Below are 121,896 nucleotides of genomic sequence, written 5' to 3' on the forward strand. Positions count from 1 at the left end.
GGGCTGATCACCTCATCGGCGCTAGATCATTACAACTACCCGTGTGGTATCTTGGCTCAGTATCATTAGCTTGTTACTAGTAATCTCTGTTTCTAGTTTTCCTGTTAACATTTTGTTGCTGTGTCCAGATTCCGCTCCGTACCTGTTGCTTTCTCTCCTGGGACCTGCTGTGCTGATTTCTCTGCTGTGTTGCCAGCTCCACGCCGCTCTGTCCCTGTCTTCCACTATTGGATTCCTCCGTGAGTCAGAGTGGACTCTCCTCTGCCTGCCCGCCTCAAGCCCCAGTCCTGCCTTGGATTCTCCGTGGCCTGCCCGCCTCAAGCTTCGGTTCTGTCCGGTATCTATCCAGCCCTGGCTCCGTCTTCTTCGTTCCGCTAAGTACAGACTGTTCATTAAAAACACCTTTTGAACTGAAATCTGAGTTTCGTGTGGTTGTCTCTGTGTTCTGGGTCGAAACCACGAGTGTAACAATATAATTTCAGGAGCTGCACAGCAAATTTTGTTGTAAAGCTGCAATGACAATAAAGGGATTGTAGTTTATAACAAGAGACTTCCCTTTTTGAAGTCTGTTGAAATGAAGATACAGTCTTTTAAATAGCAATGCTAAAAATATGACTTATGTAGATTGCAATATGTAATAAGGAACATTTCTTTGCAACAGGTTTCAGTTATTGGAACATTTGGAACATCCTGACTGATCACAGGCTGGTTTCTGTAACATTTCACAATAAAGATATGGGTCATGGTGTTTGCTGTCTAAGCAACAGCTGCAACAGCATTATAAACCTACTAATACAACCAAACCTTACCTTGAACTGTTGTTTGAAGAGAATTACAAGAAGCTGTTGCCGTGAATGGCCCGTTTTAAATTTTGAAGAAGTGTCAGTGTAACTTGTGATTAAACTGGAAAACAAGGTGGCGCATTGTTTCTGAGTCAGGTCTCCAGTAATACTCCTTTGATAGGTGGTAAATGTTCCACTACTGTTGAAAATTTCACTTTATAGTCAGAAAGTGAACAAAATAACTAACTATCTGCTCTCCTCTTTCTGCTTTTTTTTTGTAAATGAAGATTGTAAATGATTCAAGTAACACACAACTCACCTGAAACAAAGAAGATGGTCAGTAACCTGTTGTCGGTCAGCATATTCACAGACAGAAACTGGATCCCCGGATTTGCAAACACATAACACTTAATTTTCAGTTGTCTTAATCATATACTTATTCATTTTTTACAAAGCATTCAATGTCTTTAAAGCAACTTCCCTATTTCAACTTCATGCCGGAAACGTGCCCCATACAACCACAGTTCAGTTTTTTATTTTTACTATAAGTAACAATTAAAGACATCCACAGAGCTGGGCTTTATCAGTCACATATAACGTTCAGTAAAATGTTTTCTTACCAAATGAGCCCACAGCTAAAAAATAAGAAAAAATTAAGTTGTGATTTCAGAGTGAAATGAATGATGAAAGAAAGAGGACTTTCCTTGAAATAATTGCAGTTCACTTCATTTGGTGGCAGAACTGCTAAATATCACATGACCCCCATGACTAAAACATGATCATATCCTGTGAGTAAGTACATCAGATATTACAACATCTTAAAAACTTTCAAAGGTTTCAAATGACACGACTTGTTGCTAGCCTTCATATATACTTAACATGACTCACAATAATAATGACTTATTTGAACAGTTGAAAGTATGAACTTTGTATAATTTACTGCAATGTTCTTACTGACTTCTGCACTGTAAAACGACCCATTATATCAGCCCTCATCTAAACAGATACATATATGCTTTCCTCCTGAACACTTTCTGCTCTGTGAAAAGCTTCTTCACACTCAATCTGAGTTCAAATAATAACCCTTCATTTTCTGTCTTTTTCAAACCATTTTTATTTCATTCAACACACTTGACATGCATCCAATGGAAACACCAGTTAAGCAATTCATTTTACACACGGTCTAAGCATCTTTTGGTGTCTTAATGACAAAAGAAAAAAGCTGGTGCTGTGATACAGTTCAACCTGAGATAAGTGATTAAAGAAGATGCTTTTACTTTTTATGTTGATTTTAAAGGCATACTATGCAACTTTTCCAGCTTCGGTCCCCCTACAGGTTGTCTCATTGGAACTGCAGCTAACAGCTGCTTAGCTGCAGTTCCAATGAGACAACCTGTAGGGGGCCCGAAGCTGGAAAAGTTGCATAGTATGCCTTTAACAAAGAGAGAGCAGAAAAAATACAAAAATATTATTCAAGCCCTTAAGAATTAATACCATTTAGTATTTAGAGAAAATCTACACTTTATTGCAAGTGGCACACTAAGGGCGTTTTCACACCTGCCTCATTTAGTTTGGATGAATTGCACTAGAGTTTTTTTGTCCCGCTAGTGCGGTTCGTCAGGGCAGGTGAGAACGCGGCATTCGCACTCGGGTGCGCACCAAAAGCGGACCAAACAAGCGTACCGATACTTGCTTGAAGACGTGGTCTTGGTACACTTTCAATAAAAGTCTGGAGCGGTTTGTTTGTGGTGAGAACGTGATCCGTACTCGAACCACTCCAACTATATATACTCCTCCAGTCTGAGCTTATGTCTCCTTTAGTTAAGTGTGTTTAGCAATATGTGATGCAGCAGAGCAGCAAACTGTAGCAGCTTGCAGTGTTTTTATCACAGAAATAGACTGTGGCCAAGCTTGCTGTCCGTCACTCGTATCTCCGTGGTCAAACCAGCTGCCGCTAAAATTGGAGACGGACGCCGCCAGAGCAGAGCGAAGTCTCCAGAGCAGACGTAGTAACGTCTCTCACGAAACAATGTCTGATCATTTTCATGAAATGAGCTGGTTTGACCATAGATATGCAAGAAATACAGTATGCACTAGGCCAGAACACAGGACCTTCTTCCTGTATTTACTTTCTTGCTCCCGCCCCCAGACACATCCGACCAATAAGAAGAGTGGACGTTCTTGCGTGATTTGTAATGGCGCATTTTGGTGCGCTTGGATTTTATCAGGTGTGAAACCAAACCAAACCAAACCGAGTGCAAATTGCTCCAAGTTTACAAACTCACCAACTGATTTGGACCAAAACAAACAAACTACAGGTGTGAAAACGACCTAAGACTAATAAATGCAGCATCGTCAATACAGTATGTTGAACATAACAGCTTCTTCATCTCCTTCTGGCTCAAGATGGATGTAACTCAACTGCACTGTTGACATAAACTGCTTCTCCTGTGTCCTGTGGAAAGGAAACGACACAGAGACAGAGGTGTTAGTGCTCTGCAGTGGATTTACTGCAGCTCAGTCTCAGTTAATGTAAAGATAAAGATTTGCAAAATGTCATTTTTATACAACTTGGTCACTTAAATTAGATATTTAAACACACACACACACACACACACACGCACACACACAGGGCCATGTACTTTTATACCCTTATTGACATAATGCAGTCCCATAATTTTGTCATGTCCGTACAACATTTTAAAGCAAAATACTGTCACAAATGTGGTGATTTTAACCCAAATCACAACTGCATTGTTTTTGTGCCTAAACCTAACTAAACTGTGACTATTCCACAACGTTAACAAGGGTTTTAAAACTTTCCTCCAGTGCAAAACATTTTTAGTAGGAAAACAAGCCTGTATAAAGAGGTAATACAGACCTGTGCCAACAACCTTAACTGAAAAACACTTGAATTGTACATTTCAAATGTTTAAAATCCAATCTAAATTCATTCATTGTTATAGTATAATTATTTTAGGAATTATGCATGAGCGATATCTTTTTAATTAAATATTTTTTTTAAATCTCATGTATCAGGGGTACTTTTAGCCTACACTCCAAAGTACCCCTCAGGGTACCAGTACCCCGATTTTGAGAATCAGAGGGTAGAAACAAACTACCTATGTGGTCTGATGCTCTGCCAGGACAATATTAGCTGTTATTTTAGCTGCTAAATGCTCCGTTTGTTCATTAGCTAGTTGCTAACTTCCCCAGTCTGCAATGTCAAGTGTCATAATTAGCTTTTTCTTTGTTTTCATTCAAAATCAATATTGAACATTCATTTATGATTTATCAAAAAAAAAGTCATTGCATTGTGGTCTGGTGTTACTGCTGTAGGTGGAGACTATTTAAAGGTTTCTCCTACTTCTGAGACCTGCAGACAGATAAGTTGATCGATAACGAAGCAACTCTCCTTATCTGGTGGTGTCATTTTTGTGGTTTTCAGTTGTTATATTTCCTATTTTATATTGTTAACTAATTTGTTAATTCAGTTCCTGTGTGCTGATGTTTCCTGTTTTGCTGTATTGTTCTTGTTTTTTCGTTCATGGTTATGTTTCCCCCTGTCTGTGCTCTCTGTTTTACATCCATGTGCATGTTTGCACGCTTTACTTCCTGTGTTATTTTGTAGTTTTCTGTTACATGTGTCTTTGTCTAGCTTGTTTCCTGTTGACTCGGATTAGTTTCTAATGTGTTTCACCTGTTCATCTGCCTCATGCCACCTGTCTCTCGTGTTGCCTTGTGTATTTGGGGTATTTGGTCTGTGTGCTCACTTTGTCTGGTGGCAGCTCGTATGTCAAGAAGTTCAGCCTGTGCCTATAGTACTTTATTCTCCTGTTTCTGTTTTTTTTCCCCTTCCTTCAGATTTTTTGATAATCATATGCTTATTTAGATTTTAAGTTTATTTTACAGGTGGCTTACCTTCACTGGGTCTGTGGAGCGTCTTGATCTGAACCAGCTGTTAGAAAAAAGAAGATTTTTTTTGTTTATGCTGTAATAATAAAGATCTTTCTCATACAGCCACACCACATTTAATTTAGACCAATTAGTGTGTACCAAATTATCATATCACAGACAAGTGTGTCTCACCACTCAAAGATGACCAATGTACTGACAAGCATTATGACTGCCAGGATCTTCAATATAACTTCAACATCAACCTGTTCACCTGCAACACAACAGCATGGTCACCTTCTACTTTAATGGGACATTTTATAAAACGTCTCAAACCATAATTCCTGCGGTTACCTTCAAATATCAACTGACATCCTGTTGATAGTTGAAGGTCCAGACCATTTCTGCATCCACAAAAGTACAATCTGCCTCGATCACCGTTGGTCACATTAAAGCGATAAACCTGTGTATCGGCTTTGATCAGATCCAGTCTGCCATCGCTGATTACAAACCAGACAAAGTTGACAACAGGAGGGTTTCCTCTGCAGGAGCAAGTCAGGTTCACCACGCTGCCCACTGACACTGGATCAGTGGGACTGATGATCACTGAAGTGTCCCTGACAGAGTCTGGAAGATTTGACACATGGAATGATAAGAAAAGATCAGTTGTATTGCCACCTGCTGTCATCTTCATAAAACAAAATGAAATAAGTCTTACATGAAACACTGAGAGTCTCTCTCCTCTGCTGCCTTGACCTTTCTTCCTTTATTCACAGGATATTCCAGCTTACGTTCATTTTAATGTGTAATGTGTGATATGGCGTAAATTTACCTTGAGCAAATGTTGGACACTTTTAGTGACACAGAGTAAACCCACTGGTAATGAGTTATCCTCATGTCCTTTAAGAACCTATTTTCTGACCAGGTTGCAGGCTTCAGCTGAAATGTGAACTCTTTACAGATTCATTTTGCAAGGAAGATTTTGGATTCGCCAGCTATAGGTCAGATTGACTGAACTCCCTCCACTATCCCACCAGAGGGAAGCTTTGAAAGAGATGTATTACAGTTTTTTACGATCACTATGACACTTTTTTCAATACTTTTAACAACTTTCCTAAACTCTTAACACAGTTAGCACAACATCCGTCTGTGTAGGCTATACAATTAACACATTTGTTGTTGCTTTGACACAAAATGCATACAGTTAACACAAATTTAAAATGCTTGAACTTCTTTTACACAGAAGCTCCACCAAAACCAAAACAATGGATCTTTACTGCCAAATTTACAAATGCTTTCACACTGTATGTCAGAACAGATAACATCATGTTCTAAACCTAACTTATAGGCTAAAGTCAAAGTGAACAGCTGATCATATTGTAAATTGAAACACAAATATATCCCCTGCATTTTATACATGCATTTATTGAGAAACAGCTGATTGAAGTTATAGATCAATCACAGCTGATTCCCTTCTAGGAAACACACTCAGGTGTTGAGGTTCTTTCAATCACATGATCATATGGTAGTACAGTAAAAGAGGACCTATTTGAACAATATACTGTAGATGAACACAGAAAATAAGAAAAATGCCTTCACAAGGGAGAGGAAGAGGAGTACCAGGACAATTCTGCCTCTGTCTCCTTTTTTTCATAAACCGTACATTCTATAAAGCTACTCTGAGATGGGTCAATCATTTTTTGTATTGAATCTCTGCAGCAAAAGAAACAAATTGGTGAGCAGGTAGAGCAGGCGCACATATACTTGGAGGTTTGTGCCTCGACGCAGAGGTCCAGAGTTCAAATCTGACTTGTGACGATTTCCTGCATGTCTTCCCCCTCTCTCTCTCCCCTTTCTCAACTAGCTGTCCTGTCAAATAAAGGTAGAAAAGCCCAAAAAATAATCTTCAAAAAAAATGTACTAAACCCAACAAAACAAAAATGTAGAGAGGCTTCAACACAAACTACAGTGCAATATGATCAATACAATCACTTGTGTCTGTTGTATAAGGGCAGACCTGACTGACACATAAATAAAAATAAAAACAGATGAATAAAATCATATAAAATAATGCAGTTTCTGTAATTCCATGGGATGTTAGTGTTTTGTATGACATTGTGCTATGATTGACTAAATGTTCCTGTTGGGAGAGAACATGTGTTAGTGTTGTGGAAGAAGTATTTGATTTTGAGACATGATTGCATTGTTTTGGTAAACATAGTGTATTGTGTTAGTGAATTATTGTATTTTGAAAATCAGTGTTGGAGTTTAGTTTACAATGTGTGATTTTGAGCATGAAATTAACTGTTTTGCCAAACGTGTGTTGTAGGTGTGTTGGTGCGTTAAGAGTTCAGGAAAGTTGTTAAAAGTATTGAAAAAATTGTCATAGCGATCGTGAAAAACTGTAAAATAAATTCACTTAGTCGTATCTTTGGGATAAACTCTAATGTTTGTATTTCTTGTTATTGTGACCTCAGGATGTTTGCTATTGTCTGTAAAGGTTTTTATCATGATCGCTGTCTGTTACGGGCTTACTAGCTGTCTACCTCAGCAGACATGGCTCCGTGCATTCGCCGGCTTCTATGAAAACAAATGCACATGACCAGAGGGAAAAGATGAGAGAGGAGAGAGTTGCCAACGAGCTTTTACGACAGTGTTGCCAAATATCTATTCTGAAGCTGTAGGGGGAGCTCTATAGAGAAACTTGTGAGCAAAAAGTGAGATAACAGAAGGTGCAGCCTCTAGCTCACCCAGTAAGAGCGTTCGCCCCATGTTAGCTGAGTCCTGCAGTGGCGCAGGGTTTGAATCCAACCTGCTGCCCTTTTCTGCGTGTCCTCCCCCATCTCTCTCCCCCTTTCATGTCTATCCACTTTCAAAAATACAGGGAAAAGCCCCCCCCAAAAAAGTGAGAAAACAGCGAAGAAATTGCCAAAACGGCACAGCGCCCCTTTAACTCCTAAAATGTCCTGAAAGCTTACAGACAGAGAATCTCTGAAAGGAGAGCACATCTCTGAAAAGGAGACCACCACATTGATTGTGTTCATTAAAGTAACTTGTTGACTAAAGCTGTTGGATTTACACTTCACTACTTACACAGGACATCTATAAATAGAGATGTAGAGTTGATCCTTCCATATTGATTCTCAGACTTGCAGTAGTAGTTCCCTCTGTCCTTGGAGCTGATGAAGGTGAAACGATGAATACCTCCTGGCCCTTGAGCAAGTGTTTGGTTCCCCTTGTCCCAGGTGTAGTTAGCTGCTGGGTTAGCATCACTGCTACAGGCCAGAGTCACTGAACTGCCCTCCACTATCTCAGCAGAGGGACTCACTGACACAGAGGGAAGCTTTGGACCATCTGGAGGAGAAAAGAGGGACTAATTATAATTTTTTTATTTAGGCATGGACCGCCACCAGCTGGAGGAGCAACACAAGTATTGTGGTGATTATATTCCACCTACTTTATAAATCCTGCTTCATGAGACAGGAGCTTATCATTTTAAAGTCTTCTGTCTTGTACCTATTTATTTATTTATTTATTGTCTACTGCATGTGTGAAACACAATTTGGTTTTTGTGTGGAACATAAAAAGACAAATAAAGGAATGTTGAATCTTGTCACATCAAAGCTAGCTGGCAGGCTAAAGTAGCCACTAATAGACATGTACATGAATCAGATGTCCTCTACAGTCTTAGTGGCCTCCCACATGCACCACAAAAAAATAAAGTGACCCAAAATCTTCTCACATTGTGGACAAAATATTATTTCTCCTCAGTTTGGGAAGGAATGTGCCTGCTAGGAATTTACATTTTTGGAGACCACCACATAGATTGTGTTCATTGAAGTAACTTGTTGACTAAAGCTGTTGGATTTACACTTCACTACTTACACTGGACATCTATAAATAGAGATGTAGAGTTGATCCGTCCATATTGATTCTCAGACTTGCAGTAGTAGTTCCCTCTGTCCTTAGAGCTGATGAAGGTGAAACGATGAATACCTCCTGGCCCTTGAGCAAGTGTTTGGTTCCCCTTGTACCAGGTGTAGTTAGCTGCTGGGTTAGCATCACTGCTACAGGTCAGAGTCACTGAACTGCCCTCCACTATCTCAGCAGAGGGACTCACTGACACAGAGGGAAGCTTTGGACCATCTGGAGGAGATGTGGTAACATAAATTAACTATGAAGAGAAGGTTTGCTTTAGTGCCACATATATTTATATAATTATGGCCCAACTTGTGTGACAACAGTGACAGATAGTGACTAAAACTGACCCTTAAACATCTACTACAGACTGCTTAAAAAAATAAACATTTAGTACATTTTTCACTAAGCTGTTTTACTCACATTTTACATTAATAAGGAAGTATTCAGATGTCCTCCTCCCAAGCTCGTTCTCAGCTGCACAGTAATACTGTCCAGAGTCAGAGGACTGGATGGAGCTGAAGTTGAGCAGTGGTCCTTCACTGAGAGGTTTTTCGTTTTGATTGGGAATCTCCTTGTACCAGGTATAATTAGCTACTATGTTAGCATCACTGCTACAGGTCAGATTCACTGAACTGCCCTCCACTATCTCAGCAGAGGGACTCACTGACACAGAGGGAACCTTTGGAGCATCTGGAAGCGAAAAAACACACATCTGTGTTTAAAAGATCAGGACAAGTTTAACAGTGGATGTTCAAACATAAATGACTAATTTCTGCATAACGTTTGAATTCCCAGAATTGATTGACATTGGGTAAAGGTTTGGTTGATGACACAGTGAAGGGAACTCAAAGGAGTGTGGTATTTCTCTTGTCCCTTCAAAGCGCAGGCGATGCTGTCTCCAGGATTCAAATAGGCTGTATAAGAAGAAGCTTCTTCAGGAACTTTCTGTCCATTCTTGATCCAGACATAAGAAGGTTTGCTGCAGCTGCTATTACAACTCAGCTCTGCCTCAGTACCAGACTGACTGACTGTTACTTTGTTCACCCCCATCTGGAGAGCTGAATATGCCAAAAAAAGCACAAAAAGTCATGGTTACTAGAAACACATACATTAAAAGTCTAGTCACTAAAAAAACTGCTTTAATTAAACTTTTGATTATCAAAGTATTTAAGATTATAAACTCACAATCCAGATGATATAATCACAATCAACCGTATATCAAAATATGTTCCCCTGGACTTTATTAAAATCTGTTTCAGCAAGATTTTTGCTCTGTCAGCTCTAGCCACTTAAAAGAAATAAGTGGAGAAATCAGGCCAATTACAAAAGCTGGTCAGTCTGACGTGGTGTTGCATGAGCTCATTACTATTCATGAACTCGCCCAGTTCCGCTGGGTAAAGGATGCTGATAGCCAGGCTCTCATTGGCTAGCTGTTAGCCAATCAGAGTAAAGGAGACTAGCTCATTGAATATTAATGAGAACTGGCACAAATCGAGCTGAGTCTTCCTGCAGGCTTTCTAACCCACGATAGAATGGCTTGAAACAAGGTAAACAAGGCAGGGATTTCCCCAGTGTGGGATTAATAAAGTCTATCTTATCTTAATTTTTCCACAAAAAATGTTACAGAGTCCATGGTAGAACTTCAGATATTACCACAAAGTAATGAAATATGTGTGGCAGGGCACCTTTAAGTAAAGAAATGGTTGAGAGGCTCTTTTAGGCACAATGTTTAAACATTTGTCCTTTAGTGTTTAACTTAACTAGTAATAATTTGACCATAATAACATGAGATATATTCTCAGTGTGAAAAGCAGCATTTTGCTCGCTTGTATCTCAGTACGGTACATTGTTGCTTAGTTAAAGTCCTTTTGCTCAGACACATTTTTATTTAGGAGAGACAGCAAGTTTTAATGCTGTGTTCTTATAATTGGTCGAGGCACTACACTCCATTTGTAAAACTTGTAGCTTAAAAGAGTACTGCTTTGCACTTCTATAACAGTGTCAGACTCACAATTAGCATTATAGATGAAAGAAAAATCTAAATAAATGCAGCGGCAAAAACAGACTTGTTCTGCATTGTGTTTATTTGCAAGTTTACTTCCTTTTTTCAACTTCTGTTGAAAAGGGCAATACAAAAAGTTTTAGGACTCTTATGTTAATTGTTTTTTAAATTTGTCATACCTGCCCAGGGACTACAGGTGAGAATTAGCAATTGTTGCTATAACCTGGCCCAAGACATATTCTCTTGTTTAACCAGTTTAATGTTTATTTGTGCATTGTCCCTGTTTCAAATAAATCAATTTCCATTCCATATGTTGTTATTTTACATTAAGCAAATGTGTTACTAAGCATAAGTGTTTGCTTAGTAAACCATTGTTTGAATTTACAGTACAAAGGAGTAATGGGAAATGTACACATGCTTTTTACAGTTAATCAAAGAGTCTGAAAATGTGGTGAAAGAACAGGAATGTACTGGACCTGAACTGAAAACTGAATAGATAAGAGAGAGATAACTGTTGGAGAGTTTGTGCTTGTTTGGTTTGTGTCCAATGTGTTTACGTTGTGGTCAGGCTGCGAATGAGTGTCAGAGGAAGAACAACAGTGAGGTGTATGCATAGTTATTATGGAGATAATAAAAAGGCAAATTACTGTTGACTCACCATAACAATAGAAATATCACACTATATCACACAACAGATACGAATGGGCCCTTCCTTTGATTTGACACTCAAATTCTCTGTTCGGCATCAACATCACCACAGTTGTTTTCCACCAGTATGAGCGGAAACATAATTTGTAATTTGACATGACTGCTGTATTGTCTTTTTTAACATACATTTAACGTACTGCTAAGTGCTAATGCATCCTGCTACTGCGGTGCAGTCACTCAAAACATAGAAAGCAGAACAACCAATGAATTAGCAGGAATCATTGTCTCATTGGAGGTCAATGAGTGACTTTAGTTACCTTTAAGCTCCATTGCACCTTTAACAAACTCTAGTTGCCCTTGACAGGGGCGGATCTACAGGGGGGCAAGGGGGGGGCAGGTGCCCCCCCACTCTAGAGCCTTGCCCCCCCAGCTGCCCCCCTAACTTTGGTGATCCAAAAACTGAATTTGTAAAAACAACCCGCTACTATGTCCACAAGCTTCTCAAAACAGTGAACTAAACAATACATTTACCAAAAGTGAACAATTTCATTTTTAATTTTAAATGTATCATTAGCCCCCTGCCCCTCAAATACTTAGCTACGTCCCTGATTTAAACGTGCGAGCGGCGTTCGCTCAGTCTGGCTCACACACAGCGAGTCTGCTGCGGTGCGGTGGCCCTGCCACCCGGGTGGAGAGACTGAGCTGCCCCAGAGCCTCTGAAGGTGAAGTCAGTTTCCCCAGGTGAAGTTTAAACACACATTTAACTTGATGTTACATTTGTAATTAATGTATTGTATGCTAAAGACGATTCAGCATTAGCAAAAACAGTGAGTCTATTACGTTAGCCAAAAGTCAAATCGCTCCCTTGTGATTTATAAGAGCACTCTGCCCTTTGATTAGTTTTGATTTTAGTAAGAACAGCTTAATATAAAATATAAAATCTTGTTTGTATCCATAACGTTTACTGATGGTCGCCGTTTCGCTGACTTTACGTTACAACACACAATACAGTGCCAGTTGGGAGATGATAATTTTTTTTTGATTAGCTAAGCAGTCCTATAAAATCCACTTACTCTCACATGTCACAGCAATAAGGCTGCACAAATAAAACCAGGTTACAACTGGGGAAATAACAAATACAATAGGATTAAGTAGCCTAGTCTAAACATAACTGTTGTGTGCATGTGATACATATTTTCTGATTTTATATTTGTCATAAGCTACTTATTAGCTACAGGGCCCTACAGTGTAATGTAATACAAGAATAACCACAGCTTTTCACAGATCGACTTTTGCAGGCCAGAGTTGCTGAAGAAATTGGCTGGAGCCTAAACATGAAAAGGAAGGCTAAAGGTGGGGTTATTGCCAGCTTTTTTGCTAAGAAAATTCAATAGAAGTACACAGGATGAAGAGAATGAGGGAAATGAAGGAGAAGGCAGTAAATTGGAGAGATCATGGAGGGTCAGAGCAGGAGAAGACCACAGAAGGAGAAAAGGAAATAAGTGAAGGAGATGAGGAAAAACTAGCAGCAAGATAATGAGGGGCATACAAGCTTTAAACCCATCAAACAATGACTTCTTAAAGGAAGAATTGGTTTTGTTAGAGGCTGAGGAATATGGCTCTGAAAAGTATTACAAGTATTTTTGTTTGGTTAAAGCCATTCACATATAGGGATTCCCATGTACCGTCTACCCCTGCCACTCTGCCAAGATCTCTTGCCCCCCCTTTGCCACCCCATGTAAAATGTTTTAGATCCACCACTGGCCCTTGATTTTGACCGTTCCTTGGATAAAAAAAATTACTGATATTTGCTTAAAGGGTAACAACCGCTTTTTTCAACCTGGAACTTATTTTCCTGTGTTTTTGTGTCTAAGTGACATTGGTCCAGTATTAGGCAAGGTCGCTGCAGTCGGCAGCGGTGAAACAAGCTACAATGTAAGTTAATAGGGCAGTTGTCCAGCTTGTATTTACCTTCACAAAAGTGCTCGTTTTGTCACTTAGAGGCTCATATTAATAGTCTAAATATCTGACAACATTATTAAAACATAAAAACATCTGCAAAATTGCATTTGCTAAACCCAGCAGACTCCGTGTAAATAAACAGTAATTTTAGCGTCGTAAAATACACTTCATTCAAAGTCGACAGAAACCAAATAAAACTATGAAAAGCCGTTTGGTTTTTTTTCCACTTTTCCATCCATCACAACTCTAATTTTGGTTGAAATAAACATAGTTTACCGATTTACATGTGGAAATATGTTGGCTCTATACACGCTAAAAGTATTGCTTTTTTAAGTGGAGTCTGGTGGGTTTAGACCTGACTTCAGAGCTGTTTCTGGTTAAACAGAAAGGTCTCAAAGAGGTTTTAAAGGTCTATCTCTGAAGGGATCCTTTCCATAATGTTGTCAGACACAGAATATTAATCTGAGCCTGTTAGTGGCAAAACAGCACTTATGTGAAGGTAAATACCAGCAGGACAATTGCCCTATTAACTTACATTGTAGCTTGTTTTGCCGCTGCAGCGATCTTGCTTAATACTGGACAATGTCAAAGATTGTTGTTCCCATCAGTCACTTAGACACAAAAACATAGGAAAATAGGTTGAAAAAAAAACAGTAGTTAACCTTTGATGTAGATACTTTTCCATAACATTAACTTCACGGTATGGTACTGTAGGAAGCCAAGATTTTGTCGGTAGAGTTTATCCCGGTGCATCTCAGATTTGATCGCAATTCCTTCCCACTACTCTTACCGTCTTAAACTGTATATAACTTTTTACAATGTTCAGGTAAAAGAATACAAAAAGACGCAAGTGTGAAAATCTGAGTACCTCAGATTTTGCCATATTAAAAACCACTGTGTGCTAACCATGTGACATTACAGACAACTGGGATTTAAACGGACACTCAATGTCTAGTTCTCAAGAAACAGAATGAGTATGGGTGTATGGTTTAAAAAGAAAGGTATGCATAATATCACACTTCAAGTCTCAGATAAAAAATAAATACAAACCCACTGGAATATGCTTTAAAATGAGTGTGCGGAATGATCCACAATGTAAATGTAGTTAGTACAGTACCTGGCACGGACAGAAGGAAGACAACAAATCCACTGGCCGCTGCTGTTAAACTCATAGCTGCTCCTCTCGTCTATCTGGATTCAGAGACAGTAAAACATCACCGGGTCAATATTGTGCTCAAATAAACCGGTCACATCGATAAATAAGAGAGAGAGGGCGAGAGAGATGTGGTCTTGATGGACAACTTTCCTCTGTGCTCAGTAAGCAGAGGACAGATGTTAACAGTCCTCACCTCACCCCCCACCTCCTTCCTCTTTCTATCATTAACATACATGATATCAGTAAATACCTAGTTAGATATCATCAAGGTAACAACCAGTATATATATAAACCTAAACTAAAAATGAACTTGGACTTACCAGTTATGGTCTGACACACGCACACTTCCTGTTTGACAACACCTGAAGTTCCTCAACATCCTCGTATGCATTATGAGGACAGTGGGTATTGTGTTCTGTACAGATTGTAAAACCCTGTGAGGTAAATATTTGATATTGGGCTATATAAAAAAAACAGTCAAGTTTCTAGACAAAGAGGGAACATTTAAAATGTATTTAATGATAAGTTTGTTAGGAACACCAGAAAGGGCAGATATTCATTGTTGTTAATAAATATGCTTTAAAATGCACATTTATTCAGTCCCTCATTAACTTTTAAGAGCTGCTATGATCTTTGTGCAATGTCTAGGGGAACTCAGGGAGTAACATAACCTATTTAACCCAAAACCTTTGCCGAATGGGACCAAAACAAAGAGGCTCCTGAAAACACTTAAGTGTCTACAGAAGCACCCACAAAGACTACATTAAAGGAGAAAAAGTGAAGCAAAATAAAGAACAAGAAATACTGCTTTTGAAGCTCAGGGGGCTTTTTAACAAAACCTAGATAGTTGATTAAGCCGGGATATCACCCAGTTATCCTGGATGACTGAATCCTTGAATTGGTTTCACGAAAGCAGAGGCAGATAAATGACCATGGAGATTTATTATGTGCAGCTAGCCTGGTCCTGACTTATGTTGTGACAGGTAATAGAAAAAGAATGGAGATTATGTCCTCTATCTATCCAGCCCTGGCTCTGCCTTCTTTCTTCTGCTAAGTACAGACTGTCCATTAAAAACACCTTTTGAACTGAAATCTGAGTTTCATGGGGTTGTCTCTGTGTTCTGGGTCGAAACCATGAGTGTAACAGTACCATTTCAGGAGCTGCAAAGGAAATTTAGTTGTAAAGGTGCAATGACAATGAAGGCATTGTATGTTATACCAAGACACTTCCCTTTTTGAAGTCTGTTGAAATGAAGATGCAGTCTTTTAAATATTAATGCTAAAAATATGACTTATGTAGATTGTAATATGTAATACGGAACATTTATTCGCAGCAGGTTTCAGTTATTAGAACATTTGGAACCTGACTGTCATTAAACTGGAAAACAAGGTGGTGCATTGTTTCTGACTCAGGTCTCCAGTACTACTCCTTTGATAGGTGGTAAATGCCCCACTACTGTTGAAAATAACATTTCTTTTGATGCCAAATCTGGAGTAATTTTTAATCCACACTCCGAAGGTTGTTCTTGTGCTATTTGAATTCCTGATCTAGTTTAGCACTAAAGTGACATGGGATTAACAGACAAGATCCACTCAGTGCTTCCATGTTCTTTGGTGTAGTAATGAATAGGCCAGCTGGATTCAAACAAGTAGCGCAAGTACCTGTAAAATCAGTTTCGCAATTTACAAAATGTGAAAGAAATTTGTAGGAGGAAATAAATCATGATAAACAAAGCAGCAGTATGTTGCATGCTGGTCTTTCTTCACTGTCTTTTTAACAATTTCCTCATAAAACATTTCGCTTTACAGTCAGAACGTGAACAAAATAACTAACGATCTGCTCTCCTCTTTCTGCTTTTCTTTCTAAATTAAGATTGTTCAAGTAACACACAGCTCACCTGAAACAAAGACGATGGTCAGTAATATGTTGTCGGTCAGCATATTCACAGACAGAAACTGGCTCCCTGTTCATTTTCAGTTGTCTTAACTGAGACTTAACATAGTTTTTACAAAGCATTCAATGTCTTTAGAAGCAACTTCCCTATTTCAACTAAATGCTGGAAACGTGCCCCATACAACCACAGTTCAGTTTTTTTGTATTTTAAGTAACAATTAAAGACATCCACAGAGCTGGGCTTTAACAGTCACATATAAAGTTCAGTAAAATGTTTTCTTACCAAATGAGCCCACAGCTAAAAAATAAGAAAAAATGAAGTTGTGATTCCAGAGTGAAATGAATGATGAAAGAAAGAGGACTTTCCTTGAAATAATTGTAGTTCACTTCATTTGGTGGCAGAACTGCTAGATATCACATGACCCCCATGACTAAAACAGTTTGCGACTGCTCCTATCCTGTGAGTAAGTACATCAGATATTACAATATCTTAAAAACTTTAGGTTTCAAATGACACGACTCGTTGCTAGCCTTCATATATACTTAACATGACTCACAATAATAATGACCTATTTGAACAGTTGAAAGTATGAACTTTGTATAATTTACTGCAATGTTCTTACTGACTTCTACACTGTAAAACGACCCATTATATCAGCCCTCATCTAAACAGATACATATATGCTTTCCTCCTGAACACTTTCTGCTCTGTGAAAAGCTTCTTCGCACTCAATCTGAGTTCAAATATTAATCCTTCATTTTCTGTCTTTTTCAAACCATTTTTATTTCCTTCAACACACTTTACATACATCCAATGGAAACACCAGTTAAGCAATTCAATTTACACATGGTTTAAGCATATTTTGGTGTCTTAATGACAAAAGAAAAAAGCTGGTGCTGTGATACAGTTCAACTTCAATGCTTTTACTTTTTATGTTGATTTTAAAGGCATACTATGCAACTTTTCCAACTTCGGTCCCCCTACAGGTTGTCTCATTGGAACTGCAGCTAACAGCTGCTTAGCTGCAGTTCCAATGAGACAACCTGTAGGGGGCCCGAAGCTGGAAAAGTTGCATAGTATGCCTTTAACAAAGAGAGAGCGGAAAAAATACTAAAATATTATTCAAGCCTTTAAGAATTAATACCATTGAGTATTTAGAGAAAATCTACACTTTATTGCAAGTGGCACACTAAGGGCGTTGTCACACCTGCCTCGTTTAGTTCGGATGAATTGCACTAGAGTTTGTTTGTCCCGCTAGTGCGGTTCGTCAGGGCAGGTGAGAACGCGGCATTCGCACTCGGGTGCGCACCAAAACCGGACCAAACAAGCGTACCGATACCTGCTTGAAGAGGTGGTCTTGGTAGACTTTCAATCAAACTCTGGAGCGGTTTGTTTGTGGTGAGAACGTGATCCGTACTCGAACCACTCCAACTATATATACTCCTCCAGTCTGAGCTAATGTCTCCTTTAGTTAAGTGTGTTTAGCAATCTGTGATGCAGCAGAGCAGCAAACTGTAGCAGCTTGCAGCGTTTCTCTCAAAGAAATAGACTGTGGCCAAGCTTGCCGTCCATCACTCGTATCTCCGTGGTCAAACCAGCTGCCGCTAAAATTGGAGACAGACGCCAGCAGAGCACAGCGAAGTCTCGGTGACCAGAGCAGACATAGTAATGTCTCTCGCTAAACAATGTCTGATCATTTTAATGAAATGAGCTGGTTTGACCATGGATATGCAAGAAATACAGTATGCACTAGGCCAGAACATAGGACCTTCCTGTATTTACTTTCTTGCTCCCGCCCCCTAGAGCTTCGTTCGGGCCCAAAAAATCAAGCCCGACCCTGCCCGAGCCCGTGCACGTTGTGTCCGAGCCCGGCCAGACACATTAACTGGAATTATGAGCCCGAGCCCGATTTCAACCCGACACTTTTTTTAATCCGTGGGCCGTTATAACTGACGTTCTCATCTACAATTCAGAGTTGTTTGAACTGCAGAAATCTGTTTAAAATGATCTTATTGAATAATGCAACAGGAGCAAAGCATGTAAACTGCGCTGTTTGTTTATTCAGAATGGAAGGGATCGCAAATGGATCTGAATGAAGAAACGTAAAAACTCAACGTATTTCTCTGTGAGGAATTGCCCGCTTGCCTCGCCCTCAGGGGTAGCCTATGCTTGGAGAACTAACAAAAGAGGACGTTGAAGGCTGACTATCATCTTTTCTGCCACGGGGAGCCTGCTTCATGTGTCTCTTCATCATCCACTTCTCCGTTTTATCAGCTGTCATAGGCGAACAGCGTGCCGCACTTAATGCACTCAACAAAGCTGACACATATGTTGTCACTGCCCACGACTTGTTTAAAATGGTTCCATACCTCCGACTTTCCTCCAAACTTGCTCAAAGGTAATTCTCCCGTTTTTCTTTTTTTCTTTACAACCTCAAGCTCCATGTTGCACATAAGCTCCACAATACAGTACAATACAGTGTAACTTTTTGGACACATTTGTTACTTTGGCCTAAATAGATAATAGTTCTGATTATGGCATAGCTTTCTCCCACCCAATTAGGCTAAAGTAATGATTAAAAAAAACACAAATGCTTGATCAAGGGTCCGGCCCGGCCCGAGGATAGTGGCGGAAAATAACGGGCTCGGGTCGGGCTCGGGTCGGGCTCGGGTCGGGCTCGGCTCGGGCTCGGGCTCGGGCTCGGGTCGGGCTCGGGCTCGGGCTCGGGCTCGGGCAGAGAATCGAAACTCTACCGCCCCCAGACACATCTGACCAATAAGAGGAGTGGATGTCCTTGCGTGATTTGTAATGGCGCATTTTGGTACGCTTGGATTTTTACAGGTGTGAAACAAAACCAAACCGAGGGCAAATTGCTCCAAGTGTACAAACTCACCAACTGATTCGGACCAAAGAAAACCAACTACAGGTGTGAAAACGACCTAAGACTAATAAATGCAGCATTGACAATACAGTATGTTGAACATAACAGCTTCTTCATCTCCTTCTGGCTCAAGATGGATGTAACTCAACTGCACTGTTGACATAAACTGCTTCTCCTGTGTCCTGTGGAAAGGAAACGACACAGAGACAGAGGTGTTAGTGCTCTGCAGTGGATTTACTGCAGCTCAGTCTCAGTTAATGTAAAGATAAACATTTGCAAAATGTCATTTTTATACAACTTGGTCACTTAAATTAATTAAAAAAATCTTTAAACACACACACACACACACACACACACACACACACACACAGGGCCATGTACTTTTATACCCTTATTGACATAATGCATTCCCATAATTTTGTCATGTCCGTACAACATTTTAAAGCAAAATACTGTCACAAATGTGGTGATTTTAACCCAAATCACAACTGCATAGTTTTTGTGCCTAAACCTAACTAAACTGTGACAACGTTAACAAGGGTTTAAAAACTTTCCTCCAGTGCAAAACATTTTTAGTAGGAAAACAAGCCTGTATAAAGAGGTAATACAGACCTGTGCCAACAACTTACCTGAAAAACACTTGAATTGTACATTTCAAATGTTTAAAATCCAATCTAAATTCATTATTTGTTATAGTATAATTATTTTAGGAATTATGCATGAGCGATATCTTTTTAATTAAATATATTTTTTTAAATCTCATGTATCAGGGGTACTTTTAGCCTACACTCCAAAGTACCCCTCAGGGTACCTGTACCCCGATTTTGAGAATCAGAGGGTAGAAACAAACTACCTATGTGGTCTGATGCTCTGCCAGGACAATATTAGCTGTTATTTTAGCTGCTAAATGCTCCGTTTGTTCATTAGCTAGTTGCTAACTTCCCCAGTCTGCAATGTCAAGTGTCATAATTAGCTTTTTCTTTGTTTTCATTCAAAATCAATATTGAACATTCATTTATGATTTATCAAAAAAAGTCATTGCATTGTGGTCTGGTGTTACTGCTGTAGGTGGAGACTATTTAAAGGTTTCTCCTACCTGCAGACAGATAAGTTGACCAATAACGAAGCAACTCTCCTTATCTGGTGGTGTCATTTTTGTGGTTTTCAGTTGTGATATTTCCTATTTTATATTGTTAAGTAATTTGTTAATTCAGTTCCTGTGTGCTAATGTTTCCGTTATTTGTTCAGCGTTTCCTGTTTTGCTGTATTGTTCTCGTTCTTTTGTTCATGGTTATGTTTTGCCCGTCTGTGCTCTCTGTTTTGTTCTCCTAGATACATCCATGTACATCTTTGCACGCTTTACTTCCTGTGTTATTTTGTAGTTTTCTGTGTCTCTGTCTAGCTTTTTTCCTGTTGACTCGGATTAGTCCCTAATGTGTTTCACCTGTTCATCTGCCTCATGTCACCTGTCTCTCGTGTTGCCTTGTGTATTTGGTCTGTGTGCTCACTTTGTCTGGTGGCAGCTCGTATGTCAAGAAGAAGTTCAGCCTGTGCCTATAGTACTTTATTCTCCTGTTTCTGTTTTTTTTTCCTGCTTTCAGATGTTTTTGATAATCACCTGCTTACTTAGATTGTAAGTTTATTTTTGGTTATTAAATTATTCAACTCTCCGTTATCTTCTATTGTCCTCCTGCATTTTGGGTCCAAACCTGGGAACTACTGCCTCATATGACAGGTGGCTTACCTTCACTGGTTCTGTGGAGCATCTTGATCTGAACCAGCTGTGAGAAAAAAGAAGAATGTTTTTGTTTATGATGTAATAATAAAGATATGTCTTATACAGCCAACCCACGTTTAAATTAGACCAATTAGTGTGTACCTGCAAATGATCATATCACAGAAAAGTGTGTCTCACCACTCAAAGATGACCAATGTACTGACAAGCATTATGACTCCCAGGATCTTCAATATAACTTCAACATCAACCTGTTCACCTGCAACACAACAGCATGGTCACCTTCTACTTTAATGGGACATTTTATAAAACGTCTCAAACCATAATTCCTGCGGTTACCTTCAAACATCAACTGACATCCTGTTGATAGTTGAATGTCCAGACCATTTCTGCATCCACAAAAGTACAATCTGCCTCGATCACCGTTGGTCACATTAAAGCGATAAACCTGTGTATCGGCTTTGATCAGATCCAGTCTGCCATCGCTGATTACGAACCAGACAAAGTTGACAACAGGAGGGTTTCCTCTGCAGGAGCAAGTCAGGTTCACCACGCTGCCCACTGACACTGGATCAGTGGGACTGATGATCACTGAAGTGTCCCTGACAGAGTCTGGAAGATTTGACACATGGAATGATAAGAAAAGATCAGTTGTATTGCCACCTGCTGTCATCTTCATAAAACAAAATGAATTAAGACTTACATGAAACACTGAGAGTCTTTCTCTCCTCTGCTGTGTTAACTTCTCTTCCTTCATTCACAGGATATTCCAGCATACGTTCATTTGAATGTGTAATGTGTGATATGGTGTAAATGTACCTAGAGCAAATGTTGGACACTTTTAGTGACACAGAGTAAACCCACTGTGAATGAGTTATCCTCATGTCCTTTAAGAACCTATTTTCTGACCAGATTGCAGGCTTCAGCTGAAATGTGAACTCTTTACAGATTCATTTTGAAAGGAAGATTTTGGATTTGCCAGCTACAGGTCAGATTGACTGAACTCCCTCCACTCTCCCACCAGAGGGAAGCTTTGAAAGACATGTATCAAAATATATTGATTTTAAAATATCAAAATCAGAAAATAATTCATTGCCCAGTAAGTACTTATTACAAGGACTTTGCCTTGGTTGTTGGTGTATATGTGAACATATTAAACATTAAAAGCAAACACTGAATACAGAAACAAATAACACATACATATAACTATTAATATGATAATAAAACATGGGTTTGACAGCCCTAAACCACAGTCCTGCTGCCAACCAGGATTATAACTACAGAAACAGCAGATGTGGTCAGCAAAGCAAGCCTTAAAGGGCAGTCATCAGCTGAATTAGGCATTTCACTCACATTTCACATCAATAGAGATGGATCTAGATGTCCCCCCCAGCTCGTTCTCAGCTGTACAATAATACTGTCCAGAGTCAGAGGACTGGATGGAGCTGAAGACAAGAGGTGTATTTTCACTGAGAGGTTGAAGTTCTGGATTTCCATTCTTCTTGTACCAGGTGTAGTTAGCTGCTGGATAAGCATTACTTTGACAGGTCAGAGTCACTGAACTGCCCTGCTCGATTTCACCAGAGGGACTCACTGACACAGAGGGAAGATTTGGTCCATCTGGAGGAGAAAACATAGGTAGGCAATAAGTGGTCATTAGTTCTAACAGATGTTGAACAAGTGACAGAATATAACAGACCCCTGTAATTTGTGCAGCTCTGTAAGGCTTTTTAGAAAATGTCATGACAACAGATGAATCACTTTTTAAGCTATATTCATTAGGACCAAAGTGGTGGACTGAGCAGCTGATATTGCTGTTTCTACATTCTATACACTGTGTTATTTTGAAGGTTTGACACTTGGTTTGAGACACAGTGGAGTAAACAGAGATGTGATTTTATATCATTTCTTTTCTCCTTTTCCTCAACCAGACTGGAGTTGCTGCAACATGTTTGTGTGTGTTGTGTTGTGTGTGGGGACGGGGTAACAAGCAATGAGTACCTTACATTTGAATGTGCTATAAAATGAAATATCCAAAAAATATGTTTGAAACTGATTGCCTTGCTTTTGAACATCTGGAAGAATTATGTATCGACTTAACTTAACTAAAATTAAACTGTTTACCATTATTTAAATAAAGTGGTTTCACTCACATTTCACTTCAATAGAAATGGGTTTGGATGTGTTAGACCCCAGCCTGTTCCTAGCTCTACATGTATATTGTCCAGAGTGAGAGGACTGAATGGACGTGAGGACCAGCTGTTGTTCTTCAATGGGAGGTCTGAGCTTTACATTGCTCTTCAACCAGGTATAAGTAGCTGCTGGGTTAGCATCACTGCTACAGGTCAGAGTCACTGAACTGCCCTCCACTATCTCAGCAGAGGGACTCACTGACACAGAGGGAAGCTTTGGAGCATCTGTGGGACACAAGGTGTAAAGACACATTAAATGAAAAAAATATATATTCCTTTATGGAAAATCATTTGTATCATGAACAGTGTAGAGCAGATGAGTGAGTACATACTGACATTTGGTTGCTACTGTGTGTTATATTTAGATCACTAAAGGCAGATTACTGTTAACCATACAGAGAAGCAACACCTCACACTGTCTGTTAACTAACAGAATGATGTGGTACAGTTTGGTTCCTATTTGTGAACTCTTAATAGACAGAAAGATTAACTGTTACATGACTGAATCCTTCAGATTAATCACTAACATCTCCAGTTATACAGGTAATAAAAACTGCACTACTACTGTACAATGATACACACCAATTAAATGTTCTGGTAAAAGGGTGTGGGGAGATGTGTGAAAACATTAAAATGATGACAAATCATATTGTAGTTTTGTTCTGAGAAGTCAAACTGATGCCAACAGCGACTAAAAACGACCTTTTCCTCATCCACTGATGTTCAGTGACCTACAGCTGTCAATGTGAAGCAGACTGAGCTGAATAAAAGCAGGAATGATCAGCAAAGTACTCCTACAAATTCAGACAGTCACTAGCTGAATGTTGCTTTTTAAAATGGAGCTGTTTTACTCACATTTCACATCAATAGAGATGGATTCAGATGTCCTCCTCCCCAACTTGTTCTCAGCTGTACAGTAATAACGTCCAGAGTCAGAGGACTGGATGGAGCTGAAGACAATCTGTGTCTTTTTATAGAGAGGTTTACCATCCTTGTACCAGGTATAAGTAGCTGCTGGGTTAGCATCACTGCTACAGGTCAGAGTCACTCTCCTGTTCTCTCTGATCTCCCCAGTGGGAGTCAGAGACAGGGGACCAACCTTTGGAGCATCTGGAGAAGATAATATGAAAACAAACTTTAATCATACAATGTGGTGTAATGTGTGTGTGTGTGTGTGTGTGTGTGTGTGTGTGTGTGTGTGTGTGTGTGTGTGTGTGTGTGTGTGTGTGTGTGTGTGAGTGTGTGAATCAATTTGCTGTTATTAAATGAACCGTTTCACTAACATTTCACATCAATAGATTTGTATTGAGACGTCTTCGTCCCCAGCTCGTTCTCAGCTGTACAGTAATACTGTCCAGAGTCAGAGGACTGGATGGAGCTGAAGACGAGCTGTGGTCTTTCACTGAGAGGTTTTTCTACATTCTTCTTGTACCAGGTGTATTTAGCTGCTGGGTTAGCATCACTGCTACAGGTCAGAGTCACTGAACTGCCCTCCACTATCTCAGCAGAGGGACTCACTGACACAGAGGGAAGCTTTGGACCATCTGGAGGAGAAAATGTATAAAGACACATTTCATTATAAACAATAAAAAGTCACTATACAGAAATACAGTGGGTCATTTGGTGAGGAGAAAATTTACACGTTGAAATCATATTCTAGTTAATCCAAAAGTGTAATGAGAATATAAGTTTTAAATTCAAATATTACACATAATGTCTTGAGTTTCTCACATTAAAATCTATAGTTTTCTAAGTTTGCTCTTTTATTAGTGACACTGGAGTAAACTCACACACTGGAGGAGAGCGGTAATCTTCATATCCTGTAACAGCACAGGAATAGCTGTTGTTATCTTCAACAGAGACTCTGAGAGAAGAAGATGTTTCTCCATCCATTTTCTGTCCATTATTGAACCAGACATATGAAGGATTATCAGGTACATTACAGCTGCTGTGACACCTCAGCTCTCCCTGGGTCCATGATCTTGTCACCTGCACCTGGAGGTCTGGAACTGTCCAGATAGATTAGAAATGTCATTTCAAACTAAACCATTTCAGTACATGCATACAAACAGACAGACAAAAGATTCACAAGAAAAACAAGTGGACAAAATATTCCAATGAAAATATTACCTGTAACAGACAGAGTGACTCCAGGTGAACCAGTGAAACCACCACGGTTTGTTATGAACCTGAACTTGTACTCAGCAGAGTCACTCTCTCTCAGGTCTCTGATTCTCAGAGTGCAGTCGTCGTTATGAAAGAAATACTCCACACGACCTGTGTAGTCTGGATCTCTTTTCAGATCATCAGGTGCATTATTACTCCTTTTACTAAACCAGAATCGTTTTCGAACTTCTGTAGTTTGATGACTTTCTGTGTATGGGTATCTGTAGGTGCACGGTATGTCCACGGTTGATCTCTTGAAGGCACAGATCTGAGTAGAGGTGTAAGTCACTCCCCAGTAATCCTGACCCTGTATCACTGTAACACAGAGCACATCAGGAAGCACAATCAGACTCAGGAGGTTCTTCGATATGAAAACTTCCCAGATGATAAATATTTTGACCAAAACTACTTGGCACTAAAACTGAAATGTTTCTCTCGTATGGTATCTTATGTTAATAATACCATGAGTTTAAAAGTACATAAAAAAGTATGACTTATGTAATTTCTGTATTAAACCACAGTGAACTGAAATATGGAAAAGCACAAAGGCAGTAAAGTGTTGCTTAGTAATGAATGGTAATGCAGCTTTAAGGAACTCCATATTATTATTATTATTATTATTATTATTATTATTATTATTATTATTATTATTATTATTATTATTATTATTATTATTATTAATGTTATTTCTCCCAGTTTTGTTTCTTCTTCGTTCACTCTTTGGTCAGAGTAGCACTGAGATTAGGACACAGACTCATGAGCACACATTGAGACTCAGCTGCTTCTGGATATTATATATTTAGAAATCATTAAAGGCAGATTACTGTTAACCATACAGAAAAGCGAAACATCAGACCACCATCTGCAAGTTACATAATGATTGGGGAAGTTTGGTTCCTATTTTTGAGCTCTTAATATAAGTTATCTTGTTCTCTCAAAAATGGACATAGACATTTTTAGATTTACAGTAAATGACTGAATCCTTCAGATGAACCACTAACAGCTCCAGTTATACAGTTAATTGAAACAGCCCTACCCTTACTGTGCAATGATACATGCCACTAAAAATCGAAATGCTAAAATCTAAAAATGTGGACAGTCACTAGCTGAATGTTTGCTTTTTTGTGTAGTTTTTTTTTTTCCCCCCCACATAAATATTTAGGTTAAAGGATGCAGGGAACACAAATATGTAAGCAATCTGATGACAATAGTTCTCACCCCAATAAAACCACTGAGTGATAAATGCAATGATACACGAAAACATCTAAAAGGGAACATTACTTACAACGAGATGCAACAAAGAAACAGAAGTGAATGTGTTTTAATGGTTTACATCACACCACACATTACATCTAGAAAAGGTGATGGTTTAGGAATTAAATTTTTTTTTCTATTCATAACTTTGTTAAACTCTAAATAATCATACTATATGTCCTACAGTGTAAATGTTGATATACATTACCTGATACAGAGAGAAGGAAGAAAACAAATCCCCTCACTGCTGCAGTTAAACTCATAGCTGCTCCTCTCATCTGCAGGACAACAAACAGGTAAATAATGTCTGCAAGAAATAGCAATCACATCAATAAAAAAAAAATCAGCTTACAACAGAGAGAGATGTCGTCTTGAAAGATAATACTCCTCTGGGGTCAGTACGGCAAGCAGAAGACAGAAGTCAGGCTGCTAAGAGGAAGGAAGTCAAGTTAAGTTTAACATTATCAATATGCATGAAGTTGGTGACTGTCTGATTGGACAGAAGTGTGAGTTTTTTTGATGTAACTGGGTATTTTAATGGATGCCCATATCTAAAAGTGTATGTTATAGTGTTACCTCAGATAGACGTGCATCAATTTGCATAATGATACAGTGATACGACTCACACACTGATAGAGATTGGTAATCCAATTCAAAGCACCACAGGATTTCTCAGGGATAAAACTGGACTAGTTAAAACAAGGTGTCCTTCCTCATGTCCTCTCTATTCTAATACCAGACGAAGGAAAGATGACCAGCTGGACACTTTAGCTCTGCATAATACAAAACGTATTTGACAGGATTTGTAGCAGAGGCATGGTAGCAAAATCATTTCTATCATCTAGTGGCAGCATGGCACCACCTCGCTAGAGTCATTTTGTGTGGAGTGGACAGAGCCAGTGAGTAATATTTATTTTACATTAACAAGGTTAAAGATGCTCTAAGTGATGTGACGCTCGCGTTTTTAAGAAATTTTTCATTAAGTCATTATATCCTTAACTATCCTCACTATCGCTTCCCTGAACACACTGTAGAAACGCGTTCTGTGTAAAGCTCCAACCGGCTCCTAAACAAACCAACAAAAAAAAACGGCTACAACCTGCAACTTGAACCATAACAAGAAGGAGCTGGTTGAGCCATCACTACAGCAGCGTTGGCACGTAGGCTACTTCCACAATGCATATTCATGACTCAACCAACTTCTCTTTGTTGGTTATTGGCTGAAACTCTGTTTGTTATGGTTCATGGGGCAGGTTGGACCAGTTTGTTTTTTGCTGGCGTTTGTGGAGCCTGGGCTGTCTACAGAGACCGCGTTTTTTTAAAGTGTGTTCAGGGGACAGGCAGCTAGCGGATAGTGAGGAGATGTTTGCTGTATGTGACAAAAAATAAAAAATAAAAATAAAAAACGCATCACATCACTTAGAGCACCTTTAAAATAAAAGCCAACAAGATGTATTTCTGCATGTATCCGTTCACTAAAACTATCAGTTAATATGTTTAGAATATGTAAATGAAATGGCAAAATATAATGTCTTACTTCAAAAAGGCAGGAAACCTGTGGAGAATGTCCATTTGCAAATCTAGTTGTAGTTTCCTCCTGCTGCCACTAGATGATAGAAATGATTTTAGCTACAATGACTCTTTACTAAAAACCTTGTCAAATCCTGTCCGTTTTGATTGTCTTTACTGGTTATATTGTCACTCAAATATCTCATTCTATATCAGTATTGTTGTACACAATTTCTGAATATTTTCTTCTGCTGTAACATTGCTAATTATCTATATTACTGCTTTCTTTATTTCAGATTATAAAGCCCACCTGTTTGGATTCAATATTTGTTTTGTACTTGTAACATCATTTACGCATGTATCCTCTGCACTATATTTTATGTATCTATATTTTATTTTACTCAAAACAACAAGAACAGCAAAAAAATGTAATTAGTTAATGTTTTTTATTCTCTCAGACTCAGAAGTCAGTTTGGTCCTCTTCAAACTTAAATCAGTATTTCTTGTTTACAGTGTTTAGGTTTAGTAAGGTTAAGGTTAGCTCATTGTCCCTCTTACCATTGGTCTCATTAATAGCTTGATGCGATTTTTCCTGTATGAATATTAGTACATCTGCTTGTTACAGTATGATGTGTATTCTTTGTATGAACTGCTGTCTTATATTCTCTGCTGGCTGTAAAACGATTTGCCACCTACAGGGATAATAAAGTTGACTTAACCTTAACGTGTAAGTTGGGGCGGTGCTTGGTTTCGAAGCAGGAAAGAAATGTCGGCTGAGTCACACACATCCACAAATAACTGTACAAGAAATTTGCAATGCAGCAACAGAATCTTGATTCATATTTGATCAGAACCACCTAGTTTGATCCGACCGCAAATGGCAGAGAAAGTTTGCAACCATCTGGTAAAGTAAGTCAAATATCAAGGAGCTAAAGACCAAGATATTTTCTGTTAATAGGTGGTAGTCTTGCATTGCCAGACCTATCTCCACAGTGATGTGTGAGCGCTGAAGTATGTTCTGGCTACACCACCTATCTATTCTGGGATAGGGGGAAAAAACACTTTGGCTTGTTTGTATTATTTTAAACCAATCGCAACTGTCCTGGGAGGCGCTATAGCGGAGATAGCGAGGAATATCCAGCGCATGGTAGACGCTTTATCCCAGCAGTGTACACCTGTTGAGCCAGACTACATAATTGATGAAGACCGAACCAGATATCCAGTGTGGCCTTGTGTCTGCTGGATGTGTAAGTATGCAATAATTTGTTGACACATTAGTCATAATATCTTAAGTACTATATGGTTATAATACGTCACAGTAGTGTCTTGTTAGCTAGTTATTGAGTTATTAAGTGAAAGGCTGATTCAAAACCCCTCCACTTTACATGGGGTCCTGCATGACCATGTCTGGGTTCTAATTTGGAATTATGACCATCGCGTGGTGTGGTGTGATGTAAACCATTAAAACACATTCACTTCTGTTTCTTTGTTGCATCTCGTTGTAAGTAATGTTCCGTTTGAGATGTGTTCGTGTATCATTGCATTGAGCACTCAGTGGTTTTATTGGGGTGAGAACTATTGTCATCAGATTGCTTACATATTTGTGTTCCCTGCATCCTTTAACCTAAATATTTAAGTGGGGGGAAAAAAAAACTACACAAAAAAGCAAACATTCAGCTAGTGACAGTCTACATTTTTTTATTTTAGCATTTTGATTTTTAGTGGCATGTATCATTGCACAGCATGATTTGGAATTATGACCATCATAACTACATTGTCCCTTATGTAACTAGACATGGCGGTATCCAAAGACACTCTAACACAGGTTTATTAACTTTGTCTCTGTGTACAGTGCTGCTGAGCTATACATTCATTCGATTTTATAAATATAAGAAGAAAGTCCAGTAAGAATGTAATTACTAACATTTCTGTTTTACAATGTTTCAGGTTTCGAAGGTCAAACCTGCAACAGAATGACATAAACTGTCAGAAGCATCGGCATCTCCAAAGGCTGTTATCCATATTTCCAACACAAATCTGTTTCAAACTTGCACAAAGCCGACAGTGGCCAAATCCTTCTCAGCCTGAGGACTTTAGTGAAGACTGCCTGTATGCAGGTTATGTTCAAGTACTTGAAACAGAAAGAGGACCCTCCACTGTCAGCCCAGTATCACTTCTTCAAATTCAAAATGCAGAGCTTCGAATGGAACAGGAGTTAACCTTGAACGACTGACTGTAACGGGTACAGATGAGCACAGAGTGTACTGTATCAGCAACCAACACGGTACGTTTACAGAAGCAGATCTGATCAATTAAAAACAAATCTGATCGCAAGAAGAGGTAGTCGGTAACGTGGAATAATTTCATATGCAGTTTTCCCAATGTATTTGACATACTAGAATTGTAACTGTTTGGGGTCTATTCTATCATCCTCTCAAATCCAGTTCTTCAGGTGCAGGTGACAAGAAAAAGTCTACCAGTCATAGTGAACCTACGCAGAGCTAAAGTGTCCAGCTGGTCGTCTTTCCTTCGTCTGGTTTTAGAATAGAGAGGACATGAGGAAGGACACCTTGTCTTAACCAGTCCAGTTTTATCCCTGAGAAATCCTGTGGTGCTTTGAAAGGGCGTGAGGATTACCAATCTCTATCAGTGTGTGAGTCGTATCACTGTATCATTTTGCAAATTGATGCACATCTATCTGAGGTAACACTATAACATACACTTTTAGATATGGGCACCCATTAAAATAAAACTCACATTTCTGTCCAATCAGACAGTCACCAACTTCATGCATATTTATAATGTTAAACTGAACTTGACTTCCTTCCTCTTAGCAGCATGACTTCTGTCTTCTGCTTACCGTACTGACCCCAGAGGAGCGTTATCTTTCAAGACGACATCTCTCTCTGTTGTAAGCAGATTTTTTTTGTTGATATGATTGCTATTTCTTGCAGACATTATTTACCTGTTTGTTATTTTCTCTGAAGTCCTGCAGATGAGAGGAGCAGCTATGAGTTTAACTGCAGCAGCGAGCGGATTTGTTTTCTTCCTTCTCTCTGTATCAGGTACTGTATATCTACATTTACACTGTAGGACATATAGTATGATTATTTAGAGTTTAACAAAGTTATAAATAGAAAAAATGAATTCCTAAACCATCACCTTTTCTAGATGTAATGTGTGGTGTGATGTAAACCATTAAAACACATTCACTTCTGTTTCTTTGTAGCATCTCGTTGTAGGTCATGTGCCATTTTAGATGTTTTCGTGTATCATTGCATTTATCACTCAGTGGTTTTATTGTGGTGAGAACTATTGTCATCAGATTGTTTACATATTTCTGTTCCCTGCATCCTTTAACCTAAATATTTAAGTGAAAAAAACTACACAAAGAAGTAAACATTCAGCTGGTGACTGACTTTAGATTTTTAGTGGCGTGTATCATTGCACAGTAAGGGTAGGACTGTTTCAATTAACTGTATATCTGGAGCTGTTAGTGGTTCATCTGAAGAATTCAGTAATTTAAGAGTTAATCTAAAAATGTCTATGTCCATTTTTGAGAGAACAAGATAACTTATATTAAGAGCTCAAAAATAGGAACCAAACTTCCCCAATCATTATGTAACTTACAGATGTTGGTCTGATGTTTCGCTTCTCTGTATGGTTAACAGTAATCTGCCTTTGGTGATTTCTAAATATATAATGTATAGAAGCAGCCGAGGGTCAATGTGTGCTCATGAGTCTGTGTCCTAATCTCAGTGCTACTCTGACCAAAGAGTGAATGAAGAAGAAACAAAATTAAAAACACTAATACTAATAATGTATTATTAATACTACTACTACTACTACTACTACTGCTACTACTACTACTACTACTACTACTACTACTACTAATAATAATAATATGGAATTCCTTAAAAGAACACGCCGACTTATTGGGAATTTAGCTTAATCACAGTAACCCCCAGAGTTAGACAAGTCGATACGTACCCTTCTCATCTCCGTGCGTGCTGTAAAGCTGTCTGACGGCTCCAGCGGCATCAGCCCATAACAGAACATGTAGATGAATTGTTCCGTAATCCTACTGCTCCGAATAAGTGACAAATAATGCCAACATGTTCCTATTTACATGTTGTGATTTGTAGAGTCATAGGGCGTACAAAAACAACGTAATAGCGAGACACAGCTTACTTATAACCGTAAACAAACCGGGAACTATATTCTCAGGCGGACGAATATAGTACTTGGGCGGAGTGAAATGCTCGCAGCAAGCCTGTCTGAGAATATAGTTCCCGGTTTGTTTACGGATAGAAGACGGCTGTGTCTCATGTTACGTTGTTTTTTGTAAACGCTGTGACTCTACAAATCACAACATGGAAATAGGAACATGTTGGCGTTATTTTGTCACTTTTGTCACAATTTGGAGCAGTAGGATTACTGGAACCATTCACCTGCAGGATCTGTGCTAGGCTAAGCTAATGCTGGAGCCGTCAGACAGCGTTACAGCACGCACGGAGATGAGAAGGGTATGTATCGACTTGTCTTACTCTGGGGGTTACTGTGAATAAGGTAAATTCCCAAAAAGTCGGCGTGGTCCTTGAAAGCAACACTAGAGAACTTTTTGTACCTTAAAATAATGTTTCCAAAATTGTTTCAGTGGTTCATCAACTCGTAACAGGGTGAACGGCACTTCTGCATTCGCTTTACGGCTCTCTACCGGCTATAACCGCACTATGCAAGTTTACCAGATCGGGTAGCGGATATGTAGTTCCAATGAGACATAATGGGACAATTCCGCTTCCAACCTGTAGGTGGACCGAAGTGGGAAAAGTTACATAGTGTTGCTTTAAAGCTGCATTACCATTCATTACTAAGCAACACTTTACCGCCTTTGTGCTTCTCCATATTTGTGTTCACTGTGGCTTAAAACAGAAATTAAATTTGTATGCCCTTTTAAACTCATGGTATTATTAACATAAGATACCATACGAGAGAAACATTTCAGTTTTAGTGCCAAGTAGTTTTGGTCAAAGTATTTATCATCTAGGAAGTTTTCATATCGAAGAACCTCCTGAGTCTGATTGTGCTTCCTGATGTTCTCTGTGTTACAGTGATACAGGGTCAGAATGGCTGGGGAGTGACTTACACCTCTACTCAGATCTGTGCCTTCAAGAGATCAACCGTGGACATACCGTGCACCTACAGATACCCATCCACAGAAAGTAATCAAACTACAGAAGTTCGAAAACGATTCTGGTTTAGTAAAAGGAGTAATAATGCACCTGTGGATCTGAAAAGAGATTCAGACTACACAGGTCGTGTGGAGTATTTCTTTCATAACGACGACTGCACTCTGAGAATCAGAGACCTGAGAGAGAGAGACTCTGCTGAGTACAAGTTCAGGTTCATAACAAACCATGGTGGTTTCACTGCTTCACCTGGAGTCACTCTGTCTGTTACAGGTAATATTTTCATTGGAATATTTTGTCCAATTGTTTTCTTGTGAATCTTTTGTCTGTCTGTTTGCATGCATGTACTGAAATGGTTTATTTTGAAATGACATTTCTAATCTATCTGGACAGTTCCAGACCTCCAGGTGCAGGTGACAAGATCATGGACCCAGGGAGAGCTGAGGTGTCACAGCAGCTGTAATGTACCTGATAATCCTTCATATGTCTGGTTCAATAATGGACAGAAAATATATAGAGAAACATCTTCTTCTCTCATAGTCTCTCTTGACAATAACAACCGCTATTACAACAGCTATTCCTGTGCTGTTACAGGATATGAAGATCACCGCTCTCCTCCAGTGTGTGAGTTTACTCCAGTGTCACTAATAAAAGAGCAAACTTTGAAAACTATAATGTGAAAATATTCATTCAGCTTTTGTATTAAGAACGTGATTTCAACGTGTACATTTTCTCCTCACCAGATGACGTACTATATTATTATTGATATAAATTATTTTTTTGTATAGTGACTTTTTATTGTTTATAATGAAATGTGTCTTTATACATTTTGTCCTCCAGATGGTCCAAAGCTTACCTCTGTGTCAGTGAGTCCCTCTGCTGAGATAGTGGAGGGCAGTTCAGTGACTCTGACCTGTAGCAGTGATGCTAACCCAGCAGCTAAATACACCTGGTACAAGGAGAATGGAGACAAACCTCTCAGTGAAGGACCACAGCTCGTCTTCAGCTCCATCCAGTCCTCTGACTCTGGACAGTATTACTGTACAGCTGAGAATGAGCTGGGGAGGAAGACGTCTCAATACAAATTTATTGATGTGAAATGTGAGTGAAACGGCTCATTTAATAACAGCAAATTGATTCACACACACACACACACACACACACACACACACACACACACACACACACACACACACACACACACACACACATACACACTATTACACCACATTGTATGATTAAAGTTAATTTGTTTTCATATTATCTTCACCAGTTGCTCCAAAGGTTGGTCCCCTGTCTTTCACTCCCACTGGGGAGATCAGAGAGAACAGGAGAGTGACTCTGACCTGTAGCAGTGATGCTAACCCAGCAGCTACTTATACCTGGTACAAGGATGGTAAACCTCTCTATAAAAATACACAGATTGTCTTCAGCTCCATCCAGTCCTCTGACTCTGGACGTTATTACTGTGAAGCTGAGAACAAGTTGGGGAGGACATCTAGATCAATCTTTATTGATGTGAAATGTGAGTAAAACAGCTCCATTTTAAAAAGCAACATTCAGCTAGTGACTGTCTGAATTTGTAGGAGTACTTTGCTGATCATTCCTGATTTTTTTCGGCTCAGTCTGCTTCACCTTGACAGCTGTAGGTCACTGAACATCAGTGGATGAGGAAAAGGTTTTTTTTTTGTTTTTTTTCGCTGTTGGAATCAGTCTGACTTCTCAGAACTAAACTACTCTATGATTTGTCATCATTTTAATGTTTTCACACATCTCCCCACACCCTTTTACCAGAACATTTAATTGGTGTGTATCATTGTACAGTAGTAGTGCAGTTTTTATTACCTGTATAACTGGAGATGTTAGAGATTCATCTGAAGGATTCAGTCATGTAACAGTTAATCTGTCTGTCTATTAAGAGTTCACACATAGGAACCAAACTTTACCACATCATTCTGTTAGTTAACAGACGGTGTGAGGTGTTGCTTCTCTGTATGGTTACAGTAATCTGCCTTTAGTGATCTAAATATATATATATACTCTATATTGTGATGATACAAAGGATTTTCCATAAAACAATATATATATTTTCATTTAATGTGTCTTTACACATTTTGTCCCACAGATGCTCCAAAGCTTCCCTCTGTGTCAGTGAGTCCCTCTGCTGAGATAGTGGAGGGCAGTTCAGTGACTCTGACCTGTAGCAGTGATGCTAACCCAGCAGCTACTTATACCTGGTTCAAGGAGAAAGTAAAGCTCAGACCTCCCACTGAAGAACAACAGCTGGTCCTCACGTCCATTCAGTCCTCTCACTCTGGACAATATACATGTAGAGCTAGGAACAGCCTGGGGTCTAACACATCCAAACCCATTTCTATTAAAGTGAAATGTGAGTGAAACCACTTTATTCAAATAATGGTAAACAGGTTAATTTTAGTTAAGTTATGCCGATACATATTTCTTCCAAATGTTCAAAGCTAGGCAATCAGTTTCAAACATATTTTTAGGATATTTCATTTTTCAGCACATTCAAATGTAAGATACTCATTGCTTGTTACCCCCTCCCCACACACAACACACACAAACATGTTGCAGCAACTCCAGTCTGGTTGAGGAAAAGGAAAAAAGAAAAGATATAAAATCACATCTCTGTTTACTCCACTGTGTCTCAAACCAAGTGTCAAACCTTCAAAATAACACAGTGTATAGAATGTAGAAACAGCAATATCAGCTGCTCAGTCCACCACTTTGGTCCGAATGAAAATAGCTTAAAAAGTGATTCATCTGTTGTCATGACATTTTTTAAAAGCCTTACAGAGCTGTACAAATTGCAGGGGGCTGTTTTACAGTTTTTCTTGATTGCTTTGACCTGCTTAAAGAAACTGGGATCCACTCGGTTTTCATCATCACTGTCTCAGAGCAGAAGACACCTCTTGCAATTGTGTTAACCCTTTCTCATTGGAGAGACACATTTTCCCCTCCCTTTTGCAGAACAGTTAACATGGATGTCATTCAAGCAGTCCAAACTCTGTTGTTTTAGCTATGGTAACCAAACAAATACCATCTGTTCCTAACTAATAGAAACTACCTACATCAGTATGAAATCACTGAAGCACCTGTCTGACACTCTTTCACACAAATCTTCAATTAGCAATCAGTGTGCAGGGTTAAGCCATGAGGTCCCATCGCCAAGACAGAAGAGACTGAGTATCAATAGTGGCTATTTCTTATACTCTACACAGTAATATATGTTTATACTTTACTGTAATAGATTTTATTTTTATTTTCTTAATTTCTTATACTCTCATAGATTTCATTTTGGTTTACATGTATTTTGTGTAATATTTACAGTATTTCAGTTTTCAGCCACAGTTTGAAAATAAGAATCAATGGAATCAATAAAATTTGCATCAAAGCATTTTTGATTCTGGATCCAATTCTTTGTAAGAAGGCAAATTTGACAACAAATGGCACTGGCATGAAAGCTACGTACAGAAATAGGCTACAAAAGAGATAGATAGATAGATAGATAGATAGATAGATAGATAGATAGATAGATAGATAGATAGATAGATAGATAGATAGATAGATAGATAGATAGATAGATAGATAGATAGATAGATAGATAGATAGATAGATAGATAGATAGATAGATAGATAGATAGATAGATAGATAGATAGATAGATAGATAGATAGATAGATAGATAGATAGATAGATAGATAGATAGATAGATAGATAGATAGAGATACTTTATCCCGAAGGAAATTAAGGTGTCCAATAGCTTATACACAACATACATCCATATAGGCACACATAAATATGACATATGACATCCAAGCACACATACTACATAAATACAAAGAAAGATATAAATAGTGTGCCCTTACAGTAAAGTTTGGTTGTAGCATGTTTAAAGGAGCGGTGTGGAAAAAATGCAGATGCAATGGTATCATAGTGCAAGATAGCATCAGTGCAAATTCTATAGCTATTCAAGTACAACAGGCAACACAACATATCAAAAATAGAATAATCATTACTTAACTATACATAGACACCAGTAAAAGTTTAAGTTACGTAAAGTTGAAAACTGTCCATACAGACAAAAGGACAACATGGTGACCATACATGCAAGCTAGCAAAACATGAGTGCTGTATTTTGTATTTTGTTGTCCACTGTGTAATGGTTGATTGGATATGCATATTGCATATTTTAAATGTTTTGGCACAGTTAGAGCATTTTGCAAACAAAATGTGTCATTTTGACCATGAGTGCCACTGTTTCGGCCTGTGTGTTAACTGTTTTGAAAAATGTGGAGTTTGAGTTGACTGCTGCGTCAAAGCAATCAAGAAAAACTGTATTCTGTCACTTGTTCAACATCTGTTAGAACTAATGACCACTTATTGCCTACCTATGTTTTCTCCTCCAGATGCTCCAAATCTTCCCTCTGTGTCAGTGAGTCCCTCTGGTGAAATCGAGGAGGGCAGTTCAGTGACTCTGACCTGTCAGAGCAAGGCTTATCCAGCAGCTAACTACACCTGGTACAAGAAGAATGGAAATCCAGAACTTCATTCTCTCAGTGAAAATACACAGCTTGTCTTCCACTCCATCCAGTCCTCTGACTCTGGACAGTATTACTGTACAGCTGAGAATGAGCTGGGGAGGACATCTAGATCCATCTCTATTGATGTGAAATGTGAGTGAAACAGTTTATTTAAAAGGCAGTTTACATTCATTAGTTACCAGGCAAATGTTTCACATATGCCATACACTAAACTATTTAGTCACTTAAATACACATGTATTGCAGTTCATTTTCTATTTAATATGTATTTTTGCATCTCCAGATGGTCCAAAGCTTCCCTCTGTGTCAGTGAGTCCCTCTGCTGAGATAGTGGAGGGCAGTTCAGTGACTCTGACCTGTAGCAGTGATGCTAACCCAGCAGCTAACTACACCTGGTACAAGGAGAATGAAGACTCACCAAAAGAATCAGGACAGAACTTCACCATCACTGATGTTAGACCTGAACACAGTGGGAATTATTACTGTGACGCCCAGAACAGAAGAGGACGTCAGAACTCCACCTTACATCTGACTGTTGTAGCAGGTACGTTACACACACTGCATCAGAAGGTTAGAGGATGCCTTCCAAAACCGTTGCATAAAAGATTCACATTCTCTGATCTGCCACCTTCATGGTTATAGTTAGGTTTATGCTTATCAACAATAACCTCTGATTTTCCTCCTTCTCCGTTTTTGAAAATTTACAAAAAGATTGAGGTTATGCTAAAAAAACTTTGATGGCTTCCTTACCTTTAATTCTTGATCAGCACTTCCTTGGTCCATGCTACTTTAGATTCCTCCTATTTATAAATAATATATTTAGTAGAAGTTGTAGCTTGTTCATGTGCCTGTAGCGTGTAATGCTGCTCCCTATTAGTTGTCTGCCTATTCATTTATTATGGTTTTCTAGGATCCTGGAAATTAATAGCCGCTGCCACAGTCCCTGCTATTTTTCTCGCCATCATATTCATCGCTCTCTTCTCATGGATCATGTGAGCAGATCTGTTTCATAATTTGTTCATAAAGTTATTCAACATGTTTTCATTTTAGCAGTGGGTTTAGCACATTAGTTTAACTTTTTTAAATGAATTCTCCTGACCAGAAAGAAGAGATCCTCCAAGCAACCGTCTGAGCCTGGAGAGAGACCAGACAACAGGGAACAGGTGAGGAAGTAGACTTTAAAATACTCCACTGCAAAAGAAAACACATTCAGGCTCTAAGGTTAAGCAGAGACTGCTTGCCAAGTCAATTTTATTTATATAGCCATAATAACAGAAAAACTAACCTTAGGAAGAGGCACTGAGGAGGGATTGCTCTCCCTGGACGTACATATGTGCAATATATACACAATGCTGTACTCCCTGGTTTGTAACTCAACTTTAAAAAAAATAATTCAACAAGCAAAATCTTTTGGTCCACCTTTCATTACCAAAATTCATTGTTTTCCTTCGATATAATACAATACATCAAAGACTTTGCTACCTTTTTTGTCCGAAAGTTTAATTCCTTTACATTTATCATGTAACATGCAGTTAAAAGAAGAATATTTGAACTCCAAATATAATTAATAATGTAATATAATGGTCTGTCTTTAAAAGTGGCTGATATGCCCCTGTGATTGAGAAAAGCAAAGTATTTATTTTTCTATATTTGCATTTTAGTCCAAACATGAATGCAAAGCAGATATTTGTCTTATTGGAAATTGGCATTACTCCATTAATGATGTGTTACTAATGGAATTTGAAATGCCTCCCTCTTGAGAGATGCAACACACATACAGTAGTTGCCAAAATGACATCCAAATCTTTTGCTTTGAGTAAAATCCTACCTACTGTATCCGTAAGTTCCATTACACTTAATTTCCTAAGGGGACCATCTACCCATGTAAAATAAATAATGAATCTTGTTTGTCCAATGTCCACAGATGCAACTAGCAGAGCAGCATGGTGAACTTCACTATGCCATTATCCACTTTTCCAAAAAACCAGCTCGCCCCAGAAGATACAAAGAAGTAGAGAAGGTCGTGTACGCTGCTATAAAGTTTAAGAGTGCCAGTCCAGCCCCGAGGTGAGCAGCTTCTCACACGAGAATGTTAGGCTTAAATTACAGTTACAGGACACTATTGATTTATTATAATGCTGTTGTCACTTTTGCACGACATTGTTTAAGGCTTTTTTTCATGGTCACGGTTGGGCTGTTTGTATCTTTTTACAGTAATGACACATCTTCAGAGCCCCCTGATGTTATTCATGACGTGGGTCAGGAAGCTGAGGAGGATCCAGATGCGTTGTACAGTACAGTCAACAAAAAGAGGAATTTCTAGTTTACTTCCATCTATGGTAGTTTTCTTTATGAATGAAACCACATTGAGTTTTAAAAAAATATCCCCCAGGATAGGCATGTCCAGGAATACAGCTAGACCATACATAAAACACAACTTTTAATTCTGGAAAACACCAAACAGGCCATTGGGAGCACCTCTTGGTATTGAAACCTGTGTCTCAGTAGTGGGTGAGAATTTTGACCCACGCCAAGTTGCTGTAAATAACACTGGGCATCACCTGCTCTCCCTTTTTCTTGGTTAACTTGAAGCTTTATGCTGCGTTTTAGTGTATGAGCTGTTCTAATTGATTGTCCCAGAATCTTGTTGCCTCGAGCAGCAGGTTATATAATTGAAAAGTTTGTGCAACAACCCTGTTTTTGCACAATAATGTGAACATTGTTGATAGAAAAAGACATTCTGAAAGCGCCACCTCTGCCTACACAAAGCAGTGAATTACTTGAGTTCAAGTCAATGGACTGTGACCTTGATGGGCTGGGAAATCCTAGAAACTGCAGCATGTCGTGTTGATCGATTTTTATTAAAGAACCTTAGCAGTGAACTTATTTTGGATGGACAGCACAAAAGAAATGCAAAAAAACAAGCAGTCAGTGGTGGGAAATACTGCTGGTGCCTTGTTGCATTTGTTGTCTCTTTAACTTCCAGTACATCCCCACCTTTAGGCTCTATAAGGTACATTCACTGAGGCTGATCCTGGCAGCCTTTGAAAGTGAGACATGGTAACGTTTCTTTTCACATATCAGCAGCATGGCACCACCTCACCAGAGTCATTTTGTGTATGTTGGAGGAGTGGACACAGCCAGTAAGTAATATTTATTTTACATTAACAAGGTTAAAGTGCTCATATTATGCTAATTTTGAGGTTCATAATTATATTTAGAGGTTGTACCAGGATAGGTTTACATGGTTTAATTTTCAAAAAACACCATATTTTTGTTGTACTGCACATTGCTGCAGCTCCTCTTTTCACCCTTTGTGTTGAGCTCTCTGTTTTAGCTACAGAGTGAGACATCTCACTTCTGTTCCATCTTTGTTGGGAGTCGCACATGCTCAGTAGCTAGGTAAGGACTACTAGCCAGTCAGAAGCAGAGTATGATGGCGTGCCCTGACAGTACCTAGGTAAGGACTACTAGCCAGTCAGAAGCAGGGTATGAGGGCGTGCCCTGACAGTACCTAGGTAAGGACTACTAGCCAGTCAGAAGCAGAGTATGAGGGCGTGCCCTGACAGTACCTAGGTAAGGACTACTAGCCAGTCAGAAGCAGAGTATGAGGGAGTGCCCTGACAGTACCTAGGTAAGGACTACTAGCCAGTCAGAAGCAGAGTATGAGGACGTGCCCTGACAGTACCTAGGTAAGGACTACTAGCCAGTCAGAAGCAGAGTATGAGGGCGTGCCCTGACAGTACCTAGGTAAGGACTACTAGCCAGTCAGAAGCAGAGTATGAGGGCATGCCACGCTAGCAGCTAGGCGAGCATTATAACGTGTGTTACAAAGTGACCACGTCTGTCTCTGAAGTAAAGGCTGGACTACAATAGAGCTGTTTGGAGCAGTTGGTGAACAGTGTTTTCTGTTGGAGATGGTAAGTCCCTTTGGGGGGGACTTTGGGCTTTTTCACTTTGTAAACCTATAACGTGCACAAAAAAGATATATGACACAATGAAGGAAAGGGAAAAAGCCAAAAAGCATAATATGAGCACTTTAAAATGAAAGCCAGCAAGATGTATTTCTGCATGTATCCGTTCACTAATACTATCAGTTCATATCTTTAGAATTTGTAAATGAAATGGCAAAATATAATGTCTTACTTCAACAAGGCAGGACACCTTTGGAGAATGTCCATTTGCTAATCTAGTTGTAGTTTCCTCCTGCTGCCACTAGATGATAGAAATGATTTTAGCTACAATGACTCTTTACTAAAATCCTGTCAAATATGTTTTGTATCTGTTTTGATTGTCTTTACTGGTTATATTGTCACTTAAATGTCTCATTCTATATCAGTATTTTTACACACAATTTCTGAATTATTTTCTTCTGCTGTAACATTGCTAAATTATCTATATTGCTGCATTCTTTATTTTATTGTTTTTATTCAATATTTGTTTTGTACTTGTAACATCATTTACGCATTTATCCTCTGCACTATATTTTTTTATCTATATTTTATTTTACTCAAAACAACAAGAACAGCAAAAAAAGTAATAAGTCAATGTTTTTTATTCTCTCAGACTCAGAAGTCAGTTTGGTCCTCTTCAAACTTAAATCAGTATTTCTTGTTTACAGTGTTTTGGTTTAGTAAGGTTAAGGTTAGCTCATTGTCCCTCTTACCATGGGTCTCATTAATAGCTTGATGTGATTTTTCCTGTATGAATATTAGTACATCTGCTTGTTACAGTATGATGTGTATTCTGTGTATGAACTGCTGTCATTTATTCTCTGCTGGTTGTAAAACAATTTGCCACCTACGGGGATAATAAAGTTGACTTAACCTTAACATGTAAGTTGGGGCAGTGCTTGGTTTTGAAGCAGGAAAAAAATGGCAGCTGAGTCACACACATCCCCAAATTACTGCTAAAACAGTACAAGAAATATGCAATGCAGCAACAGAATCTTGATTCATATTTGATCAGAACCACCTAGTTTGATCTGAGTTTCATGGAGTGCGCTGGACGGAGAATGCCAGTCATGTCACTCAAGCATGGCACTTCTCTTCTCCGTCAGTCATCGTTTTAAAATGTAACCATGGGCGATAAATGATTGTGATTGACCTGTCAAGTTTTTGTCAACATCTGTTTGAATGGGATGTGGGAGGAAGTCATCTTGCCAGAGCAAATTAAACGAGCTGGCAGATTTGTCTGGTTTGTCAAGTTCAGTTGGTCACCAATTAATTGTAACGTCACTGCTGGTGGCAGTGGTGTGTCTTGGTGGTCCACTGTACAAACCGGACCAGCTTCCTGTTCTTATTTTATGTCCACTGGCTTTCCTCTGGCCTCTTTTTTTGAAAGAGCTGTCTCTCTCACTGTGTTTCAGGCCTGGATTACCTACAAATGGGGGCTGTTTCACAAAAGCAGAATATATAAATCCAGGATAACCGATAAAGCGAGGCTTGACCTAGTCTAATCTGTGCAGCCTGGCTTGGTTCGTTTCACGAAGGCCAAGCCAGGCTGAGGAGGAGCGACTAGGTCGAGCCAGGCTGAAGTAATTCAGATAGATGTGCGTTCACAGCTTCCTTAACAGACCACAAGGTCGATCACAGAATTACTGATGCTAAAATGGAGAATATGCATTGTACATACTTTACACAGAGTGAGCTCCAGCTTCTTTGGAACTTTGAAGAAGTGAAACACTTTATTTGTAACAAACATGGCCACGGTAATGAAACAGCCAGAGAAAGCGTGGCAGACGACTGCAGACCAACTGAATGCCTAACCGGACCAACTGAATGCCTAAGCAGCCTAAAAATATACATTTACTGACCACTGCTCTGAATTGAAACCGTCATAATCATACCATTCAAGGAGTTAAGCTTCTAATCAACTGTGCAATTTCATTACTGTGCAATATTTAACATTTCTGATAACACTAATAATTCTGTGCAATTTCACTACTGTGCAATATAATTTCACACTGCGTATCACACTGTATACAAACCATATTTATCTTTCTATTTTTATATATGTATATAGCGTCTCAGAACTGTGCACCTTACCCCCTTATTCCATGTTGTTATGTAAGGGGCACTTATAATGTAGAGTGAAGTGCTGCCTTTCTAAGGAACTTTTCAAAAGAGGAGAAGATACCAAAATAGTTTACTCAGAACATATAGCCGGCATTTATTAAACATCAAATATCCAACAGTATGACCTTGTTTCCCTTTTCTTTTGTAATGTCCTTTTAGTTGTGAAAATCAGTATTTCTCTTAGTTTTCCACTTTTTCTTCCACATAAGTAAAAAACAATAAAAAAATAAAATGACCTCAGAGCTCTGATGAAATAACCCCAAAATAATAAACCAAAGTCCATCTACCCGGGTAGTATGTTTTTTTTTAACGTGTGGTGAGATCTCGCGCTTATCTGTACGATGCAAAGAAGAAATGGTGAGTAGAAGCAGTCCGTGTTGCAGACAAGATGATCATCCACGCCCTCTGCTCCTCTGCCTCGTGTGTCCAATGGCGAACACGTCCAATGGAACTCCCTCTCTCTCTCTCTCCCTCTCGTTCTCTCTCAAATCATGCATAAAAAAACCAACCTGCAGGGCAGGGCAATATTCAATTACTTTCTCAATAACTACCAGATCTGTGAATCTCTTATTCATGAATTGTAGTAACTTAAATTCTTATTTTCACTACACACATGAAACTCAAGCACTAGCATACCACGTAGTAACATAGCTTCAAAATAGCATGGAATAGCACTTCAAATCATGTTCAACTCCGATTGTTTTTTTTTTTAACTTACGCAGTACACATAAATACATTTTCACACAATGCATTAAACAACTGAATTAACAGCAGAAAAATAGAGCTAACTTTGCGTGCTTGACTCAGTAAACACATCTATCACGCTATGTCTACTAGTAACACAACTGACGAACACGTGTAAAACACTCACCGGAGAAAAGGAATACAAGAAAATAATATCCTTGTTGTAAATTCAACCCTTTTTCCTCTGCTTTTCCTTCCCTAGAAGTAGGTTCCGTGGGAAAAACGTTTTTAACTAGCTCTTAAATGCTATTTTTTTTTTACTTTGTTCATTCAGTGTGGAAAAGTTTAAACATGGCTTCAGCTCACTATCGTTCCGTAGTTTTTTTTCCTTATTTTTCTTCTTCTCTCTAAGAATCAGTGTAGCAATTTTTCCCCACTATGCAGCGCCACCACTGCCACCTACTGGACAAATATGGTGTGCAAAGAAAATATAACCACAAGTAAACAAGAATACATTAATATAATATTAAACTAGAAATAACCTAATCCTGTTTGTAGGCTATTTTCGAGTGGGTTACATCCTCCCCTCCTTAATCTGCATGCATCCTTGCATGTTGCACACTACACTATTTCAGATGCTAAGGGTGTTAAGTGACAAATGTAAGGTACAGTGTCAAGTGAAAGGGTTTGGGAGAAAGCTTGGTCTAAGCCAGTTAAAATGGAGTGCATAACTGTGACTAATGGGTTCCCTAAATTTGGGTAGGTCAGCCTTTTGGGAGCCGTTTTATCCCTAGAGGATCTTCTCAATACCACCTCATCTTCAGGGACAACCTCAGTCTTTTCTGACTCTGTGTGTTCTACATTTCCACTTTCCTCTGTCATCTCCAACCCATTTTCTGGTCCATCTCTAGGACTACAATGCTCACTCAGGTCCGCTGCAGGAACATTAGGAGGATGTATTTCGGCTTGTACAATCTCAGGTGCAGGTGAGTATTGAACTTGACTTGCTTCATTATTTCCATCACCTCCAACATCCTTAGGTTCAAATGCTGGAGCTGCAGGGTTCAGTGTGGACACATCAAAACTCACATTAGCTTCCTGACTTGCAGAGATAGGCTCATTTTCCATCTGGGTATCCTCTTCAGCGGATTCTACAGCATGAGACCTTTTCTTGAGTCTGGTTTCCTCTTGTAGAATCCCTCTATCCTGTTCAGCAATAGTCAAAGTCAAAGGTTGGTCATAGAGGGAGTAATAGTCAACCTCATCCTCCTCTTCAGATAGTTCTCCATCTTCTTCAGCTCCATCATCAACAGGAAGAGGTGGGTGATCACGTTTCTGTCTGGACTTGGACTCCCTGGGATGTACTTCTTTGACAGTGGATGGGAGAAAGCCACATGGCAAAAGCAGGTCTCTATGTAAAACTCTTTCAGGTCCACTTGTGTGTTCTGGGACGACGACATAGACAGGGGAGTCTTGGATCTGTTTAACAACAGTATATATGGTTTCACTCCATCGATCAGCAATTTTATGCTTCCCTCTGATGCCAACATTCCGCACAAGGACTCTGTCTCCTGCTTCTAGTGTGGACTCTCTTACTTTGCTGTCAAACCTCTGTTTGTTCTGTAAAGCATTCTTCATACTGTGTTCAGTGGCCAGTCGATAACTTTCAGTGAGACTCTCCGTCAGCTTCTTGACGTATTCGGAGTGGGATAGTTTGCTGCTTCCCTCAGAGCTCAGCCCAAAAGCTATGTCGACTGGGAGTCTTGGCTGGCGACCGAACATCAGCTGATAAGGGGAATAGCCAGTAGTATCATTTTTAGTGCAATTATATGCATGGACAAGGGGCTGCACAAAATCCCTCCACTTCACTTTGTCTCCCTCTTCAAGTGTACCCAGCATCTCAAGAAGTGTTCTATTAAACCGCTCCACGGGGTTTCCACGCGGGTGGTAAGGTGTTGTCCTCGTCTTTTTAATGCCAAGTAGCATACAGAGGTCTTTGATCAGGGCTGATTCAAAGTCGCGACCTTGGTCGCTGTGCAACCGCTCTGGAAATCCGTAATGAATGAAAAAGTTGTTCCATAGAGCTTTCGCCACTGTTCTTGACTTTTGATCTGCTGTTGGAACCGCTACCGCATATTTAGTGAAATGGTCCGTAATGACCAAGATGTTCTTTGTTCCTTTTCCATCAGGCTCCAGTGAAAGATAGTCCATACAGACCAACTCCAAAGGACGGCTTGTTTTTATATTCACCAGGGGAGCGCTTCTCTCAGCCCGTGCCTTTCTCCGTATACATCTCTCACAGGTCCTGATTTTCTCAGTCACGTCCATGGCCATACGAGGCCAATAGAACCGGGCACGAACCAAGTCCAAAGTTCTGTCAGTACCCAGGTGTCCGACAGCATCATGGAGGTTCTCTAGAGCTGTCTTTCTGTATTTCGTTGGAAGGACAAGTTGATGGAAAGGCTCACCTTGGCTTATGCGCTTTCGGTATAGGACCTCATTGGAGAAGACCAGCTGCTCCATTACTCTCAACATCAACTGGACTTCTCGGTCCTCCTGACGCCTCAATCTGTATGAAAGTCGCTTTCCTGCTTTGACAAACTCTATTACTCTACTGATGACTGGATCTTGTCTTTGCTCACGTGCCCAATCTTGAAGTGACATCTGCGGCAACGTACATGACCCGAGTACGTCAGCTTGACAGAATCCTACGGGGATGGCGGAAGCCTGAATTGCCAAACATTCAACTGGTACTGGCATTTGGAAGTCCGGTTCTGTACTAGCGGATGAGATGTGCTGGTGCCTCTGACACACTGCCTTCACAGCATCAGATGGAAAATTGGCTCCTCTGTCGTCCTGTAGGAACTGGGCAAGGAAGCGTTGAATGCAGTTATCCTCATCCTGAGAAGTGAAGTCAGGTTGGTATTCGTCATGAGGATGTGGACGCCTTGAGAGACCATCTGCGTCTTGGTTCTTCTTTCCAGCTCTATACTGGATGTTAAAATCAAAGCTGGAAAGGGCAGCTAGCCAGCGGTGGCCTGCAGCATCAAGCTTGGCAGACGTCAGTACATATGTCAGTGGGTTGTTGTCTGTCACAACAGTGAATTTCGCGCCATAAAGGTAATCGAAAAATTTCTCTGTGACAGCCCACTTTAAAGAGAGATATTCGAGCTCGTGTGCAGGGTATCTTCGTTCACAGCGGCTAAGTCCCCTGCTCGCATAGGCTATTACTCTCAATTTGCCTTCTTGCTCTTGATATAAGGCCGCACCAAGGCCATGAGTGCTTGCGTCTGTATGTACAACATAAGGCTTCTTCGGGTTGGCAAACCCAAGAATCGGAGCAGTTGTGAGCTTTTGAATGAGCGTCTTGAATGCGTCTTCGCAGGCTGATGTCCATTTCTCATTAAACGGTCTTCTGAAATCTACACTTCAGAGGTGTGTTGAGCTGCCATGTGAAGAGGATGACTTCCTTTTTGGTGGGAGGTAGCCAGCTGTTAAGTCGTTCAGAGGTCTTGCGATTTTGGAGTAGTCCTTTATGAACCTCCTATAATATCCGGCAAATCCAAGGAAAGACTTAAGCTCTTTGATGTTATTAGGCCTAGGCCACGTCGTCAAAGCAGCTATCTTGGCTGGGTCGGTCTCCACCCCATTAGCAGACACAACATGACCGAGATATTTAACAGATGTTTTGAAGAATTGACATTTTTCAGGTGAAAGCTTTAAGCCAAATTCCTTCAACCTCTGGAGAACTCTGAGTAATCGATCTTCATGTTCCTCAAGTGTAGCCGAGAAAACGATGACATCATCAAGAAAGACCAGGACCTCTCTCAAATTCATTCCACCCATGCACTTCTCCATTACTCTCTGAAAAGTACTGGGGGCATTTGTAACTCCCTGTGGCATCCTGTTAAACTCCCAGAACCCCATAGGGGTCACGAAAGCTGTTTTACACTTGTCCTCCTCCTCCATTTCTACTTGATAGTAGCCAGACTTGAGATCCATAATAGAAAACCACTTGGACCCGTTCAAGGCTGAGAAGGCTTCTTCGATGTTGGGTAAGGCATATGCGTCTTTGATGGTTTGTCTGTTCAGTTTTCGGTAATCAACGCATAGCCTGATGTCACCATTCTTTTTCTTTACCACAACAATTGGAGAAGCGAAGGGGCTTTCTGATTCACGTATGATATTCGCATCTTGAAGCTCCTTTAGATGACATCTGACAGCCTCATAGTCAGACGGATGGATCGGTCTGGGCCTCTGTTTAAATGGAGATGGATCTGACAAGCGTATCCTGTGTTTGATTTCAGTGGTATGACCAAAATTAAGGTCGTTGAATGCAAAAACGTCTGACATTGAATTTAACTTCCTGGTGATTCTTCCCTTCCATTCTTCAGACAAGGGGGAGTCTGCAAAATCAAAGGTGAGTCTACCAGAATCAGACACATGCGTGGAGTTGCACGTCGCAAGAGATGGAGTGAGGTGGGATGGTTCACTTAATGAGACTTGGTTGTCATAAGCTGGTAAAAGTGACACAGCTTTAGGAAAAGATAGCTCTGCAATGCTACGACCTGCTGACACTTGAATGTCATGTGCGGTCTCATTCTTCACCAAAACAGGCATCTTGAAGGATGGAGATGGGGGGCTTGTAATGATGTAGCTACAGAACAAGAGTCCAGCAGGTAAGTTGGATTGAGGGGGCTCTACTAGAAGGGGCATATTGGTTGCTACTGGGACATGCCTTGCGTATCCAGTTAAAGCCACTCTTTCTCCTGCAGGAATGATGACACTCTTTTTGCTCTGCAGCTTCACAGTCCCAACTCTGCCATTTTGTTGGTTTATTTTGAATCTGTGATACAAATGTTTCACAAGTGGGGAACAGTGACCACCGTTGGTCCCAGGTGTTACACAATCATCCTGAATAGGTGCACACGTTTCATACAGAGGGTCCAGTGTGTTGGTGCCTATCAACAAGGGGACATCTATGTTTGTTCTGTGGTCAGGCACAACAAGTGCAAGGGTGTGAATCTTTATAGGTTTTCCCATGATATTCTCTGGAATGTCTATGTTGACTTGGATGTAATCTAGATAGGGTACTTCCTGACCACCAGCACCTTCTATATCTAAAAGATCTTGAATGGGGAAAATAGGCTGATGTGACAGGTGACTCTCATGGAAAGACTTTGAAATTGTGGTAACCTGAGAACCTGAATCTAGAAGGCTATCACATTGAACTCCTTCAACAACAACAGTTGATGTACATTTTGGCCCTATCAACCCTCTTGGGAGAGCACCATCCAGTGACTGAGCTGGGGAATGTGTTTCACAGATGACTGTTTGTGTGTCTTGGCTTTGTGTGGGACGTTTCATTTTACTTCCGGGTGCAGTTAGTCCCTCTACTGCAACCCTGTCCAGTTTAAATGGCCATATTTGGTTTCCCATTCATTTTGTCTTGCTCTGAGTTCCTTATATTTCTGATCCACCAACAGCTTATTTGGGGGATTTTCACACTGTCTTGCTAGATGGCCATCATTGCCACATTTGAAACAGAACCAAGCCTTTGGCCTGGGTTTTGGCGCTGTTTGTTGGGCTTGAATTTCAGCTACGTTAGCTGAGGGGGTTCCTTGAGCTGAATTCTGGATTTTGTTAGCATGTTTTTGTCTCCTCTGATCTTTCTTTTTGGTAAGTTGCATTTTTAGTTCAGCGACTTGTCTCCGTAAAGCTTCAGTTTCTGTGACGTATGTCTGGAGGACATTTGCACTTGCATCATCAGAGAAAGGCGGTTCATGCACAAGTTGCATATTCAAAGAGGACCTGGGCTTTGTGCTCCCTAAATGGCGTTGCATGCGATCCTGCTTTGCAGCTCTCCTGTCTTCCTCTGTTCTAACTTGTAGCAGGAAATCAGTGAAATCGGGTGGGTTTTCTGTTTTAAATCCTAATTGCAGTGCCAGAATAAGGGACTGATCCCAGCATCCACGCCAAAACTGTCGCAACAGCTGTTTATTGGCGTCTGCTTTCACAATGCCGCCCCTCTTTATAGCTGTAGTGATCAGCACCTGCAATCGCTGCAGGTATTCTGAGGCTCTCTCTCCTGTGTTTTGATGAGTGCTAAGGAACCTTGCAAAGATCTCTTCCCCATCCTCAATTAATCCATATGCTGAGTCAAGAAGTTTCACGTAATTACGTGGAGCTGCGTCTGGACCTAACTGCCTGATTAAATCAGAGGCTGGTGGAAGCAGGCTTTCTAGGATTTTACGTCGCTGTATGTCAACAGGGGTTTTGTCCTGAATCATAAGCTCCACATGAAGAGACCATGTCTGAAAGTCAGCTTCATTAGGGGGTTTAGGAAGTTTGCCTGAAAAAGGACGAAGTCGCTTAGATTCCTGGCCTGAGGCATGGAAGTTGTCATTTTTAATAACATGCTCTACAATGATCCTCTGAACATCAGGTGGATTGAGTACGTCATTGTCTGAGGCTCCTTGGTGGATTTGAGCTGACTGTGTTACAGTTGTCTGTTTTCTTGTTTTAGTAGTGACTGTAGGGGAAGAATGTTGGGTTGGGTAAAATTTTGTGCGTGCTTTACGGACTAGAGGGGTCCTACTGTCATCAGAATCTGGCTCACTATCAGAGTTTGAGCTTTTACTTGAGTCCAAGAGCTCTGCTCGCCCTGTGGGTAGGGATTTCTCAGGAGTAGGAGCTACTTTATAAGCCCTATCTATACGCCACATAATGTTAGGATCTCCAACACTAGGACGATATTGTGGGAGGTTAGGAGCTAGGCCTATGACTGATTCCTCAGACTCAAACTCAACTAGAGCTTTTACCCCATTCTCTTGCCCTGTCTGCCTTACCCTAATAACTTTGTTCACAGGCCCAAAAACTGAACATAATTTAGTTATCTGTTCATCCGTATCATTTGAGGTAATACCCTCAACATACACAGCCATTTTCAAATTCACACCATATTCTTGTTCAGTATCCATGACTGCATAGGATTTGACACAATTTACAAAAGCAATGGAAAAATGTTAAAAAAATTACAGTGTCAATAATCAGGTTCAACTGGCAATGTAAAGAAATACTGATTTAATCTAATTTCTCCTCCTGGCTGGCTCGCCAAATTTTGTAAGGGGCACTTATAATGTAGAGTGAAGTGCTGCCTTTCTAAGGAACTTTTCAAAAGAGGAGAAGATACCAAAATAGTTTACTCAGAACATATAGCCGGCATTTATTAAACATCAAATATCCAACAGTATGACCTTGTTTCCCTTTTCTTTTGTAATGTCCTTTTAGTTGTGAAAATCAGTATTTCTCTTAGTTTTCCACTTTTTCTTCCACATAAGTAAAAAACAATAAAAAATAAAATGACCTCAGAGCTCTGATGAAATAACCCCAAAATAATAAAACAAAGTCCATCTACCCGGTAGTATGTTTTTTTTAACGTGTGGTGAGATCTCCGCTTATCTGTAATGCGATGCAAAGAAGAAATGGTGAGTAGAAGCAGTCCGTGTTGCAGACAAGATGATCATCCACGCCCTCTGCTCCTCTGCCTCGTGTGTCCAATGGCGAACACGTCCAATGGAACTCCCTCTCTCTCTCTCTCCCTCTCGTTCTCTCTCAAATCATGCATAAAAAAACCAACCTGCAGGGCAATATTCAATTACTTTCTCAATAACTACCAGATCTGTGAATCTCTTATTCATGAATTGTAGTAACTTAAATTCTTATTTTCACTACACACATGAAACTCAAGCACTAGTATACCACGTAGTAACATAGCTTCAAAATAGCATGGAATAGCACTTCAAATCATGTTCAACTCCGATTGTTTTTTTTTTTAACTTACGCAGTACACATAAATACATTTTCACACAATGCATTAAACAACTGAATTAACAGCAGAAAAATAGAGCTAACTTTGCGTGCTTGACTCAGTAAACACATCTATCACGCTATGTCTACTAGTAACACAACTGACGAACACGTGTAAACCACCGCAGAAAAGGAAAAATCAGAAATAATATCCTTGTTGTAAATTCAACCCTTTTTCCTCTGCTTTTCCTTCCCTAGAAGTAGGTTCCGTGGGAAAAACGTTTTTAACTAGCTCTTAAATGCTATTTTTTTTTACTTTGTTCATTCAGTGTGGAAAAGTTTAAACATGGCTTCAGCTCACTATCGTTCCGTAGTTTTTTTTCCTTATTTTTCTTCTTCTCTCTAAGAATCAGTGTAGCAATTTTTCCCCACTATGCAGCGCCACCACTGCCACCTACTGGACAAATATGGTGTGCAAAGAAAATATAACCACAAGTAAACAAGAATACATTAATATAATATTAAACTAGAAATAACCTAATCCTGTTTGTAGGCTATTTTCGAGTGGGTTACAGTTACATTTCTCTTATGTACATGCTTACACTGGAAAAGGAGTTGCTTCAATCTCGTTGTACATGTGTATAATGACAATAAAAGGCATTCTATTCTATTCTAATCATTTGCACACATTAACATTTATATCTTGCCTTAAAAGTGAGCAGAATGGTTTCAGTTAAGAGCAGTGGTTTGTAAATGTATATTTTTAGACATTTAGACATCATTCAGTCCGTTCGCTATTGTCAACCACGCAATTTCTCGCTGTTTTATTATAGCACGAGTTCGCTTCCTCACATTTATGCTTTGCTTCCTCTTATATGGACATAAAATGGAAATACACTGACAAATTGGACTCTAAAATCTAGGAACTAAGAAGATAATTAAGTGATAAACTCAACACACACTGTAAACATGACTGTAACAGTATTATTAATGTTATTATTCCTCAGTTATTTCCCCGCCAGCAAAATATAAGGTAAAAAACCATGGAGGTGACCTCTCCCTGTTGTTTCATGAATGCACAGTATGTACAGTAGCCTCAACTATAAAGTTACTGGTCCAGTGAATTAAGACTATAATTAAGGAGGATTGTACAGCTAAATTGCTAAATAATAATGCCAAATAAAATGCACATGGAAGAGAAACATAAATTATCCTTTATTGTTAAAGGATAGAAAAATAAATAAATCAACTAATAAGCTGTATTGATCTCTGGCCAGTCTGACGTTCTTAGAACCACTATAGAAACACACGTGTGTAGCACTTAATATCTTGCCCTTTCATCACAGACTTCATTTAAAACACATTTGCAAATGTATCGGCCTTTTCTAATCTCAACAACTGCCATAATATATTCATCAAACTGCAAACAACAATATGAACAGCAGTCTTCATAAACACAATATAACTGCACCAAAGACTGTCACCTGAATATTTTGGTTAAATTAATAATAATTATAATTAATAATAATTAACTTAATTTTAAGGACATCTCTGGTATAAATAGATCAGGCTCAGTATAGCCTAAAACTCTTAAATGTTAGCTTGAATTGATTTTTTTTATGAAAGTATGCTAGATTAATTACAGTGTATGTCATTAGCAATGGCCAATGTTATGTAAAAAAGATACACAAAACAATTTATTTCAACAATTAGTTTTAATCAGGCTTTGCAACAAAGGTAAAATGTGCATTCCATTCTTCATTCACAGTTTCCTAGAGCTCAACCACTGTACATAGTGGCATGACTACAGTGACCTTTTCTTTGGTCTTGCTTAAATGCACAGTGGATGTGTTAACCACACATCTCCCAGCAATGCGCTCAACAGGCAGAAATGAAATTATGGGTATGACGTGTCTGTTCCCTGCAAGCTCCAAACTTCGATTTGCTTTCCATGAAAATGTCTGTCCAGATGGGGATGAAGCCAGGGAAACTTGTGCAATAACATGTTTGAATGCAGTACCTTTTGACACAACATTAACAACTATAAACTGCTTTATAATGGCTGGTCGTAGTTCTGCTAGAGGGTCATTGAGGGGTTCCTCAAAACTGTTAGTGTTTCCACATCACTTAGCATATTCATATGCTGATCTTTCTGCTCTAGATCCATCGATGCAGTAAGTTACATTCAGATATGTTACCCATTTGCATGTCATGGCAAAGCAGTCAACGTCAGTGACACAAGGGTACATCTGATGGTACATTGTCAACTTTGCATGTCAGTCAGGCTCATCAAAGGTTGTCTGGTGGAATGGAGATAGAGGCACCGCTGTACAGTTTTCTAAGAGAAGTCTTTCTGCTGACACCAAAACACTGGGCTTCACATAAAGCATATCAGCTGTGTCATTGCATGACAAAGTCCCAACCATTTGTCTTCCTAAAATACTGGCAAATTCACCACCATATTCACATGTCCATGGCATATGAAGCTGTTGGCTTTGCTGAATTTGCCTCATAATCTGGACTTCAATAGACCTTTTTCACGGCAGACATGTTGGCATGACATAGTAGTACAAGCACAGGTGTATTCAAAACCATTACTGATGGCTGCATTCCACTTAGGAGAGGTCCTGGTATTGTGCATGCTGACTCACTGAAATAGCTGAGGTGATCGTCTAGTTGAGTCTGCCACTGCCATGTTTTATTTTTATTTTGATGTAGATTTTTCTATTCCCTGTCCCTTTCTTCCCTTTCTCGTTCGCTGTGTGCCCTGCTGTGTTTTTTTATAACCTGCTGAATGCCTTTTTAAAAATGTTGTTTAAAAAAAAAAAAAAAAATACCTGAAAAAAATACCTTGTTAAGTTTATCAATTTCAGCTGGGCTTTTCCTACTACGACAAGTCAACATGTCTGCTGTGAAAAAGGTCCATTGTCCTATTGTTGTTATTAAACTTTCCCAGTATTCCATTAAAACGCTCAAATGAAAAACAGCAAAAAGAATAAACTGGTCCATAATCCAAGTCGACGACAATTTTTGTAGTCAACATGTCGTTTTACTATTGACCCCCTATTTATTTTTGGTCTCCCGTCTCAAACGGCTCACTGTAATTCACTTCCACACCAGTCTGTGCGCTGTGCGCGCCCTGCTGGTTAATCTGCTATCCTCTTTCTTCTCCCTCCCCCGGGTCCTCGCCTTCACTGCTTTTATTTGAAAAATAGCGGAGGCAGGTGAGTCCTCCAAAAGTTAGACCAAAAGCTTCCAAAGTATGGGAGTATTTCAGGACAACTGGTAAAAGAGTCTAATCTGTACACTCTTGTCAAACTTCACTTGGTTATCACGGGAGCACAACCACGCATCTAAAAAGGGAACACACAGGAGTTGTTCAAGATGCGCGCACAGAAAAGGAAAAGACAATGTAAGTAAATGATTATTAATGAAACGCCGAGCTAGTCTGTACTGTTTATTAACTCTTGAGAAGTACCATGACTGTATCTGGATGTTAAACAGGCTACTTAGACTTTGGCAGTAATGTTTTAAATCCCACCATGCACGCAAGTTTAAACGCGAGCAGCACAGAGCTGTGTGCCCGGCTGCTTTCAGCGCGATTTATTATTAGGCAGAGCTAAGCGGGGCCGATGTAAGTTGTTTTATAAAAGTGTATATTTTTGGTCTTGTAATTTAACAGAAAGCAGTATGCCTTCTTCACAACTCGGAGACAAATTGTAGGCGCTAAAAAACCGATAGATACGTTAATATACCAATCCTGACCATACATTGTGTTTTCACAGACTAACCTCGCCTCATAACGAGACCGTGACCTCCTATTTGCGCGGAGCAAGTCCAGATTTACATGATGCTGACAATGACGTCATTGTGTGTAATTAACTTTTACTGTTTTCTCCTTCCTGGTTTAATTTCACTCTGACTTATGTTTTTTTTATTCATACCACTCTCATTTAATTTTTTAGTTTTTTTTTAGTTTTCCAGCTGCCTGTAAGACAGTATGCAGAAGCTTCAGGGAGAAACAAACAGATCTGGCATCGCCGGCAGAAGCTGTGAAGAGTTCAGCTCGGAGTCGGTTGAGAAGAAAAGAGGGTAAGACCTAATTAGATTAGATCCGTTTTTGGTCAATGTGACTATTTTTCAGATGCATTAATAGATGTGTGGTGCCCATACGCAGTGCATCGCACAGTACTGATTGTCTTTATTGATTGTTTTTACAGCTGCTGGAAGCGAGACAGAGTGTGCTGGATGGATTGTGCGACCTCCCTCCTTTTAGCAGCCAGGAGCTCACCGAGCTGCAGTCGAGATTAGAGACGATCCGAAGTACAGGGCAACGCACCACAGACGGCTGCAAAACGGACCGAATTAAGAATGAATGCCGCCAGTTACATACAGCTCCGAGGTGGCAAACAGACGCTTCATGGTGCTGTAGGATTTTGGGCTTCAGCTTCTCATTTGTTGTGTAGGCAGATCTCCTACGCTTTGTACATAGTTTTGTGTGTTTTGTGTTGTGTGCATTTGTGCTAATAAAGCTCTTTCCTTGAATAAACAGCACGTTCCTAGCAAATTTTCCTTTCCTCAATAAATTCATTCATGTCCTTGATGGTAATAATAATGTAGTCCATAGCATAACAATGACATGAATATACAACACAATAGCATATCGTATGAATATGAATAAATATATAAATATAAATTTGATTATTGGGGTTTACATTTATAATGACCCAGGGTGACCAGTAGTGATTGGTTGGCAGTGATCTGTTCATTGCAGGACTTGGTGGATAAAAGTTCAGATGCTACTGGTACTGGAGGGTTTGTTAACCTATCAACAGTAGCAAACAAAGCACATGAATTATTATTGTTTCTTGCGATAATGTCAGAGAAGGACCGCCTTGCATTCCTCATTTCCCAATTATAAATGCAAAGTCTCTCTTTATAGTTATTATAATGCTCCTGGAGATTAGTTTTTCGCCTCCTGCGTTCAGCTTTTCAACACTCTCTTTTTTCTGTTCTTACCAGTATGACATTTCTCCATGGAGATCTTTTCTTACCAGAGACAGCTGTGACCTTAGTGGGAGCAATGGCATCAATAACATTTGTAATTTTACAACTGAAATTATCTACAAGCTCATTGACTGAGACCCCTGAGAAGGCGGGTGTGGAAGAGAAAAGATGAATGAATGATGGTGTTTTCAGTGGGGTACCTTTTTCTGATTACTTTTGTTTGGACACTTTTGTGCATAGAGATGGTGCTGCTACATAAAACCCAGGAATGATCAGAGAGAGCAGCATCAGTCACAACAACCTTGGAAAATTTAGATCCCTGGAGATAATCAAGTCCAGAGTGTGTCCCTTATTGTGTGTGGGCTCCGTCAGATGCTGAATCAGTCCATAGCTCTCAAAAACACAACACAGTTCTTTGGTCCCTCTATCCTGGGGGTTGTCAACATGAGTGTTAAAATCACCAGCAATAATTACACAGTCAAAGTTAGTAAAGATCATAGACAGCAGTTCAGTAAAGTCATTGAAGAAGGTTGCACAGTATTTAGTTGGCCTGTAGATATTTACAAATATAGGTCGAGGGGAGGATCTTAGCTGAAGAGCCATATATTCAAAAGAAGCAAAATTTCCATAAGATATTTGCTTACATTAGAATGAGTCATGAAACAAAATGGCGACTCCACTCTCTTATTCACTCTATTCTCACTCCTAAAACTGAAGTTAGGGGGAGCTGACTCGATGAGAACAGCAGCACTGTTATTCTGGTCTAACCAGGTTTCAGTTAAAAGCATAAAATCAAGACTGTGCTTAATAATGAAATCATTGATTAAAAATGATTTTTCTTTCAGTTTCCTTTTAGTAAGTCAAGTGTTAGTGTGTTAAAACAATTATCTGTCTCATTTTTTGGGACAGGCTGAGGCTGACGAGGAACGGATGCTAAATTTGCTAAATTTGCAGTTAAGTGCTTCTTCTTACTTAGCGGATTCACCATTCTTTTTCTATTACCTGTCACAACATAAATTGTGGTCAGGACCAGGCTAGCTGCACAGAATAAATCTCCATGGTCATTTATCTGCCTCTGCTTTCGTGAAACCAATTCAAGGATTCAGTAATCCAGGATAACTGGGTGATATCCCGGCTTAATCCACTATCTAGGTTTTGTTAAATAGTCCCCTGAGCTTCAAAACCAGTATTTCTTGTTCTTTATTTTGCTTCCCTTTTTCCTCCTTTAATGTAGTCTTCCTGGGTGCTTTTGTAGACACTTAAGTGTTTTCAGCAGCCTCTTTATTTTGGTCCCATTCTGCAAAGGTTTTGGGTTAAATAGGTTATGTTACTCCCTGAGTTCCCCTAGACATTGCACAAAGGTCATAGCAGTTCTTAAAAGTTATTGAGGGACTGAATAAATGTGCATTTTAATGCGTATTTATTGACAACAATGAATATCTGCCCTTTCTGGTGTTCCTAACAAACTTTTCATAAAATATATTTTAAATGTTCCCTCTTTGTCTAGAAACTTGACTGTTTTGTCTTTATATAGCCCAATATCAAATATTTGCCTCACAGGGTTTTACAATCTGTATAGAACACGATACCCACTGTCCTCATATAAGGACAATCTCGCAATTGACAGTCTGATAAAAGTATACTTGTAAACATTACAAATGCGTACGAGGAAGTTGAGGAACTTCAGGTGTTGTCAAACAGGAAGTGTGCGTGTGTCAGACCACAACCGGTAAGTCCAAGTTCATTTTTAACGCACAATCCCATGCAAAGCAATTCAAAGGGCGTCACAGAGTGATAACACTGTAAAAAGATGTCCGATCCAGGCTGAGCTCTGCTCTCACAGCGGCAACATCAAATTGTTAAACTACAGTTGTAGTGTTGTACCTATCTTTACACCTGCTTTTATCTGTCTAGGTATTTACTGATATCATGCATGTCAATAATAGAAAGAGGAAGGAAGTGGGAGGACTGTTATAGTCTGTCCTCTGCTTACTGAGCACAGAGGAAAGTTGTCCATCAAGACCACATCTCTCTCGCTCTCTCTCTCTTATTTATTGATGTGACCGGTTTATTTGAGCACAATATTGACCCGGTGATGTTTTACTGTCTCTGAATCCAGATAGACGAGAGGAGCAGCTATGAGTTTAACAGCAGCGGCCAGTGGATTTGTTGTCTTCCTTCTGTCCGTGCCAGGTACTGTATTAACTACATTTACATTGTGGATCATGCCGCACACTCATTTAAAAACATATTCCAGTGGGTTGTTTTTTTATCTGAGACTTGAGGTGTGATATTATGCATACCTTTTTTTTAAACCATACACCCATACTCATTCTGTTTCTTTAGAGCTAGACATTGAGTGTCCGTTTAAATCCCAGTTGTCTGTAATGTCACATGGTTAGCACACAGTGGTTTTTAATATGGCAAAATCTGAGGTACTCACTCATGTGTCTTTTTGTATTCTTTTATCTGAACATTGTAAAAAGTTATATACAGTTTAAGACGGTAAAAGTAGTGGGAGGGAATGACGATCAAATCTGAGATGCACCGGGATAATCTCTACCGACAAAATCTTGGCTTCCTACAGTACCATACCGTGAAGTTAAGGTTATGGAATAGTATCTACATCAAAGGTTAACTACTGTTTTTTTTTCAACCTGGACCCTACTTTACCTATGTTTTTTTGTCTAAGTTACTGACGGGAAAAACAATCAAGATGGCTGCAGCTGCAAAACAAGCTACAATGTAAGTTAATAGGGCAGTTGTCCAGCTTGTATTTACCTTCACAAAAGTGCTCGTTTTGCCACTTACAGGCTCAGATTAATATTCTAAGTGTCTGATAACATTATGGAAAGGATCCCTTCAGAGATAGATCTTTAAAACCTCTTTGAGACCTTTCTGTTCAACCACAAACAGCTCTGAAGTCGCTAGCTCTAAACCCACCAGACTCCATTTAAAAAAGCAATACTTTTAGCGTGTATAGAGCCAACATATTTCCACATGTAAATTGGTAAACTATGTTTATTTCAACCAAAACTAGAGTTGTGATGGTTGGACAATTGGAAAGAAGACCCAAAACGGCTTTTCATAGTTTTATTTTAGTTTACTATAAATTTTAAAAAAAAAAAAAAAAAAATTTTTTTTTAAAAAAAATTTTTTTTTTAAATTTTTTTTATTGTCAGACACTTTGAATATTAATCTGAGCCAGTCAGCGGCAAAACGAGCACTTTTGTGAAGGTAAATACAAGCTGGACAACTGCCCTATTAACTTACATTGTAGCTTGTAACCTTGCCTAATACTGGACCAATGTGAAAGATTGTTGTTCCCATCAGTCACTTAGACACAAAAACAAAGGTAAATAAGTTCTAGGTTGAAAAAAGCGGTAGTTACCCTTTAAGCAAATCTCAATTATTTTTTTTATCCAAGGAACGGTCAAAATCAAGGGCAACTAGACTTTGTTAAAAGTGCAATGGAGCTTAAAGGTAACTAAAGTCACTCATTGACCTCCAATGAGACAAAGATTCCTGCTATTGTAGGAATCTGTTCTGCTTTCTATGTTTTGAGCGACTGCACCGCAGTAGCAGGCTGCGTTAGCACTTAGCAGTACCCTACGGTAACAGTGAGTGCGTGGGCAGTATGACGAGTGGGAAAAGTCAGGGATTCATGAGCACTCGGTACCTTCAACAGGCTGACCCGACCTGAAAGATTTTTTTATTTTTTTTCGCCGATCACTAGCATTTTGAAAAACTTTGTTCTATGGCAGTTTCAAGTAAAGATTTTTGCACAATGTTGTGTTGAAAGTGCAGAACTGAAGAAGTCTCTTGGATGAGAGAATCTTTTTACCAAGTCCAGCCTATCCTTTCTTTGATAACTGACCTGAATAACTGAGAACCTTTATTGACATCTTAATATTATGAATGTGCTCTACTCAAAAGCCAGGTTTCCATCTGAATGTAGAACATATTTTACAACAAAGGTCCAGAAAATGGGCAAAAGAAGTTTCTATCCACTACTGCTATGCAAATGTTAGCACTGGGTTCAAGTGTTCAGACTTTTTTAGGCATTTTTTAGAGCATCTGACAGCTCTGTCATGCGAAGATGTGAAAAAAGACAATACAGCAGTCATGTCAAATTACAAATTATGTTTCCGCTCATACTGGGGGGGAAAGAACTATGGTGATGTTGATGCCGAACAGAGAATTTGAGTGTCAAAAAAAAAAAAAAAAAAAAAAGAGGAAGGGCCTATTCTTATCTGTTACTGTGATATTTACATGTTCTGGTGAGTCAACAGTAATTTGCCTTTTTATTATCTCCATAATAACTATGCATGCACCTCACTGTTGTTCTTCTTCTGACACTCAATCGCAGCCTGACCACAACGTAAACACATTGGACAAAAACCAAAAAAGCACAAACTCTCCAACAGTTATCTCTCTCTTATCTATTCAGTTTTCAGTTCAGGTCCAGTACATTCCTGGTCTTTCACCACAGTTTGATTAACTGTAAAAAGCATGTGTACATTTCCCATTGCTCCTTTGTACTGTAAATTCAAACAATGTTTTACCAAGCAAATACTTCTGCTTAGTAACACATTTGCTTAATGTAAACTAACAACATACACCTACACAGGGCCAACACCTAAAACATTTTCTTTTGTTGTATTGCCCTTTTCAACATAAGTTGCTTGAAAAAAAGGAAGTACACATGCAAATAAACACAATGCAGAACAAGTCTGTTGTTTCTGCTGTGTTTATTTAGATTTTTCTTTCATCTATAATGTCAATTGTGAGTCTGACACTGTTATAGAAGTGCAAAGCAGTACTCATTTAAGGTACAAGTTTTACAAATAGAGTGTAGTGCCTCTACCAATTATAAGAAGACAGCATTAAAACTTGCTGTCTCTCCTAAATAAAAATGTGTCTGAGCAAAAGGACTTTAACTAAGCAACAATGTACTAAATTCAGTGTTTTGTTGATTAAATGGTTTTATGAGTTGCGAGCAAGCAAAATGCTGCTTTTCACACTGAGAAAATATATTATTATGGTCAAATTATTACTAGTTAAACACTAAAGGACAAATGTTTAAACATTGTGCCAACAAGAGCCTCTCAACCATTTCTTTACTTAAAGCTAGTTCAAAAAAAGACTATGATGTGCACCTCCATGTGGTTGCTGGTGCAGAACAAAACAATTTTAATAGTCAAATAAGGTAGAAGTCCGCACAACAGTTAAATGCTCAAAAAAAATATTATTTAAAGGTCCAATGTGTAGGAATTTCTCCCATCTAGCATTTAGATCATATATTGCAATGAACTCTCTCGTGCCACACAGTTTAAAGTACGTATTACAGCTACGGTAGCCTGATGATGCCGGTCTCTTGCTCTTTTCGATATCCGTTTTCTTTTTCTGGGCAAAGAAGAAGACTCCTGTTCCTGAAATTTAGATTTTGAATACGTGTGGTCCTCCATGTTTCCTTCTTCAAACTTGCCGGGGCCGGGAAGCTACGATACCTATTAGCAGCATTAGCAGCAGCTGTGAGTTTATCATGTGACAGCGAAAATGCGAAAGGCGGAGCAGTATGTCCTGTATGTCCCTTACCGGCTAACGTATTTCAAGATGGAGCATGAATATGGAGCATCTAGCCCAGTTCATGCGAATGCAAACGTAAAATTTCAAGCCAATAGGAATACTTGGAATTGATGGCGGTGGTAAATATTCATGAAAAAGGACAAGTTTGTGAACGGGCAAATTTCAAAAACAGATTTTGATAAGGAACAACTACACGTTACACACTGGGCCTTTAATGGTGAATAATCAGGCACACAATGTTTGTACTTAAAACTGCCACACAAATAAAGTTATCCAAACAGCTAGTGATGGGCAAAAATAAGCAAACAAATATTTTTGAACGAGTCTTTTTAGTGTCCAGTATGTACCGGGTCAGCCAGTTGAATGTATAGTGTGCTCTCGAATCCCTAACGTTTCCCACTCCTACTGCCCACAAACTTGTTGTTACCCATCCTCAAGTTGCCTTACTATGCTGATCCATTTGGCTGTGCGACGCTTCTGTCGCGCGGTGCTCCACTTTATTCCTATGGATGAAGTCAAGCGACTTTAACGCGCCGGCAAAGCAACCCGGAAAGGCGGTGCTGCTTTTGAAAAAATGCCACGCGTCAAAAAAGCTGGCCAATGCCCATCTCTATGCAAATGAATCCGTTGAACGCGACGTGACTATCCAGTAGAAGTAGACGAAATCTTTCAAACTAACCTTTGTCGATCTAAAATGAAGACGGATTCGTCAACTGTATGGCCTATTTCTCGCTTAAAATGTTTTCAGAAACACGTTTCGGTGAACTATTTTCGTAAATTATGAGATGGTATTCTCAACGAGCCGTCGTGACAGCGGTTTAAAATTCTTGAGCAGAAAGACCCACGTGACGCGTTCGTCCAATCAACTGCCAGTCAAGGGCGTGGAACATTAACCCTGGATGTATGACGTTGTGACACCACGCTTCAGTCGTGTCGCAAAAATGGATCAGCACTGTTAGGCTGCATTTAGACTGCCTACTCGGCTGTTCTACGGTCCGGCAAAAACGTCTTTCCATTCATTTTGAATGTGGTTAATTCGTTTAGGCTGTGGCTGGGAAGCCGCAGGGGGGACACGCAGCAGGCCTGCAACGAAAAATTGAGACCGACTCAACTTTTGGAGAAACGCAACCCCACGTTACACTGTGGGGGCCAATCTTGTAACCGGATTTCAGACTTGTCAGGGTGATTTGAGCTACGGTTTGAGGCGGTGTGATTCCCCTACAGGAAACAGGCAACATCCCTGTCTCTATCGCTGCCACAGAAGAACATATTAAAAACACTGAACTGCTCGTCTCTTTTCTTTCTCTCTCTCCTGTGAAATAAAGCTGCCTTGAAGTGCAATTGGAAATGTCAGAATGTATAAACAATCTGGAACGGAAAACAGTAACTGTGAAATATAAAGTCTACTAGTGCTTAGGGCGGGGGTATTAGAACACGACAGGACGTCACACAAATGGGCCATTTCAGTGACACACATCCCGCAGCACCACCCTGCAGAAAACGCCGGATTACTTTGATTTGTATTGAATGTCCCGTTAGCCTGGATGCCAGCTGAACTTAGCCCCGCCCACAACATTTGAGGTCGGGAGGTTCGGTCTGGACTTGATCCGTTGTGGAGCAACTATGCTTGAACCAGAGCTGTTCGGACCAATCAAATTGTCAGGGCGGGCTTTATACTATGATGGACAGATGATCGACAGTAACGTAAAGCCTGCCTTTGACTCGCAGCTTCTGTGACGTCTGTCTCCGTTGCTCTGATTGGTTGTAGGTCTATCCAATTAAGTGCATTTCCAATCCACGTCAGGCTACCGTTACATGGGTATATGTCCAAAAGTGGTTCTGGCTCATCAAAATGACCTTTACTTGTAAACTCACACATCTAAGATGTGTTCTAAACATACATCCTGAACCGGATGTCGACAAATGATCCAAAAAAGGGTCTGAACTAATGGACATGATGGTATTTTAAAATGATCCGATCACGACTGTTTTGTGGTTTGTATCCTATCATGTACTGGCTTGTCCTCTGGGATTCTGAAAAAAGCTACGAGCGCTCGGGGAACAAAGTAACACGAAGCAGGGATCAGTTCACATTGTAAATTTGTATAAATTATTAGGTAGAAGTATATATATCTTTTCTAACAATTGCCATTCACTTAGGTGAAGTAAGAGTAGATGGATAAGTAAGATGTTCCATAGGAAAGGAGAGTTGGTTCAAGCTAGATTTACGCAGCTAAATCTTCAAAAAGGAAAATGGTAACAATTTATGATACAAATTATAACAGATGAGCGAGGCCTTGTTCAGAGTTTTCACTGAATGGAATATAACATATTCACAACATACAGGCTTGCTTTTTACAATGATGATGAGGTGCTCTACTGCTCCACTCCTGAGCAACATGACAGGGATGAAGCTTACATAATTTTGGGAAATGTAGTTCAGTTCTCCAGCAGGTTTAGATAATGAAGTGCTTTTACAAAAATTCAGCTTTTCTCTGTTATGTTTCTGATTGTGTTTCCTGATGTGCTCTGTGTTACAGTGATACAGGGTCAGAATGGCTGGGGAGTGACTTACACCTCTACTCAGATCTGTGCCTCCAAAGGATCAACAGTGGACATACACTGCACCTACACATACCCATCCACTGTAACAAACATTACACAAACGTTCTGGCATCTTGTAGATGGTAGGGATGTAAAAACAGTCTTGGAGTACACAGGCCGTGTGCAGTATTACTGTGGGAACAACAAAACCTGCACTCTGAGAATCTCAGACCTGAGACAGAGCGACTCAGTTGAGTACAGGTTCAGGTTCATAACAAACCAAGCAGGTGGAATGTGGTCTGGTACACCTGGAGTCACACTATCTGTCACAGGTAACATGATGGTTTATTGATTTTGTATTAAATGTTGAGCATGTTAGAAACACCAAAGCATATTGTGTATATTAGCTTACTTGTACTTTGACCTTTCACTCTGAAGCGATTCAGCTCAGTATCACTGGAGTAACTTACCTGGTACTACTCTGACCGTCACAGGTCCTGATTAAATTAAAATTACATTCAAACAACACACTGTACTAACAGTTTACAGCCATAGTAGCAGCTCTGTCAGGCTGTACATAGGTACAGTATATTGGTGCCTAAGTCTATGCTCACAATGAAAATGTTGATTTAAGACGGTATAGTCTTTACCATGTTTGCCATTTTAGTGTGTTAGCTTCATACAGTAGGTGTCATATACACAGGGGTCGCTGGGGACATGGCCCACCACTTTTTAATATCAAATTGTTGAAAATGTTCTGAAAAACAGAACCCTGAAAACGGACATGTGGAATATGTTTAGAATTTGCAGAAGGTTTTGAACAAGAGCAGAAATCTTTCTGAAACAGATTTTAATAAAGTCCAGGGGAACATATTTTGATTTACAGTTGATTGTGATTATATCATCTAGATTGTGAGTTCATAATCGTAAATACTTTGATAATCAAAAGTTTAATTAAAGCAGTTTTTTTGTGTGTTTCTAGTAACCATCACTTTGTGTGCTTTTTTTTTTAGCATATTTAGCTCTCCAGATGGGGGTGAACAAAGTAACAGTCAATCCGTCTGATACCGAAGCAGAGCTGAGTTGTAATAGCAGTTGCAGCAAACCTTCTTATGTCTGGATCAAGAATGGACAGAAAGTTCCTGAAGAAGCTTCTTCTTATACAGCCTATTTGAATCCTGGAGACAGCATCGCCTGCGCTTTGAAGGGACAAGAGAAATACCACACTCCTTTACTGTGTGAGTTCACTTCACTGTGTCATCAACCAAACTTGTACCCAATGTACCAATTTGGGAATTCAAACTTTGTCGAGAAATTAGTCATTTATGTTTGAACATCCACTGTTAAACTTGTCCTGATCTTTTAAACACGGATGTTTTTTTCCGCTTCCAGATGCTCCAAAGGTTCCCTCTGTGTCAGTGAGTCCCTCTGGTGAAATCATGAACAGCAGTTCAGTGAATCTGAACTGTAGCAGTGATGCTAACATAGTAGCTAATTATACCTGGTACAAGAAGATTCCCAATCAAAACGAAAAACCTCTCAGCAGAGGACCACTGCTCAACTTCAGCTCCATCCAGTCCTCTGACTCTGGACAGTATTACTGTACAGCTGAGAACCAGCTGGGGAGGAGGACATCTGAATACTTCCTTATTAATGTGAAATGTGAGTAAAACAGCTTAGTGAAAAATGAACTAAAATGTTGATTTTTTTTTAAGCAGTCTGTAGTAGATGTTTAAGGGGCAGTTTTAGTCGCTATCTGTCACTGTTGTCACACAAGTTTGGACATAATTATATAAATATATGTGGCGCTAAAGCAAACCTTCTCTTTTAATTTATGTTACCACATCTCCTCCAGATGGTCCAAATCTTCCCTCTGTGTCAGTGAGTCCCTCTGCTGAGATAGTGGAGGGCAGTTCAGTGACTCTGACCTGTAGCAGTGATGCTAACCCAGCAGCTAACTACACCTGGTACAAGGGGAACCAAACACTTGCTCAAGGGCCAGGAGGTATTCATCGTTTCACCTCCATCAGCTCTAAGGACAGAGGCAACTACTACTGCAAGTCTGAGAATCAATATGGAAGGATCAACTCTACATCTCTATTTATAGATGTCCTGTGTAAGTAGTGCAGTGTAAATCCAACAGTTTAAGTCAACAAGGTACTTTAATGTTTATCAAATGTCTGTAGCGGAGCGCTTCCAGGATTCAAAAAATTAGCTAGAGGTGCTCTTTGGATGGGATAATCATAATGTAGAAACCAAAAAGGAAAGTCCAAGGCACTCTCTTTAGAAAAATACAAAGCCTTTATTTATGGCTAAGTCATCATTAATCTTAAAGTAAGGTACTTTAATGAATACAATCTATGTGGTGGTCTCCTTTTTAGAGATGTAGTCTCCTTTTAGATATTCTGACATTTTAGGAGTTAAATTAAGTGTAACTGACATTGCCTCCATGTTCTTTCTTGAGTTCGTACAATTCCCGGAGCAGTCCTTTGACACAGAAAAAGTGTGGACTTGCGTTCAGCTGTAGTTTATATAGGAGAAGAGACTGTCAATGATAGCAACAGCAAAGCAAGAGCCTTTTCAGTCAAATTTAATGGCAATGCATCTCACTTCCTAATCAGGCGCATGGTCTCTAAGTCATGTAACAAGTACACACAGTACATTATCCCACATATCCTGCGTGCTAATATTAAATCAAATGTTGTGAAATGCTTTTCACCAGATGCTCCAAAGCTTCCCTCTGTGTCAGTGAGTCCCTCTGCTGAGATAGTGGAGGGCAGTTCAGTGACTCTGACCTGTAGCAGTGATGCTAACCCAGCAGCTAACTACACCTGGTACAAGGGGAACCAAACACTGCTTCAAGGACCAGAAAGACGTTATCATTTCACTTCCATCAGCTCTAAGGACAGCGGGAACTACTACTGCAAGTCTGAGAATCGACTGGGATGGATCAACTCTACATCTCGATTTATAAATGTCCAGTGTAAGTATACAGCATTGATCTCTTGACCCAACACTGTTTACAAGTCAGGGAAAGCCCCCCGTTGTTTTTAGTCCATTTATTTTCCTTATGAGAGAGGGAGGGACATGAAGGTAGTGTTTGTACACGTAACTTTAAAACTCTCCTCTTCAGCCATACCAGAACCAAAATTGAAATAAGCTTAATATCCGCTTAATTTGCCAAGTATGTGTGTGCACACAAGTAGTTTGACTCTGGCTCTCAGGGTACTTAAATATTTCCACGAAAAGATATTTGGAAGGTTTATAGCTAAAAAAGAAGGAACACAAATTGGTATAAATACATAACTATTTACTTACAAGTTGTTTATATATATTTATATACATCTATATACAATTATTTCTTACCAAACAACAATATACTCTACAACTGACAACAACTGTTTAACCTGTATATAGACATTGTAAACAAGTATAGGAATAGTGATAGGTTGTTTCGGAGTGCAAAGTGTGCTGTAATACATTTTGAATGGGTAATGTAATAGGTATATATACAATATAGTACATACAGAGTGCTTAGATTTTTATTTATTTATGTCATCCTTTTTGTATGTGAACAAATGTAGGCCTACATATCACACATTTATTACAACTTTAGTAAGCTGTAATATACATTTAAAGATCTATTTGTTCATTCCATGATGATGCTATACTCAAAGTTTTAGGCAAGTTGATCTTGCCCCACTCTCTGAAAATTAGTGTGAACTTGATGCACTCAGTCATGGTTTAATTGCATAGAGAGACAAAAGCATCAGTGATACAATGTGTTTTTCCAGTCAAAGTAACGCGTATTTGGTTCTGCTGCTACATATATTGTATTTTTCTCATGATATGGAAGACCTGTTATTGAAATGTCTTTCAACGTATTGTCCTAAAGATGCTCCAAAGACCTCCTCTGTGTCAGTGATTCCCCCGTCTGAGATAGTTGAAGGCAGTTCAGTGACTCTGACCTGTAGCAGTGATGCTAACCCAGCAGCTAACTACACCTGGTACAAGGAGAACCAAACACTGCTTCATGGACCAGGAGGTATTTATCATTTCATGTCCATCAGATCTGAGGACAGCGGGAACTACTACTGCAAGTCTGAGAATCAACACGGACGAATCAACTCTACATCTCGATTTATAGATGTCCTGTGTAAGCCACATGATGAACAACTTAAATGTATTCCTTGTGATACAAAGGTCCGTCTATATTATGCATTCTAATACCACTAAAAATCTCTCTATATTGTTTCCAGATGCTCCAAAGCTTCCCTCTGTGTCAGTGTGTCCCTCTGGTAAGATAGTGGAGGGCAGTTCAGTGACTCTGGCCTGTAGCAGTGATGCTAACCCAGCAGCTAAATACACCTGGTACAAGAATAATGTGGACTCACCAAAAGCATCAGGACAGATCTTCATCATCACTGACTTCAGAGCTGAACACAGTGGGAATTATTACTGTGAAGCCCAGAACAGAAGAGGACGTCAGAACTCCACCTTACATCTGGATGTTAGGGCTGGTAAGTCTTTCCATTGCCGTTTGATTCTGCGGGATGGAGTTGTTCTGTGCATACACCCAGTTAAGTTTAAACTTTTACTCTTGAGGCGCAAATGCTGCTGACTCAAACGACACCTGTAGACAGATTTTAATGTGTAACCTTGGTAGAATTTCCTTTTAACTAGGCTATAGCCTGAAATAACTAACCATACCTAATAATTGTGAGAATACCATTTAAGTTCTCTCAAATCTTGAAGTTCTCTCTTATGATTTAAGATATATTCAGTGTTTCCCACAGAATTAGATTATATTTGCGGTGGTAGCTGACCCAGGGGTGGGAGGTCCATGTGCGGAAATAGGTGCAGAATTCTTATAATAATTATATTGCAAATACTTTTGGCAACTTTTTATAACAGCTTAAATAGACAATCTGCCCACAGTCCCATCCTCAATGCTATAAGCGTGCAGGTGCACTTACAGCACACAATGGTATCTTTCAACAAACAAAAAATAAATCATAAATTTTACTGTATATGTTGTTAACTTGTTGAACACTTGAACATGAACAAAATTGAAAACAAAATGTTTGCAACTTACCCAATTACCCTAGTGGGGATTGTTTTGCTTATTTTACCAGTTATTTATTATTTCAGGACAAAGGCTAATTTCCATCTGTAGTCCATTAGCAGGTAGAAATTAAAAAAAAAAGACAAAAGATATACTGTAGTAACATTTGCTATATAAAACAGAGTAAAACATGCTTCTCTTACACATAAGTCAATATTAGCTAATAATCATGTACTATAACACGTTATATTCTTACTAGCTAAAGTTAGGTGTCTTACATTACTAATAACATGCTAATACCTTCTTTGAATTTCTACGAGATTAAAAGCGTGTGAAAAACATAATACATTAACCTTAACTTGAATCCATCCGTGTTGGAGAAATTGTCCTGAGGTGTTCATAATTCCAGGGGGGGGACATATATGAAGCAGGAGGGGTCTGTGGGTCCTCCCCCAGGAAATTTTGAGCATCAAAAACTTAATTTCCTGCATTCTGATACATTTTCAGGCACACATTTATGGTGAACACATCTTAATTTATGTTAAGGAAAATATTAAATTCTGCAGGTAACAATTCAAAATGTCCCCAAGGAGCACGTTTTGCTCCTCAGTTGAAAAATGTAGGAGTGACCTACGTAAGGTAACTGCTAGTGTTATGAATACAAAACGTTATGAAGTGTAATATTTTCTATTTTGAAATATTGATAATTAAAGTGTCAGTGATGTTGAATAGCCTATTAGGCCTACAGTAGTGTAACGGACCCCCTACTGTTCGCCAGGCATGTGAACCGCGGATTAATTGCAAATGTAACCATCATAGTGTGAAATACAGTTTAAGTGATGCTGTTACGTGAACGGGGCTCAGCAGAGAGGCGAAGCAAGATGATTTCTCTGCAGCTTGTTCAGGGAGTCAGGTCAATGCCGCTAAAGTACACAAAACTTTGAGTTTCATGCGTAGGCTACTCCCATATGGCTCGCATCAGGAGTTAAAATGAACTGTACCAAAACACGGAAAAAGGACTTAACGCAAAGTTTTTATTTTTTACAGGTTATGAAACTGTCTCAATTTAATACGGTTAAATACGATTGATGGCAGCGTAGCCCGCCTCGCACACAGACAGCAGTCGGAGCTCCCGTGGACGGAGAGCTCTTTGTCGGACAGCAGCGTTTTTTCGCTGCGCTACCGGTCCCCAGAGCAGCATGGTCACCTGGAGAGTCCGGTGCAATGCCACAACACAGTGGCACAGTTGACCGTGATAAGCCACAACACAGCACCCACGGGAGCACTACCAATACCCTGAGCCTCGCGGCCCTTCAGCCGCTGCTTGAGAGCGAGAGGCAGCGGGCAGAGGAGGCTGAAGCAGACCCTCCTCGAGGAGGGTCTGCTTCAGCCTCCTCATGCCCGCTGCCCGCTGACCGCTGACCTCTGCCCGCTGACCGCTGCCACTCGCTCGCTCTCTCTCTCTTCATCCGTAACGTTGTCGCCTGCTGTCAGTACCCGATCCGTTCCACCTGCACAATCCGTTCTGCGCATGTGCAAGATGACACGTATGCCATGACATAGGCGCAGATGATAATGCTGCGTTCATTCCACCACCACCTCGGAATAACGGCACCGCTTCCACCTGCACGATCCGTTCTGCGCAGGCGCAAGATGTTCACACGCTAGCCTCCAGCTAACATTAGTTAGCTAATAGCTAATTCGGCGGACCGCTAGGTGATTATAGCGGTCTGCCGTTAGCCTCCACCGGGAAGCTAACGTTAGTTTAGCTAACGGTTAATTCGGCAGACCGCTAGGTGATTATAGCGGTCTGCCGTTAGCCTCCACAGTTAAGCTAACGTTAGTTTAGCTAACAGCTAATTCGGCTAACCGCTAGCTGAGACAGCATAAACTTTAAAAGACCCTCAAAATAAAACTTGAAAATAAACGTTAACATATATAACAGCTGTTACGTCAGTTCTACTTTACTTGTGCTCATTTAAAATACAATCAGTCAATTCTTGTCTTTATTGTTATTACTGTAAAGTCTTAATTTAGCTGTAGCCTGCTTTTCCCATTATGTTTGACTTAACGTTATTTTAGACTGAATGGCATGAATGCAGCATTATCATCTGCGCCTACGTCATGGCATACGTCTAATCCCGTCACCTACATTACTGCATTGGAGTGTGTAGAATAATCAATGATTAATTCATCTGCACGGAGGATCTATTCACAGTCGGGTCTGAGAGAGTGAGCATATATGGCAGTATGTGGTGGTCAACGTTGCTGCCACAAATACATCAATGTATGGGAAACACTGATATATATATATATATATATATTTTTTTTTTAACACCCCAATTAACTGTCTATAAGTGTTTTGATTGGGTTCCTATTTCCCAGGAGACTGGATATTAATAACTGCTGGAACAGTCACTGCCATTTTAATAGTTGTCATACTCATCGCTGCCTGGCTATGGATTAGGTGAGCAGTAATTCACTGTTTATTGGACCATTCAAAATTCATTTGAAGCAGTCAATTCTACTTTCTAATTGATCTATTTGTCCCTTTTGTTTTTTATTCATTCTCCCAACTAGGAAAAAGAGGGCCCGTAAGCAACCATCTGAGCCTACTGAGAGGCCAGACAGTGCACAGGTGAGGAAGATCAGTTTAAGTACAAAAGAGAGTTCCACATTTGAACACAGTATTGGAAAAATGAAATCCAACAGATGTGTGTGTTTACAGCTAGTCAGGACAACATATTAGCACTTGTTTTTTTAATGCGGTGCGGATTCTGCTCCCTTCTTCCCTAGTATGTGAGCTACACGTTTGATTTTTAGATCTTTCACCCTGTTAGAGAAATTGAGCTATACTAAGAATGCCGATTGAATAATAATAATTAATAATTCATACTTTATTAATCCCGCAAGGGGAAATTACAATGTGTTTCACTCTGTTGTTATTACACACATTACACACAGGCCTGAATTACACACACATGCTCAGTACCTATACATGCACTAATGGAGAGATGTCAGAGTGAGGGGGCTGCCTATGGAAAGGCGCCCCGAGCAGTAGGGGGTTTGGTGCCTTGCTCAAAGCACCTTGGCAGTGCCCAGGAGGTGAACCGGCACCTCTCCAGTTACAAGATCTACTGAAGAAGAAGTTTTACCGAAGTTTAGCATTTATTTTCTTTAAAGATCCTTCCTGCTGGTGCTTTCTGTTAGGCCGGTTACACACTGCCTGCGTGGTGTGAGCGTGGTGTTTCTGTTGCGTGTCAGCTGCGTGGATTTCCCTGTCTTTGCACACCAGAAACGTGTCTGACGCGGCGCTGCTGCTGCTAGCCTTGTCTGGACTCTTTAGTTAAACATAAATATATACTGATTTGATTACAGCAAAGACAACCTCGGCAGTATTGACAGCAAAATAGGTTACAGAATATTTCGCTCTGTATTGACAGGTGCAATATTAGAAAATTGATTTTCTTTTTTAAATTACATATATATCTGCATTTATATCAAAACCTAGAGACTTTCAAACATCAACATGTCATTTATTAATATGTATTCGTGTCTAAATGACATATAAACATTGTTTCCTATTCTATTTTGCCTGGAAACGCTTCCAACACGCTTGTGTGTCGCGTGATAAATAGGCGTCGGTTCTATTTCTAGCGGGCATGCGTTTTCGGCGCCGCGCCTGAGACGTGCGTGTCACGCAGGCAGTGTGTAAGCTCTAACCTGTTAACATGGGAGTGGAAATATAAACGGACGCGCCACGCAGCTGACACGCTCGCGCAACGCATCCAGTGTGTAACCGGCCTTACACTCGCTGCGACTTCTGTTTGTCAGAGTGTCAGCTACGTAGATTTACAGGTGTTCCTATTTGTCTTTAGAAACAACCAGCAGAGCCGAAGGATAACCTTCACTATGCCAGTGTCCACTTCTCTAAGACACAAGCAGATCCTCTCTACGCCAATACCACAATGGCTCTGGCCCAAAAACCCAGAAGGGAAGAGGAGGTGGGCAGAGTGGAGTACTCTATTATCAAACTCAAAAATGGCAGCACTGCCCCAGGGTGAGCAGCTCCTCTCACTGGAACATTATCCTCATTATAAGGAACTGCATATTTGATAAACGGTTTGTTTAGTTTTATGATCACTGTTGGAATACTTGTATCATGTAATATAAAATCTTTAGAATCCTCTCATTTGTCCCCCATCCCTCTCAGAAACAGTAGTCAGGAAAGTGGAGTGGATCCAGCGGCATTGTACAGCGCAGTCAACAACCCCCCCCAAAAAAATGGATACCAGATTTCCTAATCTTCTCTTCATACGTGGTAATTATTTATTTGTTTAGTCTTAATTCAAGCAGGTAACTACATTTGAATTCTTATTTCTTAGAATAAAATAAAATAAACATAAATCTACTCATATGTTTAGAACATAAAACAGTGTTTATTTGTTTGTTTCACCCATTATAGCATGCACAGCTTTAACAAACGTGTAAAAGTATTCATGACTTGTGCAATAGATTGTAATCATGATTTGTGTAATGTGTTTCTGTGGCCACCTGGCAATTGTGAGTCTAATCTGCACAGACCTTCATGCTCTCATTTGGTTTTCATCCACTTCTTCTCCTCTTACCTGCGTCTTTGCAGGCGCTCTAACAACAGCTGTTTGTGTTTTGCGTTCCAGGAAACCCAACTCCATTGTGCAATCTACGCCAGAGGTACCACTATCTGGAACTGTAGTTTCCACCCACTCAGTCTGATGTAATATGATTAGAAGTTGCAAAGACCTTTGCAATGCAGCTTGAGAGAGGAGTCCTTTCTTTAGTTCCACCTAAAATATGAGGGAACATTTTCTTTGTCATTTTTATTCATTTCATTAATTTTTTATGTCGAAAAGCTGCATCGATTTATCAGCTGGAAGCTGATAGCATGAAATCGTGTTATTTAATTCATACATTCGGTTTTGTTCCAAACATTTATGTACAGTATAATGGATTTAAGGCGCTTGACTGTAAGCCAAGTGCATGTGTCAAAACCAATGTACCAAAACCAAATATTATGTATTCATAAGTTAGATTAGCTTCACTACATGCTTGTACAACATGCAGCCTAAACGTTTTCAGTACTGTATCAGTTAGCTGAAAAATTCACACTGCTGCCACTAGATGTCCATACAGAGCAACATTTGTATCTTACTCTGAGAAGGCGGCCCCTTATCCAACTCCTGTTTGTGATATGAAAGGCTTTCTGGGACATGTAGGATCTCTCCTACATATGTTCTGTGTTGTTGTGTGGTGTAATTTTGGTGTTAGGGAGCTTCCTGATTATCTGTTATATCGGAGACAGACATACCAGCTTTTAAATGACACCTCATCATCAGACCTGGATTTAGGCATAGGCATTCTAGGCATGTGTCTAAAGCCCATTTGCCCCTAGGGGGCCCAATAAGAATAAAAAGTGAAAATATATATATATATATTTTTTTATAGTTGAAAAAAATGTAAAATGTAAATTTCCAATCTAACACTTGTATTAGTGTAAATATTATGTACAGTAGAGTAAAAATGCCAATTGCAGGAAAATATGTTTCTGGTTTTGTATGTTAGCTAGCCAAAGCAGTTACACTACCACTTTTCTAGGATGCTTTTGGGTGCAGCAAAGCAGAAAAAAAGGAAAAAGTAGAAAGAAAATGACGTCTCTTAGGCCCTTCAAATAAGTCTAAATTAGATGCATTAAAATACCTACTCAAATATGTTAGCATAATAATCATGTGGCAGTTAAAAGTAATCCTGTTTATTCACTTTATTAAGTGTCCATATGGAGGGGGCCCGGAAAATACAGTATGCAATCTTTACTACAAAAAAGAGCCAGCCTTGCATTGGAAGCCTCCACACCCCCTCACCCATCCTCGGTGGCTACAATCACTCTTGAGCATCCTTTATGTAGCCAGAATGCACAGTGCAAGCCCCGAAAAAAGATTAAAGTTTGGGCATTTGCAGCTGCAGTGGTTAAAGATCTGTTTGAGTGAAGGCTGGGGACATTATTTTCTATTTATATGTTTATTTTTTCATTTGTTTCGGCATACAGAGCAGGTTTGTGATCTGCTGTATTACATTATTTAATCTCCTTTCATTTACGCTTACAGCAAGGGGTGAAATGTTTTTTTTTGCCACTGAGGGAGGATGGGAGGGGGGGAGGGATGAGTATACTGTTTCAATTTTGTATTGTACTATTGCAACAGTTAACTGTTGTACTACATTCTCCTTTTTAAAATTAAAATAAAAAATACTGGCAGCATATCAACTCAGACATCCTGTCGAGTACATTTCACTCTTGTTGTACAACGTATGTTTTTTGTTCCCCTTTAAAAAAAAAGTTGTGACTTGTCAGTCATAATCTATTGTGGATCCTACTTTGCTAATTTTTTACAAATCAATACCAATTGTCAATTGTATGCCTTCAATATACATATTATTGTGGCCCATCTGTGTTTGTTCTGTGTGTGTTCTGTACAAGTTAGTTACCAGCAGGCTAGTCTCGCTTTGACAGACCCTCCTCCAAAGCGCGCTAAAGGAAGGTATGGCTAATTCACACAAGCATTGGGGTATGGGAGGAAAACGTGCTCTGGTTTAATGGCATTTCTTTAAACCAATCAGAATCGTCATGGGCGGTGCTAAACCCTGCACAGAGCCGCTGCAAAACACAGTAGTCGTGCGGGACAAAACTCAGATTGGACAGATAGTCTAGCTGGCTGTCTGGATTTACCCTGCAGAGATCTGAGGAGCCAGGGGCGTAGCACAAAATTCTGGGCCCTGTAGAAAGGCATTTTCTATGGGACCCTCCCCGCATCCACAGCTATTCATTTTAGCATCTTTTTGGGCCCTCACATGAGGGCCCTGGGTACTCAGTCCCCTTTTCCCCCCCAGTCCGACGCCCCTGTGAGGAGCAGTCAACAATAGTCCTCATAAAAAACACAAATAAAGGGGAAGGAAATGGAAAATACATGCATCCGGAGCAATCCCAGAAGTGGAACACAAAGGATATATACTACCAGCAGCAGGCCAAAAGCTTGTCCCTCACTCTTAAATAGTTCAAGTTAATAAGGTAATACTTAAAATGCATGTTAATAATGTGAAGAGGAAAGAAATTATGTAGTAGTGATGAATTGAAGACTCGCAGAGACTCACAGATTTAATTAAAGGTCCTGTACATGACATTAATATAGCAGTAAACTAATATTTACTATGTAAAGATATAGTGAAGTATAGGTGTCCTGAGTAGAAAAATTCAGTATAATTTCCTCTGTGTGTGTTGTAATCCGAGTTCCTCTGTTCTTTGTTTAGGTAGCCCAGCCAGCTGCATGCAAATTCCTCCCTTTGGTGTCAGTATTAGATGCCCTGGGAATGAAAACGGGTTGTTGATACTATTGGCCCCTCCGTTTGTGATTATATCCCCTAGCTTGAAGTCCTAGCGGTTTAGCTTGGGGTCATCCCTATGTTCCCCGGGTCCTATGTTCCCTAGGTCCTATGTTCCCCACTCAGGGAACATAATTCCCCATTTTTCCCATAAAAAAGGGTTAGGGTTAGGGTTAGATAAAGTGACATAGGGTTAGATAAAGTGACATAATTAACAGAGCAGCCAAAGAGCCGCATGCAGCTCGAGACTTGCAGGTTTGCCAGCCCTGACATAATCTTTCCTCGTCTAGGCCTATTTGCATATGCGCGTCAAACAGCCCGTAGGCCTACTTTGCCATGGAATTTGGCAGTAATGGTGGAAAAAGAAACAGACCGGGATCCTATGTTCCCCAGTCTCATACAAAGAAGGGAACATAGGACCCAGGGAACATAGGACCCGGGGAACATAGACACGCTCCCTTTAGCTACCTCCATAGGTGCATCTCATAATTTTTAAAGGTGCACTATGAGTTCCTGCATGACGTTACTTCTGTTGACTTTCCAACTAAATACCAAACCAAACAGCGCAAGCTCGCCCTTCCCCCCATGTTTCCATAACTGTCATGACTAACTGACTGTCACTAAGCCCCACCCCCATGAGGAAATCATGGGAGGAGAGAGGCAACGAGGAAAGGTGCTTTAGAGAGATGAGACACCCTTTCCTCTGAAGCATCACATGAATACGTCAGCTGTTTGGGCGGAGTTAGCAACACCTTCAGCTGCACTACTTCTGGGAAGGCTGCTCTCGTGTATCCTTGCTCATGGCTCCTTGGAGATCCCTCCTCGATGCTCGCTCCTCGGGCAGAAATAAGAGCTTTGAGACGGCATTCACTGAAGAGGAAGAGAACACGTTTCGGTTCAGCCGAGGACCGAGGAGTCGAGGAGCTATCAAATAAGGGTTATGAGATGCACCTCAGGTTTGCTTGTCATGTCAGAGGCAAAGGCTGAGTGCAGCCGGTCTCCTGTGGTGTACTAATGTTAAACATTACCAGAAAACACAATCCATGCAGGACTAAAAGAGAGTAGAGGGTATTGGATAAAACCATTTAGTATAGAAACCTAATTTGCACGGGGGCATTGGATTACATAAGCAGCATGGTGCAATAGGGGGGTGTTGGTCTAAAAAATTCTAAAATATAGTGCCGTCCAATTAGTTTTGTCTGGTCCCTGGACTGACTAAAACTACTCATACATTGGTAAAGCATAAGATTAAAGCTATTATATAGTATAAGGGTGGGTATAAATCTAAAGTGAATCCACATAACCTGGTCCAAGAAATAAAATGTGTAATATTCATGTGACCTATAGTTAAAGTTTAAAAGGTACACACAAGGCATAAAGCATGAAGGTGATATGTTATGGTAAATTCAGAGCACTAATTGATATTGCAAGAGCCCAAAATACTGCAGTACATCTTTCTGAACATGCCTGTATAAAGGCAGTATTCCCCATCCTAATATGCACTACAATTGTCAAGTGAAGCATCAAACCATATGTCACATATGTGCTGTTATTTGTTTTTGTTTTTGTCCACACTGAACTGTGCTCAAGATAAAAAATGAAATCTTTTTTAATACTATTTTCTGGTGTCAAATGAGATGTTAATAATAATAGTACAATGTATTTTTTGGCGCCTTCAAGAAACCCAAGGACACCTCACGAAACATTAATAAAAACATAAATGTTGGCAGCGAAACCGCTTTAGTGCCAACAGTAAGTACTGTAACTCTACTACTTTTTTGAAGTTTATAGTTTGTAAAACAACATAACTTTATTGTGTTGTGGGTACTGTATGTACTGGCATTTGGCTCTCTGTGCATATTAATGATCAAAAGAGGAAGGAAATGTAGTCTTTACCAGCCTGATATCTGTCTTCTGCTCACTGACAACAGAGGAGAGACATCTTTAAAGACGACGTCCATCTTCATTGTAAGTAGAAAAAGTTTATTGATTAGTTTATTGATACTGTATACCTCCTGTGTACATTATTTTATCTGCTGACATGTTTTGTTGTCTCACACAGAGAGATGAGAGGAGCAGCTATGAGTTTAACTGCAGCAGCGAGTGGATTTGTTGTCTTCCTTCTCTCTGTGTCAGGTACTGTATATCTACAGTTACATTCATTCTTTAAAAGAGGGATTCTGGGAAAATGTGGGACTGAAGGTCATATGTGAATAAGTGGATCTGAGTTGTGTGAAAGGCAAACTTCCCAGAAATGCTACAAATAGTAGTTTGGTGTACAATTGTGGAAACTCAACAGACATTTATTCTGGGTCAGTTGGATTTTAGGAGCATCTTCTCTTGTGTTGGCCAGTGTGGTGGAAGTTTCATATTCAGTAGAGTGAGTAAAGATGTCTTCAATAACAAAAGATGTGGAAAATCAAACTGTCTTTGTTTGTTTTATTACTTTCAAGCAGAAACACAACTTTCACAAACCATCAGAGTGCAATGTGGAAGAGTCATAAGTATTATTGCTTGAGAGTGGACAGCTGGTTTCACCGCACTGCTGCAGAGTACAGAGAAAGAGATGCATGCAGAATGTTAGCATCCTTTATAGACAGAAGAGGAACACTCAAAGTTGAACCTTTAAAAACAGGAACTGTCTAAGCGCGCTTGTGTCTAGGTGTGAAAATGTGATAATGTCTCGCAGACGTCCAGCCAGACATCAGGTCAAACCACAGAACAAGCTATGTTTGCTATGCAGATGCTGATGTGATTAAATATAACAAAAAATAGTTTCCGTTTTGCTCTTAGTAACCTTTTTCAATGCAACAGTGTTCTTGTGTTCTGGTTTCAAGTAAGCATAATTCATAACTATAAAATTTTCCATTACACCAGCATCTTTGACTTTTGTCTTTAGCATGAAGTAAGTGTGTGCTAAGCACTTTTACATGCTGTAAACAGAGGATATTGTGGGTTTTATTCAGAACTGTTGCCTCCTCACTCAGTGAAAACATATTAGAGTTTAATCTGATAGCTCGCTTTTATCACGTTGACGTTTTTGGAGGGATATTAGTCTCACAGTAAAGTCATCACATACTGTCTCAACTTTTCTTCATTGCACACATCTGAGCCTAACCCTGCTAGTTCCTTCTCTACTCTCTGACCTGAGTGTTCTTCTTTTCTTTTTACTTTACACACCTAACGCAACATCAACCTGACCACAGAGTGAACAGAGCAGTTAAACCTAACAAGAAAAGCAAAGACTGTAATCATTATCCCAAAGTATGTAAAGTATGGTATAATCGTTATGGCAACGGCTGTTGTATGCATGTATGTCTGTTAACACATAGCTAAATACTTTATTGAAGTTTGATAATTAGGCATGTGTAGTGGAATTTTGTCCAAATGAGGCCCTAAGGCCTGTCAATTCTGACTCCAATGTATTACTTCCCACGTCTTCTATATTGGAGTTAAGTTTTCCAGAACACAAGGATCAATCTGAGACAGTTAAGAGTTCAGTTAAGCAAATTTTACTGAGTACAGCATAAGAGTTAGAACACAATTCTGGGTTCACAAACAGCATCTAAGTTTCTCTAGCGTTCAGACAGTGAAGTCAGAGCCGGTCCACCAAGATCTTGTCTGAAGTGTGAGCCCTGATCTATCCTCTTCCTTCAGTTTTTATACTATCTCCACAAGGGGGGTGTTTTCTTGTTTTTTAGACAGAAATCTCACACACACACACACACACACACACACACACACACACACACACACACACACACACACGCTTAACTTCCTGTGCATCAGAGATCACCCGGATTACTTTTAACCACTTCCTCAATGTTTAACACAGCTCTTTTGCAACGAGCACATACATATTTCTACACCTGTCTTTACATATTTATGACAGGTTACGTTGTCTAGGTTAATGTCAAGTTTACACAGAGATTGTTGTCTTTGCTAAAGTCAAGTTGTCATGACAAAGACATCTCGGCTAACTTTGCATTAAGGGCGTTTTCACACCTGCTGTACCTCATTTGGTCCGGACTTTCGGACTTTTTAGTTTGATCCGAAATCCAGTCTTTTGATCCGGTCCGGATCAAAAGACCAAATTTTGGTCCGATAAGAAGAGGTTGTCTCGGTCCGGACCAAACTGAACCATGGTCCGGTTCGTTTATAGTGTGAAAGCATTTTTTGGATAGTTTGGACTTTTGGACCAAATAAGAAGCTCTGGCAGGCTCTCCTTGTGTTAGAAGCCCCGGGAAGCTCCTTAAAGGAATAGCTCGGTGCTTAGTGTGTAAGCTACATGAGAGAGTGTGTGACGGTGAATGCGCTCAGAGCAGACAGCTGTCGGCTATCAGAGCAGAGAATACATCAGCAGTTTATTTGTTAAGTGGTAGTAAATGTACAGTGTAGGTTTCTGTTTGTCTCTGAATAAATGCTCCAGAAAGAAAGTTCCCGTGTCTTGCTTCTCAACATCACAAAAAAACAAAAAGAACCGCGGCAGTAGGGAGAGCAGCAGTCAGTTGAAAAAACTCTGACCCAGAGAGAGGATACGAGAGGACTGGGAAGCCCGTCTACAAACCAATCAGTTATAAGTATCTGGAGACACAGCTCACGTATGTGATGACGGCAGGATGTAGTTTTGTCACGTATAGATCTTTAGTGCGCTTCCATAACTGCAGTGTGAAACCAAAACTTACCCAATCAAATGTATACAATGTTACAAAAACATGAACCTTGGTCCGGACCTTGGTTCAGACTTTCAGGTGTGAAAACGCCCTTAATGACAAGTCCAAATAGTTCCACTTTACTTGAGGTTATAGATATTATTCATGACACTGTCATATAAGCATTCGATGATGAAATCAAACTTCATGACAGGTTCAAATTGTTTCACTTTACTTGAGGTCAAGGAAAAATATTCATGATACAATTATAATGCTCTCATGACAGCCAATGTAAAAACCAACCTCTTAATGACATTTTAATGTAATGTTAACACATAAAGCTAAATAGTTTATTAAAGTTTGATAATTGGGCCTGTCATGACACATTTATGACAGGTTATGTTGTCTAGGTTAATGTCAAGTTTACACAGAGATCGTTGTCTTCGCTTAAGTCATGTTGTCATGAAAAAGACATCTCGGCTAACTTTGCATTCAAATTGTAATAATTTACTAGCCTGGGAAAATCCTGACGAACTTCCAGCAAATTTGAGATTTGCTCTGCAAGTCAGTCTGGCCAATAGCCCATTCAAGCCAATTTCCAATTTCTCCAAATCGAGGCACCAATCACAACCGTTGAGGCGGGCTTTACACGATGAAGAGAGCGTAGCCACGGCCAGCAGCTTCTTGTTTACATTCAACATGATGAGAAAGGGATGTCTCATCTCTCTAAAACACATTTGCTCATGGGACGGATTAAGACGCGAGGAAGGGAGACAAGTGGAGGCTTCGAGGAGGCAATTTAAGTGCTATGGGACGTACCCCTGGTCTGATCTGCTTTTGGGTTTTACTACAGCAAACCTGACACTACTGACACTACCTGATCTTAATCTGAGCCTCTAATGCTTAATACATTAAATGTCCAGAGTAAAAGACTTAAATGCTAATTGTTTCACTCATAAAATGTGAAAATAAAGAACCAAAAGTGAATTTAAATGTGAGTGAACAATCAGGGATGGATGGTAAAATGTCTCAGGGTCCTGATTCAGTATCTGTGTGTGGCCCATTCAGGCTCCATCACTCTGAGCGCTCCCTCCACTGTCTGCTTTGAAGGCTGACTCCACCCAAACTACAAAGAGACACATTTTCTCCTTTACCTCCTGTGGTATCTAGCCATGCAGGTAGTTTCTCTTTTGTTTGGCTGCATGCTGTGAGGTCTGACTATATTTTTAAATGTTATGCCAATGAGGTTATGTTTTCGACTCAGTTTGTCTGTACGTTTGTTTGTTCCTTCCTTTTTTCTGTCTGTCAACAGAATTACTGAAAATGTACTGGCCCCATTTTTATTAAAACCTGGTGAAAAGATGTAGATCGGCCCTAGGAAGAAACCATTACATTTTGGAGCGGTTCTGAACTACGGTTAGGATACACAAAGTATTTCTTACTTTTATTAACATTGTGCAATAGGGCATTTGTGTTGCATGTGTGTGGTGTTGGAGTAATCAGAAAAAATGGTTTCAGACTGGGAAAAATCTCACTACATTAGCATTGTGAAATAGGACATGGCTTGGCAGAGGTCTGCACTCTCAGAGTTGCCCTCCTAGTTTCCTGTTTTATCCCATTTTAAATGTTGGACATCTCTGCACACAGTTTATCCAACAGATCCACTGTTGGGAATCGGTAGGGGCACAGATTCAATTATTGGCAAATTATCAGAGATGTTTTATCAATATTAATAAAGTTATAAATATGCGTATTAATAAATTCACCAAATTGACAAACAATCAAAACGTGGCACCACCCTGTACTCAGGGGCCAAAAACCGAACTGTGAAACAGTCTCATGTTGGTGGTTCCCTTTAAAATGCACATCTTAATTAACTTGGTTAATTTATCTGGTATATTCTGAAGGAACAAAAGGAAGGGTGAGTCCGAGCACTGACTATGTTCAACCAGCAATTATTACAACAAATTATCAATGGCCGATCAATAATTCTTCACTCATCAAAACCTATGTACCTTTTTACAAACTACAACAAAAGCAGAAACAAACCAGCATATAGTGAGACACTCTCTGTGTCCGTGTGTGTGTGTGTGTGTGTGTGTGTGTGTGCGTGTGTGTGTGTGTGTGTGTGTGTGTGTGTGTGTGTGTGTGTGTGTGTGTGTGTGTGAAAGAGGAGGGGGGTGAAGAAACCCGGGGGTTGCTAGGCCACGCCCCAGATTAGCCGTTAGCTAAGCTAGGCTATGTGTTGGCTGCACAAATGCTATTTAGCCTGCTGAGATAGTGGAGGGCAGTTCAGTGAATCTGACCTGTAGCAGTGATGCTAACCCAGCAGCTAACTACACCTGGTACAAGGAGAATGAAGACTCACCAAAAGCATCAGGACAGATCTTCACCATCACTGACTTCAGAGCTGAACACAGTGGGAATTATTACTGTGAAGCCCAGAACAGCAGAGGACGTCAGAACTCCACCTTACATCTGACTGTTGTAGCAGGTAAGTTTCTTGACTTTTATCTACAAACACCTGTTTACTGCACCAGACCAGATTCATATGGTAATATGTAGCAGGCCATAACTGGTAAAGAGAAAATAACATTCCCTGTGTGTTTTTCTGTAGCTGTTATCAGGGAGGAACCTCTATCATGTCAGAGGTGGATGACACTGACTGACTGATTAACAATCTGATCCTACTAATGAGGTGTATCACATATCTGTCTATATTTCCAGGGAATTCAACAATGATAATGAATATCATCAGGCAGACTGTGGTGGTCCTGATGCTGATTCCTCTGCTGCTCCTGAGTCTGTGGGCGAGGTAAAACCAGAAAAATCCATCAGTTCAGTCAGCACTCTTTTATTTTCTTCAACTATCTTTCAGTTACTTTAGATTAAGTATGATAAATGTCATACATTCTGTATTTGTTGTTGTTGGACTCAATCCAGGAAGAAGAAAGCTCTGAGCTCCACCACTGGACCACATGAACCTGAAGAGATAGAGGTGAGAGAGAGAGAGAGAGAGAGAGAGAGAGAGAGAGAGAGAGAGAAGAGAGAGAGAGTATTGACATAACTTTCCCATCTATCACAGTTATAATAACTTGGCTCATACATTCTCTGAAAACTAAAGAAGGTGTAAGACAATTTTTGTTTAAAATACAACTTGCTGAGTAGAAATCAGTAATGTATTTGTCTATGACACAATATTTGCAAATAATTGATATTGAAATGTGAAATTTTGTTTTTATTAACTCTTAATATATGCAGTTTTCATGAATGAGGTCCTCATTTTGTCGTCTCTCCCCATCAGATAGACTCTTGTCCTGCGTATGAGAACATCTCAGACACTGCAGCACAGACAGAAGACCCAGAGGAGCAGGAAGACCTGGTGTGAAGTCCAGTCAGGTTAGAGCCTCCTGCATCAAATAAAACAGGCCCACTCCAGATTTACTGTCACAGTTCCATCCATAACTTTACACCAGTTTCATGTGATTTTCTACAGATGCAGCTGAACCAGAGGCGGGACTCACCTGAGGGAAACAAAGTAGTACGACATTGAAATATCCCTGAGGAGAGCGAGGCTGTGGAGGATGCGTGGGAAGTGGATACATTTACCTTCAACTCCAGAAAATGTTATTGTCAGTTTTGAGTAGCAGCAGCAGGTAGGAGTCAGCAGCAGCATGTAGCACAACGTTTAGAAGAATGTGGTGCTGGCAGCTTGAACTGAATCATGTCGAGGTGTCAAACATGATTTATTGTTCAGATCAGCTGATGCTCAGGTGCTGTGTGACTTACTGATGTATATTATATCATTAATATTTTATTAATATATTTTATTAAAATAATGATTAATATTATTTTCTACTATTAGTTTTAGGCCATGTTTTGCTTAAGGCTACGAAGGATACACTTTATTTAGCAATGAAAATAATTTGATTTTGTACCTTATAAAGTTCATCTGAAAATGTTTTGTCGTGGGGGGGAGGGGGGTGGAAAAAAAAGAAAAAAAATGACAACATAAATTTTGTATAATATCTTATTTTTTATTTTGGCTGCTGGTGTTTGGCTTATTTTGCTCATTTCTGTTTGGTTTGTTAGTTTTGTCCCTTTTAGGCTATATGCTATATATCGTATATTTATATAGCACGTGCTGTCTATATAATTAGGCTGAGCCCTCTGTTGTGTTTTGATTACAATGACTGCATAAAAAGGAGCTCATGCCTTTGAGCGTGGAATATGCGTCAATAACTACTGATTAACTGTGCTGTATGTAATGTATTTTGTTTTTGGACTTGATTTGCAAATTAATGACAAAAATTTCCAAAACAAGAGTTAGTTATTTTATAGACATTAAGGATTAAAGTTGTTATGCAAAACGTATTTTTTGAAATTCTACGTAATAAATAACTTTTCTAAACTCCTGAGCAGCCTCTGGGTTTGTACCTGTCCTGGTTGACAGAGCCAATAAAGTTGGTTCAAATCAGAGACAGTGAACTGAAATCATCACATATTACTCCATGTACAGTTTAGATTTTCACACATAGAAATCAAACATACGCCAAGGAGGTTATGTTTTTGACTCAGTTTGTCTGTACGTCTGTTTGTTCCTTCCTTTTTCTGTCTGTCAACAGAATTACTGAAAATGTACTGGCCCCATTTTCATGAAACCTGGTGAAAGGGTGTAGATTGGCCCTAGGAAGAAACCATTACATTTTGGAGCGGATCCGAACTACGGTTAGGATACACAAATTATTTCTCACTTTTATTAACATTGTGAGATACGGCATTTGTGTTACATTTATATGGTTTCGGAATAATCAGAAACATTTGTTTCAGACTGGGAAAACTCTCACTACATTAGCATTGTGAAATAGGGCATGGCTTGGTGGAGGTCTGCACTCTCAGAGTTGCCCTTCTAGTTTCCTGTTTTATCCCATTTTAAATGTAGGACATCTCTGCACACAGTTTATCCAACTGATCCACCTAAACAAGCCAAAGTCATTAAAAATATGTTTTACTTTATACTTTTACCCCTTGTTTTGTTACATGTCCATGTTTAGTTAAAGTGCCCATATTATGAAAAAAACACTTTTTCTGGGATTTGGGGTGTTCTTTTGTGTCTGTGGTGCTTCCACACACATACAAACTTTGAAAAAAATCTTAGGGTTAGTCTGCAAAAGAACTACTTACATGTGTGCCCTCATTTAGAAGTCTCCCTGCTAATCCTGCCTTGTAACTGACCAAAGTCGGAGAAACAGGCTTTCTTTTACTGTCTCTAGAGTTAGCTAGCTGACATGCTCTACATCTGAGCTACTGCGCATGTGCGAGTGCAATCAAAGATAGTACAGAAGAAGAAGATGAAAAGAGGTCTCACTCTGTAGCTAAAACAGTAACCAGGTGAAAAGAGGATCTACAGCAGTGAGAGAGAGCTGTGCAGTACAACAACAATATGGTGTTTTTTGAAAATTAAACCATGTAAACCTATTCTGGTAAAACCTTAAAATACAGTTATGAACCTGAAAATGAGCATAATATGGGCGCTTTAACACTAACATGCATGTGAGTTTATCACACCTCAGTGTTCTGCATTTCTCTGCAAAGAGAAGCAACCTGACCGCAGAGAGAACAGAGAAGAGACAAACTCAGAAAAAACAATGACGTAATTTTACATTCCCCTCTTATGATTAATACTCTGTTCTTCATTCTGTTCAATGTAACTGCCTCATGGTTCACAGGTCAAATACATTCCTGTTCCATCACTACACCTGCAGACTGTGTGACATCCTGTCTCAGTGCACATAGAGATGAACTGTCTGTCTGTTTTTCTCTTCTCTTTATGAATGCTCTTTTCTGGTGTCGGTGGGATGTTGGTGGTGAAACAGGTTTTCTAACAACAGGTCAATATTAGTTTCTTACTCTCTTTTTTTAAGTTTATAGTTTGTAAAACAACATACATTTATGGTGTTGTGGGTACTGTATGTACTGGCATTTGGCTCTTCATGCATATTAATGATCCAAAGAGGAAGGAAATGTAGTCTTTACCAGCCTGATATCTGTCTTCTGCTCACTGACAACAGAGGAGAGGCATCTTTAAAGACGACGTCCGTCTTCATGGTAAGTAGAAACTGTTTATTGATTAGTTTATTGATACTGTATACCTCCTGTGTACATTATTTTATCTGCTGACATGTTTTGTTGTCTCACACAGAGAGATGAGAGGAGCAGCTATGAGTTTAACTGCAGCAGCGAGTGGATTTGTTGTCTTCCTTCTCTCTGTGTCAGGTACTGTATATCTACAGTTATATTCATTCTTTAAAAGAGGGATTCTGGGAAAATGTGGGACTGAAGGTCATTATATGGAAATAAGTGGATCAGAGTTGTGTGAAAGGCAAACTTCCAGAAATGCTACAAATATTAGTTTTGTTTACAATTTTGATAGGAATACTGATCAGTAAAGGCATCACATACCGTCTCAACTTATCTTTATTGATCACACGTCTGAGCCCAACCCTGCTAGTTCCTTCTGTAGTCTATCACTTCAGTGTTCTGCATTTCTTTTTAGTTTTCACACTTACCTCAGCATTAACCTGACCGCAGAGTGAACAGAGAGGAAACTAACCAAGAAATGTACAGACTCATATACTTCCTATTATCCCTGAACATGTTTAATGTATATTAATATACATCAGCTCTTCAACTTTTAACATATTTAACTTTTCCTTTGTTTAGACTTCTGCTCTATCCTAGAAGAGTGTGTTAAATGTATTTGTATTTTTTTGTTGACATGTAAGAAGCACTTCTCCGGCTTATTTTTGCAAATGTTTTTTTTTTTATTAAATAACCAAAACCAAAGCATCCAGAAATAACACATATCCCTATGTCCCAACTATAATAAAATATGATAAAACCTGATAAAATTCTTAAATACAGTTAAATTAGACAGATGCATGATGAGGAACCTTTTATCACTTTTTTTAATATCTACAGATAATTGGTCTGATAATTGAGGATTTTGAAGCTTGTCCAGGTTACCTTTCCCTAGATCACATCTGTATTACTATCCACTTTGTTTCATTAACTGATTGTTAACTGAAGTTATTAATTCATGCTGCTTCCTGATGTTCTCTGTGTTACAGTGATACAGGGTCAGGCTGTCTCGAGAGTGACTTACACCTCTACTCAGATCTGTGCTGTTAAAGGATCAACAGTGAACATACCCTGCAGCTACACATACCCATCAGCTGTAGGTGGCGTTGATAATACAGTTGAGAGAATATTATGGTTTACTAAAAAGAATAATGATGAACCTGTAGATCTGACAACAATGTCAGAGTATTCAGGTCGTGTGCAGTATAACAGTAAAAACAAGGACTGCACTCTGAGAATCTCAGACCTGAGAGAGAGAGACTCAGCTGTGTACAAGTTCAGGTTCATAACAAACCATTTAACAGGGAAATATACTGGTTCACCTGGAGTCACTCTGTCTGTTACAGGTAACTTTTTTATCTGAATATTTAATAAATTATTAATTGTTAAACATCTTGATGACAACATGAAAGTTACATGCATTTGGGTGTGTGTTGACATTTCAGTCTAAAATGAAGATTAATGTTTTTAATTATGTATTATTATTATTATTATTATTATTATTATTATTATTATTATTATTATTCAGGTCTCCAGGTGCAGGTGAACAGATTAGAGGTCCATGATTCCTCTAACTTGGCAGATCTGAAGTGTCAGAGCAGTTGTCCTCTACCTGGTCATCCTTCCTACATCTGGTACAAGAATGGACAGAACATTCAGGGACAAACATCTGATTCTTATTCAGCCTCCTTGGATCCTACAGACAGCTTTTCCTGTGCTGTAAGAGGACATGAGAAGTCCCGCTCTCCTTCAGTGTGTGAGTTTACTTACAGTCTTCCTCTGACATAACACCATCTAGTGGAGCCTGATCTACATGTAACTCAGTGGTATTTGGTGATTGGTGCAATTGAATAAATGAATGAATGAATGTATTGGTTGTAACAAAGGGTTGGGTCAGAAGCTTCGGCTTATATAAGTGTCTGACTTTACTCAACACCCCTATGCTTATGGAAATTTTGGATCTTACATGGTTTACTTGTGGTTTCCACCTGAATTTGTGGTCTATTATTACCCCTAGAAAGGTATCTTAATGTATATTCTGAAGTTATTAATTCATGCTGCTTCCCGATGTGCTCTGTGTTACAGTGATAAAGGGTCAGAATGGCTTGGGAGTGACTTACACCTCTACTCAGATCTGTGCTGTTAAAGGATCAACAGTGAACATACCCTGCAGCTACACATACCCATCAGCTGTAGGTGGCGTTGCTACTACAGTTGAGCAGAGCGTCTGGTTAAGACAACAGTTTGTGGATCTGAAAACAGTCTCAGAGTATTCAGGTCGTGTGCAGTATCACTCTGAAAACAAGGACTGCACTCTGACAATCTCAGACCTGAGAGAGAGAGACTCAGCTGTGTACTATTTCAGGTTCATAACAAACCAAGGTGGGAACTATGTTGGTTATCCTGGAGTCACTTTGTCTGTCACAGGTAACTTTTTATCCAAATATTTTATAATTCACATGAAAGTTACTTGTATCTGTGTGGTTTTTGTTTGTGTGTGTGTGTGTGTTTACAGTTCAGTCTAAAATTAAGACTTCTGTTCCTTATTCACATATTCAGGTCTCCAGGTGCAGGTGAGCAGATTAGAGGTCGACGAGTCTTTTAACCAGGCAGAGCTGAAGTGTCAGAGCAGTTGTCCTCTAACTGGTCATCCTTCCTACATCTGGTACAAGAATGGACAGAACATTCAGGGACAAACATCTGATTCTTATTCAGCCTCCTTTGATCCTGCAGACAGCTTTTCCTGTGCTGTAAGAGGACATGAGGACTTCCCCTCTCCTTCAGTGTGTGAGTTTACTTACAGTCTTCCTCTGACATAACACCATCTAGTGGAGCCTTTAACCTTTTGTACTGTACCTTAACTTCATGTAACTCTGTGATATTTGGTGACTTATTTTGCAGATTTGTATGAAAACCAAATCACTAATCAATGATCTCTTATTTCCTGACCTCACTGTAAAGTAAAGCTGTAAAATAAGAGCTCACACTGGAAATGTAGCCTGTGTCCTGCATCTGTTTGAAATATGTACTTCTGTCTTTATTTGACACTTTTCTTCGTTGAAATGTGTTATTCACTAATCTTGATCCTTCATGTCAGATGCAAAACACATCATGGGTAAAGGTTTTAACTTACATTTTTTTATTCTGGTTGATTCACAAAACATGACTGAAAATAATGAATCTGTCCATTCAAGTTTCTTTGTGGAAGTGATAATGTCAGAAAATGTTTCACCACCCACTTTGTGTTTCTATGAACTAGTGTTGATTTAAATATCTTCCACTGTGAAAACAAATTCATCTTGGAATTAAATGTTAAATGTCTCTATGTCTCTATGTTTTCTCCTCCAGATGGTCCAAAGCTTCCCTCTGTGTCAGTGAGTCCCTCTGCTGAGATAGTGGAGGGCAGTTCAGTGACTCTGACCTGTAGCAGTGATGCTAACCCAGCAGCTAAATACACCTGGTACAAGGAGAAGCTAGTCTTTAAATATCTCAGTAAAGGACCACAGTTCGTCTTCAGCTTCATCCGGTCCTCTGACTCTGGACAGTATTCCTGTAAAGCTGAGAAAGAAATAAGGAAATACATCAATATAAATGTGAAATGTGAGTAAAACAAAGCTCATTTAATAACCATCATGCAGCTGATGACAACTTGTTAAATCTTTATTAGCTACTCCAGTGTTTAGTTGATCATGTTCTTTCTTCAGTTCTGCCTGTTTCCCAGTCTGCTGCTGTAGTTCACTGAGCTGCTGCAGTAGATGATGAAAAGACAGTTTGATTTACAAATGTCTCCCAGATCTGCACGGATGTTCAGGGGATTCAAACCATCAGTGATCCAGAAAACCACCTCAGGCTTCTGTCCTGTTCTCAGTCCAACCCTCTTACACCAAATCTGCTCATCAGTAGTTAATCAGGGCCATCATTCCAGTATTTATTTACAACACTAGTTCTGTGCCCATTGAAAACGGGCTGATTGCTTGGCCTGTGGTGTTGCTGCTTGTAGAATTAATCAAAACCAAAGTGTACCCCAAAACGACTTACAGAAGGACCCTGAACCACTTAATATGCAACTCCACTGTATAGCCTACTATCTGTTGACTTAGTGTAGGCTACGTCTGCATCAGAGGAAGACATAGGTGCTGATACCTTTGGGTTCTCGGAGTTCGAGCACCCACGGAAAATACCGAGCACCCACTGAGCACCCACGTGTGGCAGTAGGCTACATTAATTTAAAATTAAACATTGCAATTGGTGCTAAGTGGAGCGTCTGTCATAATGTGATTGGTTATGTCGCTGTCAGTCCCCTGCTCCATATGCTATCCACCAATCACAGCATCTCTTGGATGAAAACACCTCCCCCCCACCCCCCACAGTGCGTGCATGTGCGTTAGGTAATCAGAGTGAGAATTAAATGGACATATTTGTTATTAAAAAAGCAAACCTAATGATGCAAGTGCATCAACGACATCCACCACCAGTGCAGAAAGTTCTTAATTTCCCACGAACCTGATCGCGGTTGATACCCCAGAATCGGTTACTGTGTGCTGGATGTAGAGCACCGCGAGCTGCCGGTCGTGGTGCTCCGTCAGGTCAGCGGTAGTTGGTGGTCTAGTTACCCCAGAATAGGTGACTGTTCGCTGGATACAGAGCACCGTGAGTGGCCGGTCGTGGTGCTCCGTCAGGTCAGCGGTAGTTGGTGGTCAGTTAAACTTCTCATCTCCAGTCCTATCTGTATTTGTGAGAAGTGGCGCTGTCCTGAGTTGAAACTTTACGGCTTTATTATCGAGTTAATAGTGTGTGTATCGGCCGCTGTCCATTTCCTAAGGTTGTGAAATGCAAACATTTTTTGACAACTTTTTTTTTTAAAGGGCATGTGCCCATGAGCACCCATGAAGGAAAACATAAATCGGGGCCTATGGAGGAAAACATTGTGCTTCTATATTTACCTGACAGAGAACATTGCAGAATCAGAATGTAATGACAAAATATCACAATTAAAATCTAATCAGACATTAGCGTCATGGACTCATGGCAGCACGCTACCCACCCGGCCCGTTGTGAGAGCTAAACAGCACATATCTGCATTCATCAACCACCAACACCGGAGTGTGTGTGTGTGTGTGTGTGTGTGTGTGTGTACAGAGAGAGAGAGAACGGTGTTGTCTTGTGTCGGATTGTTAACAAATTTAACATTTCAGCAGAGGTGTTCATTTCCATACAGGTTTAGTGGCGTGACGGTTAACGGTAAAGTAGGAGATTTGATTTGCGTGGGGTTATTTTGGCGACTTAATTAACCCGACCCAGGGTGAGTCTGATATAATCTGATGTAGGCTATCTGCCCGGTTTAGCTCTGAGATTTGCTCGCATTGCACAGCACACCGAAGGAATAATCTCCGAGATTAGGCTAAATTATGTTCTGCCAACTCACAGCAATTTAATACAATAGCAGAACAAGAGACAGAGGTGCTGATGTGCAGCTTACCTTCCCCCCCAAACACGGACACACATACTGTATATACAGATACGTCTGGCTTTATAAGATAGATAGCTTGCCTATAAGTGACATCACGCTCTGTCTGCACTTGTTGTCTGGTTGTGCTTTGCATGTGTGGGATTCTGAAATGTCCTTAAATTCGGGAATTGTCGTTTGTTTATTCAAAGTCAAAGACAGTCCAAAGTAGTGCTACTTTGCACACATTTTAGCTGCCAAAGCTCCGCTGCTCTCTCTCTCTCTGCTCCTTCTCACTGCTCACTCAGTGTGAGCGGGGGAGTGGCCAGCGGCTAGAGCGGCAAAAGCCAATGTGTGCTTCTTTTACCTATATATTTAACAATATCTTTTGCATTTCTTATCCAAACAACGTCACAATTGGCACTGCACTTACTTGTGACCATAGCAAGATACCTGTCAAGTTTGAAATCCATCAGACTAACGGTTCGAGAAATATGCGCTTAACACCCAGACGGACAGACAGACAGACGTTCCTGCAATTATAGATAGATATAGCAAAGATATTGTGTGGTATAATTTAATTAGGGCCCGAGCGCCGACAGCGGCGAAGGCCCTATTGAAACTGAAGGAATTATTATTTTCTGCAAAGTAATTGCCTTTTTGAGGGGCTTAACATATTCAAAAACTCACCAAATTTGGCGGTCGCATCAAGTCTGATGAAAATTTTTGTATTTTAAGGGTTTCACGATTAGGCGCACAAAAATGGCTCGCTAGCGCCCCCTAGAAAGTAAAAAAAATTGAGCCCCTGCAGTGCGTTTAACGTAGACTCACGAAACTTGGTACACATATGTACCATGTCAAGATGTACAAAAAACGTCATTACAGCCATACCCTAAACCCTACAGGAAGTCCGCCATTTTGATTTCAAACTTCGAAATTAGTGGGATTTTGGCCATTTCCACATGTCGTACTTTAACGAACTCCTCCTAGAGATTTCATCCGATGGACTTCAAACTTAGTCTGTACCATCCCAACACCTTACCGATGAAAAGTTATTAAAAGAAAAACTTTTCGTCAGACGGTGTGGGCGTGGCGTGGTGCGGCGGCCATTTTGAGTGTTTAGCGATGAACAAAGAAATTGTTGTAACTTCAGTATACATTGTCGTATCTGCCCGAAATTTCTCACGATTGACAAGGGTCCAGACCTGAGGACACCTACAGGCCAAAATTTACTTTTGGTCATAACGCCCCCCACTGGCAACAGGAAATGCGCCTTTATGACAAACATCATCCGATTTACATGAAACTTAGAATGTGTGGTCTACATGTGATACTGAGCCGCCCCCTATAATATGACCACGCCCACTTACTCAGACCACGCCCCCTTTGATAACATTTGAACCGTTTAAGGTAGAGTCTTGTGTGAGGTGTCATTGAACTCAGCAGAGAGTTCCTTCTTCATTGGTGATGGTTTGACCCGCCCCCTATGCTTAAGCCACGCCCCCTTTCATAACATTTCAACCGTTTAAGCTATACCCTTGTGTGAGATATCATTGAACTCAGCAGAGACTTCCTTCTTCATTGCTGATGGTTTGGCCCGCCCCCTTATACTTAAGCCACGCCCCCTTTAATAACTGGTGACCCGTTTAAGGTAGAGTCTTGTGTGAGGTATCAACGAACTCAGCAGAGACTTCCTTATTAGTTGGTCATGGTTTGGCCCGCCCCCAATGGTTAAGCCACGCCCCCTTTCATAACTTTTGACTCGTTTAAAGTTGAGTCTTATGTGTCATATCAACGAACTCAGCACAGACTTCCTTTTTAATTGGTGATGGTTTGACCCGCTCCCTACGCTTTCGCCACGCCCCTTTTCACAGCTAACGAACCATATGACGTAGAGTCTTGTGTGAGGTATCGTTGAACTCGGCAGGGAGTTCCCTTTTCATTGTTGACGATTTGCGGCGTCTGAGTGCTGCTCGAATGCACGGTCGCAAGGAGCGGCGTCCGCCGGTAACCCCGACGCGCGCAAAGGCGCGAGGGCCCATCCATCGCTGCTCGCAGCTTTAGTTTAATAAATAAGTTTCCCCTCAAAAATATGGAACATTCTTCTACTCTCTGGTTAGAATTTAATGTTTATCAATTAAGTGGTCCCAACAAAGAGATCAGCCTGCTGCCAGTCACAAACCAAGATGTAGCACCAAAGAAATCCAACCTAATTTTTGGTACCTCATAAATTTGATCTTTTCAAGATTCTCCAAAGCTTCCCTCTGTGTCAGTGAGTCCCTCTGCTGAGATAATGGAGGGCAGTTCAGTGACTCTGACCTGTAGCAGTGATGCTAACCCAGCAGCTAACTACACCTGGTACAAGGAGAACCAAAAACTGCTTCAAGGATCAGATGGAAGTTATCATTTCACTTCAATCAGCTCTGAGGACAGAGGGAATTAGGTCAAGTCATCGTCTCTGCCACAGTGAACCTGGTTCAAATGTTATTTCTTTGGCACAGAACTCTTATTAACAATCTCCAGAGAAGTGATGTGAATGTATGCTAACTGTGGTCTGTTTGTGTAGGTTGACAGACAGATTGCCCCAAAAAAATTTTTTCACAAAATACCTGCCCTTAATCCCAAATAACATGTGACAAAGCCATGATAACATTTAATATAGATCATTATCAGATGTGAATAACATGGATCTCTCTAAATCTCCTCCAGATGGTCCAAAGAATACCTCTGTGTCAGTGAGTCCCTCTGCTGAGATAGTGGAGGGCAGTTCAGTGACTCTGACCTGTAGCAGTGATGCTAACCCAGCAGCTAACTACACCTGGTACAAGGAGAATGAAGACTCTCCAAAAGCATCAGGACAGATCTTCACCATCACTGACATTAGACCTGAACACAGTGGGAATTATTACTGTGAAGCCCAGAACAGAAGAGGACGTCAGAACTCCACCTTACATCTGATTGTTGTAGCAGGTAAGTTTCTTGACTTTTACCTACAAAAACCTGTTTACTGCACCAGACTTCAGGGAGGAACCTCCATCATGTCAGAGGTGGAGGACACTGACTGATTGATTAACAGACAGTCTCACCTGGCAAAGTGATTCATCAATCTGATCCTACTAATGAGGTGTATCACATATCTGTCTATATTTCCAGGGAGTTCAACAATGATAATGAATATCATCAGGCTGACTGTGGTGGTCCTGATGCTGATTCCTCTGCTGCTCCTGATTCTGTGGGCGAGGTAAAACCAGAAAAATCCATCAGTTCAGTCACCGCTCTTTAATTTTCTTCAACTATCTTTCAGTTACTTTAGATTAAGTATGATAAATTTCATACATTCTGTATTTGTTGTTGTTGGACTCAATCCAGGAAGAAGACAACTCTGAGCTCCACCACTGGACCACATGAACCTGAAGAGATAGAGGTGTGAGAAAAAAAAAAAGAGAGAGAGAGAGAGAGAATAACTTCCCCATATATCACAGTTTAAATAACTTGGCTCATTAATGCTCTGAAAATTAAAGAAAGTGTAAGATAAATGTATGTTAAAGATACAACTTGCTGAGTAGAAACCAGTAATGTATTTTGCTATGACACAATATTTGCAAATAATTTACATTTAAATGTGAAATTTTGTTTTGATTAACTCTTAATATATGCAGTTTTCATGAACGAGGTCCTCATTTTGTCGTCTCTCCCCATCAGTTAGACTCTTGTCCTGCGTATGAGAACATCTCAGACACTGCAGCACAGACAGAAGACCCAGAGGAGCAGGAAGACCTGGTGTGAAGTCCAGTCAGGTTAGAGCCTCCTGCATCAAATAAAACAGGCCCACTCCAGATTTACAGTCACAGTTCCATCCATAACTTTACACCAGTTTCATGTGATTTTCTACAGATGCAGCTGAACCAGAGGCGGGACTCACCTGAGGGAAACAAAGTAGTACGACATTGAAATATCCCTGAGGAGAGCGAGGCTGTGGAGGGTGCGGGGGAAGTGGATACATTTACCTTCAACTCCAGAAGATTTTATTGTCAGTTTTGAGTAGCAGCAGCAGGTAGGAGTCAGCAGCAGCATGTAGCACAACGTTTAGAAGAATGTGGTGTTGGCAGCTTGAACTGAATCATGTCGAGGTGTCAAACATGATTTATTGTTCAGATCAGCTGATGCTCAGCTGCTCTGTGACTTACTGATGTATATGCAAGTTGATTTTCAACTGTAGAGTTAGTTTTAGGCAATGTTATGCTTAAGGCTACGAAGGATACACTTCATTTAGTGATGAAAATAATTTGATTTTGTACCTTATAAAGTTCATCTGAAAATGTTTTGGCATGGGGATTTAGATAAAGACCCATAGGAGTTAGGGGGAGTTAAGGGGGAGAAGAAAAAAAAAAGGAAAATGATTTACAACATACATTTTGTATAATATGTTATTAGTTTTTTTGGTTGCTGGTGTCTTTGGTTTGCTTATTTTGTTCATTTCTGGGGGTTTTTGTTAGTTCTGTCCCTTTTAGGCTATATCCTATATATAGTATATTTATATAACATGTGCTGTGTATATAATTAGGCATTCTTTAGTCTAAGGTGTATGTCTAATTTTCCGTATCTTTTTTAAAGTGAACTGGGCTGAGCCCTGTGTTGTGTTTTGATTACAATGACTGCATAGAAAGGAACTCATGCCTTTGAGAGTGGAATATGCTTCAGTAACTACTGATTAACTGTGCTGTATGTAATGTATTTTGTTTTTGGACGTGATTTGCAAATGAATGAAAAACAATTCCAATAAAAGAGTTAGTTATTTTATAGACATTAAGGAACAAAGTTGTTATGCAAAACGTATTTTTGAAATTCTATGTAATAAATCACTTTTCAAAACTCCTGAGCAGCCTCTGGGTTTGTACCTGTCCTGGTTGACAGAGCCAATAAAGTTGGTTCAAATCAGAGACAGTGAACTGAAATCCTCACATATTACTCCATGTACAGTTTAGATTTTCACACAGAAATCAAACATACGCCAAGGAGGTTATGTTTTCGACTCAGTTTGTCTGTACGTCTGTTTGTTCCTTCCTTTTTCTGTCTGTCAACAGAATTACTGAAAATGTACTGGCCCCATTTTCATGAAACCTGGTGAAAGGGTGTAGATCGGCCCTAGGAAGAAACCATTACATTTTGGAGCGGATCCGAACTACGGGTAGGATACACAAATTATTTCTCACTTTTATTAACATTGTGAGAAGGTCGTTTGTGTTGCATGTATGTGGTGTCAGAATAATCAGAAACATTTGTTTCAGACTGGGAAAAATCTCACTGCATTAGCATTGTGAAATAGGGCATGGCTTGGTGGAGGTCTGCACTCTCAGAGTTGCCCTTCTACTTTCCTGTTTTATCCCATTTTAAATGTAGGACATCTCTGCACACAGTTTATCCAACAGATACACCTAAACAAGCCAAAGTCATTAAAAATATGTTTTACTTTATACTTTTACCCCTTGTTTTGTTACATGTCCATGTATAGTTAACACTAACATGCATGTGAGTTTGTCACACCTCAGTGTTCTGCATTTCTCTGCAAGCAACCTGACCGCAGAGAGAACAGAGAAGAGACAAACTAAGAAAAAACAATGATGTCATTTTCTATTCCCCTCTTATGATTAATACTCTGTTCTTCATTCTGTTCAATGTAACTACCTCGTGGTTCACAGGTCAAATACATTCCTGTTCCATCACTACACCTGCAGACTGTGTGACATCCTGTCTCAGTGCACATAGAGATGAACTGTCTGTCTGTTTTTCTCTTCTCTTTATGAATGCTCTTTTCTGGTGTTGGTGGGATGTTGGTGGTGAAACAGGTTTTCTAACAACAGGTCAATATTAGTTTCTTACTCTCTTTTTTGAAGTTTATAGTTTGTAAAACAACAGAACTTTATTGTGTTGTGGGTACTGTATGTACTGGTATTTGGCTCTTCATGCATATTAATGATCCAAAGAGGAAGGAAATGTAGTCTTTACCAGCCTGATATCTGTCTTCTGCTCACTGACAACAGAGGAGAGGCATCTTTAAAGACGACGTACGTCTTCATTGTAAGTAGAAAACGTTTATTGATTAGTTTATTGATACTGTATACCTCCTGTGTACATTATTTTATCTGCTGACATGTTTTATTGTCTCACACAGAGAGATGAGAGGAGCAGCTATGAGTTTAACTGCAGCAGCGAGTGGATTTGTTGTCTTCCTTCTCTCTGTGTCAGGTACTGTATATCTACAGTTACATTCATTCTTTAAAAGAGGGATTCTGGGAAAATGTGGGACTGAATGTCATTACTTGTGAATAAGTGGATCAGAGTTGTGTGAAAGTCAAACTTCCAGAAATGCTACAAATAGTAGTTTTGTTTACAATTGTGTGTCTCGGCAGACGGTATCAGTTTTGTTTGTTGTTGTGTTAATTGGACAATGTCTTTTAATGTTGTCCTTTGCATGAAATAACTGTGTGCTAAGCACTATTCCATGCTGTAAACAGAGAATATTGTGGGTTTTATTCATAATTGTTACTTCCTCGCTCTGTGAAAAGATATTACTGTTTAATCTGTTGTAAAGACGACCCTGATTGTAGAAACAACAGTTTTTTAAAGGAATACTGGTCAGTAAAGGCATCACATACCGTCTCAACTTCTCTTTATTGATCACACATCTGAGCCCCACCCTGCTAGTTCCTTCTGTACGCTCTGACCTCAGTGTTCTGCTTTTCTTTTTAGTTTTCACACTTACCTCAGCATCAACCTGACCTCAGAGTGAACAGAGAGGAAACTATCCGATAAATGTACAGACTCATATACTTCCTATTATCCCCGGAAATCTTTAATTCAATTAAATTCAATTTCAATTAAATTTTATTTATAGTATCAATTCATAACAAGAGTTATCTCGAGACACTTTACAGATAGAGTAGGTCTAGACCACACTCTATAATTTACAAAGCCCCAACAATTCCAGTAATTCCCCCAAGAGCAAGCATTAGCAGTGGCTGTTGCGACAGTGGCGAGGAAAAACTCCCTTTTAGGAAGAAACCTCGGCAGACCCAGACTCTTGGTAGGCGGTGTCTGACGGGGCCGGTTGGGGGTGTGATGAACAGTGGCGTAATAGTCATAATAAAGATAATGGAACAGTGACTACAATGGTAGTCGTAGTAGTTCATGTCATAGCAGGGCACAGCAGGGCGTTACAGGATGTAGCGTGGCCCAGCAGAGCGTGGGTGGATGCAGTGGACGCGGCAGGACGCAGCCGGACACTGCATAATTTAGATTAATATACATCAGCTCTTCAACTTTTAACATATTTAACTTTTCCTTTGTGTTTAGACTGCTCTATCCTAGAAGAGTCTGTAAAATGTATTAGTATTTTTTTGTTGACATGTAAGAAGCACTTCTCAGGCTTATTTTCACAAACGTTTTTTTAATGAAAGAACCAAAACCAAAGCATCCAGAAGTAACACATATCCCTATGTCCCAACTATGATAAAATATGGTGAAATCTGATGAAATTCTAAAATACAGTTAAGTTAGAGAGATGCATGATGAGGAACTTTTTATGACATTTTTAATAGCTGTAGATAATTGTTCTGATAATTGAGGATTATGAAGCCTGTCCAGATTACCTTTCCCTAGATCACGTTGGTAGTATCATCACTTTGTCTTATTATCTGATCTTTAATTGAAGTTATTAATTCATGCTGCTTCCTGATGTGCTCTGTGTTACAGTGATACAGGGTCAGGATGGCTGGAGCGTGACTTACACCTCTACTCAGATCTGTGCTGTTAAAGGATCAACAGTGGAAATACACTGCAGCTAATATTTAACAGGGAAATATTTTGGTTCACCTGGAATCACTCTGTCTGTTACAGGTAACTTTTTATCTGAATATTTAATAAATTACTTAGTGTTCAACATCTTGATGACAACATGAAAGTAACTTGCATGTAGGTGTGTGTTGACAGTTCAGTCTAAAATGAAGACTTATGTTCGTTATTATTATTATTATTATTATTATTCAGGTCTCCAGGTACATGTGAGCAGATTAGAGGTCTCTACGTCTTCTAACCAGACAGAGCTGAAGTGTCAGAGCAGTTGTCCTCTACCTGGTCATCCTTCCTACATCTGGTACAAGAATGGACAGAACATTCAGGGACAAACATCTGATTCTTATTCAGCCTCCTTTGATCCTGCAGACAGCTTTTCCTGTGCTGTAAGAGGACATGAGAAGTCCCGCTCTCCTTCAGTGTGTGAGTTTACTTACAGTCTTCCTCTGACATAACACCATCTAGTGGAGCCTGAACTGCATGTAACTCAGTGGTATTTGGTGATTGGTGCAATTGAATAAATGAATGAATGAATGTATTGGTTGTAACAAAGGGTTGGGTCAGAAGCTTCAGCTTATATAAGTGTCTGACTTTACTCAACACCCCTATGCTTCTGGAAATTTTGGATCTTACATGGTTTACTTGTGGTTTCCTATTATTACCCCTAGAAAGGTATATTAATATATATTCCGAAGTTATTAATTCATGCTGCTTCCCGATGTGCTCTGTGTTACAGTGATACAGGGTCAGGATGGCTTGGGAGTGACTTACACCTCTACTCAGATCTGTGCTGTTAAAGGATCAGCAGTGAACATACCCTGCAGCTACACATACCCATCAGCTGTAGGTGGCGTTGATACTACAGTTGAGCAGAGAGTCTGGTTAAGTCAACAGTTTGTGGATCTGACAACAGTCTCAGAGTATTCAGGTCGTGTGCAGTATCACTGTGAAAACAAGGACTGCACTCTGAGAATCTCAGACCTGAGAAAGAGAGACTCAGCTGTGTACAAGTTCAGGTTCACAACAAACCATGGTGGGAACTATGTTGGTTATCCTGGAGTCACTCTGTCTGTCACAGGTAACATTTTCATCTGAATGTTTCAGTGTTCAACATCTCATGAAAGTTACTTGCATCTGTGTGTTTTTATACATGTGTGTTCAGTCTTAAATGAAGACTTTTCCTTATTCACATATCCAGGTCTCGAGGTGCAGGTGAGCAAGTCTTCTAACCAGACAAAGCTGAAGTGTCAGAGCAGTTGTCCTCTACCTGGTCATCCTTCCTACATCTGGTACAAGAATGGACAGAACATTCAGGGACAAACATCTGATTCTTATTCAGCTTACTTGGATCCTGCAGACAGTTATTCCTGTGCTGTAAGAGGACATGAGGACTTCCCCTCTCCTTCAGTGTGTGAGTTTACTTACAGTCTTCCTCTGACATAACACCATCTAGTGAAGCCTTTAAAGGTCCCATGGCATGGAAGTTTCACTTTATGAGGTTTTTTAACATTAATATGCATTCCCCCAGCCTGCCTATGGTCGCCCAGTGGCTAGAAATGGTGATAGGTGTAAACTGAGCCCTGGGTATCCTGCTCTGCCTTTGAGAAAATGAAAGCTCAGATGGGCCGATCTGGAAACTCCTCCTTATGATGTCATAAGGAGCAAGGTTACCTCCCCTTTCTCTGCTTTGCCTGCCCAGAGAATTTGGCCCACCCATGAGAGAGAGACATCATGGCTTTCAAACGAGCAAAGTGGCAGTTGGTCAAGGCCCACCTTGCCCCCCTCTCTCCTCCTCAATAGCTACAGACACAGAAATGGCACATCCTAAGGAAAGCTCATTGTGGGACTGGCTCTAGTGGCTGTAATTCTGCACCAAGGCTGAATTTCAGGAAAGAGACTTCAGATATAGTATTAGGGGACCACTAAGGTCTATATAAAAGAGACTTCAGATACAGTATTATGGGACCACTAAGGTCTATATAAAAGAGACTTCAGATACAGTATTATGGGACCACTAAGGTCTATATAAAAGCATCAAAAGAGCACCATGTCCACCATGGGACCTTTAACCTTTTGTACTGTACCTTAACTGCATGTAACTGAGTGAAATGTGGTGATTGATTGTGCAGAATTGGATGAAAATCAAATCACTAATTATCTCTTATTTCCTGACCTCACTATTAAGCTGTAAAATAATCAAGAAAAGCACACATACACACACACAAAAGTATCAGAGTGCAAGATCAAAGCGTGTTCAGATTAAAGGTGTAGCATACCAACAAACACACACATCAGACATTTAGGTCTCATCAAGCAATATCAAAAACATTCTTACGAATCTGTTCCATTTTAGCCATAGAAAGCACTTCAATCAGGAGAGACTTTGTTGCAGATATGCAAAATGTATTTGAACCTATGCAAAATATGAAATGTAGAGTCTTTGGACATTAGACTCCATCGTTATGAAATGATTTTTAAAGGGGTAGAAAGCCAAAAGATATCCCCCGATGGAGTGTAGACACTGGTGGTGGTGTGAGGGAGCCCAAAGACCGGACCGAGGAGCCGATGGGAGCGGTCAGCCAGAGGAGGACCCATGGAGCCGTGTGTGATGAAGACTGGAGGTGGAAGGGGAGGAGGAGGGTTTTGCTCTCTGCCTGAAATGACAACTGAGCAGCAGAGAGAAGACAGGGATGTCATGCTGTGATTGGCTCGTGAAATTCATGGCCACTTCTGAGTGGTTAAAATAAAAGTGAACACCTCTAACAGGTGTTCAGTTTTAGAAGAGAGAGAAAAGTGATTAAATTTAGAAGTCTTCCTGAAGGAATTTACGTTGTGCTTCATTTCAATCAATCAAATCAAATCCTATAGGATTTTATTTTCAGTTTTCAGTTTCAGCAAAATAAAAATAAAATCCTAACCATTTTTTATTATCCTCGGCACGGCGGCCGGTATTGGCATTTCACCTCGAGTGGTTAAGGTTAGGGTTATGGGATTGGTCAGGAGATAGAACCTGTACATGTAAGCATGGACGCCTAGCCAATAGTAGTGTGTGAATGCTATTGAAGGGCGGGTCTTGGCGTGGCCATAGTGGTGAAAAAAATATTGCAACCCGGTCGGTCAAATGCCTGAAAGATGAGTTTATCTATAGATGTACCTGTCGAGCTGCTCGTGATCGACTAGTTATGCTTTCAGAGACGGTGAGGGGGTTTAAGAGCGCTCCCTGTCTGGAATTTTTGAAATGTCGCAAATGTGAGAACATTTCTTCACGAGCCATCCCAGGCACATTTCCCCGGCTTCAGGTATGCTTTGAGTATTACAGACCCGTCCGTCGCTTTGTGTCCACTCTCTCTGTAAAAGTAGAGGTGAGCAGCGCGGCTGGTGAGTGTAGCAACTTCAGTTACTTTTAGTGGACTCGCTCTGCTGTGGGCAGTGACGCGTTGCCTTTTGTCTTGCTGTTGGTATTTTTCAGTCTATTTTCTGCTGCACCTTGTGGTGGGGAAAGACCTTGATTGAAGAATGAATTTCCCTCACTGCCTAATCTAATGAGGTTTGGTCTTGGACCAGAGTCCCCTGGTGTCCAAAAAAATGGTTATTTCTATTTATTTAGTTTTAAAGGATTAGAATGTATGTAAATCAGTGGTTCTAGTAGATCCCTTTGGTAGACCAACGTTAATTTAACTTTGGGTCCCTGGTCCCTACACTGAGAACCACTAGAGTGTGTGTGTGTGTGTGTGTGTGTGTGTGTGTGTGTGTGTGTGTGTGTGTGTGTGTGTGTGTGTGTGTGTGTGTGTGTGTGTGTGTGTGTGTTGTAGTAGTAGTAGTAAAGAGACAGAATGGGAGAAGGAAGTTTGTGTGAGGTGGAACTGGTCACCACAGACCCAAATCTTCTCAGCTGTTGCTACTGTCATATGATGCACTGTCTCTTCATGTGGCACATTATGTTTGGCACATTGTATGGGTCACTTCTTATACAACAAGGTAATACAATGTGTAATCAAGTGATGACTGATTAACAGTAATGCAAATGCTAAATGCCCTAATACCTGTTGATACTACAACAATGCAGTTTTGCACATATCATGTAAGACTTGATTTCTCCATTTCTTTGCACAAAACTCTCCAGAAAGTGCCATTTAATGTTTTTATTTATTTTTTTTTAAATCCCGGGGGGCATACCCCCTTACCTCTCTAGGGAGATCCCAAACCCACATAACAAATCACAATTTAAACCCTGACAGTAATGATGCTGAATGAGCCAAAGAAATTTGCTTTGTACACAGCAAAATTTGGGTTCGCCCCACCAAATCTCACTCCAAGGTTTTGGGAAAAGTTGGCAGCTCTGATACAGGGGAGTTGCATTTGAAGTGGTTTGGGGTCCTTCTGTAACTAATTTTGGGCTACAATTTGGTTTTAATGAATTCTACAAGCAGCAATACGACAGGCCAAGAAATCGGCCCGTTCCAAACAGGCACATTTTCAACGGGCACTGCACTAGCTTGATTCTAAATCCTCAGTGAGTTTCTGAGGATGAGTTATGACCAACTCATTTGTAGGAAAGCTGTGCTCCAGAAAGGAGCAGCACTGGGAGAGAAGTTTCTGAAACTAGCAGGGACTCAATTTTTAGCCAGAGTGGGGAGACATTAGACCAGTCACTGTGCCCTGACAAATGAGAAGATAACTGAGTCCACTGAGTTGTTTAAAAAAGGATATTGGTAATAGACAGGAAGGTTTTGAAAAAGGTACAAGAACCTTGGAAGTGCAACTATTTTGATAGCATTGATGTGGCCAATCATTGAAAGAGGAAGCAACTTCTTGATTTAAATATGTTCCAATGTGAAAACAAACTCATCTTTAACTTCAAAGTTAAATGTGTTCATTTTTTCTCCTCCAGATGGTCCAAAGCTTCCCTCTGTGTCAGTGAGTCCCTCTGCTGAGATAGTGGAGGGCAGTTCAGTGACTCTGACCTGTAGCAGTGATGCTAACCCAGCAGCTAACTACACCTGGTACAAGGAGAATGAAGACTCACCAAAAGCATCAGGACAGTTCTTCACCATCACTGACTTCAGAGCTGAACACAGTGGGAATTATTACTGTGAAGCCCAGAACAGAAGAGGACGTCAGAACTCCACCTTACATCTGATTGTTGTAGCAGGTACGATTTTACATTCAGCTACAACTACAAACTTATCTGCTTGTATGTCTTCAGTCAGGGCAGGACTTGTTATACTTAGTGATATTGTTCTTAACCTGAGAGTCACATCCTCTGAAAAAGAGGCAGGAGATATAAGTGTGTTCCAGTTATCTGGGAGTCAGACTGCTCTGCCTCATCAGCTCATAAAACCATAATTACATTTTGTAAATTAAATGGATGTAATATGCGCACATGTATCATTGTATCAAATATCCCTCTAAGGAACCAATGAGCTTAAACATGTTATAACACCCTGATTAACTGTTTTCTTTGTATCACCATATCTCAGGAACAAGTCCGTTAAGAGCTGCTGGACCAATCAGTGTTGTTCTCCTGGCTGTCCTATCCCTCTCTGTCTTCCTGTGGATCAGGTGAGCAGTTCTGTTTCACTGAATCATTGTTTGTTAAAGCTATAGGCCGCAATTATTTTATATTAATGAACTTCTGTTACATTCAAGCCATTGCCAAATGAATTGACACAAAGCTAATTAAGCCTACCAGCTCCACACATCTCTCTCTGTATTTCTCAGCATGGCTATGTTTACAAAATGGTGTAGTCTGGCTACATTCCCTCGCAGCAGCTCGAGTGATGTGTTTTATGTCACCGCTTAGACAGGAAACATCAGCGTTCAGCTTTGGAGAGGAAGAGGAGTGCTGCAACAGGTGAAGGCACGGCTGAAAACCTGAAGAAGCTCCCACGAAATGTTTCAGTCAGTGATTGTACTGCTAAGAAAAGACCTGCACGTTTAGCAGAAGGACTACAATCCCACGGACCGACCACATTGCTGTTGTATAAAAATTACAAGATGTCTTCTTCTAAAATGTCAATGTTTTTTTAAATCCTCTGTGTCCTCCTCGATTTGAGGGATAAACGCTACTAGCAACTGTGTGGAGGAGAGGTGGGGGTGGTGCGCGATCACCGAAGGCTTGCGTCATGTGGATGAGCCGACAGTGTTGTTGTCATTACTTAGAATTCCTCATTCCTCACGCACTTTAGCTTTAAATCACTAAAAGTCAGTTTGTCAGAACTAAAACATTCCATCATTTATTTATTTTAATTCTCCAGACCAGAAAGAGGAGGGCTTCCAGGGACTCGTCTGGACCAGACAACAGGGAACAGGTGAGAATAGTTACGTATATTATTCTAGTATCAAAGAAAACCCATTCCTTTAAAACTGCTGAGTCACTTCCTGTCTTTAAGGGCTTCTAGAAACCAATTCTGACTGAGAAGGACCTTATGCTGCTCTTTTTATCTCTTTTCAAAGAACTTAATTTCTATCAAACTCTCTTTGATTCTCCTCTTGTCTTGGATGTGACAACATTCCTGGTAGTTTTCTTACTATTTGTCCCTTCCTTGTATATTAATTTCCTTTTTTCTGTCATACGGCAACATGTTGGTAAAGCAAGGATATTAATTCCATCTGTCCTGGTTGCAATCCTCTGCAAGAATGCACTATTCAAATGAAAAACCTACTCCTGTAAAATGCGTAGCTGAAAGTAATTGTGTCCCTGCAGTGTGTACCTGATCCGAGTGAGCCAGAGGAGCAGGTTGACCTTCAGTACGCCACCATCCACGTCTCCAACAGCCAGGCAGATCCTCTGTACTCCAACATCAGAGCTGCTCAGCCCCTCAGACACAGGGAGCAACAGGAAGCCGTTGAGTACGCTGCCGTCAGCTTCAACAGTGGCAGTACTGCCCCGAGGTGAGCAGCTCCTCACACAGGAACATTATCCTCGCTACAAATCACACTACTTTGAATTTAATACATTGCTTTTACGTTCCTATTACAGTATGATGAGAATTATATTAGTTTATATCTTCAGAATCACCTTTTCTTCTTCTTCTCAGAACCAGAGGTCGGGACACTGGAGAGGATCCAGCTGCTTTGTACAGCACAGTCAACAACCACCGATGAAAACAACAGGCATTGCATTTATAGTCTGATATTTCTATCTTTTTTTCCCCAAAACATTATTTAAATAAATAAGGTAACCACTGATTCTTATACATTTTATTTTAAGGATGGCCCTCTCCAAGAATGTACAGAGAGAGAGAGAGAGTTATAAATTTTATAGAAACTTAAATGTATTACTTAAACATAAACCGGTGTTCAGTTATTTTACTCTGTATGAGTCAGCTCTAAAGAATGAGTTAAGTATTTCATGATTTATTTTGTTAAATTGTATATATACTATGAAAGGACAATATTCAGTGACCTTTTATGTGCGGTTTGAATTAGTCCCTAACTGGTCTTCCTCCCAAACGTCCCCGTGCAGACGCTAAAACATACCTGAAGTAGTTGTTAATGCAAAAAGGGATGTGATCCCCAACTGGCTTCCCACCTGCAAACACTGGAAGTTGTTTTTGTTGGAAAGCACGGTCAATATATATTTGACGGTAGAAAAAAAGTCAGAAAATGTGAGGAGAAAGTTATAACATGCAACAAAGGTTGCTGGCTGGAATAATACATTTAATGTTGCGATTAACTGATTGGCGTCTTAATCATTAGGCCTTTAAACATATTCTGACATGCAAATTAGCACCAAAAACAAATGACAGCAGAGGTCAATCATAAAGAGAAGACTTGGGTAGAAGTATTCAGTGCATGCACAAAATATCTTCAAAGGTCCAGTGTGTAACATTTTTAGTTGATCATGATCAAAATCTGTTGCCCATTCACAAACTTGTCCTTTTTCATGAATATTTACCTCAACCATCAAAGTATTCCTATTGGCTTCAAATTTTAGATTTGCATTTGCATGAACTGGGGTAGACACTTCATATTCATGCACCATCTTGAAATACGTTAGCAGGTAAGGGACATACAGGACATACTGCTCCGCCTTTCGCGCTTTCGCTGTCACATGATAAACTCACAGGTGCTGCTAATGGGTATCGTCGCTTCCTGGCCCTTTTTGTAACGTGAAGGCTACTGTAACTGTAATACGTACTTTGAACTGTGTGGCGCAAGAGAGTTGATTGCGATATATGATCTCAACTCTAGATGGGAGAAATTCCTACACATTGAACCTTTAACAACGACTCTTCAAATTCCACTGACTATATTGCATCACCGTTGTCAGTGGCTTCTAATCTTTTTGTAATCATTAGTGTGTTTTTATTAAAGTCTTTTAAATGTAAAGACACCACTTCCTATTCATTTTAAACCAGTGTGCATGTTCTAAATGACTGTAAAGTTACAACTTATTTAGCTGCTTTGCTATTGTAGGGAACATGTGTAGTTTCCAGCTGTTGCTACTATTTTACTGATAACAGACCATTTCTAATTTTTCTGCCAAGTGGATTTAGATAGATAGATAGATAGATAGATAGATAGATAGATAGATAGATAGATATATACACACACACACATACATACACACACACAATACTGTATATCTTTTTTTTAACCTTTATTCATGCAGGTAAGTCGATTGAGAACAATTTCTCATTTGCAACGACGACCTGTCACATTCACACAGTTCCACGTTCATACCTGGAAGCTGCCCAGTACAACCACTGTCTGATCTGCTGGCCACTGAGCAGCGCCACTGGAGCGGTTGCGGTTAAGGGCCTTGCTCAAGGGCACCTCAGTGGTGGTAATGAGGGAGGGACAAACCCTGCTCTTTTTCACTTTCACCACCCAGATCGGTCTGGGGATTGAATCAGCGACCTCCCGGTCACAAGCTCGCTTCTCTAACCTTTAGGCCACCACTGCTATCTTTACCATGTAATTATTCTTCTCTCTTTTTCTAACCAGTTCCATCACAACTAGATTTATTCGGAGTCAAATATCAATTATCAGTATTATTGTACTTATTTTGTGAATGATTTCCTCTGGCTCACCTGCTCGTTACGATCCTTTATATTGCTGTCTTGTTATTAGGGACTGTTCGTTATTTATTAAAGGGGCCACCGGAGGAGTTTTGGGACCTTCAGTCAAAATAGACATGACCCTCTCCTCACCAGTCACAATTTTTCCTATGACCCTCCAGAACAATTTAGAAAAAAAGGCATGACCTTCCCCAAACAATTTGTCAATACCTTCTGTACTAGTTTGTGTTTAGCAGAGATATACAGATTCCCATTGTTTTTACAGCAATGACATATGTGACTAAACCTCTGCTTTCTCATCTGACGCATCCCACTCCTCTGTTATGGTGTGGTGGCCATTTCAGTAGATTTACTCACTAACGTTGTTGTGGAAACACAATAAGCATGGAAACTAAATGCACACTTCCTGCATTACTGCATTACTTCAAATACAAAGTTACTCCTATAGTAAACTAGTATTCATATGAAATAAAACAATAAAATATTGAGACCATTCAGCAAAGCACTCTGGGTAACATTCAACACACAAACTGGTTGCTATGGACTCATCATTAGACTTCCTCCACTTGGCCGTTTAAACAAAGTGGAATAAACGTATAAAAGTCCAAATCTACAAAAAACCCGCAATCAGTTAGTAAGCTGACATCAAATGTGGCATTTAGGAAACCTTTATTGCAAACTTGGCACAGTAAGATGTCCAGACTAGTGCAACAGTCATTTTCGTTTTTAACATCCTGCTGCCCGCATCGTCAGCCAGGAAATATTTTTTTTACTAAAGCAGTATATGAAATCAGACGTATTACCTACCACTATTTAGTTGTTTTGTGTTATTTAGCTAAGATATTTCTAAAATATCTGGTCATGCCAGACGTAATTATTCCATTCATTTTTTAATCAATGCAATTATCCGTTTCAGCCACCAGGGGGGCAGTACTCCCTATCCCACAGCCAAAGTCATGGGTCAGACCCATCTGGTAGCGAAGGAGGGCCGAGACTGAGAGCTACATGGAAAAATATGCACCAAACAAGCCACTTTGAAATGTTGCTGTTTCTATGAATACAAAAGTTGGGTAACCGCCCCCCTCTAGACTAAAAAATGTTGGATGACCCTCCCCTCAACAAAGAATAAAAAGACATGACCCTTCCCTATTTTCCTCCGGAGGTCCATTCCATAAATACCAAACGGTCCCTTACATTAAACTTTTTTTGTACTTTTAACACCATGTACTGTATGTATACTTTGTACTTGTACTATATTATTTTTTGTCCTGCTTAAATAAAAAATACTTAGTAAACATTTTGTTTTGCCCTCTTATGTTCTTTGTCTTGTGTATTTGTCCAGTACAATCTCTTAAATGGCTCATTCGATGGGTGTTTGTAGTCTTTTTGTGCTTGTTGTTAAGCTTTTGACATCCCATTTGTTTTCTGCTCTGATTAAACAGTTTTGCAGAGTAGACAACAATCTAAATCCTCCTAAATGACACTAGACGTCCCCATCTTAGAGTTTCCGCTTAAGACCCATTCAGAAATCTGCTGAGAGCCATTTTTAGTAAGAAACAAGAGAACTTTAAGCTAAGAGAAGGGGCGGGGTTGACCCCATTTCTATGGATGTTCCTATGAAGTTCCTAACAGATAAATAAAGTTCTTTGGCAGAAGTCTGCACTCTCAGAGTTGCCCTTCTAGTGTCCTGTGTTTTTATCCCATTTTAAATGTAGGACATCCAAAGAGTCATAAGTTAGTCATAACTGTTACCTCCTCTCTCTGTGAAAACATTTTACTGTTTCATCTGTTCTAAAGACGACCTTAGTTGTAGAAACGACGTTTTTGTAAAGGAATACTGGTCAGTAAAGGCATCACATACCGTCTCAACTTCTCTTTATTGATCACACATCTGAGCCCAACACTGCTAGTTCATTCTGTACGCTCTGACCTCAGTGTTCTGCTTTTCTTTTTAGTTCTCACACTCAGCATCAACCTGACCTCAGAGTGAACAGAGAGGAAACTAACCAAGAAATGTACAGACTCATACTTCCTATTATCCCTAATAATGTATTATGTATATTAATTTACATCAGTTCTTCAACTTTTAACATATTTAACTTTTCCTTTGTGTTTAGACTTCTCTTTGCCTGTTCATTCTGGTTTAATTCTGAAATAACTTGGAAACACATATGTTATGTATAATTCTGCTCTATCCTAGAAGAGTCTGTAAAATGTATTAGTTTTTTTTGTTGACATGTAAAAATGTATTTATATAGCGCTTTTCTGTTCTTAACTACTACTCAAAGTGCTTTTACATAGTACAGGAACCATTCACCATTCACACACGAGGCTGCCGTACAAGGTGCCACCTGCTCATCAGATAAACATCCACGCACATTTACAACTCAGGGTTCAGTGTCTTGCCCAAGGACACTACAGCACTTACTTTAAAAAATAAGTTAAATTAATAAATATTTTTGTTTCATCTCTTTTCGGTGTTGTAATTTGTAGACGGCCCTAAGCACTCGTATTACAGCAGCAACAACAACAGCAGAGAGCAGAAGCCAGCAGGCAAGTGTTATTTACATAAACTTCTGGTGTACTTACAAACTTTCCAATCCATCGTTTTATGAGAGCATAACCTATTTGTACTACTTGTAGACGTTTGGTATCATTTCGGGCATTATTAGTGGGGTAACTTACAAGATACAAACGTGGGTCCGTTAGCCCCTGCGCTAAGCTATTCAGCTGATAACGCTACTCTACGCTAACTCTCCCAATGTTAGACCCAGGTGAAAAAAGCTTCTGGGGGGGTGTTTGGCTCGAGGTCATGGTGCAAAGGACCCTAGGGTGAATTACTCCGAACCATCACTTTAATGTTCAACATCTTGATGATAACATGAAAGTTATGTGCATGTGGGTGTGTGTTGACAGTTCAGTCTAAAATGAAGACTTATTTTTATTATTCAGGTGTCCAGGTGCAAGTGAGCAGATTCTACAAGTCCTCTAACAGGGCAGAGCTGAAGTGTCAGAGCAGTTGTCCTCTACCTGGTCATCCTTCCTACATCTGGTACAAGAATGGACAGAACATTCAGGGACAAACATCTGATTCTTATTCAGCCTACTTGGATCCTGCAGACAGCTTTTCCTGTGCTGTAAGAGGACATGAGGACTCCCTCTCTCCTTCAGTGTGTGAGTTTACTTACAGTCTTCCTCTGACATAACACCATCTAGTGGAGCCTTTAACCTTTTGTACTGTACCTTAACTGCATGTAACTCTGTGATATTTGGGGATTTATTTGGCAGATTTGTATGTAAACCAAATCACTAATCAAGTATCTCTTATTTCCTGACCTCACTGTAAAGTAAAGCTGTGAAATAAGAGCTCACACTGGAAATTTAGCCACACAACATTTATCAACATGTCCTGTGTCTGTTTAAAATATGTACTTGTGTCTATTTGACACTTTTCTTCGTTGAAATGTGTTATTCAGCAATCTTGACCCTCATGTCATGGGTAGGATTGGTTACCGTTTGGATTTTTACGATTCCGATGTCAAACCGGTACTTTTGAAACGATTCCGATTCCTAACCGATTCCTAAACCGATTCTTGAAAAACTGAAAAATGACATAAAAGAGGCTTTTTTTAATGGAGTTTTTTTTTTTAGGAGGCTGTCCCGCTTCCCCCACCACCAGGCTACAGGCTCTTGTCCTGAACGATAGACTAGCAGAGCAAGTGTAGGCTAATATCTTAACTAGCGATCCCGTGCAGTGAATGGTTAATATGCTTTTACGTCCCTTTTGGTGAGCCCAGAGGGAAAATATGCCATGCATTTACGGTAGCTAGCTAACGGTAGACTACAGAGAAAGTGTGATATTTTTACGTCCGCTTCGGAGCGTGTATAAAAAGCCTTCTATCAGCAGGGATTGGAGAGTGCATGACCAAGAATAGCGCGGACACGGGCTTCACACCGCGAGCGGGCACGTGCGCCACTCGGCAGAAAAGGGAGAAAGAAAAAAAGAGTCTGCCGCTGTCCGGAACGACAGAGGGAAAATATTTCAGTCGGAACCGAAATTTGCGTTCTAATCCGGTCCGAATACTATGTTTGCGTAGGAATTGTGGAACCGGGTTTTGGTACCCAACCCTAGTCATGGGTAAAGGTTTTAACTTACATTTTTTTATTGGGTGAGTCTATTTGCATCCTTGGCACAATTAGCAGTGCATGCTATTCGTACCCCGCCGGTGCACACAGCAATGTGTTATTAATTGTGTTATTAATACCCAGTCTGGTACAAATATCACTTGGCATATATTTACACACAGTTATCCATACTACTCATGTATTACACCTTTTTGAATATTATCGTTGCAGTGTCAAACTTCAGAGAGACGCTGATACATTACACACTTGCGTGGGCCGCGATATATAATTTTTTTGATTGATTGGTTCGCCCTGACATTCTTACCCTAATCATAACCAATCCCACTCCTCTTGCCTAAACCTAACCAACCCAACCAGAGCAGGCATATTCATGAGTCTTCCCCTACCACCCTGCAAAAAAAGAATTTGTGTTCGCGGGCCCTGACTTGTGCAATGGCATGTAAATTATCCAATCCAAATTGAAAAAATATGACATCACTCTAAGGGGAATCAAACTCCAGACTCCCAGACCAAAGCTCAGTGTTCTGACCACTCACCTAGCAGTTCTTGAGGAACATTGTACAACTGTTTACCACTTGGTGTCTTCAAGCCTTGGTTGCTAGGTAACCATACTTTATACAAAAAAATAGGTACTAACTAACAAACTAACGGTTGTATGCTTTCACTGAAAACAGAAAGCGCAACTGTAGAATCCATTTTCCGTTAGAAATTCAATTGTTATAAACATTAGAGACAAAACTTTCCTAATATGCCAGTTTCTGCGGTCATGGAAGATGAACGTTGGCCATGATTTCGGTGCACGCGAGCAACGTGTTTTTGTTGTTACGTCACAGGGTGTGAATAGGTCAGCTGTGTGGCCGAGGCTATTCCTACCGGGGGTGCAAATAGACACTCCGTTTTTTATTCTGCTCCATTCACAAAACATGACTGAAAAGAATGAATCTGTCCATTCAAGTTTCTTTGTGGAAGTAAAGATGTCAGAAAATGTCACAGGAGGAAAAATCATGTCCGACACATTTTCATTATTTAATGTCCTCATGTATCTTATTAACCAGCAGAGGTCATCAGTAGACATGACAGTGTCCAAACACACTGAACCCCAATCATTTCCTTGTTTACTTCACTGAGTCAGTAACAAAGTGTCAAACTAGTATCCATGGTAACAGGACACCATAGTTTCTACAATCTGAGTTTCTATGGCTATGTTGAGATGGAAACAATCTGAAGAGAAAACGCAGAAGTGGCGTTGCGTTCTCACTTTTTATTCCGCGTTTAGACAACCGTTTTGGGGGGGAAATCTGCGTGCATATGGTGACGCAAAAGTGGTCAAAACTTGATGGAAATCTGATGTAGTATGCATGCCAGGCGGTTAGGTGGCACTGCCACACAACACCACCAAGGCCGCGCGCCTAAGTAGAACCTTCCTTCTACTTCTCTCCTTAGTGGTGCAAACCAAAACATGTCGAAGCGAACAACAAAAGCTTGTCTGGACAGACGAGGAGGTAGAGTTGCATGTTTGTCTGATGATGACCGGCACAGTCGGCCATGATGAAACACAACACAGCACCCACGGGAGCACTACCAATATCCTGAGCCTCACAGCCCTTCAGCTGCTGCTTGAGAGCGAGAGGCAGCGGAGGCTGAAGCAGACCCTCCTCTGCCCGCTGCCATTCGCTCTCTCTCTTTCTCTTCATCTGTTACATATAGTCATTGAACTATAACAACCTTATCCACATTGTCAAAATCATTTAAATATTGAGCCATTACATTGAAAATATTTTAGAAAACAGGAGCTTATAATTTCTGTAGCCTACTCCGTAACAACAGACTACCTGGACGCCTTTTTCTCGTCTCTCTCCATAACGCTGTCTTCAGACTTTTGCGTTTTCACCCTTTAGACGGGAACGCGATGGTGGAGCGTTTTTTAAGATTTCCACTCTGGAGGGTGGTTTCACTTTTTTGCGTTTTTAAGCCCCAAACACGCTGTCGCCGTATAAACGAAAGGCACATCCGATAAAATATTTTTTTCCGTTTTCGTCATCGTGTAAACGGGGCCTAAAATAGAAGGAAGTAAAGTTTTACCACGAACTTTGTGTTTCTATGAACTAGTGTTGATTTAAATATCTTCCACTGTGAAAAAAATTCATCTTAGAATTAAATGTCTCTATGTCTCTATGTTTTCTCCTCCAGATGGTCCAAAGCTTCCCTCTGTGTCAGTGAGTCCCTCTGCTGAGATAGTGGAGGGCAGTTCAGTGACTCTGACCTGTAGCAGTGATGCTAACCCAGCAGCTAACTACACCTGGTACAAGGAGAATGAAGACTCACCAAAAGCATCAGGACAGATCTTCACCATCACTGACTTCAGAGCTGAACACAGTGGGAATTATTACTGTGAAGCCCAGAACAGAAGAGGACGTCAGAACTCCACCTTACATCTGATTGTTGTAGCAGGTAAGATTCTTGACTTTTAACTACAAAAACCTGTTTACTGCACCAGACCTGATTCACATGTTAATATGTAGCAGCACATAACTGGTAAACAATAAAATAACATTCCCTGAGTGCATTTTCTGTAGTTGTGTTCAGGGAGGAACCTCCATCATGTCAGAGGTGGATGACACTGACTGACTGATTAACAGACAGTCTCACCTGGCAAAGTGATTCATCAATCTGATCCTACTAATGAGGTGTATCACATATCTGTCTATATTTCCAGGGAATTTAACAATGATAATGAATATAATCAGGCTGACTGTGGTGGTCCTGATGCTGATTCCTCTGCTGCTCCTGAGTCTGTGGGCGAGGTAAAACCAGAAACATCCATCAGTTCAGTCACCGCTCTTTTATTTTCTTCAACTATCTTTCAGTTACTTTAGATTAAGTATGATAAATGTCATACATTCTTTATTTGTTGTTGTTGGACTCAATCCAGGAAGAAGAAAACTCTGAGCTCCACCACTGGACCACATGAACCTGAAGAGATAGAGGTGAGAGAGAGAGAGAGAGAGAGAGAGAGAGAGAGAGAGAGAGAGAGAGAGAGAGAGAGAGAGTATTGACACAACTTCCTCATCTATCACAGTTATAATAACTTGGCTCATACATTCTCTGAAAACTAAAGAAGGTGTAAGACAATTTATGTTTAAAATACAACTTGCTGAGTAGAAATCAGTAATGTATTTGGCCATGACACAATATTTGCAAATAATTGATATTGAAATGTGAAATTTTGTTTTTATTAACTCTTAATATATGCAGGTTTCATGAATGAGGTCCTCATTTTGTCGTCTCTCCCCATCAGATAGACTCTTGTCCTGCGTATGAGAACATCTCAGACACTGCAGCACAGACAGAAGACCCAGAGGAGCAGGAAGACCTGGTGTGAAGTCCAGTCAGGTTAGAGCCTCCCGCATCAAATAAAACAGGCCCACTCCAGATTTACTGTCACAGTTCCATCCATAACTTTACACCAGTTTCATGTGATTTTCTACAGATGCAGCTGAACCAGAGGCGGGACTCACCTGATGGAAACAAAGTAGTACGACATTGAAATATCCCTGAGGAGAGCGAGGCTGTGGAGGATGCGGGGGAAGTGGATACATTTACCTTCAACTCCAGAAGATTTTATTGTCAGTTTTGAGTAGCAGCAGCAGGTAGGAGTCAGCAGCAGCATGTAGCACAACGTTTAGAAGAATGTGGTGCTGGCAGCTTGAACTGAATCATGTCGAGGTGTCAAACATGATTTATTGTTCAGATCAGCTGATGCTCAGCTGCTGTGTGACTTACTGATGTATATTATATCATTAATATTTTATTAATATATTTTATTAAAATAATGATTAATATTATTTTCTTCTGTTAGTTTTAGGCCATGTTATGCTTAAGGCTACGAAGGATGCACTTCATTTAGCAATGAAAATTATTTGATTTTGTACCTTATAAAGTTCATCTGAAAATGTTTTGTCGTGGGGGGGAGGGGGGTGGAAAAAAAAGAAAAAAAATGACATACATGACAACATAAATTTTGTATAATATCTTATTTTTTATTTTGGCTACTGGTATAGTTGTTTGGCTTATTTTGCTCATTTCTGTTTGGTTTGTTAGTTTGGTCCCTTTTAGGCTATATGCTATATATAGTATATTTATATAGCACGTGCTGTCTATATAATTAGGCTGAGCCCTGTGTTGTGTTTTGATTACAATGACTGCATAAAAAGGAGCTCATGCCTTTGAGCGTGGAATATACGTCAGTAACTACTGATTAACTGTGCTGTATGTAATGTATTTTGTTTTTGGACTTGATTTGCAAATTAATGACAAAAATTTCCAAAACAAGAGTTAGTTATTTTATAGACATTAAGGATTAAAGTTCTTATGCAAAACGTATTTTTGAAATTCTACGTAATAAATAACTTTTCTAAACTCCTGAGCAGCCTCTGGGTTTGTACCTGTCCTGGTTGACAGAGCCAATAAAGTTGGTTCAAATCAGAGACAGTGAACTGAAATCATCACATATTAGTCAATGTACAGTTTAGATTTTCACACATAGAAATCAAACATACGCCAAGGAGGTTATGTTTTTGACTCAGTTTGTCTGTACGTCTGTTTGTTCCTTCCTTTACTGAAAATGTACTGGCCCCATTTTCATGAAACCTGGTGAAAGGGTGTAGATCGGCCCTAGGAAGAAACCATTACATTTTGGAGCGGATCCGAACTACGGTTAGGATACACTAATTATTTCTCACTTTTATTAACATTGTGAGATACGGCATTTGTGTTACATTTATATGGTTTCGGAATAATCACAAACATTTGTTTCAGACTGGGAAAACTCTCACTACATTAGCATTGTGAAATAGGGCATGGCTTGGTGGAGGTCTGCACTTTCAGAGTTGCCCTTCTAGTTTCCTGTTTTATCCCATTTTAAATGTAGGACATCTCTGCACACAGTTTATCCAACTGATCCACCTAAACAAGCCAAAGTCATTAAAAATATGTTTTACTTTATACTTTTACCCCTTGTTTTGTTACATGTCCATGTTTAGTTAAAGTGCCCATATTATGAAAAAAACACTTTTTCTGGGATATGGGGTGTTCTTTTGTGTCTCTGGTGCTTCCACACACATACAAACTTTGAAAAAAATCCATCCATGCTGTTTTGAGTGAGATACGGTTTCTGAATGTGTCCTGCCTTCAGTCTCCTAGTGAGCTGTTCAAAATCGGCCTCGGACTGTGACGTCACAGTCCGAAATGAGCTGGCTAACCACAACCGTTAGCTCGTAGCGTTAGCCGGCTAACGCTAGCATGCTACGTCGTTCTCAATAGCAAAGCACTGCTACAACACACACAAGTTCACCATAAGCTCCAAAAGAACTACTTACATGTGCGCCCTCATTTAAAAGTCTCCCAGCTAATCCTACCTTGTAACTGACCAAAGTTAGAGAAACAGGCTTTCTTTTACTGTCTCTAGAGTTAGCTAGCTGACATGATCTACATCTGAGCTACTGCGCATGTGCGAGTGCAATCAAAGATAGTACAGAAGAAGAAGATGAAAAGAGGTCTCACTCTGTAGCTAAAACAGAAACCAGGTGAAAAGAGGATCTACAGCAGTGAGAGAAAGCTGTGCAGTACAACAACAATATGGTGTTTTTTGAAAATTAAACCATTTAAACCTATTCTGGTAAAACCTTAAAATACAGTTATGAACCTGAAAATGAGCATAATATGGGCGCTTTAACACTAACATGCATGTGAGTTTATCACACCTCAGTGTTCTGCATTTCTCTGCAAAGAGAAGCAACCTGACCGCAGAGAGAACAGAGAAGAGACAAACTCAGAAAAAACAATGATGTAATTTTCCATTCCCCTCTTATGATTAATACTCTGTTCTTCATTCTGTTCAATGTAACTGCCTCAGTTCACAGGTCAAATACATTCCTGTTCCATCACTACACCTGCAGACTGTGTGACATCCTGAATCAGTGCACATAGAGATGAACTGTCTGTCTGTTTTTCTCTTCTCTTTATGAATGCTCTTTTCTGGTGTTGGTGGGATCTTGGTGGTGAAACAGGTTTTCTAACAACAGGTCAATATTAGTTTCTTACTCTCCTTTTTTGAAGTGTATAGTTTGTAAAACAACAAAACTGTATGGTTTTGTGGTGTGTGCTGAAATTTGGCTCTTCATGCATATTAATGATCCAAAGAGGAAGGAAATGTATTCTTTACCAGCCTGATATCTGTCTTCTGCTTACTGACAACAGAGGAGAGGCATCTTTAAAGACGACGTCCGTCTTCATTGTAAGTAGAAACAGTTTATTGATTAGTTTATTGATACTGTATACCTCCTGTGTACATTATTTTATCTGCTGACATGTTTTATTGTCTCACACAGAGAGATGAGAGGAGCAGCTATGAGTTTAACTGCAGCAGCGAGTGGATTTGTTGTCTTCCTTCTCTCTGTGTCAGGTACTGTATATCTACAGTTACATTCATTCTTTAAAAGAGGGATTCTGGGAAAATGTGGGACTAAATGTCATTACGTTTGAATAAGTGGATCAGAGTTGTGTGAAAGGCAAACTTCCAGAAATGCTACAAATAGTAGTTTTGTTTACAATTGTGGAAACTCGGCAGACGGTATCAGTTTTGTTTGTTGTTGTGTTAATTGGACAGTGTCTTTTAATGTTGTCCTTTGCATGTAGTAAC

The 121,896-nt window shown here is 39.9% G+C and overlaps 5 protein-coding genes and 3 long non-coding RNA genes across 9 annotated transcripts in view; 6 read left to right on the plus strand and 2 right to left on the minus strand.

Annotated features, from left to right (window-relative positions):
* LOC120559237 overlaps positions 1-25,335 on the minus strand; it is a 353,225-nt gene extending 327,890 nt beyond the window's left edge. Inside the window, exons 1-3 of the mRNA XM_039800800.1 lie at positions 25,199-25,335; positions 24,859-25,071; positions 23,924-24,178 (exon numbers count right to left, since the gene is read on the minus strand). The gene's annotated coding sequence lies outside the window, so the exon portion shown is untranslated. The remainder of the gene's footprint in view (positions 1-23,923; positions 24,179-24,858; positions 25,072-25,198) is intronic.
* A 119-nt stretch (positions 25,336-25,454) lies between these two features.
* LOC120559609 lies at positions 25,455-26,906 on the minus strand. Its single transcript, XR_005639334.1, has 3 exons — positions 26,841-26,906; positions 26,697-26,766; positions 25,455-25,549 (listed from the first exon to the last, which is right to left on the minus strand). It is a non-coding gene; the product is annotated as an uncharacterized LOC120559609 (long non-coding RNA).
* Positions 26,907-55,469: 28,563 nt separating this feature from the next.
* Positions 55,470-56,836, plus strand: LOC120559570. Its single transcript, XR_005639321.1, has 3 exons — positions 55,470-55,731; positions 56,285-56,411; positions 56,540-56,836. It is a non-coding gene; the product is annotated as an uncharacterized LOC120559570 (long non-coding RNA).
* Positions 56,837-59,223: 2,387 nt separating this feature from the next.
* Positions 59,224-109,924, plus strand: LOC120559406 (B-cell receptor CD22-like). Its single transcript, XM_039801106.1, has 10 exons — positions 59,224-59,240; positions 59,446-59,519; positions 65,456-65,791; positions 66,473-66,697; positions 66,852-66,890; positions 84,859-85,080; positions 107,505-107,586; positions 108,282-108,335; positions 108,731-108,918; positions 109,065-109,924. The coding sequence occupies exons 2-10, from the start codon at positions 59,465-59,467 to the stop codon at positions 109,193-109,195; spliced, it is 1,332 nt and encodes a 443-aa protein (XP_039657040.1). The 5' UTR covers positions 59,224-59,240; positions 59,446-59,464; the 3' UTR covers positions 109,196-109,924.
* LOC120559474 (B-cell receptor CD22-like) lies at positions 69,475-77,003 on the plus strand. 2 transcript variants are annotated; one of them, XM_039801184.1, is made up of 7 exons: positions 69,475-69,615; positions 69,719-69,979; positions 72,910-72,991; positions 73,105-73,162; positions 74,403-74,584; positions 74,738-74,845; positions 75,204-77,003. In XM_039801184.1, the coding sequence occupies exons 1-6, from the start codon at positions 69,519-69,521 to the stop codon at positions 74,826-74,828; spliced, it is 771 nt and encodes a 256-aa protein (XP_039657118.1). In that variant the 5' UTR covers positions 69,475-69,518; the 3' UTR covers positions 74,829-74,845; positions 75,204-77,003. The 2 variants fall into 2 exon arrangements, with proteins under 2 accessions (XP_039657118.1, XP_039657126.1); XM_039801192.1 differs by having other exon boundaries at positions 74,744-74,845.
* On the plus strand, positions 85,542-99,045 carry LOC120559277 (B-cell receptor CD22-like). Its single transcript, XM_039800898.1, has 17 exons — positions 85,542-85,584; positions 85,895-85,985; positions 86,083-86,242; positions 87,212-87,314; positions 88,463-88,477; positions 88,658-88,694; positions 88,789-88,862; positions 89,717-90,073; positions 90,256-90,483; positions 90,813-91,154; positions 91,287-91,514; positions 92,076-92,327; positions 96,883-97,143; positions 97,327-97,414; positions 97,543-97,597; positions 97,876-97,970; positions 98,068-99,045. The coding sequence occupies exons 7-16, from the start codon at positions 88,793-88,795 to the stop codon at positions 97,957-97,959; spliced, it is 1,965 nt and encodes a 654-aa protein (XP_039656832.1). The 5' UTR covers positions 85,542-85,584; positions 85,895-85,985; positions 86,083-86,242; positions 87,212-87,314; positions 88,463-88,477; positions 88,658-88,694; positions 88,789-88,792; the 3' UTR covers positions 97,960-97,970; positions 98,068-99,045.
* Positions 109,925-116,722: 6,798 nt separating the features above from the next.
* LOC120565874 (B-cell receptor CD22-like) lies at positions 116,723-119,051 on the plus strand. The gene is made up of 6 exons (XM_039811962.1): positions 116,723-116,819; positions 117,387-117,647; positions 117,913-118,000; positions 118,129-118,183; positions 118,495-118,589; positions 118,687-119,051. Exons 1-5 carry the CDS (start codon positions 116,723-116,725, stop codon positions 118,576-118,578), a joined length of 585 nt encoding a protein of 194 aa, XP_039667896.1. The 3' UTR covers positions 118,579-118,589; positions 118,687-119,051.
* Positions 119,052-119,818: 767 nt separating this feature from the next.
* Positions 119,819-121,696, plus strand: LOC120559591. The gene is made up of 4 exons (XR_005639327.1): positions 119,819-119,912; positions 121,265-121,279; positions 121,455-121,491; positions 121,586-121,696. It is a non-coding gene; the product is annotated as an uncharacterized LOC120559591 (long non-coding RNA).
* The last annotated feature ends 200 nt before the right edge of the window (positions 121,697-121,896 follow it).

Source organism: Perca fluviatilis, chromosome 1, assembly GCF_010015445.1.
Source record: "Perca fluviatilis chromosome 1, GENO_Pfluv_1.0, whole genome shotgun sequence".
NCBI lineage: Eukaryota > Metazoa > Chordata > Actinopteri > Perciformes > Percidae > Perca > Perca fluviatilis.

Bases quoted from the DNA above. Each gene is read 5' to 3' on its own strand.
- LOC120559277 (XM_039800898.1), top strand. From the start codon at position 88,793: ATGAGAGGAGCAGCTATGAGTTTAACTGCAGCAGCGAGTGGATTTGTT. The intron at 88,863-89,716 runs GTACTGTATATC...TCTGTGTTACAG, and splicing joins CTTCCTTCTCTCTGTGTCAG to TGATACAGGGTCAGGCTGTC. The intron at 97,415-97,542 runs GTAAAACCAGAA...GACTCAATCCAG, and splicing joins CTCCTGATTCTGTGGGCGAG to GAAGAAGACAACTCTGAGCT.
- LOC120559406 (XM_039801106.1), top strand. From the start codon at position 59,465: ATGAGTTTAACAGCAGCGGCCAGTGGATTTGTTGTCTTCCTTCTGTCC. The intron at 66,891-84,858 runs GTGAAATCATGA...CTATTTAGCCTG, and splicing joins TGTGTCAGTGAGTCCCTCTG to CTGAGATAGTGGAGGGCAGT. The intron at 107,587-108,281 runs GTGAGCAGTTCT...TTAATTCTCCAG, and splicing joins TCTGTCTTCCTGTGGATCAG to ACCAGAAAGAGGAGGGCTTC.
- LOC120565874 (XM_039811962.1), top strand. From the start codon at position 116,723: ATGACCGGCACAGTCGGCCATGATGAAACACAACACAGCACCCACGGG. The intron at 116,820-117,386 runs GCGAGAGGCAGC...TTTCTCCTCCAG, and splicing joins CCTTCAGCTGCTGCTTGAGA to ATGGTCCAAAGCTTCCCTCT. The intron at 117,648-117,912 runs GTAAGATTCTTG...CTATATTTCCAG, and splicing joins ACATCTGATTGTTGTAGCAG to GGAATTTAACAATGATAATG.
- LOC120559474 (XM_039801184.1), top strand. From the start codon at position 69,519: ATGTCCATCAGATCTGAGGACAGCGGGAACTACTACTGCAAGTCTGAG. The intron at 72,992-73,104 runs GTGAGCAGTAAT...TCTCCCAACTAG, and splicing joins GCTGCCTGGCTATGGATTAG to GAAAAAGAGGGCCCGTAAGC. The intron at 73,163-74,402 runs GTGAGGAAGATC...ATTTGTCTTTAG, and splicing joins AGAGGCCAGACAGTGCACAG to AAACAACCAGCAGAGCCGAA.